This window comes from Esox lucius, chromosome 12 (genome assembly GCF_011004845.1).
Source record: "Esox lucius isolate fEsoLuc1 chromosome 12, fEsoLuc1.pri, whole genome shotgun sequence".
Taxonomy (NCBI): Eukaryota; Metazoa; Chordata; class Actinopteri; order Esociformes; family Esocidae; genus Esox; species Esox lucius.
This window is the reverse complement of record NC_047580.1, coordinates 30,995,832-31,114,520: the sequence shown is the minus strand read 5'-3', so window position 1 is coordinate 31,114,520 and position 118,689 is coordinate 30,995,832. Positions and strand designations below refer to the sequence as shown.

At 42.7% G+C, this 118,689-nt stretch overlaps 6 protein-coding genes across 18 annotated transcripts; 4 read left to right on the top strand and 2 right to left on the bottom strand.

Annotated features, from left to right (window-relative positions):
• The first annotated feature begins 1,792 nt into the window (after positions 1-1,792).
• Positions 1,793-7,797, top strand: LOC114840468 (cytochrome P450 2K1). 2 transcript variants are annotated; one of them, XM_029123958.2, is made up of 7 exons: positions 1,793-1,942; positions 4,321-4,410; positions 4,575-4,735; positions 4,988-5,167; positions 5,276-5,417; positions 6,046-6,372; positions 7,349-7,797. In XM_029123958.2, exons 2-7 carry the CDS (start codon positions 4,356-4,358, stop codon positions 7,534-7,536), a joined length of 1,053 nt encoding a protein of 350 aa, XP_028979791.2. In that variant the 5' UTR covers positions 1,793-1,942; positions 4,321-4,355; the 3' UTR covers positions 7,537-7,797. The 2 variants fall into 2 exon arrangements, with proteins under 2 accessions (XP_028979791.2, XP_028979790.2); XM_029123957.2 differs by having other exon boundaries at positions 4,321-4,470.
• Positions 7,798-9,047: 1,250 nt separating this feature from the next.
• On the top strand, positions 9,048-15,239 carry LOC105023864 (cytochrome P450 2K1-like). Its single transcript, XM_010893374.3, has 8 exons — positions 9,048-9,332; positions 11,179-11,341; positions 11,872-12,021; positions 12,117-12,277; positions 12,578-12,757; positions 12,887-13,028; positions 13,725-14,051; positions 14,240-15,239. The coding sequence occupies exons 1-8, from the start codon at positions 9,123-9,125 to the stop codon at positions 14,425-14,427; spliced, it is 1,521 nt and encodes a 506-aa protein (XP_010891676.2). The 5' UTR covers positions 9,048-9,122; the 3' UTR covers positions 14,428-15,239.
• A 1,660-nt stretch (positions 15,240-16,899) lies between these two features.
• LOC105023865 (LHFPL tetraspan subfamily member 4 protein-like) lies at positions 16,900-27,739 on the bottom strand. 2 transcript variants are annotated; one of them, XM_020051678.2, is made up of 5 exons: positions 27,486-27,739; positions 26,698-26,911; positions 20,238-20,477; positions 19,746-19,795; positions 16,900-19,525 (listed from the first exon to the last, which is right to left on the bottom strand). In XM_020051678.2, the coding sequence occupies exons 1-4, from the start codon at positions 27,582-27,584 to the stop codon at positions 19,767-19,769; spliced, it is 582 nt and encodes a 193-aa protein (XP_019907237.1). In that variant the 5' UTR covers positions 27,585-27,739; the 3' UTR covers positions 16,900-19,525; positions 19,746-19,766. The 2 variants fall into 2 exon arrangements, with proteins under 2 accessions (XP_019907237.1, XP_010891677.1); XM_010893375.4 differs by having other exon boundaries at positions 26,698-27,739.
• A 4,839-nt stretch (positions 27,740-32,578) lies between these two features.
• On the top strand, positions 32,579-89,405 carry LOC105023862 (copine-9). 4 transcript variants are annotated; one of them, XM_020052007.3, is made up of 22 exons: positions 32,579-32,828; positions 42,968-43,008; positions 50,595-50,641; positions 52,452-52,555; positions 53,718-53,757; positions 55,566-55,568; positions 56,484-56,560; positions 68,606-68,669; positions 70,042-70,145; positions 70,351-70,455; positions 71,786-71,827; positions 71,922-71,997; positions 72,242-72,295; positions 72,413-72,474; positions 72,779-72,825; positions 73,696-73,877; positions 78,356-78,483; positions 80,955-81,071; positions 81,450-81,552; positions 82,115-82,172; positions 82,847-82,920; positions 83,524-89,405. In XM_020052007.3, the coding sequence occupies exons 1-22, from the start codon at positions 32,749-32,751 to the stop codon at positions 83,704-83,706; spliced, it is 1,791 nt and encodes a 596-aa protein (XP_019907566.1). In that variant the 5' UTR covers positions 32,579-32,748; the 3' UTR covers positions 83,707-89,405. The 4 variants fall into 4 exon arrangements, with proteins under 4 accessions (XP_019907566.1, XP_019907567.1, XP_010891674.2 ...); XM_020052008.3 differs by lacking the exon at positions 55,566-55,568; XM_010893372.4 differs by lacking the exon at positions 80,955-81,071.
• Positions 89,406-97,164: 7,759 nt separating this feature from the next.
• On the bottom strand, positions 97,165-104,581 carry LOC105023861 (cilia- and flagella-associated protein 100). Of its 7 annotated transcripts, none has more exons than XM_020051464.2 (13): positions 104,261-104,581; positions 103,453-103,538; positions 103,068-103,254; positions 101,194-102,592; positions 100,907-100,987; positions 100,116-100,297; positions 99,743-99,836; positions 99,253-99,307; positions 98,996-99,147; positions 98,243-98,378; positions 97,818-98,020; positions 97,508-97,601; positions 97,165-97,376 (listed from the first exon to the last, which is right to left on the bottom strand). In XM_020051464.2, exons 4-13 carry the CDS (start codon positions 101,343-101,345, stop codon positions 97,263-97,265), a joined length of 1,263 nt encoding a protein of 420 aa, XP_019907023.2. In that variant the 5' UTR covers positions 101,346-102,592; positions 103,068-103,254; positions 103,453-103,538; positions 104,261-104,581; the 3' UTR covers positions 97,165-97,262. The 7 variants fall into 7 exon arrangements, 6 of the variants coding, with proteins under 6 accessions (XP_019907023.2, XP_034151634.1, XP_034151631.1 ...); XM_034295743.1 differs by having other exon boundaries at positions 98,996-99,307; positions 101,194-101,357; positions 102,142-102,592; XM_034295740.1 differs by having other exon boundaries at positions 98,996-99,307.
• Positions 104,582-108,740: 4,159 nt separating this feature from the next.
• Positions 108,741-117,041, top strand: klf15 (Kruppel-like factor 15). 2 transcript variants are annotated; one of them, XR_829010.3, is made up of 4 exons: positions 108,741-108,938; positions 110,283-111,535; positions 112,661-112,738; positions 115,821-115,901. XR_829010.3 is itself a non-coding variant. In XM_010893369.3 (3 exons), the coding sequence occupies exons 2-3, from the start codon at positions 110,364-110,366 to the stop codon at positions 115,987-115,989; spliced, it is 1,341 nt and encodes a 446-aa protein (XP_010891671.1). In that variant the 5' UTR covers positions 108,745-108,938; positions 110,283-110,363; the 3' UTR covers positions 115,990-117,041. The 2 variants fall into 2 exon arrangements, 1 of the variants encoding a protein (XP_010891671.1); XM_010893369.3 differs by lacking the exon at positions 112,661-112,738 and having other exon boundaries at positions 108,745-108,938; positions 115,821-117,041.
• Positions 117,042-118,689: the final 1,648 nt, after the last annotated feature.

Below are 118,689 nucleotides of genomic sequence, written 5' to 3'. Positions count from 1 at the left end.
AAATTTAACAGTTTCAAGGACCTCTAAAGAAAATAGTTACATTTGTAATGTTATGGTGAAAATGACCCAGTGGTGGAGAATAGATGGAAATGCTTGTTGAAAATCCTGCTAACTGCAGATATAAACTGTCTCACTACACCTCAAAACACACACACACAAACACACACACGGTCAGTGTTTCAGTACTTCTTTACCAGGTCATATGAGGTGAAGAACTGTCACATGCTAGGGACATTTCACCCACTGAGACCCTTTGTAATGTTTAACATCACACACACTAAAAGTAGAATCACCCCTCATCTTTCACAAACACAAACTGAAGGTAGTGCTAGACATGACCGAAGTCCGGCCTTTAGTCCGGTTATATAATAAGCTGGACATAGCTGCACACAATGCATTTGTGATCTTGTCTGATATCAACCCTCTGCAAACATGGTCATGGCTTATCGTGCAGAGATGACCAGCCCTGACCAAATTCCCCACCTTAAAATTTGTGTGTAACATTAGGCCCGAAACATAGAAGTTGTCACAATGATCATAATATTTAGTCTAGATACATTAAAAGGTATTGGTTAATTTTGCCAATCATAGCATACATAGATACATTTTGGTTTTTTGGGATAAAAAACGAATGTTAATCATGAGGTAAATGTGGTCTAAATGGACTACATTATAACATTTTTTTTTTAAATGTGATATTTTTAAATGAGCAATGAATTGGTTATGGATGTCAAACACATTTTTGGGGGCTAAGATATCAATAGTGAGTAGTGATTTGTGATTTACCATCCTGGGTCCTGCCTTGAGTCCAGACCTGTCCCCTATTGAAAACATTTGGCGCATTATGAAATGAAAAATAGGAAAAAGGACACCCCGAACTGTTGAGCACCTGAAATCCTATATTCACCTATATAATCCTATAAATCCTAATCCTATATCCTAATTTACCATCCTGGGTCAATTTGACCCGATAACATAAGAGTTTAACCAAAATGTTAACATAACACAAAGGTTACATTTTCCGACAACCAAATGTTTTATGGACACACAATACCAAAATGTAAAAATATTTTTGAAGGAGGATGAACACTACACACCAAAACCTCATCCAAACCATGAAGCATGTTAAAGGGTTTGTCATGGTTTGGGGCTGCTTTGCTGCCTCTGGTCTAGGATGGCTTAAACATTAGCAAAATATAATCTTTCAATGGCCAAGTCAGAGTCATGACTTCAACCCTATTGGAATGGTGTGTAGTGACCTGACAATATTTTAGCAAAGAGTAGAATTTTATTTCTCATAACTGGTTCTTTTGACCCTAACATCACAGATTAAATTATATTTTGAGTTAGTGATGAACATCATCTTGTGTATATTATGAAGTTTAATGCAAAACAAAAATTGCATTTTGGACAAGTCAAAAGGGTTATTTCAGCCCAACTTAATGATTAATATTAGTGGTTGAACATTGGACTGGAGTTGCAAACAGAAGCGATCTTTATTGACCTACCACAAAGTATGAGGCCTCCACATAGAGTTTATGAGTTTGGATAGTACATTTGTTTAGGTCTGCACAGTGTTAAGCAGTGATTTTTAATAATATTTTTTCAACATTTCCCATGAATCTGTCTGTCTTTATGTAACGTAATCCTGCTTTTGCAGGCAAATCATAGTTACTGTACAAGCAGTCTCTTATTTAGCTCCAGTGCATGGTGTAAGAACTAAGTTTTGAGGATGTCTCTCATGGAAGGTCTTCTCCACCAGGCTCCCAGCAGCACGGTAACACTCCTGGGGGCTGGGCTGTTTCTACTGGTCCTCTACCTCCTCTCCTCTGGTTTCAGTTCTGACCCACAGGGGAAGGAGCCTCCAGGACCCAGACCACTACCCCTGCTTGGTAACCTGTTCCAGCTGGATTTGAAGAGGCTTTACCACTCTCTCTTTGAGGTGAGATACTGTCAAATAAATATCCTGATCGTTTGAATTGATTTTTGCTAGCTTCTTTAAACCCCAACCCTACGTATTAGTCATTTATGTTATGGCTCAGGTATCGTGATGCAATCGTGTTAATGGCCATAAAGTTGATCACGTCTGGGTGTGATTATGACGGGCAATAAGGAAATACAGGTAATTAGCTAAAACTACTTTTTGGCCGTGCACACCATTGGGGTGTCAGAAGGGGAAGGAGTCGGGGGTCGTGTCAGGAAAAGCACCTGATACCCACAGTTAAATAGGGTGGTGGATCAATGATGCTTGGGGCTGTTACTAGTGATTGGGGCTGTTACTGGTGATTGGGGCTGTTACTGGTGATTGGGGCTGTTACTGGTGATTGGGGCTGTTACTGGTGATTGGGGCTGTTACTGGTGATTGGGGCTGTTACTGGTGATTGGGGCTGTTACTAGTGATTGGGGCTGTTACTAGTGATTGGGGCTGTTACTAGTGATTGGGGCTTGATACTAGAGATCCTCTGGTTAAGATCGATGTCATAAGGAATTCTACTAAGTATCCGGATATTGTAGCCCAAAACCTAGTTACCTCTGCCAGGAGATTGACACTTGGCTGTAGATGGTCAGTGCTGTTTTCCACTTCAGGGGAGGACTCACAAGATATTGATTGTAGGGGTGCCAATATTTCAGAAAATCAGAAAACTCAATCAAATGTTTTGTGTCAAAGAAATTGAGTTGGGAAAAAAAAGTATATGCTACACCTTTTGTTTGAGGCCAAAAAATGATGCATTCAATCAATCAAACAAACTTATTTTATAAAGCCCTTTTTACATCAGCAGTTGTCACAGAGTGCTTTTAAAAAAACTCCCAGCCTTAAACACCAAGGAGCAAACAACAGTAGTGTTGAATTTCAGTCGCTAGGAAAAACTCCCTAAGAAGGCCAAAAGTTAGGAAGAAACCTAGAGAGGACCCAGGATCAGAGGGGTGACGGGTGAACATATTAAGAGTCCAATTGTAATAATGAATAAATGCATGTGGGCTAAGTCCAGAGTCTATTTAAACTTAGACCAGGTCAGAAGCATGACCAGATGGACAAGGAAAGGGACAACACAGGGGAGGGAGGAGGTGTCAGAACAGTGGCAGCTGAAATCGTCAGGTATCGCCTTGATCTGCAACACAACAGAAGGGTTAAAATTAAGAGGCCGCTGCAAATTGAACGCTTCTGTTCCTCACTCAAAACGAAAGAAAAAGGTGCTGTGGTCTCTTAATTTTTTCCAGCGCTATATATATATATATATATATATATATGTATTTGTAAACCAGGTGGTTTGAGGACACCTACCTTATCATTGGCCACATTGACCCATTGAAGTTCAAAGCTGTGTGCACTGTTGGATCAATAATCAGGAAATGGAAGTTGCAACACACAACCCAGACACTGCCAAGAAAAGGCTGTCCCTCAAAACGTAGTGCACAAACTATGATGGGACTTCTGATAGAAGCCACAGAGGGACCAACAATAACTTTGAAGGAGCTACAGAGTTCACTCACTGACAGCAAAGTAGTGGTGCACCAGTCTATCATATCAAGACCTCTATATAACACTGGCCTGTATTGGAGGGAGGCACGAAAGAATCCCTTAGTCAAAATCTACCATCTGAAAGCATTGGTGTGACCCAGCTGTTCTGTTGTACGTTGAAACAAAGATAGAGTTTTTTGTCTAATACTCAAAGTGCTATGTGAGTAAAGATACACTCGAATGGCTCAACAACACAATGGTGAATGTCCTACACAATGGTCCAGTCAATGACCTGATATCAATCACATTGAGCGTTTGTTAAAGCCACAAACATTCCCCCAAATGTTTTACTGTAAATTTGTAAATTACTGTGGGAATATATTTGGGAACATACTAGTCCTGCCAAACTACTATTCAGGTAGGCATTCTCTCCCTTAGTAACACGCGTCAACATACAGTACTCTAAAACAAACTCGCCAGAGTGATCAGCCAACATTTACACTCTCAACTGATTCACCTGGTTGTCAGATTTCACTAGCAACAATCCTGGTAACAATGCACACAGTTGGAACTTGGCAATCTGTCCGTGCTGCCCATTTTTTCAATGCCAATTCAGTTGATTGATTTGAAAGATATGCTAACTGTGGATGACATTAAATAAGTTCCTATACAAAAGAACAAAATATCTTTATACAAAAAAAAACAACAAAAAAAACAACTTAAACTCTCCTCCAACTTTAGCTTCATGTCTTCTGTATACAGGCTGGTGTTTACATTAATCTGGGATTTGTAAAACATATGGATTTCTGTTTAAATGTCAACCAGATCAGAATAACATTGTTTTATTACCTTTTTGATAGGTATTATTTTTGTCAATGGAGATTCATGGAAAGAGATGCGACGCTTTACCCTGACAAACCTTAAAGACTTTGGCATGGGCAAAAAAGCATGTGAGGAGAAAATAATTGAGGAAATTCACTACCTGATTGAAGTGTTCGAAGAACACAAGGGTGAACATTTAAAGTTTCTATATCAACAACAAAACAACCCAAATATGTGAAATCTGTACATTTTCTTTTCTGGGTATATTTATATGTTGTTTCCTTTATGGTAGGCAAAGCCTTTGACACAACCCAGCCAATGTATTATGCCGTCTCCAACATCATCTGCAGCATTGTCTATGGCAGCAGGTTTGAGTACTCTGATCCCAGATTCAGACGCTCGGTGGATCGAGTCAATGAGATATTCAAACTTGGAGGCTCTGGTTCGGTACAGGTACTTTACCAGTCTCATCACTTGTAATAATAATGAAAGACTAGTCCCATTACAGACTCAGAGTGGTCTGATCCACTGCCTTGCAGTGCAGTTCTGTCACTGCAGCCAGGTGTTCAAATCCCGGTCACAGTGAAACACAGATGTCCAAAATGCACTAGAAAGACTAAACACACTGGACTAAAATTTGTAAAATAAAAATCAGCAGAGAAAATAGAATTCAAACCTTGTGTGCTTTATATTTTGTGAGAATAGTTGTACAACATCTTCCCATGGCTGGGCCCATTTCTGAAGTCCAAGAAACGTCTACAGGAAAAGTATAATGACAACAAGAAGGAGATATGGGAGCTGGTGACGGGGCTGAAGAAGACTCTCAGCCCTCAGATGTGTAGAGGCTTCATTGACTCGTTCCTTGTACAAAAGCAGACCATGGAGGTATTGACCACATATAATTACTTGATATTCACTAACAAGGGGGTACTCTCTCACAATTTAATGTTCTTGTTCACTAAAACGTGATCATTCTTTGTTTGGGTGTATAAGGAATCAGGCAATATGAACTCTCATTACCACAATAAGAATCTGGTACAAACTGTGTCCAACCTGTTTACTGCCGGCACCGACACCACATCGACAACCTTGCGCTGGGGCCTGTTGCTGATGGCTAAGTACCCCAATATACAAGGTAAGGTAGATAAACACTCACACCTTGGAAACACACTTCAGGACCTTTGTACAGACTGAATGATTGTGGTCATTAATAATATCAATGTGCTACATACTGTAAACATTGACACATTCCCCACCTCATCAGCACGTCTTTACATTTTTGCCAGTTAAAGGAGAATTTAAATCAAATGAAAAATCTGATTGTTGAATGTTTTTTCACACTAAAAGCAGTTTATGGGTCAAGCGACACTCCCAGATGTTAAGTGTCTTGCCACCAGAAGATGGTGCGATTTCATCAGTTCTGTTATGAATGGCTAGATGTGGATTTGTGGTGGAGATTTCCAAAGAGAGGACTCTTGCTAATATTCCGATGAAAGTCATTGCTGTATTGCATTGAATAGGGGTTGTAAAATGCAGTGTTAGTTCAGAGACAAAGGTTCCGGAAATGGCCAAAAGAAGTACCATGATGTTTTCAGGTATCTGAGTCTAGAGAACAAACAAGTCTTCATGGTTTTCATCTGTGACTTTTTTATTACGTTTAGTTTTTCCACTCAAAAGCTTCTTTCTAGGTGAGGATACATAAATATAAAAAAATCCATGTTGAAGATTATTCAAATTTAATATCCACTTAATTTACTTCACAGACCGGGTCCAAGAGGAGATGAGCAGGGTTATAGGAAGTCGTCAGCCCATGATAGAAGACAGGAAGAACCTGCCCTACACTGATGCAGTGATCCATGAGATCCAGAGGGTGGCCAACATTGTACCCATGGCCGTTCCTCACGTCACCAGCCGAGACATCACCTTCCAGGGATACTTCATCAAAAAGGGGACAGACGTGATTCCTCTGCTGACGTCTGTCCTCCAGGACGAGAGCGAATGGGAGACTCCTCACGCCTTTAACCCCGCCCACTTCCTGAATGAGAAAGGTCAATTTGTCAAGAGAGATGCCTTCATGCCCTTCTCTGCAGGTGAGTTCAACGGCTGTATGTTTGTTTTATTGATATGTCATCTAGCAACTATCAGCATTCTCCGCCATGAATTAGTCCAAAGGGAGATGGTGGGATGGCAGTGTGGGTGGCATGTCGATGTCAGTTTCAGTATTGTTTCTTTTCTCAACTTTAGGAACTTATTGTCAGGGCCAGTTCTAGACTGAAGTCATCGCTTAGGGCCCCCAACTGCTAGGGAACCCCTGACCGCTAGGGAACCACTGACCGCTTGTGAGCCCCTGACCGGTAGGGAACCTCTGACCGCTAGTGAGCCCCTGACCGGTACGGAACCTCTGACCGCTAATGAGCCCCTGACCTCTAGGGAACCCCTGACTGCTAGGGAACCCTTGACCACTAGGGAACCTGTGACCACTAGGGAGCCCTTGACCGCTAGGGAACCCCTGACCGCTAGGGAAACCCTGACTGCTAATTAGCCCCAGACCGCTAGGGAACCCCTGACCGCTAGGGAAACCCTGACTGCTAATTAGCCCCAGACCGCTAGGGAACCCCTGACCGCTAGGGAAACCCTGACTGCTAATTAGTCCCAGACCGCTAGGGAACCCCTGACCGCTAGGGAAACCCTGACTGCTAGGGAAACCCTGACTGCTAGGGAAACCCTGACTGCTAATTAGCCCCAGACCGCTAGGGAACCCCTGACCGCTAGGGAAACCCTGACTGCTAATTAGCCCCAGACCGCTAGGGAACCCCTGACCGCTAGGGAAACCCTGACTGCTAATTAGCCCCAGACCGCTAGGGAACCCCTGACCGCTAGGGAAACCCTGACTGCTAGGGAAACCCTGACTGCTAGGGAAACCCTGACTGCTAATTAGCCCCAGACCGCTAGGGAACCCCTGACCACCAGGGAATCCCTGAACGCTAGGGAGCCCTTGACCAGTGCGAGGGCACTGTCTATATTATTGCTACAAATCTAGTGTCTCATGTTGTCATCCTCTTCCAGGTCGTAGGGTGTGTCTGGGGGAGAGTCTGGCCAGGATGGAGATCTTCCTGTTCTTCACCTCCCTCTTGCAGCGTTTTCGTTTCTCTCCTCCTCTCGGGGTCACAGAGGATGATCTGGACCTCACACCATCCACAGGAACCACCCTCAGTCCTTCACCTCACCAGCTGTGTGCTGTGAGCCGTGTCTGAGATGGGAGTCTGGTTCAAACGCTGATTACAAACTAGACCCTCAACTTTAGACAAATATAGGACTATGCTTTGAAATGATTGTTTCTGATTATGAGTTAATAAAACAAAAACGAGTTGGTCATGCACATGTTTTGTAGCTTCTAACAGTGCCATAGAATAGGCATAGAGAGCTAATTCATTTAAATACCTTTTGTGTTAGACATTTCGTGATTCCATAGTACAATAAAATCATATTGCTTATTCTAAATATAAGTAATTCAGTAAGGCCATTTTGTGTTTCAGCTCTGCTCACTTATCATCAAGGATTTTATTATATCAAGGATTTTATTACATCAAGGATTTGCCTACAGAAGATAAATATAGCTTTAGCTAAACTTCTCAATGCCTGTAGACGTCTTATGTTGTTGCCAAAGCTCGCAACAACATGCATGGCGACACAGTGGGCTGTACTGAATGTATGTAGACCTCTAACCATGCATGGGAGGGGGGGCAGTGGGCTGTACTGAATGTATACAGACCTGAGCTCAACCTTCAACATGGAGCTCTTGACCTGACTCTGCTGAGAGTGTTGTTAACTGATCCAGGTTTGCAAATCTTGAATGAAGCTTTACTTAGTGATTTCCACAACAGTTTCCTCCATTAGTCATTTTTGTTATCTATGACGCCTCTTCTTTCTGACCTGCTGTCACACACAAAATCCAAACTAGCCTGCTCCTATTCAATCTAACCAACTTAACTTCTCCTAGAACGTCCTGCATATCTCGGTGACAAAATGTGTAATTCTTAAATGCGTTCTTATCCACAAAACTCAAACTCACAACAAATGGTTTCCATCGCCAGCACAGTCAACCAGTGATTCATCCATTTCTCCTGAACCCACAACCTCCTATCTCAGCCACAAGCTTCTCTTCAGGAGCTCTTAAATGTCCTCCGTGACGAGGTCCCAAAGAAAGGCAGCTGTGCCCCTTCGGGAAGATCACAGCTTTCTTTGTGGCTGTCGGTGATATGCTGATTCAACGAGTGTGGGAGCCGTTTGCACTACAATGCATTTCGAATTGAAGTTTTAGAATATAAAACATAATGGTTAATTCATTGAATTATGTTTGTAATTTCCACTTCACAATTTCAGAATGAATTTGCCCCAAACATGTGTCAGCCCTTTGATTGTGCTGTCAAACATAAGTTACATGAGCCTTTTCTGTTATGAAAAGACTATTGTCCTACTGTGAGAAACGGGATCTATTTAAGATACAGCATATGTTGTCACTGGCACACACCCTTGGTACGAATCCCTCCACTGCATCAGAATGTGTCAGAATCAAACACGCAAAAGACTGTTACTCTGCAATTCTTTTCAGTGTTCAGATTAGGTTGTACCAGCGTAAAACCTCTCAGAACCGTGATAATACTGTAAACTAGTTAATGATCTGATATAGGCTTGGCAGAATAATTTAATGTTTTTCAGAATGCCCAGTCCCTCCCCCTTCACTTCCTCTATATAAGTGAAGCCTCCATGGGCTCTATGAGCACAAACGTCTTTGTGCTCTTGTGGCGTGTGATCACAAGCGGTGCGTGTAAGTTCAGTGATGATTCCTATGGAAGGTCTTCTCCACCAGGCTCCCAGCAGCACGGTAACACTCCTGGGGGCTGGGCTGTTTCTACTGGTCCTCTACCTCCTCTCCTCTGGTTCCAGTTCTGAGCCACAGGGGAAGGAGCCTCCAGGACCCAGACCACTACCCCTGCTTGGTAATCTGCTCCAGCTGGATTTAAAGAGGCTAGGCGACACTGTCTATGAGGTCAGACATTTTTCAAGCGTTCCCACTCGTAATTTTGTCTATATGGTTTTTATTTTTCAGTTTTCCCCCTATGAGATTTCTGTTTGTTTTTCAGTTGAATTGTTCACATTAAAAGTGGAAAAGGTTCTGACATGATTTATCTTTGTCTCATTCTTTTACATCACACAAACCTGGCATTTTAACAGGGGTGTGTGGACTTTTTATATCCACTGTACATACCCCCCCCCAAAAATTCTGAGATTATTTGAAATGGCGTTTTAAAATGCCCCTTTGTTGTTACTGTTCTTAGAAACGGATAAAAAAAATTGCAGAACGAATGATAGATTTTATATTATTGGTACTAAAGATCCCTCCTCACTCATTTACAGCAATGATACTCTGACCTTTGGATTGATATATTTGTTGTTACGCATCATACAAAACCAAAGCCATCTGTCCTAGTGTCTCAAAGATTGAACGTAGAATGTTTGAATTATTTTTTCATGACACATACTGTATAGGGAATTATGAGAAAAAGAATGGGAGTATTTCATGCCCTTCAAGGACGTTTATTATGAAGATTTTAATGATCACTCTCAATATTTATATTATCAGTCATTCATATCTGGAATGTAATTAACCAAACTTGTATGTTAAACACTGACAAGATAATTTGTCATCAATACACATTCTCTGAGGACATATAGCCTAATTTTGGTTACACATGACTTGGAGTTCTGTAGATTATAATAAAAAAAAAAATCAGGACGTGGCATAAAATGCTAATAAAAACAGAATGCAATCATGTGCAAATCATTTATCCCTGTATTTAACTGAAAATAGTACAAAGACAACATATCACATGTTGAAACTGAAAAATGCGTTTTGGGTCAGCTGGCTTCACATACAGTAGTTACGTTACAGTAAACCTTAACTGAAACTGTATGTGGTTATATTGCGACTGTTTCTGGTATGGAACAAATCATCTTCAGTCTCGCTAGAAATTGCTCAATTCTTATGATTATTCCTAGGAAGTTAGTAGATACCAGTAAGCCTATTACTGGCTAATAAGCCGTTCAAACGGCCAGTGGCAAAAATCTAACAGTTCATAGACGCTATTTGTGGTGGAGGTAAACTTAATAAGAAATGTTAGTCAGTTTAACTGTATCAATATCATTCCCTAATGGCCAAATAGCTGTTAAAATGGCCAATGGCAAAAGAGGATTTGTTAATTGACACTATACTGACACCTGTCAAACGTCCAGCTCTGTGGTGTAGTGGTTAGCGACACAGCCTCTCACGTGGGCGGCCTGGTTTGAATCTCAAGAGGGCAATACTTTCTATTGCGGTCCGGCTTGCCTGGTTTCTTGTTGAAGAAGCAATAAAATGTCTCAGTTTCAACATTTGATATGTTGTCTTTGTACTATTTTCTACTGAATATAGCGTTTAAATGATTTGCACATCATTGCATTCTGTTTGTATTTACATTTTAAGCAGCTTCCCAACATTTTTGAAAATGGGGTTGTACTATTAACAAACATTCAATTAACTGTTGATAAGCCACTGCATGCTACTGCAAGCATATGGTTAGGATCATGTTTAGAATAAGGTTTAGGGTAAGGGTTAAGGTTAGGATAATGATTAAGGTTTGGGTTAGTAGATAGACACTTAAAATGTTACTGATAGACAGTAGATAATCTATAGAGCATTTACACAAACACTTTAATGACTCTCAAAATAAAGTGTTACCTGAATTTTCCAAAGCCCTTTTTACATCAGCAGTTGTCACAAAGTGCTTTTACAAAACACCCAGCTTGATTTGACTGCTAATAAACCTTGCATTTTGGCAACATTTCCTGTTCCACAGATGTCTAAGACATATGGCTCGGTGTTCACAGTTCACATTGGACCAAAAAAGGTGGTGGTTCTTGCAGGATACAAGACGGTCAAGGAGGCACTGGTCAACCATGCAGAGGAGTTTGGAGAACGGGGGATTGCTTCTGTATTTAGGGAACTCCAACAAGGAAATGGTAATGTGAAGTAACTTACTGGTGCTCCCTCCCACTGCCTTGCTTCCCCGTCGATGGGAATGAAAGCAGGCATGCTCTGTGCTAATAGTGCAAACGCTGCCAACTCGATAGATTATGGTCATCTGTGTTCAATGAGGCTGGATGTCACACATAATCAACAAAAACATAACAATTACACTATTTTCTCTTGGTTTTATGAAAAAATAAAAATATTGATTTTGTTTAGAACCTTCTACTTCCATTAGCCTGGCTTTTAATTTTTTTTTTACTATTCCACAGATTTTACAGTTTTTCTCAGCTCCCAATTTCTAAAATGTCCAATTTTCTATTATATCCCTGCCTCGTCGTAGGTTGCGGAGAGTCGAAAATTGACTCTCAATTTTATAAGCAGTTCAGCTTATTAACACCCTACTAGCACAACCAGGACGTTGACACAGGAGCACTGACTGACATCCAACCCAACTGTCATTCAACCAGTTGTCCTTCAATTACTACACTAGAAAAAAAAATTTTACTTCATTTTTATTCAGGTATTTCATTCGCCAATGGAGATTCGTGGAAAGAGATGAGACGCTTTGCCCTGACAAACCTTCGAGACTTTGGCATGGGCAAAAAAGGGAGCGAGGAGAAGATCATTGAGGAAGTTCGCTACCTGATAGAAGTGTTTGAAGAACACAAGGGTAAACTTTTAATGTTCTTATGTCAACAACACAATCAAGACAAGTGTACATTTTCTTTCTCAGTTTATTACATTTGTATTGCTTTTTATTTACAGGTGAAGCCTTTGACACAACCCAGCCAATACATTATGCCATCTCCAACGTAATCTGCAGCATTGTCTATGGCAGCAGGTTTGAATACTCTGATCCCAGATTCAGACACTCGGTGGATCGAGTCAATGAGAGCCTCCGGCTTGGAGGCTCTGCTTCAGTAGAGGTATTGCTCTGTGCTTTTCATGTTAAATTTGAGGCAACTCATGCAGCACTAAGTCCAAGTAACACAGTGGCCTCCTGAAGAACTGTACCACTTCTTGCTCATTTGCTTGATTTGATTCATCAGAGGAAATTGTTAAAGAAAAAACATACATGACGATTATTCACACCACTGGAAATTCCTATAACCCCCGTGGAAATTTCTGTGTTCTCTGGCAACCCATTTTCTGCTCATCTTTGCCAAGGCGGGCACTGAATACACAGAGAAAATAAAAGGTCATAATTTCTATTCATGTGAAAATAGTTGTACAACATCTTCCCGTGGCTCGGTCCGTTACTTGAGTCCAAGTCCCGTATGTTTCAAAATGATGCCGACAACAAGAAGGAGATCCGAGACCTGGTGATGGAGCTGAAGGAGACTCTCAACCCTCAGATGTGTAGAGGCTTCATTGACTCATTCCTGGTCCGAATGCAGACCTTGGAGGTATTACAGTTGAAAACATGTAATTCATTTTAATTAATAACTAATTAACGCTCATAGACAGTTTAATATACACACATTTTTAAATAAGGAATTGTTCATGTGGAGTCAACTACTGTTTGTGAATCTTAGGAGACGGGAAACTCAAACTCTCATTACCACATTGAGAATCTAATACAGACAGTGGCCAACCTCTTTGCTGCCGGCACCGACACCACGGCAACAACCATGCGCTGGGGTCTGATGTTTATGGCCAAGTACCCCCAAATACAGGGTAAGGACTGATGAACACACAGTCCAGACAAACTCATCTGACAAACACAGCTGGACTGTTGTACACACTGTGCTTGAGTGGAATGTCAGACAATCATTACAGGACCAGCTGTAAACATTGTCCAACTCTCCAACCCCAAATACAGGTCAACGAAAAGGATCTAAAGCAAAGGGCAATGCAACTTATTTCAGTCTACGGTTAGCGTTTTGCTGTTCGGTCTGCGTTCAGTTATCTAACAGCCCAGCATTCCATTAGTTAAGAGATGAGGAGTGGAAAGGTGAAGCCTCTCCACTCTTGTTGTGAAGTTGGTTAAATATGTAATGTTGGTTAAACCAGATCAGGAGAAAAACAACAAGCTGTACTGTGTCACCAAATCTGTAGCTAGATTGCAAGAACATTATAAAACAGACGTGTAAAAAAGTATTTACGCCAGATGGAATTTGTCTTTTGAAAACATTTTGATGTATTGATATGTAATCTTCACTTCTAGCACTGTTGACTGATAACGATAACCTAATTTAAAACACTGAAATATTCTGTTTGACTGGTGGACAAACTTATATGCAATCACATTTCTTCACAGATTATTGTTTTTCTTGACTAATGGAAAACATAAGTGACACTTTAACGTATCTGTGTTAATGATCATTCATACTGAATTGTAACTTTGTCCCTTCCTGTTCTTTTACTTCACAGACCGGGTCCAAGAGGAGATAAGCAGGGTTATAGGAAGTCGTCAGCCCTTGATAGAAGACAGGAAGAACCTGCCCTACACTGATGCAGTGATCCATGAGACCCAGAGGGTGGCCAACATTTTACCCGTCTCTCTTCTTCACGTCACCAGCCGAGACATCACCTTCCAGGGATACTTCATCAAAAAGGGGACAGATGTGATTCCTCTGCTGACATCAGTCCTCCGGGACGAGAGCGAATGGGAGACTCCTCACGCCTTTAACCCCGCCCACTTCCTGAATGAGAGAGGTCAATTTGTCAAGAGAGACGCATTCATACCCTTTTCATTAGGTAAGTCCCTCTGATGTTTGTTTACTTGATACTACCATTCAGCAATAGTTAACTAAATCAAATCTCATTCTATGGTGCTTAGTGATTCAAAGAGTTTTGGGGGATGAAAGTGTCAATATTTGTCAACTATAGGAAACTACAGCCTCATTCCAGATATAGTGTCTCATGTTGTCATCTTCCTCTTCCAGGTCGTAGATTGTGTCTGGGGGAGAGTCTTGCCAGGATGGAGCTCTTCATTTTTTTTGCCTCCCTCCTGCAGCGTTTTCGTTTCTCTCCTCCTCCAGGAGTAACAGAGGATGATCTCGACCTCACTCCATTGGTGGGGTTAACCCTCAATCCTTTACCTCACCAGCTGTGTGCTGTGAGCCGAGTCTGAATGACATTCTGTATCTTTGACAAACTAGATTCTCAACATTAGAAAAACACAGGACTCCAAAGTCATTGTCGCTTAACATAGAAAGAAATTATATTAATTTATATCTGGTTTAAATTGTATTGCACCAAAATGGCAGAATGAGCTACAGTGGATATAAAAAGTCTACACATACCTGTTAAAATGCCAGGTTTATGTGATGTAAAAGAATGCGACAAAGATAACCTGGCATTTAACAGGGGTGTGAAGACTTTAAATCCACTGTATCATACGCCATTCAGACCAGCCATGCAGTCTAAGATGCTAACATGCTAATGACAAAGAAATTACAAATTGGTCATATCCCAAACGTCTTCAAGGAATAAGTAATCACAGTTAATGATTTTCAAATGTTTAATATATGACAATCTGTACATATTAAAATAAAGTACTATGTAATGTTCTGTGTATCTTTTATATAGGTAGATATTAATATAGATTTCAGCGGTTTTTAAATCCATATTAAATGTAGTGTAGCTGGGCACAGCCAGAACAGAAGACGTAACAACATAAACAGTACCTTGGCGACGGTCTCGGAGGTGGCTCGTAAAAGGTGGACTACATCTGGGTGTCAGTTAGAATTATGGACATATCTACGTACAGTGGGGAGAACAAGTATTTGATAACCTGCAAAATCGTCAGTGTTTCCTACTTACAAAAAATCCAGAAAATCACGTTGGAAGAAGTTCTGGATGACGGACAATCTTCCTCGGTCTGGGGCTCCATGCAAGATCTCACCTCGTGGGGCATCAATGATATTGAGGAAAGTGAGGGATCAGCCCAGAACTACACGGCAGGACCTGGTCAATGACCTGAAGAAAGCTGGGACCACACTCTCAATGAAAACCATTAGTAACACACAACGCCGTCAAGGATTAAAATCCTGCAGCGCACGCAAGGTCCCCCTGCTCAAGCCAGCGCATGTCCAGGCCCCGTCTGAAGTTTGCCAATGACCATCTGGATGATCCAGAGGAGGAATGGGAGAAGGTCATGTGGTCTGATGAGACAAAAATAGAGCTTTTTGGTCTAAACTCCACTCGCCGTGTTTAGAGGAAGAAGAAGGATGAGTACAACCCCAAGAACACCATCCCAACCGTGAAGCATGGAGGTGGAAACATAATTCTTTGGGGATGCTTTTCTGCAAAGGGGACAGGACGACTGCACCGTATTGCGGGGAGGTTAGATGGGGCCATGTATTCGCAAGATCTTGGCCAACAACCTCCTTCCCTCAGTAAGAGCATTGAAGATGGGTCGTGGCTGGGTCTTCCAGCATGACAACGACCCGAAACACGCATCTCAAGGTCCTGGAGTGGCCTAGCCAGTCTCCAGACCTGAACCCAATAGAAAATCTTTGGAGGGAGATTGTTACGTACTCCCCTCGGGTGGTTCTCGTCTGAGGTGGAGACGTAGTTACCCGTGCTAGCGCACAAGATGACAAGGTGCGGACCGCGCAGAGGTGTGGGGGTGCAACCAATTAAATAAGACACGACAGTCAGAAGTTATGGGTATTCCCACCCTGGGGCGGTTTAGTTACTAAGTAAACAAAACCATAACACACCCATTTACAGGAACAACCATCCCACCAAAACACCATAGACACAATAGGGAAGGTAGGAGAAGGGACTTCGGGAACGGGGTCCAATCAATGAAAACAATAAAAAGGTCCCTACGCTTCTACACCTCTAATCCTTCCTAACCCTAACCAGCTTTCCTAGCTCTTACCAAAACACATGGGTGACTCCCGCCCAGCTAAACTAGTGTGTATAACAAAGTGTTATCTACGTGCAGAAGTAGACCCATGGGCAGTACTATCTTTCCCTTCTCCAGGAACCAGGCAGGGTTGTAAAAAGAAAATGGGCTGGAACACAAAACAAATCAAAATAGAACAGACATTAAGAAATCACACTACAATCTGCCCACAAATAATCAAACAAGAAAAAGCCCTCCCCAGCTCACAAGGCAAACACTACATATATACTATGGTCAATCAGGCCCTCAATCATCTCCAGCTGCCAGGACCCCAGGCAAACCACGCCCCTGCTCGTCAGCAGCAACTCCGCGCACCTGGGAATACCAGACAACTCACAACTCACACACTGGGAACATCACTCAACCACATACACATCATTCGCACATGGAAGGCAGGAAGAAAAACATGGCACATGTAACAGACATGAAAGTACGTATTGCCCAGCGACAGCCCTGAAACCTGAAGGATCTGGAGAAGGTCTGTATGGAGGAGTGGGCCAAAATCCCTGCTGCAGTGTGTGCAAACCTGGTCAAGAACTACAGGAAACGTATGATCTCTGTAATTGCAAACAAAGGTTTCTGTACCAAATATTAAGTTCTGTTTTTCTGATGTATCAAATACTTATGTCATGCAATAAAATGCAAATTAATTACTTAAAAATCATACAATGTGACTTCTACATGCTTTGTAAGTGGGAAAACCTGCAAAATCAGCAGTGTATCAAATACTTGTTCTCCCCACTGTATGTGTCTACAAATATCTAAATACATGTATATGCACGCAGCAGCTGTCGTTCTAAAACCATGAAATTAGGTATACCACTGTGGACACATTGCATTTGATATAAAAATGTAGGATTGGCCTCGCTGTGGACAGATTTTGGCGAGGGTTGTCTGTCACATTTTGTCCAACATGTTTACTCTGGAAAAGGATTGTCAGCTTCAGACCAGGCACCTCAAAATGCTTCAAAACTGTATTTTCTGATAGTGAATATGAGCTATTGTTTATTCACACATCTATTGTAATAATGTCATAGAATCCTGTCAAATAGAAAATGCTACAGTACAAGATATTGACATGTTCATGTAATAAGACAATTATTAGACAATGGAGAATGTTTTACATCTGGTTGTTGATATTGATGTTGTTGCTGAAACAGCACTCTTTCAATATATTTTGCATTCTTGGCTAAACATATTATACAAATATCATCACATTTGAGTGTCTCGCAATACGTTACAGCTCCATTACATAACGCATACTGTACAACTCGAATGAAAGCTGAATTAAATCCTGTATACCAAGTTCCGCAGGCAATTCATATTTATTTATTTAGCCTACACAACAGATTGTTGTGTTTTGTTGGAACAAAATTCAGCAGTTCTGAAGTACTTCTGGAACATGGTTGCCTACCCCCTGATGTATTCAATATCTTACTTATCTTACTTAAATTGTCATAAATGATTATTTTATTATGGCAGGATATTTGGCAAATTATTTTGTGGGTAAGGTATAAAAAAGTATGAACTGACTGAGACTTATATCCAAAATCTTATACCTTAAAATATTTTAAACTCTAAAATAAGAAAAACTGTTCCATTAGGATTCTTCAGCTGTCCTGCTGGGAGATTTTCTTTTCACCCTGATATAAAAAATGTGTTCTTCCTAGAACAAAAAAAGCTTTCCCCCACAGAGACAGCCAAAGAACCATACAGGGAAAAAAATTTGTGTGTAGATAATATGCAGTATCTGTCGTATCTAACCCATTATCTATCAATCTCATCTTACATGCAATCATATTAAACACAGTATTAGATTGCCCCCATGGGACAACCCCTTGATAAACCATATTTGGTTCCTGGTAGATCAAGTATGGGTCAACTAATTTCATTATGGGTTAGACTTGACAACAAAAGGAGTGTGAAGTCCAGCCAAATAACACTTTAGTAATCCTTCTAGAGTCAACTTCAGAGCCGGAAGAAAACTTGAGTCACTGATTATGTAACCCGTAGAGTTGACCAGGCACCTAAAGGTGCAGTGGTGTGTACATTGGGTAAAGAAATAAGTTGTCAAGTATTTACAAAAGCAGTGTTTGAAATCTTTGTGTCCAATCAAGTCTAAGTCACTTTCCGGGAGTAACAGTAGGGTCTTGTCTTACAGTACAGCTTCCTGAGAATTAGCTGCCACCTTATACACAGGCATTTTGCTTCTTGAATTTACCAAAGCTGTGTGCAATTTACAGTACACACTACTCATTACTCCAGATGCTACCTGAAAATGTTTTGGGGTAGAAAAACTGCCTCTACATACGTGGATGGTCACTTTTGTCCAGATGTTGACTAGTCCCATCATGGGGTCATCAGGTTAAATCCACACTGGTCCAGGCACAGTGTGTTTTGGTCACTGCTATGTGCAGTAGAAGGCCTGTTAAGGTGGTGCTGTGGAGACCTGTGGCCCCTGTTGTTGGATGGTGTGGGGGAAGTCCTTAGGCTCCAGTTGCTGGATGGTGTGGGAGAGTCCTTTGGCTCCAGTTTTAGGATGGGGTGGGGGAGTCCTTTGGCTCCAGTTGTTGGATGGTGTGGGAGAGTCCTTTGGCTCCAGTGGTTAGATGGGGTGGGGGAGTCATTTGGCTCCAGTTGTTGGATGGTTTGGGGGAGTCCGTTGGCTCCAGTTGTTGGATGGTGTGGGGGAGTCCTTAGGCTCCAGTGTTAGGCCCCAGGGTAATGCAGCAGACAGGGCTAAAGCCTAATATCATGTCTTTCTGTAATTTGTGACCAATCTAGCCTGGTCTGTTGAATCTTTTCAGAAATGATTCTTTACTTTTCATTGATTTATAGTAAATACCTTAAGAACGAACCTCCAAAAGCTTTGTTTCATGGGGTATACTGAAACAAATACTACTTGACTCTAATTTTTGTATTTCAATTATAATGCAAAGGGTAGAAATACATTGCACAGTGTTTCCACTGAAGGGTGATATTGTTTTTGTCCACTGTACCAGCAGCAAAAAAATGCATTGCTTTGTAGGTATAGCATCTAAAATCCCAGAGATATTGAAATTTAAAGTTCCATCTGGACACATTTTATTCCTCTTTTTAAATTAGTGTTAATGCACTTTGCGACTTATTGTCTCCTTCGTAGAATACAGCTTCTCCCAGATTTATTTCAGAATGCCACGCATGTGGCCTTTACACAGAGCCTAACTGGACAGTAGGCAGATCACTGGATGAGAAGGAGCATCCAAGGCAAGGATCAGTGGAACCGCTGGACTGTGACATACCTCGGGTCACTCCTTCTGTCCTGAGCCTCAACCTTTTGCCAAGAAAGAGACGTAGCATAGCAATGCATCATAGGGGTATTCAAACAATGCACATAGAGTATGATGGAACATTTCACAATAAACAACAAGGCGAAGCATCGAGGTTCTTCGGCCATAAGTACAATCGACAAGTACCGTGTGTACAGTTAAGGACTAATTAGGAAAAACAGTTCATCCACGAAGACAAAGTACTGGCCCAAAAAATGCACTCACATCTATGACAGTGTGTGCTGTTCAGTCACACCCCCTGGAGACAGCGAAATCTGCAAGAACAAAGTAAAATATAGTTGTGTACAGGTTGATTTAAATATATTTACATATATTTTTTTTTGAATAGAAAAATGAATGAAAACTGCTAACAACATAATCTGTTAGTCAGTTCATCAGTACAGTGTTATTCAGCCAAGAAAGACTGTAGAGAAGCTACTGCATATCCTGTTAGAATCTGATGAGTTACCATGGAAACCTCAGAACAACCTCCGAAACACATGTAAACTATGAGAGCAGCCGATGCAATTCAATCCCTCCTCCGTGAAAAGTGAAATGGTATCTGACCAACGTTCAGTGTTTAAATATATAGCATATTTAATACAGGCATTGGGGTTTAGATTGCTTGGGTGTGTCCAAAAAGGCACCCTGTGTCCAGAGTGCACTCCTTTTGACCACTTCCCAGCGGAAACAGGGCTCAGTTCCAATCCCTCTCACCTTTATGGTTGTCAGCCCAGAGCTCCTCCAGGGACATGTCGTTCTGTCGGTTGCCCAAAACAAACGCCAGGAAAGAGAGGATCAGGGCATCCAGAATGCCGATGACGGCCAGTATGTAAGCCCAGCGGACCGAGCACTTCCCCAGGGCGTACTTTCCGGTCTTCTCCCCACACAGCTCCTGCACCACCTCTGCGTCCCATCCGTCCGGGAAGATCGCACAGCCGAACACCAAGCACACAGCTGTGAAGGGGGGGGGGGGGGGCAAGAGGACGTCAGGACCTGCGATGCGTGTTGATAAACGTGACCGCAGGTTTCAAATTGCTCTAACTTGAAATAACGTTTGAGCGGAGGGAGACATGAAAAAGACGTCACGCATCAAATTTGTCCGCGTTGGTTATTAGGTGTACACCCTGGACCTTCACTGACTCACTGAAAATGACATGAGCACTCCAGAGTGGTGTAAAAAAGAAAAGACCCGAATCGGTGTTAATGATAATCATAATAACTGCTTTACACTCCGGACTGTAAAAGAGTCCGATCACAAATCACAAAATATACTGCAGTGGTTTACCCCAAAGTAGTGCATTTTAAAGTTCACTCCAGTTGTTGAGCGAGGGATTGATTGGATAACTCCAGGGTAGACTGGCTGATACACTGTAGCATTTTACTGAATGAAGGGTTAGTGAAGCTCCATTCTGAATGTTTCTTCAACCAAGCCTCTCAGAATTGAAAGGAGTTGAACTGTTAGGGGTTGTCTTACTCAGCTGCTGTAATCGCAAACCTATCTGACCGCTATCCACCTTCCGTTTATCTGGCTTCCAGGTTGAAAATCATTGCACCACAAACATCTGGTTCTGAGAAACCAAAGCCAAGTGCTTTTAAGTTATTATTTTTTCTCTTTCCAACTCTGTTTCTAATCCTAACCCCTCCCATAAGATTTTTCAGAACTTGTACAGAATACTTCAAAGGCAGCAGCAATGGAAAGGAGAGAGGAGAGGAGAAAGGAGGAGAGGAGGAGTAGAGAGAGGAGGAGTGGGAGATGAGTTACAGAGACTAGAGCAGGCCCGCTCTAGAGACATTCTCTCACGCGCACACGCTTTGTTTGATTTTAGTTTCTTTTTACCTCCAAACCCCCTAACTAAATAATAAACTCAGAAAGACTCTCAATTTAAAGGAGAATTCAGTAGCATTTTGAAGTGTGTGCTAGCATGTTCAGTTGAATTGTTCTTGTTTAAAACAGCTCTGGCTATGTAATGGAGGTCAATGAGCCCTCTGGGAATTGTGGACCCAGCATACATTTTACGTTTATTTGCAGACCTATCATCTTGATGCCTGAAGGCAGATCTCTTGGGAGGAGGAATCTGGATCATTCAGCATATTCTGTAGCCGTGACTCAACAGGCTAGAGAAACCATCAAAACACTCTTTATCTTTATTTAATTTGGCTCCCAATGAGTTTGATGGCTCCCAATGAGTCTAAGCAGTCTGCTACACTGTCACTGTCCAATCACATTCCATGTCTCCCTCCCTCCCTCACTGAGGCAAGAGAAATTCAGAAAAGGAGGAGAATGGCAAACATAAATGCCGGTTTTGGCCTGTCTGTGTGAATGTTTAATTAAAACACTAGAGAAATCTAAAGGGAAAATACAGTTTTTTTTCTTCCTCTCCTGGAGGAAAATGCAATTACTAACAAAGCTATTTCTGTGATTTGGCAACCAGGCGAGCAACCCAGTTCTGACACATTCATGAAGTATAACTGCAGTTAGAGGTAATTTTGGAGTGTGATAACATTATAGTTCAACTGCTTAAGTTAAACGCTGGGTTAGGGCTGATGCTGGGAAATTCCCAAGACAGGACATTTAACATGTAATAAACAGCGTGTAACATGTAACATACAAACCATATATAGCCATGTGTCTAACAAATGTGTCTAACATATAGGCCTATTTGTATAACCGATGTGTCTAAAATATGTGTAAATATCAATAATAAATCAAAATCAGAAACAGATTGCCACTTCATCCTAAATCAAATATTAAATAAGGGAACTTAAATGAACCAATCAGACAACCTGTTTATCCTTATTTAATCTACATAATGAAAAAACGTTTGTAACACCAAATGCCCCCAAGTGAATGAGTGACCCCACCCTCAACTGGCTGAGCCACATTACGCTGCTCTGAGTGCTACACCTCCTGCTTTGCTCACATCGCTGTGGAGAGGTTTTGGCCCAGAGGTCCATTTATAGCACAACCTCTTTAACACAGCAACACGTGCAGATGTTTTAGCACTAACCGCACATTTACCGTTGTCCTGCCATCTCAAGTTGGTTTGGGTCTGGACGTTCACTAGGCCGCTTCAACGTTTGAAACGTGCTCTGTTTCAGACTCGCCAGTGCATTTTGGATCATTTTCTTGCTGTCCGACCGCAGCTTTTTAATTTTCTGAAACAGAGCAGAGTTCAGGTATCTTTAAATGCTGGCAAGTCGAGGGCCAGAGGCGGCGTCTGGTTCACATCCCTCCGCGCCCAGTCATCCAGCGCGCCAAGCCAATGTAGCGGCTAGTCTGCAGTCAAGCACATCTAGCGCCTGGCGATCAGGGCCCAGCTATGTCCCCAGAAAGGAGAGAACAGTCAGGGTGGGCATTATTAGGTTTCCGTTATTATTCAAGGACTCATCCTGGATCGGCATCTCTCTGAGAATGCTGTGTTTTAAAATACCTCAGTTCTCCTGCAAGAAGCTTGTTGTGGAAATTCTTGAACTAATGTATACTTGGTCCTATACATGTATAAATGGGTTACGAGTTAAAGGTACTGAGTCCCCATGTTAGGATGAGAAAAGGAATGTAGGAGAGGGGGATCTGGTATAGGGTTACTCGTAAATCTGTATAACCCATCAGTGTCTATCTGTTGTTTGTTCAGACGCTGTGAGTCCTCCTCAAGAGTTGAGAAGGTTACCCATGTGGGGGAGCACAACCTGTCCCTTTGTGTGAAGCCCAGGATATGTGATGGAACAAGGGGAATGTGTTTTAATTGACATAAGACAGATGAGCAGCATCTTACCACACCCCTTTTTCCCCTTTAAGTACAGAGACTGAGACAGACAGAGAGGCAGAGGGAGACAGAGGTAGACAGACACTTGGAAAGACAGAAAGAGACTGAAAGAATGAAGAGGTAGACAGGGGGAGTGGGAGACAATCCTGAGGGGGAGATATATAGGAATGGGCTAGGTGAAACCCACCCTTGTTAAATAGTGTAGTGGTTACAGAAGCGGACTTGTGAACTATAGGTCCTGAGTTCCTATCTCCTCGCAGGCGAAGTGAAGTACGCATTGTGAATTATTCCGTATTGACAAAATGTTTGCTGGCTAAAACCAAACCCTGAAATTGTATACGGTTATATTGGGACTGTTTCTGGTATGGAAAAGTTCCTCTTCAGTCTCGCTGGCAATTGCTCAATTCTTATGACTATTCCAGTAAGTTAGTAGATACTGGTAAAGCCTATTACTGGCTAATACGCTGTTAAAACGGCCAGTGGCAAAAGCAAACAATTCATAGAAGCTATTTGTGGTGGAGGTAAACTTAGTAAGAAACGTTAGTCAGTTTAACTGTATCAATTTCAATCACAAATGGCCAATCAGCTGTTAAAACGGCCAGTGGCAAAAGAGGATTTGTTCAGGATAGAGGCTATACTGTGGTGTAGTGGTTAGCGACACAGCCTTTCATGTGGGCCACCCGGATTAGAATCTCAAGAGGGCAATACTTTTTATTGCGGTCTGGCTGAACAAGGCTTGTTTTATTACATTGTTAAATTCTGTTACAATGTCAGGATCCTGTAATTCCATCAGTGTTTTCCCGCAATGTAGATTTAATAGATCCATACTCTTAGTACTGCTGAATATTTTAGGAAGATAGAGTTAGAACAGATGAGCTGAGGGAGGAGGGGAGTTAGAAACCACCAGATTATACATTGTAGGCTATCCCCTTGTAACTTATGTACTGTAACAGAAATGCAACTTAAGTACTGTAACAGAAATGTAACGTCTGTACCGTAACTAAAATGTAACTTACGTACTGTAACTGAAATGTCATTTCAAAGGGAAAACACATTTCTCAAATCTTAGAGACCAGCGATGGTGCACAGTTTTCGAGGCTTTGCCTTTCAATTTGTGTCTGCGATCCCTCCATCACTCACTTGTTTTGTTTGCAGTGAAATGTGTGATTATTTTCCCGAGGCTCTCCAGTCTATTTTTCTTTACATTTCTTTACAGAGAGATCAACTGAGACCCATGTCTCTTTTACAACTTAGCCCTATACTACAACAATAAAAACACAAAGGAAATGACACATACTACAAATCACAAGTGATAATAGAAATATAATCCATAACTATTTTTAAATGTCTTATAAGCACTAAAACGTTCAAATGAAGATCACTCTGAATGCCATTCCATGAGTGTGGGGTAAAGTATTCAATATACTCCGGTATCTCCAGCAATATCCAGTCTTTGGAGTGTGTTTGGTAACTGCTGTTCATTCAACACATTTTCTCTGTTATATTGTTAGGAGGTTTTTGCGTGACAGCCTTATATAAAGACATTAACCAATGTTTGGCCCCTCCAAACCCCTAGTCAATTGAAGCAAATAACAGACAGTGATGAGTGCGAAAATTTGCACCAGTGAGAAAACGCAAGGCCAAATGAAAGACTGCATCCAGAGACGTGAGTCAAACACAGTTGCAGAGTGCCTGTCAAATTACTTAAGGGGGTGTTTGCTGGTTCTACTGTTCTGGAAAAATAGCTCAGAAACAGACAGAATGGAGAAAGACGGGCAGTTCAGAGAGCTTGTCATATCAGCTCAGTAAGACAGAGAGAAAACATGTGTATTTCTTTTTGTGTCTGTGGGTTGTCATCTGAATATTTTGGTCCATGATATAACTGGGTCATTCCATTAAAAGGAGTGCCTTTTCAGTCCCTTAGGTAATTCAAGAAGCATTGTGCACCAATAATGAATTTTAAAAGCCTTTTGTATTCAACCAAGTGCCCTTTTAAGTAAGTTATTTTTATATAAATAAAAGCCTTGCTGATGTACCAGAACCTTCTTCCATTATTTCTGAGTCACTTCAAGGAAGGTGACACACACCTTTTAACTTATTCCCAACATGTCTCCAGCTTTCACCATCATTCTAAAGCCCTAGTTGTTTTTGTTGCTTTGACAGTCATTTATGAGATTCTTTCTCATTTCATGTGGTAAATCATTGATTTGCATTTGCCCCCCCCAAATATACACTGCTGTAGAGACAATTTCTGTGCCTCGTTTAGAATTCAGCCTCCTGGTCACAATGACACAGCAGTACATTTTCTGGTGAATATTTAGGGTTCAGTCTGAGTTATGCAAACTGAAAGCACTGGTTAGCTCAGCAACGGCAAACAACCTAACTGACCCAGGCAGCCCCCTGAAGTGGACTGCCAATGTACGCCTACCATAACGACAAAAAAAAAAAAAACATAGATCAGCAACACTCTCTAGGAAGTAGCCTTAGATGTGCCAGTCACTACCATCCCCAGAAGACTTCCCCAGGCCAACTGCAGAGTCTGGACTGCAAATTGCCCACAAACTAAAAAGTACCTAAAAGAGCCTACCCTTCTGTGGACAGATGACAGGAAGACGAACGTGTACCTGAGTGAGGAAAGCAGAACATGTGCAGAGGTCGTTTTATGTCTTTAGCATGTACAGCTTCTGCTGGAATAGGCTCACTTAGGTCCTGACTGCTGACCTGACTGCTGATGTGAAGTGTCCAGAAACATCTAATCTGTCCAGACACCACTGAAACACTAAAGTCTTTATCATGCAGCAAGACAATGATTACAAACACAATTCCATTCTGTACCTACCAAGGTGTTCTCAACGCACCAAACTAGAAATGTACAGGTTGGCCAAGTCAATCACCTAATTCGAATGTATTTGAGCATGCCTTTCACATCTTGGCGAAACTGAAGGCAAAATTCCCCAAACCAAACTGCAACCAAAGACAACTGTGGTACAGGCCAAGCTGAGCTGCTAGGGAAGACACCACCTGCTAATGCCTGTGGGTCGCAGAATTCAGGCAATCATTGTATGCAAAGCATATGTTACTAAAGTAACAGGCGTACAGTATCAGTAAAAATTGTGGCCCCAAATATAATTTCAAAACCCATCAACAAAACCTCTCCACGAGTAATCTTATCAACCCATGCGTGGATTTCCCAACACAACCAAGCATACTAAGTGATCGATTTGATGAATGAATCAAATAACTACAGCCTACATCCCATCTGCAGATAACATAATCCTCTTTAGATACTCCATGGTGCGCGGATAATTTAATAAATATCCAAGTTCAGGAGAAACATATTATCAGGCATTGGGACATGAATCAAATGTGGTTAAACAATATCGTGTAACTTTGCCAATGGTATTACGTACCGCATAGAAGCTGCATCCAAGCACAGATCTTGTAGACGGTTGCTGTGTTGCAGAAAAAGAAGAGCGCCATGCAAACGATGCAGCCCAGAATCAACACCACTGACAGCAGCACGAAGATCGAGGCCGCTTTGAAGGCGACGGATGGGATGGAGCTGAATTCCGCAAAGCTACCGGAGCAGCTGAGCTCCCGTTTGTCCGCAACTTGCCCAATGCACTGATGGAACAAACCAAAGTAACCCACCGCAGGTGAGCTCACGCTGTCCCCAATCCAGTAGGGCTGAATAAAGACCAACACGTTGATGCTGGCAAAGCATATGGTGAATATCGCCCAGACTACCCCGATAGTGCGAGAATTCCGCTTATAGTTGTCAATGTAAATCTTGGCGGCTTCTTGTGAAGGCAACATGTTTTCCACTATTGTACTTTACTTGTTGTTCTTTCAGTCACTCAAAATCTTTGTTTCAACCAGTTTCCAAATGTGTGCTTTATTTGATAAAAGTGTAGCTATTCCGAATAGGCTATGTATTATGAATGTTTTACACTAGGCTAGCCTTTATTTTTCAAATAGGCCTACTCCAACATTATAGGTCCAACCTGCGAACCTACAAAGCAACACTCGAAAAAAACACATGAATGAATTAGAACGTAAGTTCAAAATGTACAGAGATCCGTTGGATATATATTCCAATGGAGACGTCGAGTCTAAAATATGTTAATTCACAGTAAAAAAAAGAAATAAAAAAAAAAAGTTAATGCACACTCCTTCCCCATTGCCAACATAAACTTACGTCCTTTAATATTATCATACAAGCCGACCACAATTGATGAGCCTTTGCCAAGTGCCAGTGGTGGATCCACCTATTGCTTGTAGCATCTACGGCATCCATGGAAGTCTGAATGAGCTACCGGAGATAACGGTGCGCATCCCCCAAATTACATCCTATTTTAACCAAATAAAAACGACAAACGTGAACAGTCCGAGCTGGCAAACCCGACCTCTCGGAAACCACTCCATTACTGTGACGTTCCCTATTTGTCTTGCGCGCTCCTCCGCTTCTACCCACGTCCTGTTTCACTGGCGGATCCCTCGCGCGCTCTAATAAAAGATCCTGACTACTGTTTATGACGCTGCGTTCACGTACCGTACACTAGCGTACGTTCTGTAGATGTGCGTGATATATTTTTTGCTGTGTATTGTAAGTAGGCTATCGTATTTGTTTTATGTCAGATTTATGTCAACCATTTTATTTAGACATATGCCTATCCACAGAATAGGCTACATCAAGTGCATTTCCTCAAGGTGATTCCATCAGTCGGTAGAATGGGAAGTGATTGAATACAATATTGTCATCTTATTAGGGTTTTAACTTGTTAAAAAAATCTTGCACCACTAGTCTATTAAAAAATAATCATTAAAATGCACGAATTATTAATGAGTGCGCATTTTGGAGAAAGATGCGTAGGGCGTTTTTACAACACATACCAACCGATGGAACGTTTTATATTATAACTTTCTTAAAAAATGAAACTGTAGGCGACAGCATACACCATGTATTTAATCGGCTGAACTAGGATAAAAAACATTTGAAAAGATGACGTTTACTGTTAGAAACTAAACAATTTGATGCGCCTATTAGGGAATAGCCATTACATGTCTTTCAGATAGCTTAGATTTGGGTCTGAAACATTGTAGGTCCGCTTAACCCTAATCTTTTTTATATTCAGATCGGATATGGCCGACCTCGGATCCCACATTGATTGGGTTATGATTTCACAAAAACTGACGTATCTCGTTGATGTGTCAGATAGGAATTAAACGGATTCTGTTCGTCTTGGATTAAAATTTTGGAGCCAATTAAGACCTCAATGCACACCTGTTTGAGACAGCCTTTAGACAGAGCGATGCTTGATGTAGTCATAGGCTATTAAAGCCACCCAAACAAATTAATCTGTGGCCTACATGTTTAACCAAACAGCAAACACTGACAGAAGCGAGCTGATTAATTAATTAACCATAAAACGAACTAACTGAAAAGCGCAAAGCAGGTAACGTCTTTTCTTCTGAAAACCGCACATTCACGTAGTCAAGTGTAGCCTTTCTCTTCCAACACACGAGGACAAAATTAGAAACCTGAATTCTTGGAGTTCGACTCTGAGTTTTGTTGTTGTCAATAAACAGTTACGAAAACAAGCAAAGTAAATAATTCATCAGCGAACGGACTAATAACTAGAAGGCTAGCTAGATGGAGCAGGTAACGTTAGCTAAAGTATATTATTCAGAAAATCACTCTCACGAAGTTTACGAAGTCAGGTTCATTATTCTACTCTGTGGACAAAACTAGGAACAGGTACGCCTTATCAGGCAGTGGGGATGATAATCTGACTGACTAGAGTATGAACGAACCATACACTGATCTACGGCCTCTTTTTGTGGTGGTGTTGCATTTTAAAAGGTCTCATTAAAATGCTTCTAAAAGCTAGCTAAAGAGAGAGGCAAGAATGGATATTAAAAGACCGCACCGCGCTCTAGTACACTACACGGGACCGTTTGAGTTGCATTGCACCAATAATGTTTCAGACACTTATAGAATCTATTACAATGTGCACTGGCAGTGTGTATTGGCCGACCGCAGTACTAAGACTACATGTTTTCTTTTTCTTTGGGAGTGTATTTTAGGAAACATCCACCTCTATGCAAATGAACAGTACCCTTGTCATATGCTGCTCTCTACTGGTTGGAGAAAGGACACATATATTGTGCAATCTAAAAAAGCGACTTTTGCGTTTATAAAACCAGGGGGCAGTATTTCGTAACGTCTATTTTTGTAAATGTCTGGTTCTGGACCAAGGAAAAAAATCAGCAACCCGGTTTCGTTATTAACGCTGTGACCAGAGATTATGGCGTCTCCGAGGACCGATCTAGGACCTGTTAGGCCTTTTAGAACATAATCAGTATAATTAGCATACAGACAATCGACCAGCCCTCCCAATCTGGGACCATTTGTGGAAACGAGCCCTGGTTGTTGTCTAAGAAGATGTTGATGATGCAAAATTTAAAGTGTGATGTGTCTTACACATGGTCCCAGGCAGTCCCATCCACCTCCTCTGTTCCTTGGATGGGAACTGGTGCTTAGTTTTAGAAGCAACCTACTGTAGATCTGAGACCTAAACACTTGTGCTCTCTGAAGTCCTCCCCAGATATGTTGCACTGCTTTTCAGATTTCTTCTATGGTATGGAACATGGTATGATTTTTATTCTAAATCAAAAGTTACACAATCAAGCATCTTAATGTGAATGGCACTGTATCATTTTAGAAGGCATCAGAGTGCAAACTTTTTTTTGCATTGTTTTGCAAACATGTAGATATGGTTGTGGATTGTGTGGGTTTGTACAGTATGTGTGTGTATGGGCCAGAAGCGAGTGCAGGCAATGGTTCTTTGCATTTATACTGTACATAGTAGCCTCATTAACTCTGATTCATCATCTCCGCTCTCTTAACTCAGTCCTGCTCATTATACACTTCATGCCTGATTGCACCTTACCGTACCTAGGTTTTTCTGTGTGTGTGTGTGTATGTGCGCTATTTTGTGGATAGTTGAGCAGAGTGCCCAATTTCTAGCATCCAGAAGGAAATGTTGCTGGATTGACCCTCTGAAACATCTGTTGGTTGGTGTTTCGGCACAGATGTACGTCACATTGTGAAGACCAGTGACCGTAATTCACCGGTACTCCATTCTATTCCCTCTGGACTGGCCACTGCACCATGTTGTCAGTGTGATAGGGTTTAACTCTAGGCGGGTGCTCATCTGATGGCTGTGGGAGCACTGCAAGAGTGTATAGGACGATGAAGACTGTAATCCTCCCTACTGTGTTCCCGCAGCCTTGACTGGAAAGTAGGCCACTGCAAAAGCCTGTTTACCTCCTCCGTAAGGGGCTCACTGGTCAACTGGCCTCTCAAGGGTAGTATGAGACTGCTGGTCCTTTGTTTGTGGGTGCAATGACAATGACTCTCAGCCCCTGTGTTTTCTCCTCCCTGGCCAGCCGGTGGTATGTGACAGGAGAACTAAACAGGAACTCAAGCCGAGGACAATTAAATCCCCCAGAACTCAGGTGCAGCCAGTGGGGGCCGAAGCAGAGTTTATCATTCTGTCAACGCAAAAGTTACATAGATGCTCTGAAAGGAGAGTGGAATGATGAAAATGGGTAGACAACTATACCGTCACCTTTTTCTACTCTCTGTCTCACTCTCTTTATCTCTCCTCTTTCTCTCTTGCTTTCTATCTCTCTCTATTTCTTTCGGTTCATTTTTTTTCCCACATGTCAAGGATTTCTGTTTCTGCCTGATCAGCTGCCAAATTGAGTGTGCCTCCGGAACAAGGCACACGGCCAGCAGGTATAAATAACATCCATCCATCTTCATACAGTATGTTCTAGTCAGTGACCTGGGCAAAGATATCATCACAATCCCTGTCAATTAGTACTGAAAGGCACTCAGGTTTAGGGAGGTTTTCACGCTTAATTGATCAACACAACTGCTGCTACACTTGCCTGTGTAAGTCATTACATGGGCGAGGGTTTAGCGGTTTAGCTCTTGTCTCTTATCTCTTGCTGTTCCTGAATTTAGTGAATTCTAATTTGATTACTTCCGTCTGATTGCTTGTAGCAGCCTCTCAGTCTGCTCAACTACCCTCCTCACTCTTCATCCAATCAGATAAGTGGGAACCACATTCTGTTACTTACACAAAGAATTCCTCATCCAGGAAAATGTATAACCTCGAGCCTGACTGATGGGATTCATTTTGTCTCCCCTCATACAGTGCTTCTTGAAACCTTTAGCTGTCTCCATCCTCAAAACCTTCCCTTTTGGATTCCCACGGAGCAGGAGGGTGTGACTGATAACGGCCAAAACATACACAACTGCAGCCACCCTCTATAAGCTCGAGCTCCATCCCTGTTTTGCCTACCATACTGTCACCCATGTCACCTAGGGTGGTTTTGCATTCTAATTGTGTCTGTCCCTGAAACTCAGACAGAAGAGTTCTTGCCAGAATATGAAACTAACCTACTGGGAGAAAAAAAGTGAATTAAATTACTGAGCAAAGTTTATGTATTTGTTTATGCAAGACTTTGGTGTAAGCAGAATATTGGCAAATCTGATTATAGTAAAATCCCCTTTGATCCACAGCTCTGATTACTTCTTAGACGAGCTCACCTGATTTATTTTTCTTTCCTTCCCTATATCATAGCCCTAATCCTTCCTCAGTTCCAATGGTTTGTAGACGGGTCAATCCCAGAATAATTGCTTTGTGTCTTTATGATTCAGTGGTACTGCATGCTTTGAAAAATGGTTCATAAAACAGAAGGTTGGAAGAGAAAAAAATCTATTAAAACAAAGGAAAATATATCAATACAAACAGCATGCTAGCTAATATTTCATTGAGGGGGGAAAATATAAACAAAGGTAATCAAATTGTTACCTTTTTACAAGAAATAAATTACATTAGATGTTGCTATCATTTTTAGATCCTAACAAATGAAGGTGTAATCTTGAATATCCTTTAATATGTTGCATTATCAAACATAATCTTTATATTTCAATGCAACAATTATTTTATTACACTATAATTTGTCAAAAATAAAAATTAATTAATTTATGGAATATATATATATATATATAAATAAAGCGTCACACAAAGCAACACATTAGGCTATATTATCTTTGTGTTAAAGAAATACGGTCAGGAAAATGTGCATCCTTTGATTTGAATACATACAATCAACGTTCGTTGTAACACCACCTGTCGAAAGGACTGGAAAAATATAAGTTGGTGGTAATCCATCCGTCCGGAGAGACGCGCGCGCTTCAGTCCTCCTGTAGGCTACGTGTGGAAGGATGAATTGCTTTCCTCTCCAATGCAATGCATTTTACTGTACGATGCGGTTTACCAAAAACTTACAAAACAATTGTGGTCTGATTTAAGTTTTTGAAAGAATATTATAGAGATATTTCACCAGAAGAGCTTGAAACGTTTTAAAGAGATAAAGTCGCGATGATGGCATCAATAGGGGAGTTCGATCCACTGAACAACATCGTTCCTGCAACTAAAATAGAAGTTACGGTGTCATGCAGGTAAGCTAATTAATGTAGGATGACATGTAAAATGCCTTTAGAATATCTTCTACAGTTTAAGGGTATTGTATTCATTTTCGTTCATTTTCAGTTTAATTTAGGTAACACCATTTTTGGAATCCTAAGCACACAGTAGAAATGTTATCAAACGATTATTTTCACTGTAGCCCACTTTCAAAGGTGTGCTAAGACATGCATGACTACACTTGATTGTGTGATTTGTCCATTGATGACCAATTTTACAATCACAGCATATATAGGTCCATCTATCATACACAGCAATTCTGCTACCTGTGAACAAACCGTATGTGCGGAGGATATACGCACTTCTTACACCTCCGTAATTCTGGACAAATAAGGACAGTCCTTCTCTGACAAGCAAATGTTATTTAAATTCTTAATAGTAGGATTTTGTAACATAAAGGTATCTTGAATAATACATTTAGCGGAATTTTAATAGGGGAATATTTGTTTTGGGAAAATGTTCATGTTGGCTCTAAGCCTGAAAATTACCTTGCCCTACATTTCAGAATATATTACCTTAAACAATGTATTTCTCTCAGAGCTGTTATTCCTGAAGAATGTTTAAGAGATTTTGTTCAATTCCGTTTTAAAATCAGTTTTAATCTAATTATTTCATAATTAGTAATTGTCCATATTTTACAAATGTTTGTGTTGAACTTATGTCTGGGGAGGCAAATGTCTGTTTTGGTTATCTGTTGTCAACACTTTCTTTCTGATGTAATGGACAGTGGAAATACAGTGGATAAACAATGTATTACAAGGTTGTCTGAATGCGACTATACAAGTTCAAAAAGGGCTCTGATAACATCCTAACAGGTGTGTGCTTTAAAGTAAGCCTACATCCAAAATGAAAAAACTGACTTAGTTGCTTTGTTGGCAGACGTTCATCTTAAATGTATTATTATTATTATTTGTAGGCTGTAGAACTCCCGCAGGTTATGTCTCCCGTTATCTGATGCTAGATAATGTCTTGCGGTTGTATTCGAAATTGCTTAGTACATTTTTTTTGTCAGGACAACTGCCTTACAACTTGCAGTTTTTGGCGAATGTATGTGTGAAGTACAGTATTAATTTATGTTAGGCCCTTCCTTTCATGTCCATTCAGAATGGACATTTGGAGTTGGAACCGGCCGCTATTGTTCAGAACGTTCATTGTCCTCAGCACAGGATGTACATTGGGCTGGTGACCAAAGTTATGCTTCAATAAGGCTCAGCATGCATCGGCAATATACGTTTTGGGAATAACATGTTGGAAATTGCTTACAGAGAGGGGCCCATGCCACATAGTTAACCTACTTACTTAGTTCACTTTTTACCATTATTATATCAGGTAAGTGTGCTAAGAATATTCTTATTTTGCACTAATGACTTGGGGGCAATTAGGGTTAATGGCCTTGTTCAGGGGCAGAACAAGGGTTTTCACCCTGTCGACTCAGTCATTTAAACCAGTGAACTTTAATTTACACTGTTGACCACCAGGCTACCATACTGCCCATTCTGACATGCTGTTGTTCTGTCTGTTTGTTGCTTAAATCGTTCATGTTGTCATGGCTCAGAATTGACAGCTCCTGTAATTATTGCATGTTGTGAAAATGATCCATAGGTAATATGTAAATGCTGCTTCATTAAGGTGTATATTAGTATATTATGGCTATATTCGGAGTAGTTAGCTGAGAATTGTAGACTAACTTTGTGCCCTCTGTGGGCATTCTTGATTTATGCCCTTTCAGATAAGATCTCTAGGTGGCCATAGGTCATGAATCATGACTAGCAGCAGTAGTAAGTCTTTCTCTCTCCGGCAAGATCCTGACATCTTATCTGTGGTTGTGTGTGAAAATGTATAACATCCGGTGGTGACCAAGAGATAATAAACTACTCTGCCTTTTTCCTGCCGGAGAGCCTGTAGTGGTTCAGACTACAGTAATAAACTACTCAAGGTAATAGTGGACAAGGGCACTTTCAGAGGACCACTCTGATAGCTCCAGCCAGCTGCGTTTGCATGGTCCTTCATACCGCCGGGTTTCTGACCTGGCAACAATGAGGTTGTTATTGCCTAGTCGCCAGCCCCGCTCCGGGCATCCTCTGTGAACTGACCACACCACACCACATAGGAGCCTCTAGAGACTAACACTGCCAGTGCCGTCGTCACCACTCAGGCACTTCCAATACGCTTACGATCGAGGTGGCCGAAGTTGCTCGCCAGTTCAACATTGCTCCAGGCATCGTGAGCCCCACATCTCCCCCTTTGGCGGCCAGATGCCCTCCTGAGATGGTCTGTCTACCGTTTCCTTATGTTGGCCAACTGTTGTTTTTTGGCACTTCAGCAGGGCCAGTCACTTTCTGCTCCCAGAATAAGGCTGGGTTTCCAGCCCCTCACGTTGGCCAAGAGTGTCCTGTCCCCACCCAGAAGGCTAAGTTTAATCATGTAGGTCCAGAATTGCCTCCTTTGTAGGTCCAGTAAAAATCCCTTGGTCGGTTCTCTGTTTCTCCATCCGATCAATAGTAAATTTTCCTGTCATGTCAGGAGTCTGTTTCCAAAGTCAGGTCAAGAGTCTGTTTCCAAAGTCAGGTCAAGAGTCTGTTTCCATGTCAAGTAACACGTCTGCTTTTGTGTTCTACTGGATAGGACTATTTAGGCCTTTTCAAGTTTTGGATTTTCCAAAATAAATACACGGGCGGCTATAAAAGAAGATCATCCTTAAAGCCAATCGATGGACAGGGATGGACAATTTGGACTCTGCGAATGAGAGAGCAGATGTCTAGCAGTGATGGGCATCCATGCAACTAATGCATGCTATTGAAACCTTCCAGAGGCTTGTAAGCTTGTTTCAAGTGTAAACGACATTACATGTACGTTAAATATTTTGGGGCACTGAGCAAATGTCTGTTGAGTGGAAACTTCAAAGTTGTGAGGTTTACGTGCTCTGGCCAGCGTTTACAGTGAACACTGAGCTTCTAATCACTTAGCCAACAGGCTATTGTGGATATTTGAGCACATTTTGAGCCTTTGAGGGTTCCTGTAACAACAAAACCAATGGAGAAAATCACATAACATTTTCACATAGCTTTTGACTTCAAGAACATGGCCTACTGTAGCCTATAAGTTGAGTTAAGTATAAGGCAACATTCCATGAAAATATTCCACCAATAACTGGGATTATAACTCGCTAACTAACAGAGAATATCAACGAATGTGCTGCAGGGGCTGCTCTGCACTGAAAACACACCCTTACTAGTTAAGGCCGTTTCTGGGCTACTATCAGTAGATATCTACTATAAATAGAAGGACCAGTGCGCTCCTTTGCATGCACACTTGATTTATGGCCTTTCAGATAAGATCTCTCATTGGCCGGAGATTGTCTGTCAAAAATTGTTAAAGGCGGCACTAATAACCCTGTCTGCTAAGACAGTCTTTGCTTAGACAGTCTTCTCTGTAGTTGAATATGTGTACAGTATCTAATGCTAGTTTTATGACCAGTTATAAAGTTATAATGTACATATTTGATTTATTCAGAGAAACACAAATATCACTTTTTAGATGTGAATGGAAAGGTGTAACTGAGTGATGCAGACCAAAGAAATCTGTATATGAGCTTGTTCTTGCTGGACAGTCTGTACACAGCTAGGGGTTCCACTAAGTTTCTGAAGATGGAGCTTGGAGCTTGGGTAGGGACATATGTTTTTAGCATAGCCTGAAGGTAGAGAGGGGCAGTTCCCCTTGCTGCTCTGCAAGTAAACACCATGGTCTTCTTGTGGATGCAAGCTTCATCAGAAAACCAAATATTAATGTGAATGCCTCACCACACGTTTTTTGGCAGTTTTGTTGAGAGGTATTAGAAAGGTGAGCTAGTTCGGGGGAGTCTCCACTTCAGAGCAATTAGGCAGCCCTGTGCCACAACCACCCTGACCAGAGCCTCTCAGAATTTGTGAGAACGTGAGGTTAGATGAAGCGGGAGGCTGAAGGAGCAGTGTTCTCCGGGGCAATCTGTTTACGTCAAGGATCTACAGAGAGGACCTCAGCCTTGTGGACAGTTCCAAACGCAGCTGGAGACCAGGTATTCCGCAAGGCTTGTGCCGACCGGTTGCACTGCATTGGAAGAGTTGCAGCCACTGAGTGAATAGAAAACACACAAATAAAGTAGTTCACAAACCTACAAATGCTCAAAATGAGGTAATCTGAAGACAACTTGGCAAGAAACTCAAGTGTGAGAGTGGCATTTTCAAATATCTCAGCGGAACAACATGATGAGGCCGCCGTTTGAAAAACAACAAACGTCAACGACCAGTCTCAATCACGTTTGCATGCTTGCCTGCTGGTTATGCTAAAAGTGTAATCTGCCAGGACAGCATTGTGCTCTGTTTTTGCCAAAGAGCTGTTAGCTATGGTTGCATTTACATGGTTATGTAGCCATCTTTTCCACCCCTCCATGTAGCCAGTAGCTAAGATAATTAATTCGTAATTTGCTCCTACAAAGCAGGAAAATACATAGCGAGGTAAAATTAGAAAATGGGTGATTTGGCCATTCACAGTGTTTAATTAGAGTTGTAAGTAAGCACAGCTTCTGTTGGATGTTCGCTGCAGTATTTGTTCTCTTCTAAAATCAGCTTCCGGGTTAACGCTGAAGTTTCTGCAGACTGATTTAGGAAGTTCATGCTCCAAGTTAAGGGGTTCAGGTATCTTTTCCAGTGTAGTCACATCTGATAATTGTATCTGGCCAATGTCCTGCTAGTAAACGGTTTTTAACAATTTTGTAAGCTGCTGGTCTTTTTTCTCAGTGAGGCCATTAGCTTGCTGGCTAAAATATGTAATCTGCTAATTAAGTCAATCAATCAATCAATCAATCAATCAAATGTATTTATAAAGCCCTTTTTACAACAGCAGTTGTCACAAAGTGCTTTTACAGAAACACCTGGCCTTAAACCCCAAGGAGCAAACAACAGTAGCGTTGAATTTCAGTGGCTAGGAAAAACTCCCTAAGAAGTCAGAAATTTAGGAAGAAACCTAGAGAGGACCCAGGCTCAGAGGGTTGACCAGTCCTCTTCTGGCTGTGTCGGGTGAGATATTAAGAGTCCAATTGGAATAATTAATAGATGCATGTGGGCTAAATCCAGAGTCTATTTAAATTTAAACTAGGTCAGAAGTATGACCAGATGGACAAGGAAAGGGACAGCAACTGGCCTCCCAAACCAGGTACTCTGTAGGTGTGGACCAGGAACTCATGTCCTCCTAAAGTTTAAAATGGGAGGAGACAGGAAAAATTCAGAAAATGCATTCCTGATATCAACAACGATTTATAGTGGAGAAGGAGAACTTAGTTGGGAAGGAGAACTGACCCAATCCCCCAGCACAATAGTATAGCAGTGTAAGACCTTGGGACTGAGGCAGGGGGGGTCCGTCGCCACTGGGGCCCTACCCAGGGGAGGCCCCAGACAGGGCCCAACAGGCAGGAAATCAATCCACCCACATTGCTAGGCATCAACCAAAGGGACACCCACCAACCGCAACCACCCTGAATGAGGACCGAGTATTGCCAGCAGAGGACAGCCCAATTGCACAAGTGCCCAACAGAGAGACAACAACAAGCCAGTGACTCTACCCCCGAAAGGCATTGGAGGGAGGGCATCCCAGTGGCGACGAGAGCCCACCTGGCAAGACAGCAAGGGTGGAACATATCAAGCCTTCTAGTCACCTTCATGCCCCTGGGCCAGGCTACACCTAATCATAAATTGTGCTGTAGAGATGAGTTTTTAGTAGACACTTGAAAGTTTGCACTGAGTTTGCGTTTCTAACCTTAATTGGCAGATCATTCCACAGTAGCGGAGCTCTATGAGAAAAGGCCCTGCCTCCGGCTGTTTTTTTAGAAATTCTAAGTACAATTAAAAGGCCTGCATCTTGGTTACGTGTAGGTATGTATGGCTGGATCATTTCAGCAAGGTAAGTAGGAGCAAGTCCATGTATTGATTTATAGGTTAACAGTAAAACCTTAAAATCAGCCCTAACCCTGACAGGCAGCCAGTGTAAGGACGCCAGGACAGGAGTAATGTGTTCAAATTTTTTTGTTCTGGTTAGGATTCTACCAGCCATATGCAGAACTAATTAAAGTTTATTTATTGATTCATCAGGGGAACCGGAAAGAAGAGCATTGTAGTAATCTAATCTAGAAGTAACAAAAGCATGGATTCGTTTTTCTGCATCAGTTTTTGATAGAACGTTTCTGATTTTTGCAATGTTTCGAAGATGAAAATAAGCAACTCTTGAGACAGATTTTATATGTTCATCACAGGAGAGGTCAGGGTCAAGGGTAACGCAGAGGTTTTTTACAGTTTGTTGGGATACGACCATGCAGCCATCGAGGTTCACAGTGAGATCTGCTAACAAAGCTCTTTGTTTCTTGGGTCCTAAAACGTGCATTTCTGTTTTTCTTGAGTTTAAGAGCAAGAAGTTCTCCGTCATCCACTTCCTAATATCTGAAATGCATGCTTCCAAAGTAGCTAATTTTGGGGCTTCTCCATGCTTCATTGAAATATATAACTGATGGAATGTATGGCATAGTTCTTTCTCTGTGTATGGGTATGTTTTTTCAAGGATGCACCAAGTTTCTTTTGGTGCCCAGCCTTGCAGTATTGCTATTCACAAAAATGCACTAAAATTAAATAATGACTAAAACGTTACTAAGTATTGTCCTTCCCACAAGGCCAACTTTAAATGGAAGGTGTTCCAAGCTCGTAGGCAGTGTGCGCAGTAGCATGGGGACGAGGTTACTGTGGTAACACTAATTGCTGATTGCAGAGTTGAATATCATACCTCCTGACAATCATTTCTAATTGCTTAGGATAGAAGAAACCACTTTCCCTCCGACAGGGAAAGAGGGTATTTGTCAGTTACCATCAAGGACAAAACCAACATTTTGGCTTTTGCTCCTCTCAACCGAACCTTTCAGGATGTGAGATGACTGCTCATAAACATATTTTGTAGTTGTGATTTTGTGTGAAAACACTACGAAAATACACGAAGAAATCCCAGACATGGAGTTCCTAGCCTGTCACAAAACACCTCCTTGGGCTACTCTGTGATTGTCATGTCATATAACAATGTATTAGAATATATTGTAATACTATATTCTAACAACATAATTTTGATAATTTGATTCCAATATTTTGTCAGCTAACAAAACTTGAGAGACTAGATCATTTGCTATCCTGGGCCCTGCGTGGCAGAGTGTGGAAAATGATAACAAGATGCAATCTAAAACAACTTGCTAAGCATATTTATAACTTAGATTGCATATACAACATTGTAGTGTTATATTTTAGCCATATTGCCAGCCTGTAGCTCTGTGCCTTAGGGGTTAATGACAGTCAGTTGTCTGAGTTGCCTCAGAGTCTTCTGTCCAAAGAAAGGAGCCTGTGATTGTTGGAAATCCATAACCACAAACTCAGCCGCCCCTGGCACCCAAGAAATAATCCTGCCTGTCCCTGAATAATGAATGGATTGGCTGCTGGGGCCTCCTAGGAGATCACAGAGCCTTAACATTGGATTTCCTCCATGGTTAGAAACGAGAGGGAAGGAGGATACTGTGCGAGGCACATCTGCAACGTCTCGCATCACACCTAATAGAACATTGCTAGTCCGACTCTCGGGCTGACTACGCTATCAGCCGCAGTGTTGATTTAATTTGTCTGCCTCTCAACAACCCATCAACCCATCTCCTATGTGTTTTGCACCTGGCAAACTGCCAGCGTAAAAGGGAACCCAGAGGTAAAACTAAAAAAGAAATAATCAAGATCTTTTTAACTCGCTGATCCCAGTCTAATTGGGCAGCCAGACACCACACGACAGAACAGACACCGGCGTCTAAAGACAGTTCCCCACTCCGAGGCAAATTACCTAAGCTCACCGCCCCAGAGATACCTGGCACTGTCAGTGCCGTTTATGTCCGGGGGAGTAATCCTTTCCTCCTTGATATAATAAGAACCATTAACCTAATAGCAGTGATTCAAATACTGGAGGTTGTAGAAGTTGTCCCAGGGGACAGTCCTTTTCTGCTGCGGAAGTATCAGTCGGTGACTCTGACGGAGAGTTCACGTGTGCTGTGTCGCCCCGTGTTTCTGATCCTATACACACGGGGAAGATGTCAGACCTCAGGCCTCCCGTAGTGTGGAGCTGTGTTCGGCAAGGTAGATGGGATACACCTCTTCCTTAGATTCTCCGGGTTTGCACTGCTTTAGGGGGGACCGGAAGCATCTGATCTTCTGTTGTTTAGTAGATTTTTTTAAATCCCAACATAGTGGCGTATGTAAATGGCTCATGCGGGTGCCTATTGCCTTAGGACTGCTGTATATGGGTGGCAGTAACACTGGATTAGAGTGTCTACAAAATGACGAAGATTTTAGTTGATGTATTTGTGTGCCTCTGGATTGGTTTGCTAGGTCAGAATGCTATTTTAATGTCATTTTCTGTAGGTATGTAATGCAAAATTAACACACAATGTTGTGGGTGAAATCAATGACGGTGTTTTCTGGATTTCATGATGAGTTCAGGTGTATGATAATTCCTACAAATGTAACTGCACCCAGAGGGACATTGTAGTTATTTACTTCACTGGACCAAACTCAAAAGGGAATGAAAGAGGGAGAATGAGAGAGAGATGCAGGCGTTTCTGTGACTTGTTTTATGGTTTGCGGCATTTGTGGTGTTTTCCAAAGTCAAACGAACAGAAAGTTGTTAGAATGTGAGTGGCCTTATTAGCAGCAAGTGCAGACATGACCGAAGTTCTCTGCAATGATTCCGGTGCATTTTAACATAATTTTCTTCCTACGAATTTGGCTCTAGATTTCAAACAGTTAGAGATATTGCCTGCTATCACCCATTACCGAAAGGTATGACTTTCAACAACACCTGCTGTGTGTTTCCACATACAACACAAGCTGTGTAGGATTCATTAGCCTATTGCCTTTCTGATGGAATTTAGTCACTCTGCCCTCTGACAGCTGTTAACAGATTTGACATACAGAATATTGTGCTGCAACATCTAATGAGATAATTACACTGAACTCTGAATCTGAAGATACACACAATTATTTCACATAATTATTTCTGACCTCACCAAGTCCTAAAATAGAGGCCTTATGTAGATTTCTTTGCATTAAACACAATTTATATATCTACAGTAGTAGTTTATTTTGGGTGCATACAACCCCCCCCCCCCCCCAAATGGGTGCAAGCAAATCCCTTTGTCATTTCCTGGTTGCGGAAAACATTCACAGTTCACAACCAATAGGGAATTATTGTCCCATATATTGCTTTGTTGTATGCGTGTGTGTCTTCCTCTGAAATATTATTGACTCCTTCTGGATTTTGGCATATTTGATTGCATGGCAAGGTCATCTCCATTTTGAAAGTGGTCTAGTTTTTCTTCCACTACTTTATGTGGAGGAACTAAAAGAGTTCATATATGGCATAAGTGAAGTGTCTACTTCGAAATGGTGAATGTCCTCCCTGGTGCTACCCACGCTAAGACAGGGCTTTGGTAAGCTACAGTCATCTGTCTTTGTCTCTGGTTTAGAAACAGTCACATCCCTGCTAAGAGTTTCTGTCCACTGATTATGCATTTTTAATGTGATGCTGTGATCCAGGAATAATTTATTATGTACATCACTACAGTCTCAGACAGTTTTGTTGCCTGCAGTTGTCTGGTGTCAACCGATGCCCAATTGGTTGATTTCTTGGGTATTTTGTTTTTAACAATAATAAATTCAGTGGTGCAACATTTGTCGTGTCTGTTGATGTGTTTCTATTAGGATAACGCAAAACAAAAACAATTGTTGCAAATCATCAAATAGCGACTGTAATTTTAAAGATAGTCCATTTAGTGTTTTCATCTCTATTGTGTTATCTTCTGAATTCTTTAACAGACGACTGGATTGAAAAATTGTGTGCTGTATGTACTACATTTGTTTTGAGGATGGAAAATAACACATTTAATGTCAAGGTTTTTTACAGTGAGTAAGTTTGTAGCAAGAAAACAAAGGCTACATTGAAACACTTTTATATGGGTGCTGCAATACATTTTATTAAATTCTGAATTAAATATTTTCTTTCCCCCTGTGTGCAGGGATCTACAGGATGTAGACACGTTCTCCAAGTCTGACCCTGGTAAGCTGCCCTGTCTCTATCTCCTTCTGCATTTTGAGTGGAAGTTTTTGGTGTGGAATTCCATGAATACATGTGTCCTGAATGTGCTGAAGTGAATAAATAAAGGAATTGTTTTCACATGCCCTCCAAAGGCATTTCGTTATGCAGTCAGGTTGATAAGAGCTTTTAAATATGATCTAGTGCAGACATCGTTTTTTTCTCCTTCTGCATGACCTCATTTCACTTTATCCATGTATTTAATTTTTGTCATTCAGCACTGTTCTAACATGTCTGATTGCTCTTTTTAATGGGGCCTTCTCTTTTCTGCACTGCACAGTGCACTGCAGCGCTCAGTCGATGGGAAAAGTCTAATGCCAACTTGCTCTCGTGTGACTTGGAGAGCTCCATTAGCCAACAGTCTGGTTGTGTTCAGAACAGGATGACAGCGTAGCACTGACAGGACAGGGCTCCGGAGGCTGTGACCAGGAGGCAGCGATAATTGGATTCAACTGGACCGACTGAGTCTGCCTCAGGGTGACTCAGTCCGGTCGACTCCGACTTAATCCTGCCGCTGCTCGTTCGTTGCCTACTCCGGCCTGGAACGACTTCCACTGAAGTCGTTTGCCATGACTTCAAAACTAGGGTGGTTGCACAAAACCAAAAAGTCGCTTTCCCTGTGTGTGTGTGCTCTGGCTGAACGCATCAGTTTCTGTGACCATTGAAGGGTCTTTTTCTTTTTGTCCTAGAAATTGCTTGGGAGATGTACATTTTGGGGAGTTTTTCCTAGCCACTGAAATTCAACACTGCTGTTATGTGGTCCTTGGGGTTTAAGGCCAGGTGTTTTGTAAAAGCACTTTGTGACAACTGCAGTTGTAAAAAGGGCTTTATAAATCAATTTGATTGATTGATTGAGTTGCCCGTAGATCCAGACTCATTGTGGCTCCAGTGTGAATTGTGTAAATATACGTCTCTCACAACAGAGAGACCATAGGGACCTGACCAAACTGCACATTAGCAACTTCGAGAGCCCCAAAAGGGATTGCCCAGATGTTTGAGATATGTCATTTTGAGTTAATTGATTTAGGGAGTCCACTTGCTCTGCATGATGTCCCACAGGATCAGGTGTGCTGCAGGTTCTGTGATAACAGCGTGTGAAACACTAATATGGAGGTTTTTCTTCCATTGTATTCTATCAACTAACTCAGCGGCTGAAACAATGTTATAACCAGGGCCAGCTTCTACAGTCATACGTTGTATGAAATGACTTCCCTGGCAAATTCTAATTTCTCAGACCTTAGAGCCTTAGGATGTACGTAGCTGAGTTTCTCATTGTAATAGGATAAATCCAAGGTTTCCCCATGTACATCAGAGGCCAGTCTTCCTCCGGCATTTTACAGTTTGTTTAAAAACAAAATTATTTACTCTCTATTTAAAATGAAAAAGACACTAAGTTAGAAACTTTCCAAGGTTGATGTGTGTAGCAATACATTTAGTTTTAAAGTGTGAATTGTAAAAAAAAATAACCGGTATAACGGTATATTAAAAAACACATAATAATATAGAAGGAAGTTAATAATAAATGCAATTTTAAGTCAAAACAGTAAGTGCAACAAATTAATTAAAATTAAATAAAATTTCTGTCCTTCAGTGACCAATGTAGCCACGCTTCTTTTCAATAACTGCCATGAGCCTTCCATCCATACAGTCTGTCAGTTTCTTGATTTGTTCACGATCAGCTTTCGCTGAAGTAGCAACCACAGGCCCCCAAATGCTGTTCAAAGAGGTGTATTGTTTTCCTTGACTGTAAATCTCACGTTTAAGAAGGGTCCACAAGTTCTCAAAAGGATTTAAGTCAGGTAAGGAAGGGGGCCAGGTAATTATTTGGGCATCTTTGAGGCCCTTGCTTGCTAGCCAACAGTGGAGTACTTGGATGCATGTGATGGAGCATTGTCCTGCATAAAGGACATGGCCTTCTTGAATTCTGAGGACTTCTTCCTCTACCACTGCTTGAAGAAAAATGTATCTTCCAGAAACTGCCAGTAGGTATTGGAATTGAGTTTCAATCCATCTTCAACCCAAAAAGGTCCAACTACCTCACCCTTAATGATACCTGAGGTCATGAAGCTGCCTAATAATTATGCACATCTTGATATAAGGTGTTATTCCCTGTTGCCACACCCTCCCTCATTACACAAATACATATCACCTGAAAATGATTCAATCCAATCAGCATTCAGGTTAATATGATTTGGAGTTGGAAAATGTGCATAGAAATAATGATACAATCAGAATACTCGTCTAATAATTGTACGTAGTGTATATACCACAGACTATGGACTTGCACCCATCAAGGACAGTGCTGTCAAATATGACATCTGAATCCCAGTGAGACGGTGTATGAATTTGTATGGAGGTTGGTTAACTTGCCTAAGGTTTGGGTGGGTAGGATGCCTCCCGGACCGGGCCCACCTAGCTAATATTCCAGGCATGCACGACCCCAACCATGAACTGCCCTTGAGGAGATGAAAATGGTTCCTCTTGCAAATGGATCTGATGGTCTGAAATACATTCTGTATTGTGATTGCTTCTGAGACGTGTCGGGATGCTGAAATGAAAATTGTGCCAGTCATAATCCCTTTTATGAGACTTGCATAATGGGATGTATGCAATGTTTCTTGTGTATTGTTTTAGAGTACTTTACTGTTTGGTGTATCGCTCCGACTTTTACGATGGCACCTCTTGGATTTGCACTGTCCATAACACTTTAAAGAAGCAGCATTACGATGATTTCCTTTACCCAACACCAGGGATCAAGACACATTTCATCAACTCATCTTTACCCAACACCAGGGATCACGACACATCTCATCAACTCATCTTTACCCAACACCAGGTATCACGACACATCTCATCATCTCATCTTTACCCAACACCAGGGATCACGACATATTTGTCATTATTTACAGGGCCTTTGGAAAGTATTCAGACCCCTTCACTTTCTCCTAATTTTGTTGTGTTCTTAACTTAATTTATATGTACAGTGGGGAGAACAAGCATTTGATACACTGCAGATTTTGCAGGTTTTCCCACTTACAAAGCATGTAGAAGTCTGTCATTTTCATCATAGGCACTCTTCAACTGTGAGTGACGGAATCTAAAACAAAAAACCAGAAAATCACATTGTATGATTTTTAAGTAATTAATTTGCATTTTATTGCATGACATAAGTATTTGATACATCAGAAAAGCAGAACTTAATATTTGGTACAGAAACCTTTGTTTGCAATTACAGAGATCATACGTTTCCTGTAGTTCTTGACCAGGTTTGCACACACTGCAGCAGGGATTTTGGCCCTGCTGCAGTGATCTTTAAATAATTTATTTGCATTTTATTGCATGACATAAGTATTTGATCACCTACCAAAAAATCTTACAATGTGATTTTCTGGATTTCTGTTTTAGATTCTGTCTCTCACAGTTGAAGTGTACCTATGATGAAAATTACAGACCTCTACATGCTTTGTAAGTAGGAAAACCTGCAAAATCGGCCTTGTATCAAATACTTGATTATGAAAACTGAATTATCTCTCTGTGTCTTTTGGTTATCCTTGAGATGTCTGAAGAACTTGATTGGAACACCTTTTGCAAATTCAGTTTATTAGACATGACATGACTGAAAGGCACGCACTTGTCTATACAAGGTCCCACACTTCACATGTCAGAGCAAAAGCGGAGCCGTAAGTCAATGATAAAAACATTGCTAAAGCATTGATAGTTCCCAGGAGCAAAGTGGGCTCTATCCTTATGAAATAGAAGAAGTTTGGAACCACCAAGACTTCGTAGAGCTGGCCGTCCGGCCAAATTAATTATCCAACAAAACAGCCTTGATCAGGGATGTGGTTTGAAGGACATCTCTGCAGCACTCTATCAATCAGGCTGTATGGTAGAGTGGCAGGATGGAAGCCACTCCTGAGTAAAAAGCATATGACATGTCTTCTGAAGAAAACTGAGAGCATAAGAAATAAGATTCTCTGGTCTGATGTGGTCAAAATCTTACTATCAGGCTCAAGTGCTACATCTGACAAAAACATGGGACCAGTCATGGTAGTGGGAGCATCATGCTATGGGTATGCTTCTCAGCAGCAGGGACTGGGAAGTTAGTCAGGATTCAGAGAAGTGTAAACATTGTAAATTACAAAGAGGACCTTAAGAGGGGTACAATCAGAGCGCACAGGACCTTAAACTGGAGGAGTGAGTTAATTTTCAGCATGACTGTGATGCAAAGCACACAACCAAGCTCTGGAGTGGGCTCTGGACAAGTCTGTGAATGTCCTTGAGTGGCGCAAACAAAGCCTGGACTGTGTGGAGACCTGAACACCACAGTTCACTGACGTTTCCCATTCAATCAAAGTTTGAAAGTACTGAATAAATAGTCTGAATACTTATGTACATGAGATGTTAAAGTTTTCTATTTTCAATAAATTGGCACAAATGTCAAAATATTTGTTTTCACTTTGTCATTATGGGGTATTGTGTGTGAATTGATTTTACTAACAGAAATGTGTTTATAACACAACACAATGTGGATAAAGTTAATCGGTCTAAATACTTTCCAAGGATTTTTTCGATTTGGCCTATAATTTTTTTTTTTAAATGCGACAGCTGCTTTAAGTGACTCACACTAATGGATCAGTATGAAGTGAATTGACTACCATACTGCTGCAGAACCACCAGCTTGTGTATGAAAGGTATGAAAGCCCTATTGCATATGTGCCTGACTACCTCAGTCCATTTAGACAGTATGATGCCCAAGGACTCCTTCCTGGCTGATATCCTTCCCAGAAAAGTAATTAAAAGAAACAAAAAAGCATTATAATACCTTATACAATCTCATCACATATCTATTATTCTATTCATTCATTTGTAAGACAGAGCCTAGAAACCCCTGTCTCTGTCGTGGGTCCAATTACGGACGCAATGGTGTGTGTTCATTTTAAAATCTTATTAAGTAACTCAGCATTTTAAAAGGTCATATTTGAATATGAGGTGGGTAGATATTTCATGTAGATTAATATAAAAGCTGCAATTCCTCTGACAATGACTCATCTGTGTCTTGCATCTCGGTTTTCTGTGGCTTTCAGGAAATTCAGGATGCAGGCATGGTCATTTTCTTTATATTTAGAACACCTATTGATTTCTCTCTTTTAGAATCATGACACAGCTGAAGTGTACCTATTCTAGTGACCTACACAACCCTCTCATTGGCAGACTTGTAAATTCATATCACATCCATCACTACCTTTCAGAGCTGGGTGTTTATAAAAAGACATTTCTCAGAAAAGAAACCATACAAGGCTTTGGACACTTTTAACCAAGTTTGGTGAAGGTGAAAACAAAACCAAACTGTATTTCCGTTGCCAATTCTGTTAACTTTTGCAGTTGTTGCTTTTGGTTTGACTCGCAGTCTTTTTCCAAAACTCCGATCCAACCCTGCGACTTGTCTACTTGTGAACTCCGGAGGTGCCACGTGCTGGTAGTCATTATCCCGCCTGTATGCCTACAGACGGGTGGTGTTTGGGTGTGGCCTAAGGCAGGTTCATTCTGGGTTCTAGGCGCAGGCCTCATTCAGGTCCAGCTGCACAACGATACTTTAGCAGCCATCTAAACCCCGTCCTCCCTCTTCTAATAAGCATGAGAGATTGGAGGAGGCGGGTCTGAGAAATGAAGTCCTGAAACCTGCAGCGTGGCCCGGAATTCATGACGGACTGAACGTGTTTGTGGGCGAATTTCTTCCTCTGTCTGCCAAGCAATCATAGTCCTCCTCTGTTTGTCGCCTCGGTAAAACCTTCCTGGGTTTCTCATATCAAGCACCTTTTATGCAATGCCAGCAAGCAATGATGGTTTCAGTCCTGCTTCCATTGTGCTTATATTGCAATGCAAATCCAAGATTCGGTGTACTGCGTAATAAACATTGATGCCGCTGTGTGAAACCATTCATTGTTTTCCACAAAAGCCTCCTGTGCTTTCTTTAATTTCACTAATACACCAATAATTGACATTGCTCCCTGGCATTTTGCCCTGTTGGATATGTTCTATGCATTATTATATTATGCAGTTTGTCCCAGGAATGTGTCCTCGAGCTTGACTTGTCATGGGGCTCTTTCCAGTTTTAAGAGGAAGTTGTGTCAGCATGTCTTTCCTTCACTGACTTAGCAATGCTAATTAGTTCTGTGTAATTATGACAAATTTAATTGGCTACCTCCACATGAGGCTTCTTCTACATTTAATCGACACAGAATCGCATAGTTGATTAATTAAAGTTGATTGAATTGAAGGTCACCTGGTTACTTGGTTCAAAGCCCAGAGGAAACAGCAGCTTCATTTGATTTGGCTCTCGGCTAGGGAATCCTCTCAAAGTCACTTTCCATAAAACACAGTCAGCCTGATACTGATTCTGAGGACTGCTCACATCTCTACCTACCTGTCCAGTCACCTGAAGGAGGACTGGCTTCCCTGTCACACCACAGAAATGCTCTCACATCCCAGGAACAATCCTATATCATGGATATGCTCTCTCATCTCGCAGCAATCCTCTATCATAGGCATTTTCTTCTCTTGTCTCCTTAGAAAAATTAGCTTCATTCCGTTATTCAACGGTTGAATAACATTGCATGGTCCCTCCAAATATCAGCTAAAACTGTTGACCTGGAAATACTTGAGCGCCTGAAAATAATTAATACAGATTGGTTTTATCTTACTTCTGGCATAGCTCTGCCTTGACTTAAAGGTTGTGGCACACTGTATCGTTTGTTGATCTTGCGTTCGTCTTATTTCCGATCGCTAATTCTCCTCTTGCTGTGTTTTGTTGACCAACTACAGACAGCATCTAGTATTTAGCGATTCATGTTTTTGAATCGCTAGTTGCTAGATGCTGGCTGTGAGCTAATCAGAAAATGGAGAAGGAACCAGGTAGTAGAAGTCTACAAGAGCAAGAAGAGGGTATATCTTATGCGCAAAGCTGATTGTATACACAGCAATCCCTGCTGAGAAGTAGTCAGTGTGAACACAGCAATTGCTAATCGGGACGGGGTGCTAATTGCTCTCACGTCTGAGCCTAAACCAAATGCCTATATTTGCCCAACCTTTAAGTGTGTCTCAGTCTCACTCCTTATCCTTTGGCATGCTTAAAAAGTGGGTTATCTCTTGCATTAACTAGCAAAAATTAACCGAAGTAATACACCCAGCAGGAGTGCAAAAAACTGCAGCTAACAATGTTTGTTTATGTATGTTGTTTCCAAGCTGCCCTGACTCTTGCCCTGATTCTGTTATCGCGACGATCTTCATTGGACGAAGGAAGATAACTTATTTTTAATTATCTGCAGGAAGTGTATTAACGCCCAATGCCCCACCGTCAGCTGATGATGGATTGTTTTAAATGGTTGTGGACATGACTGACCGATCTGAATTGAGCCAACTTTATATCCCGCTGCATTGTTTGCGGATCACACGAAGACATTTGTTTCCTTTGCTACCAAATTGCTTTTCTTAAATTAAAAGTACATTCAGAAGTTCTCTCACAGCCTTCTTTGTTTTATGTCTGTTTGCAGTGGTTGTGCTCTATGTGCAAGGAATCGGGACCAAAGAATGGAGGGAGGTGAGTGTAAAATGAAGTTCTATTTTTGTGCTTTTTTCATTTTCATCTTGACTCACTATTTTACAGGTACATGATTCATACGATTGGGAGAAATCTTACAACCTTCCCGACTGAGACCTTTTCTTTGGCTTTTGGAGTCGAGCCACCGGAACTGAACTCGTTTTCAGAATACCTGTCCACCCTAAATGGTCTAAATCTCTGTTTGTGAACCCTTTAACAGCGTTTCAAGCATGCTGTCCAGCAAATGGCTCCAACTAGCAGGTGCGATAGGGCACCAGTAGCCATTAGCAGTACCTGGCATTCATGTTAGTGTCATTCCTGTTGGTCTAGAGTAGCTTTGCCCACGGCAAAAGAAGACAGGAAATGATAGGTTCAGGTAGGGAGGGAGCAGGATGAGCCGAAGTTCCCCTGAGATCTGGAGCTCTAGAGGGGCTTATTAAATATTCACTTCCACTAGATGGCTGATGGGGACTTCTTCCCACCTCAGCCACCATCCATCCACTCAGCCACCCACCAACCCCTTTCTCTCACTCTTACTTTCAAATTTCCTTTCCTTGCATTTCCCCAGATGTCCTTATCCCACACCCAGGTTCAGTCTCTAACATGGTGCCGGCAGCCTTTATTGATAATATTCATAATTCAACACTACTTGAATGAAAATGTGATTCCATGCTTTGTGTGTGAGATATTCCCTTTCGAACTGAGACGTCTTCCACGTGATCAATGCAGCGTGGCTGACTATAGTAAAAAGGAGGGCACGGCCATTTTAACGGAATCAGCGGAGTAACCTTTCAGTCACCAATTATAGCCAGGCAGTATTTGTACCATTCAAGCACGCCATCTCCCTCCTCTTCTCTCTGTTTCCCATCAGCACCACATTTGTCCAGTGAAACACCAACACCAGGTGTTTTTTCCGAAACCGAAAGTATATGTTGGCGTGGACAAAAAGTACAATTGCATTGAGTGTAAATCTATTTGTGTCCTGCTACCTGCAGAGTTGACACACTGTTGCGCGTTGCCTGTCTTAGTTTTAGTCACCTCCTAACAAAAGAGATCATACACTAAAATTCCCCGTAACACTGCATTTCCCGTTACCCAATCCTGCCTCCAAGAGAACGGCACCCAAAATGGGGCCGGTGGATGAAGTGTCTCGTGGGACATTCCTTGGTCGATGTATGCAAGGTAAGTAAGCAGAGCTCAGATAAACTCCCCACTCAGGCCAGATAATGGATTGCGAGGGACAGACTTGATAGCTGGGATTGTGTGTGCCGGGTGCTGTGGACATGAGCCGGGTTTTGAGGCAGTGTGGGAATCAATAGCTCATTACTCGGTGCTGTCGGAGCATGCTGGCCGGGCCCTCTGCTCGATGGGGATTAGTGTCTGATCGCCAGGCAGATACCGATAGAGGCTCGGCCCAGCTGAGACAAGTTCAGAATCACTTAGACTCCCTCTCTACCTTTCAGTTCCATTTGGGAATCATTAGAATAAAATGTGCCGCCGGTTTAAACCCGGTGACTCTGGGAATCTTTAGAGTACACCGCGGCACCGGCGAAACCCAACAATGGTTCAAATCGCGTCAGGCGGCAATGAGTGGCTACCGTTGGTTGTGTGTCGACAACACAGTATACAGCGTGTTCAGTATGTTTGTGGATATTGCTGGTGATGTTAAGCTTTCGTACAGTGTGCTTAGATGTGCATTGACATTATGTAATTGCTTACTGTGTGGGTGGAACTGATGTTGCGTATAGGGAGATTGTTTGTCCATGGAGGGTTTTGGCAACCTACTGTATTTCCTTGTCTGCTGTTTTAGTTTGGCAGAACGGAGGTGATTGACAACACGCTGAACCCCAACTTTGTGCGAAAATTCTTCCTGGACTTCTTTTTCGAAGAGAAGCAGAACCTACGCTTTGATGTGTAAGTGACGGACCTCTCTGTCTCTAGTCCACCCGGAACTACAGCAAGGCTGGAAGCCAATATAAACCTTATTTACTTATAAAACCAAATGATTATGAGCTGTTGCAAGTATTTTTTCCCCCCCATCCTTGTTAATCTTTCAGATCACAGGATGGCCTCTTTACCTCTAAAAAGATTGGCAGCCATCACTCCCGTTGTGTGGGAGAGTCACTATGATAGGGTGGTCAAATATAGATTCAGTCATGTAACTGATCCTAGTGATTATGTCCTGGCGATACATCCACTTGACTCTTCTGGTCACGTCTTACTCCGGATGAGTACTTTATAAAGTTAAATTACGTGCCACTCGTTGATATACAGAGGGCTTTTTGGGGCATTATTTAATTTGTGTTTTCATGAAAACTGGAAATATGAAAAGTTTTCTTCTGCCCTAAAATATTGAAATTCCATATTGCATGACTCAACTGGGAGTATTTTCTTGTAATTCCAATTAGTGGAGTTACTAATTTGAAAATGTAAGGAGAAAATAAATCACCTAATATAACTCCCGTTCAGTTTTTTTTAATCAAGCTATCAGTTTCATTTCATCATATTGTGGAACTCTCACTCAGGTTTTTTAAAATAATCTCTGAAAAATCTTTCAAGAATCAAGAGCAATTATTTAGCACTGTGACAAAGTAGTTTGAAATAATCTGTTTGGTTCATATGTTAACGAGGGCAAATAATTGATGTTGCCCTCGTTAATAAACTTGCTACAGACTTAACTCAATAACTCAATAAAACAAGTGAGTTTGAGCAAGCGATAATTGAGCAATTATGATTGATAAGCGTCAGAGCCCTGAGGATGGGGTGGAAGTTTGACTTCATATTCACAGTGAATAGGACAGTGTCTCAGCTGTATATAAAGTATACAGTCCACCAGTCAAGGAACATGCTCGTGTGAGGTCAACTCTACTCCAAATGCCTCCTCCCCTCTGTGTAAATGTCCCTGTGAAAGTCAAGGTTAATTCAGAGATAATTCAATCGATTTTAGTTCACTAAGACAAAGCATACAACCAGTACCTGAACTGAGAGTTGTGTGTTCTCAGGTCGCTCACTGGCTGTTCACACTGATTAACTCATTTTGATTCATTTATACCTAACTATATTCGGTTTCTTGCAGGTACAATGTGGACTCCAGAAGTTCAAATATTTCAAAATTTGTAAGTGTCTTCCAAATTTCCATTACTTTTTTAATGTTTTGTTGATGCCATGGGCCTTTGGAAGTCTGGTATATTTGAGCTACAAGGCACGAAGGGGTGTGCTAAATGGCCAATAGTGGTTAGTCGTGGTTTATTGGCAATATATCACAAAACCCTGATTACCAACACAATTGGAGCAGTAGAAAGAGCTCTAATGTCATAGTAGTAGTATATATAGTGGGGATAACACGTTTTTGATACACTGCCGATTTTGCAGGTTCTCCCACTTACAAAGCATGTAGAAGTCTGTCATTTTTGTCATAGGTACCCTTCAACTGTGAGTGAAGGAATCTAAAACAAAAATCCAGAAAATCACATTGTATGATTTTTAAGTAATTAATTTGCATTTTATTACATGACATAAGTATTTGATACATCAGAAAAGCAGAACTTAATATTTGGTACAGAAACCTTTGTTTGCAATTACAGAGAACCTACGTTTCCTGTAGTTCTGGACCAGGTTTCCACACACTGCAGCAGGGATTTTGGCCCACTCCTCCATACAGACCTTCTCCAGATCCTTCAGGTTTCGGGGCTGTCGCTGGGCAATACAGACTTTCAGCTCCCTCCAAAGATTTTCTATTGGGTTCAGGTCTGGAGACTGGCTACGCCACTCCAGGACCTTGAGATGCTTCTTACGGGGCCACTGCTTAGTTACCCTGGCTGTGTGTTTCGGGTCGTTGTCATGCTGGAAGACCCAGCCACGACCAATCTTCAATGCTCTTACTGAGGGAAGGAGGTTGTTGGCCAAGATCTTGCGATACATGGCCCCATCCATCCTCCCCTCAATACGGTGCAGTCGTCCTGTCCCCTTTACAGAAAAGCATCCCCAAAGAATGATGTTTCCACCTCCATGCCTCATGGTTGGGATGATGTTCTAGGGGTTGTACTCATCCAAACTTCAGACGGGCCTGGACATGCGCTGGCTTGAGCAAGGGGACCTTGTGTGCGCTGCAGGATTTTAATCCATTACGGCGTAGTGTGTTACTAATGGTTTTCTTTGAGACTGTGGTCCCAGCTCTCTTCAGGTCATTGACCAGGTCCTGCCGTGTAGTTCTGGGCTGATCCCTCACCTTCCTCATGATCATTGATGCCCCACAAGGGAGATTGACCGTCATCTTGAACTTCTTCCATTTTCTATTAATTGCGCCAACAGTTGTTGCCTTCTCCCCAAGCTGTTTGCCTATTGTCCTGTAGCCCATCCCAGCCTTGTGCAGGTCCCATTTTATCCCTGATGTCCTTACACAGCTCTCTGGTCTTGGCCATTGTGGAGATGTTGGAGTCTGTTTGATTGAGTGTGTGGACAGGTGTCTTTTTTTACAGGTAACAAGTTCAAACAGGTGCAGTTAATACAGGTAATGAGTGGGGAACAGGAGGGCTTCTTACAGAAAAACTAACAGGTCTGTGAGAGCCAGAATTCTTACTGGTTGGTAGGTGATCAAGTACTTATGTCATGCAATAAAAGGCAAATACATTATTTAAAAATCATCATTTGTTTTAGATTCCGTCTCTCACAGTTGAAGTGTACCTATGATAAAAATGTCAGACCTATACATGCTTTGTAAGTAAGAGAACCAGCAAACCTGCATCGGCAGTGTATCAAATACCACTGTAACACTGCTATCAGCCAATTAGCATTCAGGAATCGATGCAAGAACAGAGTTCAGCTATGGTGTCTTTACATTAATACAACCGTGGACAATATTCTGTGCTCTATTTGACCTCTGACTCTTCTATTCTCTTTGTGCTCAACGAATACGGGAGAGCAGAAGGTCGGTATTGATGCACTCAACATTTATTGCTGTACTTTCAGTAATTACTGCACGTAAACATCTCCTATTTGTTTTTCCAGTTTACAATTAATGATGTGAGATTGATGTGTATTTTTCTATATTTTTGTTTTCATTGTCAACCTGTCATCATCTTATTCAGCCATCCCATTACAATTTGTGAAATGCTCAGGTGAAACACTTTCAGGGACGACTTAAAAGCCAATGCCACAAAGTTCTTTACGTATAGCGTACTGTTGTGTGTTACAGAAAAAAACCTCCCACACAGAGCCCGGTTGGTGTCCTTGTGCTTTTATCTGTCATGCGATGTCTGGGCTTCTCAGTGTCCCCATCTGTTTCTTTGTGTTGTGTGGGCAGATGTAACCCCCAGCTTGAAACAAACATTTATTTGTTAAAGAAAATACTTTGGATTATAAAATACACCTGATACACTTGAATATTTTTTTCCTTTTTCATCTCATAAATCATGATAAACGTCATTCCGCAGCTTTTGAGCTGCCATGTAGGAGGCCCTATTGTGTAAGATATTACTCAGCGTTATACTTCTTAAGCACAAAACTACACCCGATACCCAGGACAGCTGAGATCCTTCTCGTTATAAGAACATGTCTCAAAGCTGGCAGCAAGTTCATCAAGCTTCGTTTGGTTTATTATAATTACAAAAACAATTATAAAAACAATACATTGTAAAAGGAAGGGGACACGCCTTGAACGCTTGCTATTGGCGTGCAGTGTGCTACTTCCTCATCGGCAGGGCGTCTACTGCACTGTTACTATCCACGTGTCAGTAGCAGTGGTTGGGGTCGATTCCATTTGAATTCCAGTCAATTCAATTGGAATTGGCCCCCCGCTCAGGTCATAGGGGTCATCTGACTTATCCTACTCTCTCCGCAACAGGACTTCCTGGGTCAGACCTTCTGCACTCTGGGGGAGATCATTGGCTCCGCGGGCGGACGGCTGGAGAAGAGCCTCTCGTAAGTAAAACTCTTTCCAACCGTCCATTGCACCACTACGGGCCTAATGAAGGGAGAACCTCCTCCTTTGTCGATGACTCACAGCTTTAGCAACAGTACCTCCCTCTGGCTCGGCTTTATGATCCAACTGGTGTTGAGGTAGGAGTGGCTGTCTTTAGCGAGCGCTGCACCTTTGATGAGCTGTAAATGGAACAACATGGATATACAGACAGGTGACAAATTAAATTAAAAACCTTAATACATGAGTAGAGGAACATAACGAATTCAGGCACTTCCATACTGGTGTATTGCATGATATAATTGAGTGATTAACATTCTGTCGTGCTCTGTGCCATGTATAAAAGTGCTGAGCAGGTCCAGCTGACCTCGGTTTAGGATAAAGATGTCAAGAGGAAAGGATCTTAGTGTTAGACAGCATTCTCCACCACCATCATCAATTACGGAATCCAACCAATACCTTAAAAGTTGCTACAATGGAGGGGCACTGTGTGGAATCCTGCCTCTAACAGGACACTTCATATAGCGGACACTTTTATCTAGACCGGCATACGTTAATGATTGTTTGGTACTTACAGTGCCTTCGGAAAGTATTCAGACCCCTTCCACTTTCTCCACATTATTTTGTGTTAAGACACAATTAACTTCTTTTTTTTTCTTCATCAATCTACACACAATGACCCCTAATGACAAACCAAAAGCACATATAATTTTTAAAAAAATACTTTAAATAAAATTAATGTCATGTGCATAAGTATTTAGACCTTTTCTTTAGTACTTTGTAGAAGCGCCTTTGGCAGTGATCATAGCTTTGAGTCTTCTTGCGTATGTCTCTGCCAGCTTTGTACACCTGGATTTTGGCAGTTTCTTCCATTTGTCCTTGTACTGTAGATCCTCTGAATCTCTGTCCGATTGGATCAGGAGCTCCAGTGAACTGCAGTATTGAGGTCTCCCCACAGATTTTTAATGGGGTTGAAGGCCAGGCTTTTGCTGGGCCTCTAACAGACATTCACAGACTTGTCCTGAAGCCACTCCAGCATTGTGTTGACTGTGTGCTTCGAGTCATTGATGTGCCGAAAGATGGATATTCGCTTTAGTCTGAACTTCTGTGCTCTGTGAAACACGTTTTTTTCAAGGACCTTTCTGCATTTTACTTTGTTCATCCATTCCAAAAATCCTAACCAGTCTCCCACTCCCTGCTGCTGAGAAGCATCCCCATAGCATGATGCTCCCACCATCATTCTTCACTGTAGGGATGATATTAGCCAGGTGATGAGTAGTGCCTTGTTCTTGTTAGACGTGGCGCTTGGCATTCAGTCCTAACAGTTTGATTTTGTTCTCATCAGATCAGAGAATGTTTGTCCTCATGCTCTCAGTCCTTCAGGCAGCATGTCATATACTCACTACCATAAGGCCTGATTGTTGGAGTGCTGCAGAAATGGTTGTCCTTCTGGCAGGTTCTCATCTCTGCACAGAAACTCTGAAGCTCTGTTAGAGTGGCCGTGGGGTTTTTGGTCATCTCCCTGACCAAGGCCCTTCTTGCCTCGATACTTAGTTTGGCCGGACAGGCACAATTAAAAGACTCAAGAATGATGAAAGGAGAAATGGTACATCTGAACTCAATTTGGAATGTAACAGCAAAGTGTGTGCCCTGGGATGGGATAGGCAGACCAGAGGGAATATATCCCACCAAAACAGCAGTTCAAGCCGCATCTGATCCTCCATCCAGGGACCAACCCGGACAGACTGTGCCCAGCTTCAGAGCACAGCCTGCAGTGGGATGATGGCTTATCATTTCCATGCAGTCGTGGCTGTGTGTTTCCCAGTCCAGATGACTTAGCCTTGAGAGAGGGGGAGAGAGAGAGAGGATGCAATGAATTTGGGCCTGTGCCCCCCTATCAACCATGCGCGCACACTTGCTGTTTACACACACAGGTGGTTGTTGTAGTGCCAAGAGCGTTTCTAGGACTCAAGGACAGTGGGAGCTACGCACAAACCCTGGTGCACTTCGAGATGACAATTAAGATATTAGACTACTGACGTAATTAGACTACTGATGTAATTAGACTACTGACGTAATTAGACTACTGACGTGATAAGACTACTGACGTGATAAGACTACTGACGTGATAAGACTACTGACGTAATTAGACTACTGACGTAATTAGACTACTGACGTAATTAGACTACTGACGTAATTAGACTACTGACGTAATTAGACTACTGACGTAATAAGACGATTGATGTAATAAGACTACTGACGTAATTAGAGAACTGAAGTAATAAGATGACTGACGTAATAAGACGACTGACGTAATTAGACTACTGACGTAATTTTTCCAGTGTCATTGGGGCCAAACACTAACCAGTATTGGTAAAAAAAAATTTTCAGATGTCATAAGAATTGCTACCTTAAGTAGCAATAAATATAAACACAATAGAAATCTACTACGATACATGGAGGCGGCATACTCCTCTACCTGCCACACTAGTGAGTGGCACCCATTGATTTCTCCTGGTTGCCTAAATCATCCTGTTTCCCCTGGCCACTGCTGTTCTTGGTGCTTCACTGGCCTGCTTCTCTCATCCTGGCTCACCTCAACATTGGAGGTGCAACATGCTTCTAGACCAGGGGTGGACAATATTTTTAACTGGGGGGGCCACATTGAAAATGCAAGAGAGCATCGGGGGCCAGATTACTTTTTTAACCAACATGCCTAAAAGATACGACATAGCTAACTCTTAACTTGCATATTTATTTTCCATGCAACACCATTTTCATAATCTAACTTAATTTAATTTAACAATGTTTTTTGTATGGTACTCTGTCAACAACTGTTATCATGGCAGGCAAGGACTAAGAAATACGTTTTCAAGGTTATTACTCAACGGAAATGTTTCAACAAATATCTGCCTTAAAACTTAACTTTCAACTTAACAGAGTAGGCTATATTACATGAGATATATTGTTAACAACAGTTATTAGGGCAGCCATAAGTCTATGAAATTACTTTTGAAGATTTTCACTCAATGCAAATGTCGTTATCTAACTTAATACAGTGTATATTTTGTACTACATGCTTTTAAATACAGCTATTCCAGCAGCTCAGACCCAAGAAATCAACTTTTAGGGCCATTCACTCAATATGAGGTAAAGTCAGGAGTGAGGTGAAGTCAGGAGTAATTTCTGTTGAAGCAGTGTGCTCTGGAAGTGTCTCTGCAAATTGTACTCTTTAAGAAGTGCGATTTTGGCTTTACATATTAAGCAAGCTTTACCTGTGACATCTGCAAATAAATGTGTTCCTGTCCATTATTTTTAAATACCCTGCTTTTGTTATCAAAGACATTTCTTAGACAGTCTCATTTCCAGAGATTGCTAGCAAATGATATCAAACTTCCGTGAGTGGATTGTGGTGCTGATCCCTGCGTATCATAGCAACGCAAATAGCTTGTTTCAACTTAAAGGTATTTTAAACAGTCAGGATGATACTGCTGTACTTATTACTGGTAGTGCCACAGGACTTTTAATTGGAAATCAATTAAATACGCAGTAGTAAATAAAGTAACGTAGTCTGCAGACCTCGTCGAGTATTTTTTATTTTGTATTCTTTTTAAAGTTTTTTATTCTTTTTAAAGTTTTTTTATTTTGTATTATTTTTTAAGATAAAGCCCTCCGGGGGCTTTATCTTGCCCAGGTCTGTTCTAGACAGGTTATAAGTTACTATAAACTGATAGAACCACTCTTTCTAGCCCCTTCAGTTTAAAAAGAACACATTGGTTTATGTCATATACAATGTGCCCTGCCCACAAAATATGTGTATTTTTAAGTTGTATGAAGTAGGTTGATCAGGATTTCACCAATATGTTGTGTTCAACGCTTCAGTAAACATTCCCAGCTAACATGAAATCAGTCTTGGCATTTAATTAGAAGAGAATGAACAAGATTTAATAAGGTCATTTTGTGGCTAATTTAAATGGGTGCCAAAGACAGATTTTGTGCTATTTTTACTTACTTACCCCAGTTATGGGCGTGAAAAACCAGCCTGTTTGAACAGCCTCAGCTCAGCCAATCAGATAACCATGCTGGCTCATCTTGGTTGGTTAGCCAAACACTATTATTTATAGATTTTTACATGAGGCCACTTTCAGAAAAATTAAGCTGCATGCAAATTGACCAAATAAAAGCTTTGTTAAATTGCAAATTGTATGCATTTGTCGTTTTGAGAAGGGTTTCATGAAAATGCTCACTGTTAACATATTAAAAAAAACTTGCATTCAAGCAACTACAGTAGCAATTATCAGCCTGTGAGCCAACAATGGATGAAGCCACAAAGCTGCCAAGAGCATCCATTCTCCATCCTCAGCTTCCCAGCTTTTAGAAGGCCACATTCCTATGGGACATCTCACAAGCTGTGACAGACACAGAGAGAGAGAGTGAGAAAGGGAGGGAGGGAGGGACAGAGAGGGAGGGTGAGAGACCAAGGAAAAGAGAGAACATAAAAGAGAGACTCAGTGAGAGGACAGGGAAGAGAGACGCAGTGAGAGGACAGGGAAGGACAGGGAAGAGAGACTCAGTGAGAGGACAGGGAAGAGAGACTCTGGGAGAGGACAGGGAAGAGGGATGGGGAGAGAGAACAGGGAAGAGAGACGCAGTGAGAGGACAGGGAAGAGAGAGATAAAGTGAGGGAGTGTTGGAGACGGGTTCAGGGAAACCAACGGCAGCCTGATCATTCCACCCCAGAGGGCATCAGCCTGGACTCTCTGTGTGCTTGGTGTGGGTAATATCCCCTCAGCATCGCCTGGACTCTCTGTGTGCTCGGTGTGGGTAATATCCCCTCAGCATCGCCTGGACTCTCTGTGTGCTCGGTGTGGGTAATATCCCCTCAGCATCGCCGGTACTTCGCACGTGTCCCCTGAGTCAGGAGGAGGCGAGCCGTTCCCAAACGCCCGGCGATGGCCCGGCGCACGCGCAGCTGTGGGAGTGCTTTTAGTTTTTTTTAGGTGACCGTTTTTAGAACAGGGTGTCACACTGTGGAGGAAGGAGACGCTTCTCTACCTCTTACCTGTTGGTTTCTATGGTAACTGAGAAGGACTGTATGCTTTTCCTAAATTGCAGAAGTGGGATGGGGTCAATGCACCTCGTATTCCTCCTTTTAGATGATCAGAGAGGTGCTCTACGGGACTTTCCAGGCTATTCTTTTTTTTGTTCATCTGTACGATGTGGCATGGAGACTGAACTCCATGCGTCCATTATTTCAAGCATCCCGCGAGAACTTATATATCCGGAACAAACGCGCACAAGCGCGCGTGCGCACACACACTCATACTCACAGTCATCGAACCACTCAATCACTCACTCACACACACAAACACATAATTGAATGGATGCCTGCATGCCTGCATGCCGAAACGTCAGTGCGTTTAATCCGTTCAGTGTTTAGCTCTATTCACACACACCAATGCATCAACATGATTGATGATGTTGTCCTGACAACGATGATTGGGGTTTCAATGGGGAGTGTTATTTACCAGACACAGTCTCATACACTGAGATGGGTTGACATACAATTACAGACTGGGTAGACCTGTAGCAGTGCATGTTATACATAATTTCAAATGTAGATCATGCCTTTCATGTAATGTTTCATTTCCATTATTACTTTCATTACCGTGGAGAGCAGTACTTAAACAGTATTCATGTGGAAATGAGTTGCGGCATTGTGTTACGATTCATAAATACTGATGCATGATTCAGGTCAGTTAATTTCTCTCCAGGGTTAATAAAGCATCTACCTTGAAAGTGTTACTTAATTCAACACCCCATGCAATTCCCTTGGGATACAATTTAATGGACAAGACGTTAGCTAATTAAAATTCAAATCGATTTCCATGCAACACCGTTTCTTGTTTTCTCTGACTTTCTGAAGAGACGTACTTTGGCTATTTTTACTTTAAGTCAGTCAAATTAGCTTGTATTCAGATGATAAATTGTTTTCCACAACAACTGAGAATCCTTCATCATTTTGGCAAGCAGGTTAACCAAGCAGTTACAGTATCTGTAACTGCAACCTTTATAGTGAATCTCAAAATGAAAAAGTCAAAAAAAAAAATGTAATTCTGTCCATGAACAAGGCAACACCATTTGATCCCAGGTTATTGCTGTAAATGGGTTTTCAGTCAGTTTACCTCTTAAAATAAAGGTGAAAAAAACCAATTAATGTACTCATAGTAGCTCCGCGAAACCAAATAACAGTAAACCCAGACATTTCAGTGTTGTTTGAGAAAGTGTGCAGCTCTAATCCATCCCCAGTCCAACATCAATGCAACCAGAAGAGTACTTAAAAACATCCAGGCTTAACTCTTGGAAAGAGTCCCTGATATATCTGACTGACCAAATAATGACCATATTTCTGATGGTCATTATTTGGTCATCCACTGTTGAGGTCTACCACAATCCATGCGCAGAAGGTCATTTGCTATTGTTGGACTCCCCAGACCATAGTTTCTCCTTGATCAAATGTACTGTTTTCCTCATAAATCTACACAATACCCTATAATGACAAAGCCAAAAATGATTGGCTCCTCATGTGTCCGCTACTGTGAAGTGGCTTCCATCATGCCTACCGTCACGTGCTGGTTGCTGGAGTGCTGCAGAGATGGTCATCCTTCTGGAAGGTTCTCCCATCTCCATATTGGAACTCTGTAGCTCTGTCAGAGTGACCATCGGGTTCTTGGGACTTGGTCAGGGAGGTGAACCTCTCCCCTGATTGTTAGGCCAGGCGGCCAGCTCTAGGAAGAGTGTTGGTGGTTCCAAACGTCTTCCATTTGAGAATGATGGAGTCCAATGTGTTCTTCGGGGCATTCAATGCTGCAGGTATTTTTTTTGGAGCCTTTCCCTAGATCTGTGCCTCAACACAATCCTGTCTCAGAGGTCTGTGGACAATTCCTTTAACATCATGGTGTGTTTTTTGTTCCGACATTCAATGTAAGTCATTATATACAGCTGTTTGCCTTTCCAAATCATGTCCAATTAATACATTTACCACAGGTGGACTCAAGTTATAGAATCATCTCAAGCATGACCCATGGGAACAGGATGCACCTGAGCTATATTTTGAGTGTCATGGTAAAGAGCCTGAGTCTGAACACTATCACATATAAATGTGATAGTTCTGTGGAAAAGTGAAAGGGTCTTATAATTCCCAAATGCACTGTGTATTGCGTTGGCACCTTTGTATTGTGATACCATCTTTACCATCTCTGTTCCTCTGGCTGCCTCTAGCCACCTCTGGCCAATTCTGGACACTTCAGGCCAGCTCTGGCTGCCTCTAGCCACCTCTGGCTGCCTCTGGACACCTCTGGAGTCTTCTGGCCAACTCTGGACACCTCTGGAGTCTTCTGGCCAACTCTGGACACCTCTGGAGTCTTCTGGCCAAACTCTGCCCACCTCTGTCCAACACTGGCCACCTCTGTCCAACTCTGTCCACCTCTGGAGTCTTCTGGCCAACTCTGTCTGCCTCTGGACAGCTCTGGCTACCTCTGTCCAACTCTAGGCTACCCCTGGACACCTCTGGGTGCCTCTGGACACTTCTGGTCACCTCTGGACACCTCTACACTGACTTTCCAAAACACTGCCATCTGAGCTGTTCTACTGTCTTCTGGTATTTCTGGTATTTTAAATTTGAAAGATTTGATTGACTTCCTGCTCTTGTGCTCATTTTAATCTGTTATAATGATTTGGATTTACTTGTATTCAGTAGACAATATAGGGGAGGTGGGTATTGAGGTGTGGAGGGCCGGATTAGGGAAGTGTGGAGGGGTATTACAGTATGGAGGGGAGGGGTATTGAAGTGTAGATGGAAGTCAGTATTGGAGTGTGTAGGGGATAGGTATTGAAGTGTAGATGGAAGTCAGTATTGGAGTGTGTAGGGGATAGGTATTGAAGTGTATGGGGTTATTAAACACCCATGCTCTTACATTAACTGCTATGGGACTTTTAGACCACAGAGAGTCATGACACCTGCTTGAAGACCCCACCGAAACCCCACGCAGCATTGCATTTCCAATCATTGCCCAGGGGCAACGGGATGTCATTAGACCAGAGAAAAGAGTGCATCATACTGGCCCTCCAGCTCCATTTCCAGCAGCATCTGGGCTGTCAGCCAGGAGCTGATAAGGACCATCTCTGCACAGCTTCAGCGGCTGGCCAGCAGCGGCTCAGAAGGTGGCGCGCTGCTGGCTGTCATAATGATGCCGGCTGTTGGAGGTGTGATAATGTAGCAGATGGACATTTAGTTCCTGGGAGGACACCACCTGTCCCACAGACAAACGTGCAGAGTCATGCACCAGCCATTTTGGGTTCGCTGTTGAACTTTTTGTCACATTTTGGCTTTAACCAATAATAAACTGCCAAAAAGGCCCACAATTCATTCTTTTTTTATATTAGCAGGTGCTTCCACAAATTTGTTTCCAGATTTCATAGAGCAATTGACGTCACTGCAAGTTTAGGGTTGTGCCTTATTCAATTTTATTTATTTTGGCTTTAACCCATGTATCCAGGAAACACCAGGGGCCATACTGTTGAACTTTTATTAAAGCCCTTGGTTTAAACCATTCATCTGAATTGGCAAGCTGCTAGTTCTTTTTCATGGGCCAACCTGGTTAAAATTCACCTCAGATAGTACCCTTTCTATAACCTATTAATGAATATAAGAGTTTAGGGTCTTCAGTTCCTCTCAAGCAGAATGTGCGCAGCAACACGAGATAGGTAGGTCTTCACAGCGCTTCAGTTGAGTCTTGCAGGCAGCTCACACTTTTCCCAGAGTTTGTAAAGCTCCCCTCTGGGAGGCGGCTCAGAGTGCAGAGGGCTTCCAAGAATGTCTATTAAAACTTATTTGTCAAGTGTAATTTCAATTTTGAATGCCCAATCAGAATTCACTTGTTTCTTGTTGTGATCATGGAAATGTGTTGCAGTGATATTGCGCTCATGTTAGCGTGTTTGAACATGTCGGCAAAGATGACTGATTCCATAGGAGTCACAGCCTTTCACTTTTACCATGTCTGAGTACAAAGTTGCCTTTACTAATGAATTATCCCACTGATTCTCCCCATCAAAGTGCATGGGATGTGTGTTAAATTCATGAGGGGCAACATCATCCCGTCGTGAAACCGAAAGCCCTTTTGAATATTTTAATAACATTGGTAGCAAGCCAAGGAAATAACTGTATTGGCACATGTCCACTCAGAGTAGCTGGGCAGTTTAACAATGTCCCTCGGGTTGCCAAGTTGAGCAGAATAGCAAATGCAATTGTTGGCAATGGGATTAGATACTATTTGAAGTGTCAGGTAGGTTAATTACTTTTTGTTACCAGATATGAATATCTCTGCCCCAGCATCGTGGCAATGTTTTTCAAGTTGGCCTGTCATAATGCTGCAAGCTAGGAATTTCAGGTCAGTTGTATATACCTTTAAATGGTGAAAGCCCTAAATGGTCCTTTGTCCTTGCTAAAATCTTTTACATCCGGGCTGATTCCTTTATCCATTTCAGTGGGTCTGGTCTATGCCAAAAACCAGCATCAGAAAGGAACATTATGGGCCAGTTTCACAGACACTGAATAACACCTAGCCTGGGACACAAAAATCTAGATTCTCGACCAAGGTTGATTTTTGTCTAGGACTAGGCTTACTCTGTTTCTGTGAAACCAGACCATTTGAGGAAAAATCTTATTACTTTTTTTTTAGGACTTTTATCTGGCAGACACAGTCCTTTAAGTCCTGTTGCACTGTATATATCCAAATGGAACAATTACAGCTTGGTAAAATTGCATGGAACAACATGGAAGTTGTGGAACACTGTTCTCCAAACGCGCAGGCACCAAATAGCTCATTAAATTGTGAGCTGTGTTGACGGGCATTCTTGGTTGAGCTGCATGTTAGATTCTCCTGGCCAGGGCTGATAAGAAAGACATCGCTCCCTACCTGTCTGGTCACAGACACCCGTCGCAGGTCATCAACGATCGCCCTCATTACCTTGATGTCAAAGGGTCATTGTTAGCAGCGGAACGGTTGTAAACAATAGCGTCAATACGCCTCGGTACACTGGAGATTAATTACTTTCCAGTGGGAAGCTGCACTTTCGTTGCAGCACTGCAGAGGCTGTTTCAGAGAGGTGTGTATGGAGGATCTTAGCGGAGTTCTCAGCAACGGGTGAGACTTGACGATGCATGCATAAACGTTTGTGATTGGATGCCGCAAGCGTGATCAAGGCGTCACTGGAAAACTTGGTGCTTGGAGCCCAGGGTAATACTGAGGCTTAATGTCTCCCACGACCTTCACTGGCATGGTAAAGTCATAAAAACGTGAGCTACTGTAACTATTTTGGCAAAAATATATTTTCCAATTTGTCTCAAAATAATCTAAACATGTTATCATGACCTGATGAGCCTGTTACCAGAAGCTGGGGAGGAATAAAAATACTGGAGATTCTGTTACAGGTAAATTAAAGAATATGCTCGACCAACCAAAGGCCAATTCTGGTGTCTTTTTGGGTATAAAATTTTTGTCCAGGGAATGACTTAATGGCCAGAAACTGTTGATTGCTGTAATCAAGACTACACTGAAAATCCATGACTCATTCTCCCTCAATTGACAGAGAAAAGCCTCCTTATCTTCAAAATTATTTCAGTGTTCTGCTTCATCCCACCTCTGGCCTGGCCTGTCTCAATCTGGGACATGGTCCTGAAATATTAAGGACAGTTGACATTAGCCAGGCTCACACATTCTAAACTTTGCATTGGTCTACTCTGGGTAAGGCTAGCTACCAAGTTGGAACAAGGCTGGCAAATTCTTACATAATATACATTTTTTTTCTGAAGAAGAAGAAGCTCTGCATTTTCTACTGTGTACAATAATATGCCGCAGTAGAAATACAGCTCTGAAGCTGGTCATTTTGTAATTCGCTCAAGAACAGTTTTTTTTTTACCTATAGCTAACTCGCCATTCCTCGAGCCAGCAGAGAGGATAAGGACGTGACAAGGAGATAGGTTTTCCGAAGGACATAATTCTCTTCCAGGCCTAATCACATTGAGATGTGGTGGGCCATCCAGCTAACAGGATTTGGGCCCTGATGCTCCATGGTCTGCTGGAGCACCATGACGACTGTTTCCTTGGCGACATAGTCAGACAACGTGTCCAGTTTGCTGCTGCTGTAACTTCAATTACCAAGGAAACAATACAATCACTTTTCAAAATCCTAACTTAATAATAGCACACAATCTCAGAACGGTAGAGGTAGAACGTCTTATTTTTTCATCATTATAATTCCAGAAGACATTCCCTAGTTTCCTGTAACTACTTATGGTGTGCTAAATAACTAAAAAAAAACGTCATTCTCCCTGGAGTCCACTTTTCTAATGAGCGAAGAAGAATGAGTGAAGATGAGCCGAAGGAGAACAGGAAAGAAGGGAGCAGCTGGCCCAGAGTGTCACAGGTTTACCCAGGAGGCCGCCACCATTGCCCGGTAATTGACCGGCTTGCAGGGTTGACCTTGGACGACCCCGGTACCACAGCCCCTAGCTCGCCCTCCCTCACACTTCTCTCCTGTCTCGCACCTCCCCCCTCTCCTCTCGCCTTGTCTCCTCTGGATTTTTCTAGCCTGGCTGTGGCTTTACTTTGAGAGTTCACCGAGTCGTGCAGTCATTGAGAGAAATCCAATCCACAGAGTGAAATTCGTAAGTTTAATTGAACTGGGGGGAAAAAACGAAACGTTAACCTTTATGTGATGTCAGCCGCAGTGGAGGAAAGGGAAAAAGTGTAGATAACTGTGTGATTGTACTCTGCAGTAAGGAGTTGTATGGTTAATTATATCTGCCTTTATACTGAGTGGATGACTAGATCTGTCGTGAAATCACCATGTATATGATGTTGCCATTGGTATTATAACCTTTCGTTCTTCCTCCCCCTCTTGCTGTCTCTATCTCTTTCTTATTCTATCGGCCATTCTCTCCCTCTCCCCTTTGCTCACCACCCTCTTCTTCTTCCTTTTCACAGAGGCATTCCTGGGAAGAAGTTAGGCTCCATTATCTTCGTGGCGGAGGAGCTTAGTAACTGTAGGGTTAGTATATGATATTATAAGTTATTCCCCTACGGAGCTGTAAAATCAGCCAGTGTCTCAGCAGTTGTTGTGTAGAATGATGCGAGTAAACAACAGTAATAACGACCAGCTGGAGATATTGATCCTTCACTACGAAGCTCATTATTTTACTGCCAAGTATCTATTTGTCCTTCACATACTGTAGTTGATTATCGGGGGAAGGGGCATATTTTACTACATCTCTTTCTATTTTCTGCGTTTTTTTCAAAAATGCTCTTCTCCCAAAAACTGTTTTACTTTGTCATGTGGACATTTCCATTTGTAGTTTTCCCCAGTCACCACAACCTCGGACAAGACACACACTCCGTTGTTAAAACCCTCCACTACTAATTACATGACTTTTTTCCAACACTCCATCTTATCAGTGTGTTGTGTAGCTAACTCAGCCCAGAGAAGAAAAAGGAAAAGCAGGATGGGGGGGTTGAGTTAAAAGATCATTTCACCACGTTAGAAGGTTCCTCGCCACTTTGAGTAACTGAGGGGTTTAAGAGAGAAAGCGAGAGGGGCCACTGCTTGGACATTTTCATCAGTCCTGGTGAAGCTTGTCACTCTAGCCACTAAAGAGCTGGCCGCTAAGGGATTTCCCATGATGCCCCCCTCCTGCTGTCCACCACCTCCAAATCTGCAGCTGGAGAAGACAAACTTGTTACGGTGGCCCCACACATGACGATTCAGTCCCCGGGGGCCGTCTCTCAAAGGACCTGTCCTGCTAGTTTTGCGGACCGACCAACAGATGCACCACCACCGAAAGACCATTAGACATTCCTGCATAATAGTGAGCAGTTCTCAGCCCGTCTCGATAATAACGGAGCATGAGAGCCTAACCGGAGCAGCACAAGCCCCTGGACGGCACGCGTGTGTGTCCTAGAGCCTTATCCTCAATCCCATTTACATTTTAGATTTACATTTGATTAATTTAGCAGACGCTCTTATCCCGACTGACTTACTGTTGATGCATCTTTACTAGGTTGAAATGCAGTTCCCTTAGGTGGCAGGGAACCAGAAAAAACAAAACCAACATCAGCATCCATCTCAGGGAGGATAGTCCAACCACAAGGTCACTGAGTTGAGCCTAAATAACAGCTTCCTGGCAATGTTTTTCTTATCTTCAGGTAGAAGGGACTTGCTCCATATCGCAATTAAAGCCAAACCTATATGCTGTGGTTATTATGCTGTCCGACTACCATGACGTCACATGACGGCGAGCTGGTAAATTAGTTACCTTTTAAAGCTGCGGTCCACACGGGAAGACTGTTCTTTAGGGTTGGCCCTTGATTTGATGTTGTACTGCCATGAGAGGCTCTACAGGTCCTCTGCTGATGTTCTTCTCTAGGACATTGCTACCATGCAGCTGTGTGCCAACAAGCTAGACAAGAAGGACTTCTTCGGGAAGTCAGACCCCTTTCTGGTCTTCTACAGAAGCAACGAGGACGGAACGTGAGTGTCGCTGCCGCTGAAAAGTCCTAGTTTCCCAGTAACATGTCTAGTGTCATACATTTTTTTTTTTTCCCGGCCGTTACCAAAACACGCGCTGCAGGTGTGTTTGTTGCCATCATTCAAATGCACTGTGTTCTTATCTCGGGATTGTGTTTCGTGACTGCTGAGGATGACACCTGGTGATTTCGGTACAACTCTGTTCCAGGTTCACCATCTGCCATAAGACGGAGGTGGTGAAGAACACTCTGAACCCCGTCTGGCAGCCGTTTACCATCCCGGTGAGGGCCCTCTGCAACGGGGACTACGACAGGTCAGAGGCCGGGGGGGAGGGACGCATGGCCTGTTTGGGTGTCCTTCAGACGGGGGGGCTGTGACTATGTACCCTGAATTAAAAGGTTAATTGTATTTGCAAAGTGTTGGCCAGGGTCTGTTTTGATATGAGCCAGGGTCTGTTTTGATATGAGCCAGGGTCTGTTTTGATATGAGCCAGGGTCTGTTTTGATATGAGCCAGGGTCTGTTTTGATATGAGCCAGGGTCTGTTTTGATATGAGCCAGGGTCTGTTTTGATATGAGCCAGGGTCTGTTTTGATATGAGTCATGGCTGTGTTGAATTGAGCCAGGGCTGTGTCAAATTGAGCCAGGGTCTGTTTTGATATGAGCCAGGGTCTGTTTTGATATGAGCCAGGGTCTGTTTTGATATGAGCCAGGGTCTGTTTTGATATGAGCCAGGGTCTGTTTTGATATGAGCCAGGGTCTGTGTTGATATGAGCCAGGGATGTGTTGATATGAGTCATGGCTGTGTTGAATTGAGCCAGGGCTGTGTCAAATTGAGCCAGGGTCTGTTTTGATATGAGCCAGGGTCTGTTTTGATATGAGCCAGGGTCTGTTTTGATATGAGCCAGGGTCTGTTTTGATATGAGCCAGGGTCTGTTTTGATATGAGCCAGGGTCTGTGTTGATATGAGCCAGGGTCTGTTTTGATATGAGCCAGGGTCTGTTTTGATATGAGCCAGGGTCTGTTTTGATATGAGCCAGGGTCTGTTTTGATATGAGCCAGGGTCTGTTTTGATATGAGCCAGGGTCTGTGTTGATATGAGCCAGGGTCTGTTTTGATATGAGCCAGGGTCTGTTTTGATATGAGCCAGGGTCTGTTTTGATATGAGCCAGGGTCTGTTTTGATATGAGCCAGGGTCTGTTTTGATATGAGCCAGGGTCTGTTTTGATATGAGCCAGGGATGTGTTGATATGAGTCATGGCTGTGTTGAATTGAGCCAGGGCTGTGTCAAATTGAGCCAGGGCTGTGTTGAATTGAGCCAGGGCTGTGTTGAATTGAGCCAGGGCTGTATTGACTACAAAATCAGATTTCAAGCTGGTCGTCTGTCCAGACAGAATCAAAGTATTATTGATATTCATTGGCGTCCCTTGACATATTCTGATGAACAGGTTTGTTGCTGTGCCTGTAAACAAAATACATCAATCCGATAATATAATGTCCCGTCATAACCGATCAAAGATTCCTGACCAAAAACGTAGTCACTGTGCTTTGCCTTTGTTGGGTAATGAAGCCTCCTTGTGTCAGAGGAATGAGTGTCACGTCGAACAAATGAAATATAGGTCCCTTTATTGTTTTTCCCTCCTAGAACGGTGAAAGTGGATGTGTACGACTGGGACCGAGATGGAAGGTATTTTTATGTCCCTTTTCAACAACACATTAATGTCTATTACTTTTGGACCTTATCTCATGCCTTCAGTTACCCCCCCCCCCCCTCCCCACAGCCATGATTTTATTGGTGAGTTCACCACAAGCTACAGAGATTTCTCCCGCGGACAAAACCAGTTTAATGTCTATGAGGTGAGTCAGAATTGTTTTAATTTCAGTACCATGCTACAAATGTACGTGTTTGGGATTACTTTGTAATATCCATATTCAGTTTAGTTAAGTCGTTTGTGTTGTATCTTGAAATGATATGTGCTGTTCGTACAGCCACGCAATCATTAAGCACATCATCTAACGCAAGCATGTCCACTTCCTACATCGTCTCCAGAAAAAATACCTAATGTAACCTCATCAATTATTTTCCTTTCCATAAAATCAGGTTTTAAATCCGAAAAAGAAGGGGAAGAAAAAGAAATACATCAACTCGGGCACGGTATGTTCTTTCCCCGTATCTGCTGTCAGCTTCACCACGGCATCTGTGATTTATTTCAGTAATTATTATTATAATGATACCCTTCTACACATCTCCGACCCCCACTACTATCACCAGGTAACACTGCTGTCCTTCAAAGTGGAGTCGGAGTACACGTTTGTGGATTTCATCCGAGGCGGGTGAGTGGAATTTTAATTAACCCGGTGTTAATTAGGCCCATCCTTCTGTGGATAAACAGCTCGGGATGCCCCCCTGAATACAGGCTGCGGACTAAGTTATTGTCCGCAGACTAGCACTGTTTTAACTCGCTACATTCAACCAGTGGGTGAGGCGGGTCCGTGGAGTGTCACGGGACCAGAGTAATATTACAAACACTCTGGAAACATTCAGTCAAAGTCTGGGTGGTGCAAGTTTCGCCAGCATTCTTAGTTGAATCATGTCTGTCACCAGCTTTACGTTCACCAATAGCTTCTTTGTCAACAGGACACAACTTAACTTCACAGTAGCCATCGACTTCACAGCTTCTAATGGTGAGTGTGGAGCTCAGCGCTGCCATGGGCAACAGTAAACACTCACATTGGATATGCATTAAAATGCAAATGTGACCTATTTATTTAGGTATTCTGTCTACCCTCATATGCCATATTGTACATTCCAGTTATGGCCAACCAATCATCCACCCGGCATACATATCCATCCGTCACTTTATAGCTGATGTGAGCCGAGCGTTCTGGCACAAATTGGTCGCCATGAGTCACCTTGCTGGGTGCTTTTGGTGAAAAGGCGCTATGTAAGTCCGAATCATTATCATAAAGGTCACGTCTGGAATCAGCAATGAGCAGACCCTGGTGTTTTTTGCCTATCCACCGCACCTGTGCATTGCTCGCTCTTTTGGCTCTGAGTTTAGGGGCGGCCTTGTGCAGCCTTCTAAAAATAACGTAATGGCTGTGTATCATGCAGTGGGTGTGTCTAATATCATTAAAATGCTTCTCTGTTTAAACTTTTATATAAGGATTAAAAGTTTATAAAGACTATTCATTTTTAACACAGTCCAAAACCTAGGGGGGGGGGGGGGGGGCTTCTAAAAACATTTCCAGATTGCAAAGTCCCCAATGAACAGATATACACGATTTACAGTAGCACCTGCTTTTGTCAGTATAATACACAATTCTCAGCTCTGTTGTCAGAACATGGTGCTTTCAACGGGAAGGTTGTAGGTTTGACTCCCTGGGGGGCCCCGGGATCAAAAGTTCGAAAAACATGCACTTGCTACTGTTCATTGTGCTGGGTAGGAATTGCCTGCGAGGTAACTGTAAACGATGGCTAAAACTGGAGACCTTAGGTCATCTAACCATGAGGCTTGCCAAAACAGCCGGTCATGCAAACATCCTGTCCGACAGGTGACCCGTCTCAACCCACGTCCCTTCACTACATCAACCCGTACCAGATGAATGCCTACGCCATGGCGCTGAAAGCCGTGGGGGAGATCATCCAGGACTACGACAGCGACAAGCTGTTTCCAGCCTATGGCTTCGGAGCCAAGCTGCCCCCCGACGGAAAGATCTCCCACGCCTTCCCTCTGGTAAGACTGGGCGCACACACGGGCGCACACACCCACACCGGATAGCTCTTCTGCGATAAGGCTCGCATGCTAGGTCCTAAGCCGGGAGAGCTCGCACACTGCAGTGCGTCAGAGTCGAGTTCCCTACTCCTACCCTTTTGTTCCCATTTGCAACTTTTAGTGGTAGGCGTGTGTGTGTGTGTTAGCGTCGTAGGTGTGAGTGTTTGTGCTAATCTGTATGTGTGGGAGAGGCAGAAAGAGGAGACTGAGGATGAGAGTGGGGGCAGATGCAAGAGAGAATACTCTCAGGGCCCTGTTGAATAAAAAACAGCTCCTGGCTTTCCGGGATGAGAGCAGCATTTTAAAGGGTTGGAGCTGATTGCCCCGCCACTCATGCCCTTGATTGGTCTGAGAGCCTCAGCTGGTCTGGGAGGTTTCTGTAGCGTGCCCCAGTACGCTGGAACATTTTTGGCCAAAGTGACACCACAGCCAAGTTAAAACCTATATGAATTCATGAAATCTTTAACTATTTTTATTTGCTCTATAACTTGGTGAGCAGGTTTGAACTGGGTCTTCTTCTAGGCTTGCGAGGGAGGCCTGTGGGTTGGAAAGTAGAAGAACATAGAGCCATACGTTGTGTAATGCATTTTTATGGGATCTAGGGTGAGTGAGACGCCCAGTAGGAAGGCTTGCTATTGGCTGCAGTATCAACCTCCCCATTCTGACCCATACCCGTAGTACCACCGTCACATTCATACCCGTAGTACCACCGTCACATTCATACTCCTGGTACCACCGTCACATTCATACCCCTGGTACCACCGTCACATTCATACTCCTGGTACCACCGTCACATTCATACCCCTGGTACCACTGTCACATTTATACCCGAGGTACCACCGTCACATTCATACCCGTAGTACCACCGTCACATTCATACTCCTGGTACCACCGTCACATTCATACCCCTGGTACCACCGTCACATTCATACCCGTAGTACCACCGTCACATTTATACCCGTAGTACCACCGTCACATTCATACCCGTAGTACCACCGTCACATTCATACCCGTAGTACCACCGTCACATTCAAACCCGTAGTACCACAGTCACATTCATACCTCTAGTACCACTGTCACATTCATACCCCTGGTACCACCTTTACATTAATACCCGTAGTACCACCGTCACATTTATACCCGTAGTACCATCATCACATTTATAGTACCACCGTCACATTTATACCCCTGGTACCACCGTCACATTCATACCCGTAGTACCACCGTCACATTCATACTCCTGGTACCACCGTCACATTCATACCCCTGGTACCACCGTCACATTTATACCCCTAGTACCACCATCATATTCATACCCGTAGTACCACCGTCACATTCATACCCGTAGTACGACCGTCACATTTATACCCCAGGTACCACCGTCACATTCATACCCCTGGTAGCACTGTCACATTCATACCCGTAGTACCACTGTCACATTCATACCCCTGGTACCACTGTCACATTCATACCCCTGGTACCACCGTCAAATTCATACTCCTGGTACCACCGTCACATTCATACCCCTGGTACCACTGTCACATTTATACCCGTAGTATCACCGTCACATTTATACCCGTAGTATCACCGTCACATTCATACCCGTAGTACCACCGTCACATTCATACCCGTAGTACCACCATCACATTCATACCCGTAGTACCACCGTCACATTCATACCTGTAGTACCACCTTCACATTCATACCCGTAGTACCACTGTCACATTCATAACCGTAGTACCACCGTCACATTTATACTCGTAGTACCACCGTCACATTCATACCCGTAGTAGCACCGTCACATTCATACCCCTGGTACCACTGTCACATTCATACTCGTAGTACCACCGTCACATTCATACCCGTAGTACCACCGTCACATATTCATTCTGGTCCTGGATAACATTTCAAGCTCAATGAAAAATCTCCACAGGAATGTATTGGTCCTGGACAAGTCTCAGTCTGTGTCCAGGAAACCACCCTGTTGTGGGCGTTCATAAATGTGTCGTCTTTCCCAGGTAGCGTTTGGGATTTGGAGCTTTATGAATGTTTATATAACAGGTTTAGGACTGCGGTTCACATAACCTACATCAGATCATTTAAAAATAATAATAATAATTTTACTGATAAAACCTGCTCTGATGAAGTTGTTGAAAAAGACCAATTAGTGAAAAGAAATATCACAATTATGCTGCATTCATGAATGCAGTCGTGATCCCATCCATGGGAACCCAGGGGGAAAGAACAATGACACTCTGGGGCTTGAGAGCAAGTGTCTACGGGGAACTGGAGATGTCTTTCCCCTACCCAACATTTGAATGTGAAACCCACAGGTTGTGTGATTGGAGTTGAAAATGTAGAGAGGACCACATCATCTTTGAATTTTATTGACCACGTCATCTTTGAATTAATCTGAATAACGGCATTTATCTGTCTCTCTAATTCTTTTTCATTAAAATAAATATATTTCTGGGGAGAGAATGTTTTTCTTTTTCTGCTTAGGGATAACCTCTCCCAATTAGCAAGACTCAAAGACAGAAAGATCCAGACAGAAATAATCTGATAGTGAGAGACAGAGGCCGCCAGACAGAGGCAGTCAGAGAGCGACTGAGTCTGAGAGAGCAACTCCCAAGTCATTGCAGTCTTTCTGTAACAGTCCAAGTCATTGGTGTGTTTCTGTAGCAGTCCAAGTCATTGGTGTGTTTCTGTAGCAGTCCAAGTCATTGGTGTGTTTCTGTAGCAGTCCAAGTCATTGGTGTGTTTCTGTAGCAGTCCAAGTCATTGCAGTGTTTCTGTAACAGTCCAAGTCATTGCAGTGTTTCTGTAACAGTCCAAGTCATTGGTGTGTTTCTGTAGCAGTCCAAGTCATTGGTGTGTTTCTGTAGCAGTCCAAGTCATTGCAGTGTTTCTGTAACAGTCCAAGTCATTGCAGTGTTTCTGTAACAGTCCAAGTCATTGCAGTGTTTCTGTAACAGTCCAAGTCATTGGTGTGTTTCTGTAGCAGTCCAAGTCATTGCAGTGTTTCTGTAGCAGTCCAAGTCATTGCAGTGTTTCTGTAACAGTCCCACTGATGATGCAGCCTATTAGATTTGAGACTCCTTTGAATCCGTATCTCCATCAGAGACTGGCTGGTGAGGGAGAAATAATTTGAAGCATTGTCTCTTACGATATCAAATTCAGATTGGTTCATTGGCAGGAAAACAATTGTGCAAATATTGCCAAAGCATCAATGTGTAAAATATATATTGTTATGAAACACATTTGTGTGATAAAAGTGAAATACAAATAATGTCATAATAGAAATAACAACAGAATGATAGCTGTGAAGGCCAATTTAATAAATGCATTTGACCATGACATATTGTTATTACTAATTCATGAAGAAGAGATATGGTGCTGAGAAATGTTCACACGCTCAAATCAACTGGCCGACTCATAAAAATATATTAGAAGTAAAATGTCTGCTGTTTAAGTATGATTGGAAGCGGAGCTCATCCATCCGACAGTTAGCAGGTGAACAGCACGTGGCTGGACTATAAACAATCCTGGATAAGGCCGCAGGCTGTCACTGGACATCGTAGATGGGTCCCGGATGGCTGGGAGCTGGGTCCTCTTCCATGTCTGTTGGGAGTCTGGGATCGGGTGCGGAGTAGCTCCCCTGCCAAGCTGTAATGCAGCCAGACAGGTTGCTGCTGATGGTGTTGGCGTCAGTATCGGGAGAGGACCCACATTCCTCCTCTGGGATTATAGGCTGTTTGGGCCCTCTTGGCGTCCTTGATCGAGGGTCCATAACAGGTCTTCGGCTAAGATGCGGAACGTAAAAACGTCCGTCTCTGTCTGCCACAGCCCCGTTGATGTTGTGTATTCCCATCTGCCTCGCGAAAGTCAACAATAAACTTTTGCGGACCCTGAGGGAAGGCTGCTGTCCCGGGGCCACAGTTCGCTCACCTCCTCCCTGTGGGCTGATTAGTCATTGTTGGTTATCAGGTCTACAGCTGTGGTGTCGTCAAAAAAGCTGATGATGGAGTTGGTGTGAGGCGCTGCCCTGCGGTCGTGGGTGAACCCGGAGGAAAGCAGTTCCCGAGGTAGCTGCTGTTGTCAAGCCAACTGCGCACACCCATTCGGCTCGGTAGCATTACTTCCGAACGCGACTGGCGCAGGAGCTCTCCAGTTGCCCATTTATGTAATCCCACATTATTTATACCAGACAACGTTTGCTTGTTTTTTCTTTTGAGGGCGCTGGTGTTTTATGTTTTTTTCCCGCAGTGCCCACTTCGCTCGTACCTTTTCCTAGCCATTGTTGTTGAGAGGAGTCGCCGTGTAACAGGGGCTTTGACGGAGGCTGTATTGAGATCTCACCGTTGAAACAACACCATGACATCACGGGTAAATGGGTGGACATTGGGGCGTGTACGTACATGTCTTCCTATCTCTTGCAGAGTGGTGACTACGACAACCCAAACTGTGTGGGGATAGATGGCGTGCTGGAGGCCTACTTCAGGAGCCTCAGGACTGTCCAACTCTATGGGCCCACCAACTTCTCACCGGTCATCAGCCAGGTAGCACGGTAAGGAGGTCACCAAAACAACCCAAAATGCCACAGGGACACGTCAGGCGGGGGGGGGGGGGGGCTGACATGTGGGGAAAGTGACACGGGGCGAAGGGGGCCGTGGGGGGAAAGACTAATCATTATTTTTGTACTGGATGTGTATTTCACAATGTGACGTTTGTACAGATGTCAGCCGCAGCGTATGTATCTCATCATCAACCCATGACAATCCAGATATAAACTACTGCATTCTAGGTCTGGTTCTGCTCACAAAGGGCCAGACCCCTGGAAACCTCTGAACACACTGTATCCTACAACAGAATTATCTAAGAAACCATACAAACTGCAGGAAGGGATGCTAGGGTCAACACTTTCTAACGCATGCATAATCATCCACAGTGCCAAGGCAAGGCCTGTATAATTTAAATGTGTGTTTTAGGAATACATTCACGACAGCGCGGCAGCATATAATATTACAGCATATAATTATACAATGCCAACACAGGCTCATTATTCATCTGAAATATTCCCTCTATCACGGAATGACGAAGTTCTCATTGTGTCATAATAGGGAATATTTATACTAGAGGATCAACTGAGCAGGGTATCAGCAGGCTGCTCGGTGTACAGAGAGGGAGAGGGGGAGGGAGAGGGGGAGGGAGAGAGAGAGGGAGAGAGGAGAGGGAGAGAGGAGAGGGAGAGAGGAGAGGGAGAGAAAGAGGAATAGAGGGATAGAGAAAGAGGGATAGAGAGACAGGGAGGGAGAGAGAGAGGAGAGGGAGAGAGAGAGAAGAGGGGGAGAAAGAGGGATAATGAGAGGTAGAGGGATAGAGAAAGGGGGAGAGAGAATCACTGCCTGGGGGAGAAAGTGTCTGGAAGAGAAAACAGCTTCAAGCAAACACAGCGTAGCATAATAAAGTGTAGCATGATACTCCAGATACAGCGTAGCATGATACTCCAGATACAGCGTAGCATGATACTCCAGATACAGCGTAGCATGATACTCCAGATACAGCGTAGCATGACACTCCAGATACAGCGTAGCATGATACTCCAGATACAGCGTAGCATGATACTCCAGATACAGCGTAGCATGACACTCCAGATACAGCGTAGCATGATACTCCAGATAAAGCGTAGCATGACACTCCAGATACAGCGTAGCATGACACTCCAGATACAGCGTAGCATGACACTCCAGATACAGCGTAGCATGACACTCCAGGGAGAGACGTCCTGCTGCAGGACCAGCTAATACTTAGTTCTACACTGCAAAAAAATTGCTAATGGAACAAGACAATTTTACTATTTTTGAGGAGATATTTGCTTGACATAAGTGAAATAATCTGCCAATGGAACAAGACAAATTACACGATATTCAAGGCATATTTTCTAAAAAACAAGTGGTATATTCTAGCTTGTTAAGATTTCCTTATTTTAAGGATGGTTAGATTTTTTTTACCTGCAAACAAGTTAAATATACTTGTTGACAGATATTTGTTGCAGTGTACTAGCCTTGAATTGAATTTTCTCAAAATGTTGTTGTATTGTTGACTTGATTTGTACTTGATTAAATACACTGAACAAAATTATAAACGCGACACTTGTTTTTGCCCCCATTTATCATGAGCTGAACTCAAAGATCTAAGACTTTCTATATGTACACAAAAGGCCTATTTCTTTCAAATATTGTTCACAAATCTGTCTTAATCTGTGTTAGTGAGCACTTCTCCTTTGCCAAGATAATCCATCCACCTCACAGGTGTGGCATATCAAGATGCTAATTAGACAGCATGATCATTGCACAGGTGTGCCTTAGGCTGGCCACAATAAAAGGCCACTCTAAAATGTAGAGTTTCACTGTATTGGGGGAGTCTGGGGGTTCCCAAAAACCAGTCAGTATCTGGTGTGACCACCATTTGCCTCACGCAAATCTCCTTCACATAGAGTTGATCAGGTTGTTGATTGTAAAAACAACCACTTATAAATGTAGATAACACAACAAAATGTGGAGAAAGTCAAGGGCTCTGAATACTCTCCGGAGGCCCTGAAAATAAAATTTGTTTCACAAGATAAAATTCTCACAAGTTGCAACATCCTTGTAAACAATATGAACGAAATAAACAGAATAAACAAATTTATAGGACCCACCTTTATTTTATGAAGGATACTGGCAGAAAGCATTTCGCAGTACATTCTTGTACACCAAGGACCTGGGAAGCTGGTAGGGAGATGATGAAAGAAAATAATTCCATGCCAATTTTAAAGCTACTTCTCAAGTTAGAGAAGGTTGGAGACCCTTGATTCAGACTATATTATTTGTTTTTATATTGGCTGTGTCATTTGGAGGATTCTGGCAGGGAGTTATTACATTGGATCTCTATTGGATAACAAAAATGAAATAGTTCTAGTGTTTCCCAAGTCACAGAGGCGGTCATTTCAGGAGAGCTCTGGCTAATAAGAGTAAAAATGACTGTTTTGCTGTTCAGTCTATACCGTGTGACGCTAAGGGACTTCAGCAGGGCGACAGGACATTTCCCGTCCGCCCTGGCAGCTGTGAACGCGGGGGGAGCAGGTGAAAGACACTCCAGGGAGGACATACAACTGTGAGTCGCATTTCAGAGCTTGTCGACTCACATACTAACAGATGGGACCTGAAATGTTACGAGTCGCTCGGTTTTGCACATTGCTTCTCACAGCGCCTTTGGCTCCCCTGATGACTTTGGTATGTAGGGGGTTTTGGGGAGGGGGGGGGGGGTAGTGGGGCAACGTGACATCATCCTGAGATAAGAGTCGCTGACTTGATAATGCCAGGGTTCAGAGGGCCAAGGATTACAAGCCTTCATTTCCTGTGAGCTGTGTAAACATTCACCATCACTCACAAGCTGACGTTCATGCCAACACTCTCTCACTCAACCGTACTACACAGTCAGGACATGCAGTTGTTCGTGAGTGTCAACTCTCCTGTGTGTGTGTTCCCTCAGATCTGCGCAAGATGTGACCGACGGCTCTCAGTACTTTGTGTTGTTGATCATCACAGACGGGGTCATCTCCGACATGGTGCAGACCAAGGAGGCGGTGGTCAACGTGAGTAGACTGGACCGCTCCCACTGCAGCGCCACCATCCCGTCTACGGACCGTGCTGTGCGCTCTACGTTCCTTTTGCCAAGGGCGTCTGCGCGGACCAATAGGGCGCTAGTCATCAACAAAACCTGTTTGTTTCTGCGTGTTCCCTTAAAACCCGATTTTAAGTCAAACCTTAAACCAATCAATCAATCAATCAAATGTATTTATAAAGCCCTTTTTACAACAGCAGTTGTCACAAAGTGCTTTACAAAGACACCCGGCCATAAACCCCAAGGAGCAAACAACAGTATTGTTGAATTTCAGTGGCTAGGAAAAACTCCCTAAAAAGGCCGAATATTAGGAAGAAACCTAGAGAGGACCCAGGCTCAGAGGGTTGACCAGTCCTCTTCTGGCTGTGCCGGGTGAGATATTAAGAGTCCAATTGGAATAATTAATACATTTCTCTGGGCTAAATCCAGAGTCTAAACCCTTTGTGCAACCCTGAGCTTAAATTAAGACTGAACGGTGTGGGTCGGTTTTACTTGTTGGTGGTTTTAACAGTTCTGTCTAACCCCTCTTTCAGGCGGCAGCACTCCCCATGTCCATCATCATCGTTGGGGTCGGGCCGGCTGAGTTTGACGGTGAGCATGGCACCTCTGGTTTTAGCACTGGATCTCCTGCTAACCGGATATCGAAGGAACCCGCTTTATCTGTTAGAGGCTTTTGTCCTTTGAGGGCTTTGGAAAACATGTGTTGCATAGTCAAATCTACGTAGGGAGGGTGGCTGTGTTACAACTGGGCATCATCTGCGCCCTGGAGCTTTCTCCTTGGTTAAGGTCATCGAATGCAGCCGCCAGCCATTGCTTAGGTCAGAAGGTTAGACTTCTTGATGGCAGATCCGGGGGGAGACTTTTCAGGGGGAGCCCTTGTGCCTAAATGTACCTCGGTGGGTTTACTTGTAGGTCTGGTTAATTTGACTGATTCTGGGTGTGCCTCTGTTTTGGAGGGCACTGTACTGTTTCAGGATTGTGTCTGTACAAAAACGTCTTCATGTTGGCAGTAGGACGAGCTTTTCTCCAAGCCAGCTGAATTCTGTAAGCTTTTTACAACTACCTTTCGATGTTAAAGTAGCACTGTATTGAGAAGCACTTCAGTGGGTCTTCAGTGGTTTGCAGGGTCCCATTTTAAATAACTTGTGGGCACCATCGAACTGTTCCTCAGAATGCCAGTCTAAAGCCTTCTTGTGTACTGCGTCACGCTTACTTCCGTTCCTTCTCCCCCATTGCTCATCTGGACCTTTTCCACCGCTGTCTAGCCATGGAGGAGCTAGATGGAGACGAGATCCGAGTGTCCTCCAGGGGGCGCTTTGCAGAGAGAGACATTGTTCAGGTGGGTTGTTGCCAGGAATGTTAGTTGTTTCAGTCTGTGTGGACTGTATTTGAACTCTTGTAACAAGGAACCATACACACATGCAGGATAAACAATCTTCTTTTGTTCTCAAATATTTCCATTTTGGGGTGGTTCTGATGCCACACACACATTTCAAATGCAGGCATATGGTTCTGCATCTGGATTATTTTCATGAAAAGGCAAAGCTCTGAAGCGTACTTTCTGTAAATCCGAAAATAATGTATTCATTCATCGGTGTACATATTTGATGCTGATGACATTACAGTAGAAGCATCTACATGTTTAAGGCAAACCTCCAATGCACATTCTCAGTAGCTCCGATAAAATAATGTATTTCTCCTTATAAACTGGGTGGTTTGAGTTCTGAGTTCTGATTGGCTGGTTACAGATGTATACGAGTCAGTACCACACCCACTTGTGTACCATTATTGCTTACACATACAATAGATATCTATAGTACATACAGTACAGTACATACAGTGCATCCAGTACATACAGTACATATAGTACATACAGTACACAGTATTTATAGTTCCTGACATACCAGTAGAAAGACCAACATCTTTGTGAACCCCTTCGCAGTTCGTTCCTTTCCGGGACTATATGGACCGGTCAGGGAACCAGGTCCTGAGCATGGCCCGGCTGGCCAAGGACGTGCTGGCCGAGATCCCCGAGCAGCTTCTGGGGTTCATGAAGTCGCGGGGCATCGAGCCACGCCCCGCTCTCTCCCCGTCAGATCTGCCCGAGCTTCACAGGCACATCTGACACCTCTCTGTTGTGGGGCAGCACATCTCAACACCCCCCTCCCCCCGTCCATTTCTCACACACAACACACACACACACACACCTTAAAACCTGTAACTGCCATTGCCATGACGATGGGCTATATCCCTACAACAGCGTAAGCTAACACAGAATATGTGTATATATATATATATATATATATATTTATTTATATCTACGTACACAAATAATATGTGTATTTAAGTTGCACATTGTGTATTCGAATATGTAGGGGTGGTTGGAATGAACACCCAATGCAATACCCACAAGCTCACTCACGTGTAAATTGACAGGATTAACCTACAGTATATACTACGCTGTGACAGATCAGGCCAGACACCTAGATTGTGGAAGTCATTCATGTAGAACCGCAGTTCCCAACATTTTTAGGGTTTCTGTTACACCAGCCGAATTTTGCCCTGCACCGAGTACCCCTGAAGTACCCCCTCATGTGCATTGTAACAGTAAACCTGTGGCCTCCTGGGTCTTCATAAGCCGAGGACCCCAGGTTGGGAACCACTGTGTTGAGAATGCATAGAAACTGGGAAACACAAACACAATGGGGACGTGCAGCTTTAATTTAAACATCCAGTCCTCGTGGCATTTATACACGCACAGCGACTTAGCCATCAAGTGTAGAAAATGCAGGTAAACCAACTTAATCTGTTGCTTTCAACCCAAACTGTATAATCAGAGGGGACTCGTAATATACGTAAAATCAGCTTATACCATTAACATTTTAGTCATTTAGCACTCTTTTACCCAAAGTGACAAGCTTTTGACAATTCATTAATGTTAAACTAGCTATGTGGAACAACCACACAACCCAGTAATAATAAGTGGCTGTCAATCAGTGCTACGTAAAAAATAATATTATTAAGGAAGTACAAACGTTAGTTCACAAATGGCAATGGTGAAGACTGGGGCTGTAGAATAATTTTAGGTATCTTCAGAGCCTCAAAGGGAAGCCATCATTGGGGTACCATGACTGTAAAAAACCTTTGTGGAGCTGGGCTGAGCAGGAGCCTAAAGATTGGGAGCCCTGAATATAGGGAGGCCTGAATGTTTGGAGGCCTGAATGTAGGGAGGCCTGAATATAGGTAATCCTCTGGGTATGGAGGCCTGAATATAGGGAGGCCTGAGTGTAGGGAAGCCTATGGGTATGGAGGCCTGAGGGTAGGGAAGCCTGAATATAGGGAGGCCTGAATATAGGGAGGCCTGAATATAGGGAGCCCTGAATGTAGGGAGGCCTGAGGGTAGGAAGGCCTGAATGTAGGGAGCCCTGAGTGTAAGGAGGTCTTAATGTAGGTAGGCCTGAGGGTAGGGAAGCCTATGGGTAAGGATGCCTGAATATATAGGGAGGCCTGAGGGTAGGGAGGCCTGAATATAGGGAGGCCTGAATATAGGGAGGCCTGAATATAGGGAGTCCTGAATGTAGGGAGGCCTGAGGGTAGGAAGGCCTGAATGTAGGGAGGCCTGAGTGTAAGGAGGTCTTAATATAGGTAGGCCTGAGGGTAGGGAAGCCTATGGGTAAGGATGCCTGAATATATAGGGAGGCCTGAGGGTAGGGAGGCCTGAATATAGGCCCTGAAGGTAGGGAGGTGTCAGGGTAGGGAGGGTTGGTTACCTCTCTGTGAGTGTCGCAGATATAAATGCCCTCATGCAACAATATTTTCAAAATATTTTTCTTGCAAAAACAAGAGAAACATAATTTGTAATGCTATTCTTACACCCTTTAAGCTGACGGCATTTCCCATTATTACATTTTTTTGTCCTTTTTTGGTTTTGCTTCATTCACTTTCATCGAATTTCTTCCACACGCTAAAGGTGACATCATTATAGTTTTGTGACATCCTTCAACTTTTGGTTGTATGAAAATGTTATATAAAAGTCCAGTTAACATATTAGTATCGCTCAACTTTACGGTTATTTAAATCTGAAATCCGTACAGAAGTTTAATTATCAAACTGTAGTCACAGTTTTGCCAAAAAGTAAATTTTTTGGATGAAAATTCTATGAAAGAGGGAATAAAATGCATTAGGGACTTGTTGGCTAGTGTTATACTCAGGCTAGTGTACTAGCTATTGTGTACTGTAACAGCATCATTACTTTTAGACCACATACAAAAAATAACATAACTTTTCTGTCCATACCGGGTTGCAGAAGTAGGTTCTGGTTGCCACAAGAGGTGGGTTCTGGTAGAAGTGAGTTTGACTAAATGAGGCTGGACCAGTGCTAGAACCTTTACTTTCTGAGGAGAGAATGTCTGCAGGATTGGTCTCCAGCCTACCATTGCATTTGACAGCTGTGGCTCACAATGCCTGTTTGACAGACGTGTTTCCTTCATTCTTTCTAAGCGTTTAAAAACCCCTGGATGCTCTTTGACCAGGGTAGATACCTGTACTTCAAGGTCAGTTGGATTTTAACCCCCCTAACCACCATTTCATTTTCTCTTCACTGCTTTGGAAAAGCATGTTTGAAAAACATTGTGTGAGTAGGTCTGGTCTTACTCAAGGTTGTTCCTGGGTATATTTTCCCCCACATGTTTTCCACATTCCTTTAGCCTACTTGTTTTCCTTGGTGATCTCTTAATCAAATGTTTTCATATTTGCAGCTGAAATGTGTGTTTCCAATGCCAACATATTTGTCAGTGTTCTGTCTTTTTTTAGAGCAGGTTTCAAGGAGGCAGCAGCACACTGCAGAAGAAGCTTCTTGTACAGCTTCAGTGTTTAGAGTTGGAAGCTGATTGCCCATGAGCTTAATCTGCCACAGAGACATTGTCATAATGACTTCCTGCTGCAGACATTATTTGATGCACTGCTGAAGGTCAAATCATTAGTGAGTTAGTGTTGCCCTCCTTGCATGGCAGTATTCTCCATTCACCATTTGACTGTCATGTTTCTTCAGACACACTTTCTTTTGTAACAGTTTATGTCAGCTGTTGTAAAAGACGCTGACATGAAGTTTCCAGTTTACACGCAGAAAGCGGAGATTCAGAGATGCACCCTGTCGTTGACTTAATGTGGGCTCAAGCCATGTAGCAACACGCTAATAAGTGACATGTGTCTACAGCTAGTCACTAAGGGCCACGATAGCCAGCGTTGATTGGACAAGGGTGACACAAAGTTGCAGGTGTGCAACTGTAACAGGGAGACCCAGGGAACAGATACTGGTTAGGTGTTAGGGCCCCGGAGGGGGCTCATTAACCACATAAAAGAAGTGGGTGAAAAACAGCAGCGGCAACAACTTAACTTTTCCTGCACTCTTTTCCGTCGTACTTTCTACTTCCTGAAACGTCTTTGCCTCAGCGGTAGCACAGCATCCCGGGTTGTAAGATCTAGCCTCACTTCTTAGTTTTTTTTTTTTGTAGCCAGATCTGCTCTTCCCTAACCCCTTTATCCTCCCCCTGACGAGGCTTGGTTGGAGGCAGGTGTGCCTCATCAGGGGGTTGGTAGATGAGCAGAGGGCTCCATTTTGCAGCTCTGGTCCAGGAGGCTCCCAATGTGGCGTCGGGTCGACGCTGATGCAGATGAGGGCGCATTTACGCCATTGTAGTTGGAATGGGCAAAGATCTACCTAACTTGCTAGTTGGCTTGTTTCATTCACATGAGGGCCCAGGGAAAGTGGCCATGTGGGAGCTGCTTGTATAATCCTATGTAACTGTGGTATGTGGCATTCAACAAAGCAGATAAAAAGGGAAAAAGTTTTCCAGTTTTAAGACCAACTAATTATCTTAGTGTTTCCAGGGACACAGTTCCAGAGCAATCCAACCACAATTGACAGTGAATTCCATGAGTCGAGTTTCTATAAGACATTGCTCATTCAACTAGATATTTCTTCGCAGCACTTTCACGACCGAACTATTCTGTTGTAACCGTTCTGTTATACAATGCATTCAAAATATGCCAAAAGGCCGTTCTCCACTGCGATTCATATTTAAACTACGTTACTAGGCAAGGACTTCAATAGGCATGCAAAGTCAGTCTCCACAGTGATTCAAAGTACCAGTTTCAATGCATCATTTGCAATGCGTGATATATTATGAATTAAGCCTGTCTTCACACATTCATTACAAAAGTGCAGTGCTTCCCAACAGTGACAGAAGCCTGGCGGTTCATTCTGTTCTAAGTCACATTTTCACACAGATCCACTCTTCACATTGATCCAAGATGAGCACTGCGTTCCATAGTGTTTTCATATGAACACTGGCAAGTTGCATTCCCAATGTTTTTAGAAAAAATTAAGTGTTTTACTAATGTAGTGGCAATTCCAAGACCACTTCTTTCGATGCCAAACACTGGGTGGCTCTGTACACACTTCCGTGGATGACGTTAATGCAGTCAAATGACATGGATTGCTGCTCTTCAGTTGGTGATGAATGACAAAATGGATAAACAAACAATGAATTGGAAACAGTAAATATAGCCTGTAAATGTATACAACTATAATTTATGGGGGGTTTTCTCCAATCTTGCCACAAATCCCTTTCATGTCTTTCTGCCGACAAATTACTGCCCATCGGGGGTCTATTTGAATCTGGTGAAACAACATCTTCGGCTTATTTATAGTGACGGATATTTTTTGGGCCCAGGTAAATTGCTAAAACGTTACAGAACTTTTATTGCAGTTATGAACGGTATAGTTTACATTGGGGGTGCGGTGCATTGAAGATTACACCAAAGCACATCATAGAGGACACTAATGATAAGTGATGAAGGTTAAGATAACATTTAGCACCGTGGCTTTCACGAGAAGTTCTTTCGTTTTGAATTCGTCACAGACGAAAAACGTGGCACTGACCTGGCCTTGGATTGACCAATCAAAGCAAACTTGGGACTTTGGAAATGTTGACTTTACACTACATTTTCCAGGACGTATCGTATAAGACTCTAGATTACTTCGTGTAAACTTGCAGATATCGATAGCTTTAGATGCCACATTCTGAGGTAGCGGGCAATTGTGTCAGAACTGTATCAAGTGTCTGCACAGTGCGCACACGTATCTCTTGATTTTCCCACAACTGACGGCCTGCGTGGTACGTCTCGGACATCCAGGCTAAATGGAAATTGATTATGCAAACCAAGATGAGTCTATTTAGCGTTTTATTCTCTCTGTTATAATGTAAATAAACCCTTCGTGATTGATGGATAATCAACACTAGCCGGAGACGTTCTAGTTTCTTATCACGCTGCTCCAACAAACGGAATCTATAACGGAACCCTTGCGTGCCAGAATGAATGCTCTCCCCGGCCTTCTCCCTCGACTGAACAGTGTTAAAAGGGCTGACATGGAACCCAGGTCACATGCTTATCAGTGTCATTCCCCTCCCCCAATATTACCCATCCTGCCCAGCACGGTTAGAGCCTGGATGCACATAACTCCCTGCTGAAATACAAATGCCAGTCTCAGAGCACCCCTGAAGAGAGGCAGACCGAGGAAGGAGGGGAGGTTAAAACCTTCAGGGGACCAGCAGTTGGGTTGAATTTTTTTGTGTGGTTATCAAAAGAAGATAAGAGAAAGAAAGAGATGAGGTTGGGGGCCTAACTTATTTATTTATTTTGTTGTCATTATACTGTGGAAAGATCAGGTTAGCAGCCCTGTGACACCTGCAGCTCCAAGCTTATTTCCAGTTATAAAAGTATACAAATACAATCCTTTTCGGATTCTGATCTGTTATGACAGTGCTTTCTTATCGAACTGATCTGATTCTATTTTCAATGGTTTTGCTAGTGACTTGTGTTCTAGAGCGGACATTACTGCATTACAGTGTCAATAAATCCCCTAGTTGTGACAATGATATCAATATAACCCACAGGAGAAAACAATAAGGAAAAGTACCCATCAATCTGTTCTGGGGCAAATCTGCCCAACGGACATGATACCAAATTGCACCTAAATCGGGTCAATAAATATTGTGAAATGCTATAAATCCACTGTTAACTCTGAAATTACAATTCTACAAATTCTACATATTACACTTTTAGACAAATCAACCCGAGTGACATTACACCAAAATGCATTTCATTGCTTGAGACACATTTTCATTTTTACTACTTAAGCAGATTTAGTGAGTACATACGTCTTTCAAAAAAAAAAATGTACCGGCCCACTGTGGGAATCAAACCCACAACCATGACATTGCTAGCGCTATGCTCTATATGCAAAGGCAGAGACAGGAGCTGCTGCACAACACGTTAGCTTGTTCAAAGAGTCCACTGTCCTGCATCTAAACCTGTGTACTATACACTGACTCCAGTCAGTTAAAAGCAAGCTAATGCTTGCTATTGAACAACCAAAAACAGGTAGCTGGGTAGCAGTTTATTTATGGAATAATTAAAGCAGCAACATTTTGTTGTGATTCTCCGTGTGGAAGCTAGTTGAATTACAGCAACAAAAGTTAACATTAAACAAACCCAATCCCCCATTCCCACTCATGCTTGTGTTTTAATTAAATTTTTGGTCGAACAGCTTAAAGGGTGTAAAAAATAATTAATTTGGATGAAACCATGATTTTCAGTGAACTACGTAGGATTTTAGCAACCAGGAAATGACAGAGGCCCATAATCATAAATGTGCTTGAGGAGTCGATCAGGTCTCTTAATGATGCCAGTCGAGGAGGGTGGATGCAGCATTCTCATGTTCTGATCATTCTCCTTTGCCCAATAGAAGTCCTTCATTTTACGATGTGCTTTCATATAGACCTAAAGATATTATCGAATAAATATGATATATATGGCTCCTCATATGTGTTATGTGCCAATACGTGCCCCATATCAACTATGGCTAACTGAGGTATGGTTCTACATGTTGGATCGTGGACATCTAAAATGATTGTTATTCGTAAAAGTCCATGTTGAATTGTGACACTGTAATGTGACACTTTCATAAGGTTTAGCAAAGTGCGCTCCGTTATCCACAATCCACATGGGTTGCTTGGGCACTGTGACTCAAAGGCTGCAAAAGGAAGGAAAACACAATTTTATCGCTGAATGTGACTGTGATGAGGAGATCAGACCGCAGGCAACTTACGGCTGACTGATCTGCAGATCTTATATCAAAAACATCAATTCACAATTATTTTTTGATGTCTGTCACCTCATGAAAATTGCGTTTTTCGGGTCCATAATGGTTATGATAATGTCTTGTGGTTATGCTAATGTTGTGTAGTTATGCTAATGTTAGAGACAGGTTTATTGCAGTGAATTTTGTCTGAGCAAATAAAACCTCTAACAAACAGGGAAACAAAGGCTGATTACTATTTACAATATTCATCCCATACATACTTATAATTCTGAAGAATGAAAATCATACTGGAAAAGGAGCCACTGCATGGCTCCTTTTTTGAATTAATCCTGATGGATTCTGAACAGTCCTCAGTAAATGTTTTTGCCTGAGGAGGGCATAGTTTACCAAAAGTCAGTGAGAAGTACTTCAGTGAATTCAATTTTGGGAGTTTGGGCAATGTTAACCAGTCTGATTAGCATTCTCATCTTCCAACACAACAATTTTTTAATCGACCAGAGCTGAGTTGCATGTTTGAAAAGGTTGTCCTGAATGACATGGACATTACCATAGGGGGACAGGTTCTCTGGGTTATCTGTCATTGCCTGTGGCTACCAGGTCTGCTGCCCTCACCATTCCATTTCTCTCCTGTCTACCTGCTTTGTCATCCAGTTCCCCTGTGGCTAACATGCTGTTTCATAGGAAAGATTGTGGTGTAATTTTGTTGATCTTTTGGAATAATTATTTGGTGGAAGATGGTTAGGACATATGTCAGACCAATGTGATTGATTTAGTTGCATTTCAGTTGTTTTTTTATTTGGAATATTATTTCTCTTTATGAAAGAGGCTTTGAAAACGTATTATTGATGTTTAAAACATACTGTTGCGACTGCAGTTCTGATCAATACTGAGAAATGTAATGTAGGTGTTCAATATTAGGGGAGTAGTACATTTTCTGAGAGGGGTGGTCACAGACAGAAGCATAGATTTTTTAAAAATAATTAGTTGGGCCCTTTATCTACTTTACCATATTGAGATGAACTTGTGGATATAATTTTATGTAATTGAATTCATTGGACAGTTTTAGTGTAGAATAGTAAAGTTTGTTTCAACTATTTTCTTTTACATTTCCTATCCAGCTTATAACCAGGGTCACATCAACCATATGACTGACAGGCACAGACAATATTTATGACTTTACAGGATACACAGTAGAGCCTTTGGGCTTTTCATAACAGTATCACTGTAAGTAAATATGTATATGTATAAAACCATCCAGGGCTCCAGGGGAAGGGGCGGTCATGCATGTTGACATGTCAGGCTATGATGGCCTCAGCCATGGCCCCAGAGCCTCTGCCAGGGGGAGATAAAGAAAAAGAGAAAGCAGTCTCATGGATAACATTTTCTCTCTCTCTCTCTCTCTCTCTCTCTCTCTCTCTCTCTCTCTCTCTCTCTCTCTCTGACTGTCTCTCTCTCTCTGCCTGTCTCTCTCTCTCTGCCTGTCTCTCTCTCTCTCTCTCTCTCTCTCTCTCTGCCTGTCTCTCTCACACCTAAACACACATAACCCTCTGGTCTACAAACTCCAGGAGACACACTCAAACTCCCACATATAGTCAGGTGCCAAAGTATTCCCAGAGAGTCCCAGAACCAGCTGTTTCCAATAATCAAAAAAAAGACCCAGAACTTGTGGAATCAGGATAGCGCCATTACTTTTTTTTACCAGGTATGTTGACTGAAAACTCATTCTCATTAATGACAACCACGTTGAAGATTTATCAAGGGCATAAATAATTCTGGTGCTGACTGTACACACAAACATACACACACACACACTAAATGTGTTATTGAACTCCAACTGAATAAGTAGCGTAGGACATGTCACACAAAACGATATGCAATACTGTGTTTTTAAAAAAAAAATAATAACATGCCAGAGGTATGAAAAACACAACCCAAAGCCCAGCCCACCTTTACACACACACACTGCTAACGACAAACGCACAGTCCTTGTTTGCTTCATCATATATTATCTAGAGTATGCGCTAGAAGTTACCCTTCTGGGAATGAAGACATCCATTACACAACATGTGTGAGTGTGTATATGTGTGCCATTGTCCTCATTGTTCGGTGGGAACAGTACACAGCAGGCCACACTAATAGGCCTTTGACATAAGACTGCAGACTTAGCCCGTGGACTTCCTGGTCATTTTGAAAGAGCTCATCGTTTTGGTTGCAATCTCATCTCTTAACACGTATGGACCCAGAACTTAATCACTGTCAAAGCAATGGAGGAGGTCTCACTAAAAATAGAGAGATGTACAGAAAAAATTGATATAGAGAGACAGATGTAGGAGAGAGATGTAGAGCGAGAAGTGGGAGAGGAGGAGTCGGATTGGCAACGTGAATCTGAGTGTTCTCATTCAGCAATCCATCTTCATCTAGCCAACTAGTCCTAATCAAAGGCTTGACGTAGGGAAAATAAAACAAGACCACAGAACATTCCCTTTTTTAGAAGGGACTATCCATTATTCCACAAGAAAACATAGTGTTTGTCACAGCTGAGCTAGGCAGATTACTAAGGGAGAAGATGGGGAGAAAAGGACAAGTGTTAATCTCAGACGGTAGGCGTAATGACAGTAGACAACCTGGAGACTGTATCTATCTCCGTAATGGAACTTTCATGTCAGACTAACCTTATCAAAGAAACAACTTATTTCCAGCTCTGTTCAGTTAAACTGAATAGGGTTGTGGTGAGGTCACAAGAAATTACTAATAAATCTGTTTAACAGTGCTAGTGGCGTCGTTAGCCTGGGGCGTCCGGGGCTATAGGCCCGGATCTTTTATGAATAGCCCGGATCTCAAATGGAACAAAAATAATGATAATAAAGAAAATAGCCCCTGATCTATTCATCTATAATTCTGATCGCGCATTATGACAATGTGGACGTGTAGCCCGCATGTACATTCAAAACCCTGTACTTTCTGTCCCAGGCAGGGCAGGAGGGTGGGCTAAGACCCGAATGTACATGTGATCCTAGCGACGCCTCTGAACAGTGCAAAAAACATACACAGGATAAAAAGGCATAGTGATTTTAGTTTTGGGCCAATAAACAAAAGGATGCTGGATCAAATCCCTGAGCTGTCAATGTTTGTCTGTCTGCCCTTGAGTAAGGCATTTAATAATGGTTGTTCCTGGCATGCCACCGATAATCCCCAGCTCTGATCCCACTCTCCTAGGGCATCTCAAGGGGTAGAAAAAACTAATTTTCATTTCAAACCTACACACTTGTGCAGCTTGTACATGTGTGTGGAACAGGATAACCACACTGTATTAAAGCTTACCTTCTGGACTTGTTTGTTACTCAAAGACACAGGGTGGACAAAATAACGGAAACACCTAACAATATATTAATACCGAGGACATAATAAAGGAGTAGTAGGGCCTTGCTTTGACATCAGAACAGATCCAGTTTTTAGAATGCTGTCATGCATGTCTTGTTTGTAGTGGGCATTGGAAAAATTTTCAAGACAAAAAGCCTCCAGTTCTTTAAGTGAGGAAGGAGGTGGAACTCTTCAAAACCTCGTTCTCTGCGTTGCAGAACATCCCATAAAGATCCAACCATGTTCAGATCTGGTGATTGAAGAGGTCCTGGAAGGTGTTTAACATCATCCTGGTGTTCATAAAGCCCCTCTTGAATTAGTTTAACAGAGTGTATGAGGGCATCATAAATCATGTATATTGGAACATTTTGAGGTGTTTGCACTATAGGGTTCACCTGGTCCTGTTAAATGGTTGGCATAAAACTACAGATCAATCATCAGAACCGATGACTCCCACAAGATGGCTGCCCATACCATTACAGATCCCCCACCATGTTTAACAGATGATGGCCCACACCATTATATATCCCCTACCATGTTTAACAGATGACTGCCCATATCATTATATATCCCCTACCATGTTTTACAGATGGCAGCGAATATTGTGGGCTGAAGGCATCCTTTGGATTTCTCCAAACGTAAACAGGGTGAAAGGTGACTATCAGTCAATATTACTTACTTCCATTATTCTGGTCGAGTTTTTGGGATCCAAGTTATACAGTGGTCCTTTCCAAGGATGTGCCTTTGGAGCATTTAACACCTGTTCTGTTAAGAGTCTGTCTATTCCTGTCAGTCAGCTTCAACTTGCTACCCCCGTTCCTCTTTGGCAATGCAATTTGTTGAATCATTTTGCCATTTTTGTGAATGATGCACCTGAAATTCGGGCACCAACTATTTGGCCCCTTTGGAATTTAGTTACACCATGTTGCTTTGAAAACTAAAATATCACAATGTCAGGCCTCTGTTATAACTGGCACATACCTAATGCAAATTGTCAGTCAACCTGATGTGACCTCTGCAGGCGCATTTCAAATTGTAATTTAGTTACTTTAAAGTAGCAGTCCAATTCCATGTAGTGTTTCAGTTATTTTGTACACCGCCCCATATCCGACAAGCTAGCAGGCTACCATTTATACCAAGCAGTGCTTTTAACCATTTATTTCAAACTGTATGTAGGTAAACACTGGAATGAGAAGCCTGTGACCATGACAATGACTTGTCACAGACCACCTCAGTGGTGGAGTAGCTCACACAGGGCACCAAAGCTTCACCAGGTAAAATCACCACACATTTGGATGCTACTACTTACAACTGTGGTAAAAACATGACACTGATGTAGCGATTGTAGGAACACATTCACAATAATATGGCGTTATGCTGAGCACCAGTCGGATGTACGGCACTTACCCACAGAATCTGAAAAATAAAAGGCCTCAATAAAACGTTTGGAATCTTTCCGATCTTTCTTAAAACCATAGACTGTATGTGTACAATACATACAACACGAAAATAAGTTTTTTTTCCTCCCATGTTTTATTTGCCTACGGCCGCAGAGACACTTGCCGAGAGAAGGGTAATGTGACAATGTTACAAACTGATATACAGGTGCATCAAAAAATATATATAGCGTGGAAAAGTTCTTTTTTCCCCCCGTAATTGAAATCAAGTGACACCTTCATATATTCTAGATTCATTACACATAAAGTGCAACAATTCACTCCTTTTTTGTTTCAGTTTTGATGATTACGGCTTACAAATGCAGAAATGTGAATAACTTTTCCACGATACTCACATTTTTTTAGATGCACCTGTAGTTTACCGGTCGTTGCGTTAGTGTTTGACTGCTCTGGTTCCAGTGCTGTGTCGACCCTGAGCCAGACTTTACTGTAGTTGTACTTTACATAGTCTGTCCGTGTGACTGAGAGGATATTTTGTGTGTGCCGTTGTTAGCTGTGTGCGTCCCAGTAGGGTCCATTGTTTCAACCTTGTCCTATTTATTGGTAGGAGTTAGCATGCTGCGAATTGTGCTATACAATACCTGTTATTGATGTTCTACGATGATATTGTCGCCGTTCACTAAAGCCGTCAATATATATATATATCGCTGTCAGAGAGAGTTTCAATTATCTTGCCTAACATTTTGCTTCTGATCGATGTTCATCCCTTCAAACAGAGATCGTAAATGTTTTGTGGGTTGCAACGGGATTTGGTGTGATTAGATAAATGTATGTAAATGTTGTCTCGCTCAATGCAGATAATGCCGTTGGTATGATCTGAATGTCCATTGTAAATACAAAGAGTTTGTTACAATAATAAAGTGGATGCAGAGATTAACTTTTTCTATGAGTGTGTCGTCATGTATTTTCACGTGTCATGTCTACATATAGCAATTGTTTGTGTTGAATTAACGATGCATTTAAGAATGTCCATATCGGTTATTATCTTATTTGAATTATATTGCCAAGTTTGCAGCATTGGGTCAAGGTACATGATCATCACTGTATTTTAGAGATAATTTTACATATATACTACAGAAACCAAAGAAAACACCCAATTCAAACTACGTGTATGGATTGTAGAGGCGGAGAGCCTTTTTGAACGAACTTGTTCGCGAGTTGGCAGTGGGGTGAAGGTGTTGAAATTCACGTCTTAATGAAATCCATTACCTTGCTGAAGCCGAGATTTGAAACGGATGTGGGTTATAAGCAATTTTCCTGCATTTACAGAGGACTCATTCACAGTAAAAGCTTTTATGTCGACTCAGTCTCAAATTGCCTTTCAAAACCATCATGGATATGAACTGAAATTGGACGGAATCCCAGACTAACACAGCTTTATGCGAACACATTAGATTGCATTAGAGCACTTTAAACAATGTCCTAAAATGAGTGGGAGTGGGGTATTTTTTTCAGAAAGTGTGTACTTTTAGTGTGTTGTCACAATGTCACTGTATCCTTCCACCGTCTCGAAGCAGGGATCTTAGTGCCATCTTGTGGTAGTGAAAATGTACTTGCTAAGTATCAAATCAATGCACGGCAATAAGCACATAACTTCAATTTAATTGGGATTTTATCAGACTGAACACATTTTTAACCCTCCCACACATGCAAATGATTTATCAGGATCCACGTTGTAGGCCAAAGGGGAGTGTGTGTCTAAGTGAAGAAATAGAGATGTTTCTCAATCTCCGTGTCATTGTAGTCATTATCATGCTTCACCAGCCGCTTTCTCTCCAGAGGTAACGACCGAGGCATCAGCCTTTTTCCAGTCTGAAATTACAATAAAATCACATTAGTGCTGGTAGCAACGGTACATCCAGTAAGTAATTTCCAGTTTTAGCTCTCTTCTCTTTTTTTGCCCTGTGACCATCATTTAGCAAGTCTGTGAGTGTTTCACTCACAGGTCTCTTGACGTCAGCCTGGGTTCTCTCCAGGGTTTTGAGCAACCGCTTCTCCTGCTGCACCTTCTCCGCCCGAGCCTTCTCCGCCCCTAGCCTGGCGGCACAAACACAGGGGACATATTACACAGTACCAAAACGGGTTTCCTGTTCCACACATTTCTATTTATTCGTCAACTCCCGCTGGGACTCTTGCAGAGAGAAGGCTAACCAGTATTCCAAACCACACGTGTCAGTGAGTGTCTTCACCAGACGTACTGCCGTGCCCCTGTCAAGTCAGCTTAAATGGCTGAGCGCCCAGCCGTCGTCCCACCTGAGTCTCCTCTCCTTCTCCCGGGCCCTGGCCGCCACGAGGATGAGGTCCCTGGGAACCAGCTCGACCTTCTCCAGCAGCTCCTCCAGGAAGCCCTCGATGTTGGCCAGTGTCTGCAGCGTGGTCAGGCTGGCCCCGCTCTCCCCGACACAGCACCTGTACACCTCCACAACCTTCCTGCCCAGGGCCCCCAGCATTGCGTCCTGCTCAGAGGGCGGGAGGGCTACGTGACACTGAGTGAATTCGGCTTTGGTGTTTTTTTTATATTTGTTAAATTTAGTTGATTTTCTATTATTTTTTTTTTTATGCTTTCACTGATAAGCGGATGGAGAGCGGGAGGGGCTGAGGATAAGCCCTGGATAAGAGCGCGTGGAGGCAGGACCACTATACCGCCCTCTACAGGCCACGGACCCATTTATGTTTACCTGGTCCCCGGCCTTGTATTCCCCGTAAGAGAAGAGTCGCGCTTTGAGCTCCAGTTCAGCGACCCTGTCCTTCTCTCTCTGGATGGTGTGTTTCATTATGTCAATCTGCTGGGTCAGCTGTTTCGTCTCCTGCTCCCTGGATACGAACAAAGCATCTTTCACATGTACCAGTCCTAAACGTTTTGCTGTTCACGTGTTCATGACAACATGGTGTCTGCAGGGTTCTTGCAGGGTTATTCTGAGAAGTATGGGAGGATGCAACATTATAAGCATGTGTTTTGCTGCACACGCAGGTGATGGATGTCTGAATAAAGGTAGTTCAGTCCCTTTTGGCACTGTGTATATTGTGGGTACAGTAGACAAAAGACAAAACATTGCCTGTGCGCCTAAATGGTCTTTCTTTAAAGGTGTCTAAGTCCTGAACAAATACAGTACTGACCAAGACAAAAACAAAATGAAAGATGTTCCATTACTGGGCTCCCTCCTTGTGGAGAATGTAACCAGATATTTTCAAAAATCTAGCCACATTGAATGATTCTAAACCTGTGATAAAACCTATGCTGGACGACAATTTTCTTAACATGCAGTTCACCTCAGAAAATCTGCGCGTAATTAGGAACTGTGTTTTTATGGTGGTACTGCTTGCCACTTTTTTGTGCTGACATATTTAGGCCAGGTCTGACCTGGACATATAACCTCTCAACCTGGTTAAATACAAAATAAAAAAAACATTAAGGTGCCAAGCTCTCTAACATCTTCTTGCGGGTGTTCTCCATAGTGTGGCTGAACCCCTCCAGGGTCTCCTCGGCCTCCCTGGAGTACTGGATCAAGGCCAGGTTCTGCTTCTCCAGGTCAGTAAGCAGGTCTAACAGCTGCTGGGGGTCTGTGAAGTAAATCTCTGGTTCCTGTCGAGTACAACAGACAGGTCTGACATGAATCCCATCCAGGCATGTCAAGCCTACGGTCACTGTGTGACAGGGTGAATTATATCCCATTAAAAGGTTCCTGACCTCATATTCACACAGTCTGCTCTCGTCCACTGGCTCTGAAACCTCCTTCCTAACCCTCCACCAACATAAGAACATGGAGATCCAGTTAGTGTGTTACAAAGGTAACACACTAACTGGACTTAGCAGTGGTTCTCAACCTCAGGGCTGCAGAACCAGAGTACTGCTGGGACACCAAGTGAAGGCAGCTAACTACCTGGCAAAGTAGAAACCAGCAGTATAGAAAACCAGCAGTACTCTGGATCCCCAGGCTGGGAGCAGAGAACTTACACACAGGAAGGCTTTTCAACCATGTTTCTGTAAAGCCACCATCCTGATGCTGAATGTCGGCTTTCTCTCCAAACCTTACCTAGCTCACATGTTTCTCATCCTTTACTGATGTGTGAGCGTTACTGGGTCGGTAACAAACAGAGTACGAGTTAAAGCCCTACAGGAAGGTAGCCCTCCAGGAACAGCCCGGCTAGAGTTAAAACTAAAATGGGGTTCCGCTCACTGCTTGACAGTCTCTCTGGTCCCCATCACACTTGGACTCTGGGGAGTTCTGGGGTCACACACAGGGGGCAATTCCCTGTACATACTCTCCCTGCCTGAACAGAGAAAACACAGAGAGTGTCTGAAGAATCAAACCAAAGGGAGAGACCAGTAATGGTAGTCTGTGAAATGTGACTGGTTATGAAACAGTACGATGCAATGACTTAATAGGGCTTGGATCAGTTCTGTTTCACAAAGTGAACCAAACTAAAATTCAAAAGCCAACGTCTCCTCTATTGAAACGCATTCAAGAAAAACTGAATGTTTGGCTACTTCACTGGAATTGAAATGAATGGAATTGACCCCACTCCCTGGATGGCGACAGTAAAACATACGTCGGCCTGGTTTGACCGGCTCGGCTAGCTGAGCCTTCCTCTGCTTGATGGAAGCTTTGATCGTGTCCACCATTGTTGTGCGAGCCTGCTGCCTCTCTCGCCACTCTGGGGGGGAAAGCTTCAGCAGGAAGACATTGTAGAAGGCGCACTCCTTCAGTATCTCCTCGTTCTTGGAGATGTCACTGTGGAGACATTATTTTTATGCCATCATGCACAATAACATGTCAGCAGTGTGAAACTACACCAAAGGCACACATCTAGAACCCTCACATGTTCAGAACCCATCAAATCCACCCCCCATCACATCCAGAACCCATTACACACCTGGATCCCTTCAATCGTGCAGAAACCAAAACACAACATATATATATATGTATATATATATATATATATATATATAACACATATTAACATATGCATAACCAGGGTTAAAGCTACAGTATAGAGAGATTAGCAAATGCATCTGGATGTTCAGGGATGTTCATTTCTGACAGTTTTTCCAATGTAAGTCCAGTGAAAGCAGATATGCAATGTGTTGACACCACAACACAGTATACGTATTATCTTAAATGTTAATCAATTAAAATGTTCCTCTCTTTTGCTTGTTTGCAGAGTGTCATTTACTAGAGAATTGTTGGAGGCAATCTCATATTGTTGAACAGCCAACATTTCAAGATGGTAGGCATGAACGCTGTCCTAAAGCCTGGCCAAACTATTCATACAGAGGACTGTAACAGACCCAACTAAAACTTATTACACAGTGGACGAGAAAGGGGAATTCCCTGTACTACCTTTTCACAGCAACTATTTTCCCCAAGATCGCCTTGATCTCGGCAACCTTTTCCAGTTTTGCTTTGGTCTCCTGTTCAGCACTAGTTCCGTCACCAACATTGTTCATGTAGAGGAAGCAAAATGGAGGTAAGAATTGTATTTTGATCAGAGAGGGAGGAGTCATGGAAAATGACACTATCATTGTTTCTATTCATAGCAATGGTTATTCCGATAACTACCCACGTATATGAGGAAATTCTGAAAACGGGGAAACTGTGTCAAAGGGACAGTGACTGTGGTCTGGTACATTTTTATTGCCTGGACCGAGTTCTTTTCATTCTCTTTGAGGATGTCATCAAACATGGTAGCATTCTCATCCAGAAATCTCTCCGCCTGCCGCAGACACCTCTCCTCTTTGGAGGCAACCTCGGACAACTTCTGAATCCCCTCCCTTCTCATGGCAAGGGAGTACTGTGGAGGGAGAGGTCAAGGTTGTTCACCAGAGGAAGTAGGTGCAATTAGGCATTCAAAACAGAGGCAGGTCAGAGGAGCGAAGATTGCCTGCTGTTCCTGTCGTTGCACACCAAGGTTAAGATAAAACAAGCAAAGGTCACAATGAAGGCATAATTGCGCTGAGAATCAGGAAGCATTAATCCTGTCGTGAAAGATATGCTAATGTTACGAGCTAACGGAATCGGTCAATCCCTTGCGGCAAACAGACTGCTCTGTGAGGGAACTGTTTGTAAGTTGGTTTAGTGCGGAGATGGAGTAATCTCAGGAAATGTAAATGTGTGCGGTTCTGGGACTTAAGAGGGCGAAATGTGACTCCGGGGGACTTATTAGGATGGCGGCTTAAGACCTGGGGACTGAGGACTTTCAAGTAAGCTATACCGCCCCAAGGTGTTTTCATATTCATTTATCTGTTTACCTTTTTTTGAAATGGATTTGACTGGACAACAACAAGCGTATCCTGATGTAAGTGTGCCCTTTTTTTAAGACATATTTTTATGAGGCTTCGGAAAAAGAAATGAGGGGAACATCTGGTGAAAATGTGCGTTTTTAAAGAGACTGAAACAAACCAGGTTTTGTCGAAGTCTGGGTAATTGGTCAGACGGGCTTAGCTCAGGGAAACTTTGGGCACATATAAACGGAGACTTCAAGCAAAAAAGAAGAAAGCACACAAAGCTTAACCATGCCATGCGCTGGGTTACCATTACCAACAACAACAATCGCGCCTTTCTGTTTTTCCACTTACCTCATCTTCAACTTGCCTTCCTTATGAAACAGCTTTTCTTGTTGTTATTAACTCCAAAGCTCAGGAGCATTATGTTTTGATGGGTGGGAAAATATATATTTTAGTTATAAAAATAATTCTGCATTAACTTCCAGTGTAACTGATTCCAGGGTTTTGTGAGTGAGAAACTGTGGTTTGATGTAGGTTGGGTGTGAAACAGTACTAAGTGAAGATTTAAATTCCGGAAACCATAAACAAATGTCCTGGTTTTCCTGAAATCCTGGTTGGAGAATTCCCAGAATTTAGAGGGAATAACCCAGAAATAAACTATCCTCCAACCAGAATTCCTGAAACATGGGAGTGCTTTGACATTTCTCAACTATGCAATAACAACACTCATATCTTACCTCAATAAGAAACATTTCTCTTCTCTTGGTTTTATAGTCACTAATATTGTCCCTGTCAGTGAAGCCTGATGAGGGAACACATTCCTTAATTACTGCCTGTCCATTTATTAACCATCATCTGCACATTCAAAACAGTACCAGCACTTCAAATCAGTACCAGTGCCTATTTCAATTAATGTCAAGCACTGGATACAGAAGCATCTTTTGTTGTCCACTCTGAATGGTTTGAATCAGCATAGGTGAAGACAAGCGGACACATTCCCTCTAAAGCATTGGAACTCCATCAACACAAAATACTTATTTGACTAGGAAAACAACCGCGGCTAAATCTTCATAGTCTTGGAAAACAACCCTGATTGTTGACCAACAGCAATTTATAGAATGTTCTGAATGTTACACAGCACTAATGAGCAAGATTCTGAACACTGACAGTGACTCGCCTGGAGCCACAACTGGATTGCTCAAAATATTACTGGGTCATCCCCTGATCTAAAAGTTCTCCAAACCCTGGTGGTAATCAAAGCCATGATGGCAGCTCACTCGTGATGCCAGGTTTCCTTCGCGGAGGGTCAGCCCTGAGGGAGGACAAAGCCTTGCGGCTGGACGCTTGATAAACGTCATCCTGGTCCTCCCTCGGGTCCTGCCTAATGCGTTCCCAGTTGGCCCTTATCCGACCAGCGTACGAACAGTTCTCATGGACCTTCAGGGTCTGTTGTCGCTGCCACTCCTGAGAACATGGTCAGGAATCAAATGGTGAACAGCAGCACATAGGAAAAGAGTTAGGTCAGGTTTAATATTCAGTGGAAGGGGATCAAACCCTGGTAAGGGAAAGCAGAGCATGCTAAAATAATTACAGACAGATAGACAGATTACAGACAGGTAGACGGATTACAGACAGATGGACGGGACAACAAATCATTTGTACCAGCTTCTTCTGTTCATTTTCCGTGTTTCTCAAGAGGATGAAGTTATCCTCCGGGAGTTTGAATGGATTTGTCCTCAGAGTCCTCGCTGCATATTGACACATACAGTACATTAAACATGCACATACTGAACCCAGCCATTATGAACCCAACCATACTGAACACAACCATACTGAACACAACTATACTGAACACAACTATATAAAACACAACCATACTGAACACAACTATACTGAACACAACTATATAAAACACAACCATACTGAACACAACTATACTGAACACAACTATATAAAACACAACCATACTGAACACAACTATACTGAACACAACTATATAAAACAACCATACTGAACACAACTATATAAAACACAACCATACTGAACACAACCATACTGAAAACAACTGAAGACTAATTATTGCCAGGTTGAATACTAGACAGAGATGTCGTCGTCCCATCCCCGGTAGACCTTCCGTTCTATCTCAGGGATAGGACTGAAGAAAATGTAAAGACAGATATAAAGGACGGCCATCCAAGAGAAAAAAATTATCAATCATTTATAAGAGAGTTACACATCTTATGAGGCATTTGTAATGTTTACCTAGAACCAATGCCTTTTCATGCTGCCTTTTTGTGAGGTAAATTTGCTAACTTCCTGCTAAAACATTTTGTCTATTTTTTATTCGTTTTTTGCGGATCGCCATAACGATTTCCTTCTATGCGTTTAATTCAGCAGCAGAGTGGAAAGGTTTTAGTTGCAGTCATTGCCCTAGTGACTGCGCGGCAATTGACCCACATGAATCACTTACTGTAAATGGCTGGGAGGCTGGCTTCTATGCTGTCTGAGTACTGAGCGCCCGAGGGATCCTTTATCGACGTCTGTTCTTGGCCATCCATAATGAAAAGCCAATAACATTGGTTTAGGATGGGTTTTAATAGTTAAATGAAGCCTTTTGTAACTTGCAGGTCTAGTCGTAGCAATTATTCCATAAATAATATTAACTTTATCAAAAGAAAAATATACATATCTATTTAGAAAGTGGGTTCATGTATGGCCGGGCTATTCAATATCTCACAATTTCACTGGCTTCTCGGCATATGTAAACATTTCGATTACGGATTTGGCAATAATCAGGATGACGTAGCAGGATCGTCACAATTTATCAAGTGAGCTAAACTGACAACAACCGATAGATGGCAGTAACCCTGTATCGTATAGTGGAGGTAGTATTCATTGAATTGATTTTGGCTACGTGTTGAACGAGAACTTGGCCTTAAGCCTGGGGCGACCTTGTTGAACGTTTGATTTTAATAAATAATGTTAGGCAATAATGTTTTTTTATATATATACGTTGTAATAATTTATATACATTTTCAATCAAGCTTTTCCAAAAGTTATGTGTCCACAACCAAATCGAACTCTTGCTACTGAAAAAGTTCTGTATTCTTTAAAGCTCAATATTCATACTTATTTTTCACCTACACATGGCCATGTTTCATATTTTGCAATCTGATATGTGTTTAATGTGATTTATTGTTATTTTTATGTTTATCTGTCTATCTTTCTATGGTATCCTTGTTGTTAACCTATCTACATTTAAGTAATTTAGCAGACACTCTTTTCAGAGCGGCTTAGAGTAGTGAGTGAATGTTTTCAGACGTTCAATGTATGGCCGACGTACCACAGCAAAGCGTTGTCTACCAGTGTGCTTTCTCCGGAACATCGTCCGTTGTTTATCAAGTACTTTCACTGGATTCTGAACACGCTGGTGGGGAGGGGGTTGCGGTTTGTTGACTGCAAGATTGGAATCACAAACTTGAGAATGTTAGCACCTTAGTCCAGTGGTTCCCAACCAGGGGTACTAGGACCCCTGGGGGTACTTGGCCTCTCCACAGGGGGTACTTGAAAACACTCATGACACCATAGACTTACTAGTGAAATTAACATGAGGGGGTACTTCAGGGGTACTGAAAGCAGTGCAAAAACATTTTGGGGGTACAGTAACTGAAAAAGGTCGGGAGACATTGCCTTAGTCACTCTCTAACTCGTATTGTCCCTATCTCGCTCTTTCTGTCTCTCCCTCCTGGCCTGTAGGCAGGGTGAATGCAGCGGGTTCTTCAAACTCACTAGAGACCACAGGGGTCTCCTCCTCTCCCAGAATCTCCTCTTTGCATTCAAGTCTCTTTTGCGGGGGAAAAACCCACACTTGTGTTAGAGAGAGTGTGTGTGTGTGTGTGTGTGTGCGTTGACAAGGTGTGTTGTTGTTGTTGTCCAAATAACAGTCACTGTAGTTCTGCAAGGAGACCATTGAGAGGTACCTTATCACACCTGAACAGCTTGGAAACAGACGTACAGATGTAGGTCGGTGGCCGTAATTTGGCTATGTACTCTGGCTTACTGTATGTTGCCTCCAGACTGCAGGCCTGTCCAAATCAAGCTCCAAGTTGCTGGCTGGGTACAAACCTGCTGTCTATTGTGGAGCGCCTGGCTATAGGGTGGGGGGGGGGGGCTCGCTGTACGCCGTCGTGTCGTGTCGTGATGTCAAGAAACGCTGCAGTGTGTGATTTTTTCTTTTTACAGGTGTCATGTAATTTGGGGATTTAAATTAGGTGCTCGAGTGTGCGTGTGTGCGTGTGTCTATGCTTCAACTCTGCTATCATTGCAATTCTTTTTTACCTATTTTCAGTAATCTTTTTCAAATACCTTGCACGCTGTTCAAACAACATTTCAGTTTTCATTCTTAAGGTCAAGGCATTTTTATGTTGAATTACAATAACTGATATCCCCAAATCCAACTGGGTAGCGGTAAATACAGGTTTAGTGTAAATATATTTAGTCGAAGTAGGCAAAAGGCAAGGGCCTAATCCATTAAAGAGGATGAGACAGTCCGGTGTAACAAAAGCCCACTAAGCTGTCTAATAAGTGCATTAGGCAGAAGAACCAGAGGGGAGCCCTGGGAGGGGATGTGTGGTGTCCACATTAGAGGAAACTTAGTATTATTCACAGTGGCTCTCAAATAAAAAACAAATTGGTGCTGCATTTTACAGTATTTGGTTGGGAGTGCAACCTCTTGACAGTATTTGGTTGGGAGTGCAACCTCTTGACAGTATTTGTTTGGGAGTGCAACCTCTTGACAGCAGTTCGTCACACAGCCTTCTCTGTGTCAAAGCAGAAGGATCTGTCCAAGGCTGAATTCTAGTGTCCTGTTGCCCCTAACAGTCCCTTAGTATACAGAATAATTAATCTTGTTTCAACACCGCGACTTGAAGACAACACATCAACACCCCAGCCTGGTCCAGTGATTGCAGGCTAACGCTTTCTGGAAAGACGATCACTATGGTGTGCAATCATACAATAATCATACACTAATCATACAATAACCATACACTAATGATACACTAATGATACAATAATCATACGCTAATGATACACTAATCATACACTAATGATACAATAATCATACACTAATCATACACTAATAATACACTAATGATACACTAATCATACACTAATGATACACTAATCATACACTAATGATACACTAATCATACAATAATCATACACTAATCATACACTAATGATACACTAATAATACACTAATGATACACTAATCATACAATAATCATACACTAATGATACACTAATAATGCACTAATCATACACTAATAATACACTAATAATTCACTAATCATACACTAATGATACACTAATAATACACTAATCATACACGAATCATACATTAAGGACTGCAAAGCATTGGACTATGTCAATTTGTTTGTTCTTCTCTCTTTTGTCATCTACACAGGATTCCTGGTGAACCCACCTGATAACAGCTGGGTGCTTGCAATGCCAGGGTTGTGGATTTGACTCCAATGGGGGGCCAGAATTACACACTCACTACTGTGGTTCTGGGTAAGAACGCCCACAAAATGACTGAAATGTGCACCTAGCAGATGCTCCTGTCCAGGGAGTAGCAATTTTATTGTGGTGTTTACTAGCATTGGGAGGGGGAGCTGGTTCCGCCATGGGGGTGACAGGACAGAGAAGAGCTTAGACTGGACTGAGTGGACGGGCCAAGAGGCCGGAGGAGCCAGAGTGAAGTACTTGGGTCTGGGATGTGGGGTTTGGACATGATCCCATTCCTTCCAGGTTCCCCCTCCTTCCCTGTGAACAAGCACCATGGTCCTCAGGTTCCGGTTCTGTGTGGTCCTGTCCGGTAATATTGAGTTTGCATCCAACCCATTACTCCTGGCAGGTCTTTCTGTCCACGTGGGGTGTAGCTGTAGAATAAAGAAGAGTAAGCCTGTCTAGGGAGAAGATTACCATTTAACATGGTCTAAGTAAATTATCACGTGGTTACTTCTTACATCATCAGTCAACTAATGTGCGTAAAGGGCCTGTGGGTCGCTAGACTACAATGAAACCACTTGTCCCTCCACAAAGTCAAAACGGCTTGTTTAGTAAGAGAAGGAATGGCCTGTGCAAGACTTTCACTGATGTGCCATTCGGCAAGAACCTGTGCGTAATCCGTTGCTTCCTGGCCATTTAGCGTTTTAACTAATCGGGAGACATTTGAACTAAGTGGGGCGACAGAGGGCCGTGTGTGGAGCCTGGGTTGTAAGTCTGCCACTGCACGCGGGGACTGAGACGTGGGCGTGGCTCGGAGTGAGCCGAAGGAGCAGTCAGGAAGCTCCTTTAAATGCCCACGGCCCATGAACAGACCTGTTGGATTACGTTTACGATTTTACGCCACACAAACCTTTTCAGATTCAAACGCACACATCATTAGTATTATTAATTTAAAAAAAATATGAAATTAATAATATGCAGAAATAGTTGCGCATTGTATATTTGCGCTGTTGCACTGTAATGGAAATGTGTCCCTTCATTCAACTAACCTGACACACCTGCACGGAGCGATAGTGGTGAATGCTTTGCTCAAGGACTCAGCCACACCTGGTCGCTCCAATCATCTAAACCAGTAACCTTTGATCAGGCTACTGGCTCACCCCGTAACGGTAGGACAGCAGAGTTTCAGCCCATTTTCTGGACACTTTTAAAAACGTTGAGTATGTCAAATAACTTCACTACCCTCAAAACAATTCATATGAATGTGACATTCACTGTGATTGCGTAAAAGTTGCCGATAGCGAGTGCTAACTAACTACATTGCCTCGCATTCTGTCAGCGAGTTTATGAACTACAAACGTGAAGCCCAGCCTCCAAGCGTGCCAGCAAATAGAAAACACAGTGCAGACGAGCCTTCATAACCCAGCCCCTAATTACTTATAACCTACACAGCACCAATCATATGATGGTAATGTAGTACTACCACCGTAGAGCGTAGCTCCAGCCATTCTGCTCCGCGTTGCGAAGCTCGTCTCAAGGGCTTAGTCACTACGCTACTATTGACTGACGGACTTCACCAACGGGGAATTGATCTCTTACTACAAGTGGACGGACTAAAATTCTCTCGACACATAAAGGTTAGTGCAGATAGATATGAGGCCGCGTAAATAGTGTTTCACATAGTTGTAGATAGCAGAAAGCCATTGGTGCGTGCTCCCCGGAGTGCATCCTTCAGCCAACGCTGCAAGCCTGCACAACAACATGTTCAGGTTGAAGGAACGCATGGTGCCCCATGCCTTCTTATTGCACATACTTCAGGATCCTTTTACGTCGAATGATTAGGCTTATGTTCGCAGACAATGTGCATATGCTTATATATTAGTAAAACATTTATATAGTGATAGGCCTGTGCGCATCAAAACTGCACCGCTTTGGATATTTGAGATGCTTAGGTTACTGGATTAAATTATATGAAAATAAGGAAATACGAGTGTCTGTCACGTTATCAGTGTTGCAGTCTCTTTAGTTGTCGGTGTATTGCTATTTTATCTTCCAAATATTTGTTTTGATGTTTTTTTAATTTATTATTCAAATACCTAGGAGTGTAACAGTAATGAATCGCTTCCAGCCAGATCCATTAGGGCTGTTTGTAGTCAACCCTGTCAAACGTTTTAGATGTTAAGGTTATTCTCGGTCAAACCATTGGGCGCTGTAGCCTACGCAAGAGGGCGCTCAACTAGTCTGTGCATTAAAGCCCTCACATTTGCAGATGTTGTCAGACATTACAATGTAATGCACGTAATACACTCAAAATGATTAAAGCCAATGTCGCGGATTATTTGTCAACAAGCCTCTTCGAACATTCTGATTTTCCAAGCAGATTGCTTGATAAAATCCACCAAATCCTTACTTAAAACATTGTTATTTTTCCATTGTTATGTCTACCAATCTTCTAGAATGAAAGGTTTTGAAGTATGAATTCGAACAAATGATGATTAAAATCTCCTGAAATATGTGGTTAAGTTGACTCTTTCAAGCTGGCAGGTTAGATTGAAAAAAGCTTTGCTCATGCTGTAGCCCATGGAAATTAGCCTAGGTGTACTATTTTAGTAATATTACAATTAATATCAAATTTATTATAATGTTTTTGTTTTACAAGTGCCGTTGTGCCATCTGCCTTGGTTTAAGGCTTAATTTGCAGTGGAAACATTGGCCTACTCCTGAAATTGAACCTGTTACCCAAACGGTAACTTGTGAAGTGAAATCAAATGGCATTATATGGTACATCTGTATTTGGCATCGTTGTGAAACGTAGATTTGTGTTTTCCTTCCCACTTAACTATTAACTTATCTTATATCAGATAATAACAGGATGTTTTTGTCTTTCTATTCCTCTCCGTCTCCCCTTTGAATCCCTCTTTCCTTGTCTCTACTGCCATGACGTTTTGCACCAGTGATGCACATATATTCCTGTTTTGCAGGGAGAAGAGGAGAAACCGAATCATACGCCAGCGTTAACCAGAGCGACACTAGCAGAGGCACGACTGGCTCCGGTCGGGGGAATGGTTGATCACTTGCCGGTCGGCGAGGAGACCTTTCTGTATTACGCCAGCTCTCCAGCCGACCGTCACCCATCGGATATGGTGACAGACACCGGCATCTACCAGGCACTGTCCCCCCCGTTCTCAGAGGACGACCTGAGTGACTCGTCCAGCCCTCGGTCCTGCTCCAGCCCTGAGTCCCAGCTCCTGGGCTCCAGCTGCAGTGGCAGTTGCTCCAGCGGAGAGAGCCAGGATGGTCTCCTGGACATCCTGCTCTCCCAGGCCACATTGGGTAGGGACGTTACGCCCTCCCTGTGCCCCTCAGCACCTCCCGTCCTCCCAATGGGTCTAGCGTGGGAGTCGAAGAAGATCCGCCTGTCTCCGCCGACCAAAGAGGAGAGCTTTGAGTTCCCTAGGTTCTCGGTGGACCTGGAGGATCACGCGGGGCTGCTGTTTCAGCCTACCCTGGAGGAGATTGAGGAGTTCCTGGAGGAGAATATGGAGGCGGTGGCGCTGAAACGGGAGGCTAGTGATGACGGGATGACGGACAGTCACGTGACGGGGTCGGAGGCCGGGCTAGAGTGCCCCGGTCAAACCCATCCTGGAGTCGCGGTCCGCACCGCAGAGACCAAACGCAGCTCAACCCCTGCAGTTGCAGAGTCCAACAGTTCCACTGAGATTAAACAGGAGGACCCCGCTGGTTCCCCTGCATCAGTGGAGGGATCCAGTGTGGCACCTGTCATTCTGCAGATTCAACCCATCCAGATTAAGCAGGAGCCCAGTCCCAGCGCCATACCGGTACCCCAGCCGACAACCCCGCCCTCCTCGGACATCAAAATCGCACAGCTCCTGGTCAGCATCCAGGGCCAGACATTTGCCCTGGTTCCCCAGCTGGTGTCGCCGTCCAATCTCAGCGGCGCGTCGTCCAAATTTGTGCGCATCGCGCCCGTGCCGATAGCCGCCAAGCCCTTGGGCGCGGGGGAGGCCGGGCTTGGGGGCGGCCAGTCGGCGGGTCTCCTGGCGGGAGGGCCGAAGTTCCAGAAGAGCTCGGTGGCGGACCTTATAAAAATGCACAAGTGCACTTTCCCCGGCTGTGCCAAGATGTACACCAAGAGCAGCCACCTCAAGGCCCACCTGAGGCGACACACGGGGGAGAAGCCCTTCGCCTGCACCTGGCCCGGATGTGGATGGAGGTGAGTGGCGCTATGTCACGTTCATGACACTGCATACACTTGACATATACGGTCAGTACAAAGCCCAGGAGTCACAGTGAGCGAGCGGGTTTGACCGGGTGCAGAATTATAGTATAATACTTGTGATGCAGTATAATAGTACACCAGTCAATGATCGATCAGCAGAAGCGACAGAATAAACATTGACTGTTGTTTTATCTGAGATGAATCGTTTCCCGACACGGAGGTTAGCAGGGTTATCAATTTCCTTTGGTGGCTGATTACCAGGGAGAGATATATGATGCCGTTCCCTCCAGCTGCTCAAAACAGAGCCACATTTTACGAGAAAAGATACCACATGTTCCAGGTTTCGTGTCAGACTAATTGCAGAAGATCTGGAACTAAATTGATCATTGTCCCTCTCATAATTAATGGTCCATATTTGATCTGTTCTCTTTTCGTTGTGTCCATGTCTCAGTTTTCGTCAAAAGCTTTTTCTGAGATTAGATAAAACCTTTTGAAGGGTGGGCAGACTTTGTCCCTTTCTAGCTGTCTCTCTGTTTGCTAATTGTCTGCACTCGGTTGCACATTTCAGTCAAGTTCAAAGTTTTGGTAGCAGTATTTTGGCAGAGTCTAGGGCATGGTAATGAGATTACACTCCATGGTCTGTTGGTGGGTCAAAGGAGTTTCAAGCTTGTTTGTCTGTTTCCACTTTGGAAATCAAGATAATTCTTCAGCTGCTAAAGTTTAACCTATTGTTTGACCTGTGATCTTGCAACGCTTCAGTCTATAGTCCACTCGCCTAGCCTCTTTCACCCAGCTTAGTTGCACAACCACGCATAAGTAAGAGGGAGCCCAAAGGTGAAGCTGGTGAGAAGGTGTCTGTCCGATTAGATTGGTCGCGTTTAGCAGTTGGGGATAGCCCCAACACACGACTGCTCTGTTGTCATTGTCCCCATGAAAACCCTCCCCTAGGGCACGGTGGGGTCTCTTTCTGTCTGAGGGGGCACTTATCCTTATCAGCCTGCTGGTGAAGCAATGGAAGGGAGCTTGGGAAATTTGCCCTGGCAGCCATCTGTGTCTTTGTATCACCATGTTGTGTTGTAACAACATCACTCTTTATTTTTACATTCCTCTTATTCTCAGATGTGCATAATACCCAAATGACACATCCCACTGCAGAGTTGGGATTCCTCTGGCATCTGCTCACACGCATAATTCCAGGTTTGGTTTGTAAAATATTACATATACTTAAGTACATTTTTGAAGGAACTGATACTTTCTCTGTGGTCTGTACTTGTGCTCTCACTCAGCTAAGGAAGTGTCTTGCTCTTTACTCCATTACATTTTACAAAAACAAATTAGTTAAATTAATTATTTTATATGTATACTCATAATGTAGTGTAAATATTGTGTACGTTGTCCACTGACTTTGTTGGCGATTTCCAAGTCTGCCAGTGAAAGCTGTTAGCAAATCTGTCAGCAGTGTCCTGTCACAGCACTCCTAGCTGCAGAACGATAAAGCAGGTGATTGGTCTAGTTATGTACAGGATCGATGTTTTAATGAAGTGCCCCTCAAGATTAGAGTGGAGCAGTGACAGATCTACCTGTGTTGAATACAGAGAATCTGAGCTCATAAAACTTTAAGAGCAGCGAATTTGGTACGCTACAAAGTTGTCAACACATTAGTTGGTTGTTACATCCTTGCCAAGTGCTGTCTCATGCAATGAGCTAAAATATAGGAACTTGTGTACTTTTCAGCAAGACCACTTCTGTTATTTTAGCATTTTAATATTCATCCCATATTTGCAAGTGGGCTAATGTCAATATAAGGTGCACCGCCAAAAAGTGAATTACATTACGTAAAAGAAATACAATATAACAATCAGTGTTTTTGAATTATTTTGGTTTGCTCTCACAGTTCACCAAAGGGTGTGATAAGTAATGGTATGGATTTCCTGTGCATCACCCCTCCCTACATAAGTAAAACCCACTAAATACACGCAAGTAGGAACTAACCTGTGAGCTGGAGCAGCAACACCGGTTGGTCCAGCAGGCCGGGCCCACTGCCTCTGGTGCTTATGTACTGCTGTGGGTTTGGATCGACCTGCTAAACTTTCAGCAAAGATCTTTTGCCGCTTTCCTGTACAATGAGGCGTAATCACTATTTTTGGTAGTTGGTGCACTTTCACTTCGGTATTAATCTTGCATGGGAACATGAATGATATTAAGATATTTCTTTGTGTCCACTGTTCAAATTTTGAACATAAGGATGTGATTTCTGGAGCTTAATGGATGGTGCTTAATGGATGTCCTGAGAACTGGATAGTTTTGAACAGGAACATCTTATATAGCCCAGGCTACTGGTCTGAAGTTGTTATTGTTTTGCCAAATGGAGGAGCCTTCATACTCATGTACTATGATATAAGTTCCATTAAACGTGTGTTTATACACCATGTTTACAGGAAAGAGTTTAAGATGCACTTAAAGCCTGGGATTCATTCAAACGTGCCATTGCAATGTTTACGCAGTGTCATTCTTTATAATATTCACCCAAGAGTATAGCATACCTGTGAGGCCGGGGGGGGGGGTCACCCTGGCATCGAGGTTTGATTGAATTGAGCCCTTAGTTCTTGTAATTCACCACAGACGTCCGCCAGCCCCTCCTCTCGACTGCTCTTATCTGTGTATGTACGCTGCAGGGCTGAGTTCAGGGACAGGCTCCAACAGAGTCAGAGTGTAGTGACTGACTAATCTGTGGAAGCTGTAGGCGGGCAGTCATGTCTCCCACTCCATACCCGAGCATCCCTCCCAGCCTCAAAGGGACTCCAATTAACACATCAATCATTTAGCCGACCCTCTTATGCTTCTATCCAGTGTCACTTACAGGAAGTGTTCAAGGGCGCCTGGCCAGACACCTTGCTGGCTCAGGGATTACAACCAGACACATTCTGGTGACTGACCCAATGCTCTTCAACGATAGGCAATCTGCCCCCCCCCCATCTTCTTTCCCTTTCAAACCATCGCTGATGCCACGGTGAATCAACTAACACCATAGCGATTTCAGTCAGGGAAATGTACCTGGGGAAAGAGTCGGGCTGTTTGTCAGAAGTAGGTAGCACGTTTGTTTGTCCTGCAGGGGACACATCGTAAGAGACTCCCATAAGAGAATTCTCACCTTTCATCACTTCAGTTACCCCAATTCCCACAGTCCTTATTGGCTCATAAGACGAGGACAGGGCAAGGCCGGGTTTGAGTCAAGAGCTGAATGAAATGTGGTCGTCATGTTTCAACATGAAATACATAAGGAACACTGTCAGCTTGGGGGTATAGAGAGTAACCAGACGTAATTTACAATATAGTTCATAGCATCGCTGTCAGATGAAACTCCGGGATTTTGGCAGCAACTTCGGCAAGCATACTCCAGACCCAATAGAATGTTAATTAAACATGATGCTCCTTTAGTGCAAGCAGAGGTGCCGGAGGCATGACAGAGACAGTTGGTAGGATACTACCTTATATTACACAGGAGCTGTATCAGGTGTTCCAGTGCCAGACTGAGCCACATCCCCAGAACCACTTGTCCAATTCAAATACTGTGGTGTAGCATATGAGTCATTATCAATAATGGAATTACCACTGGGAATTAACACCTTCTTTGGAAAAGGGCCTGCTGGATAGGTGTTTCGAGATCAGTCTCCTTTTACAGATTACGTAGCTTTAATGCCGCGCAAACACACGCACACAAACACAGTCTGGCTGGGGCAGGAAATTAACCCTCCTTGTCAGGACTTGAGAACGATGGAAGGCTAGCCAATGATGAGTGTGAAATAGATCCGTTTGGCTACAGTAGATGCCGAGCCATATGTCAAGAGTTTGACCGATACGGTTCATGTGTTAAGGTGCTTTTACGTTGGACCCCACAACATTCTGTGGCGGTCGTGTCGTCTCCCTTTTTAACATTTTCTGTGAGGTGATATCATATGGGCACGACACGTTTGTTTCTGTGGCGTGTACTGGTGTAGGATCTTGCTATGACCATCCTGTTGGCCACTACCCAAGAAATGTTTTTATCAACCCCTATAACAAATGTTAACGAATGATAAAGTGGGTGACAAACCCCTATTTCCTGTTGACGCAAGATTGTTTATCTGCTGTCAGATGTTGGCTGAATTGAAGTTAGGGCATCTTTACCGCTGTGTCCAACTGAGAGGAGGGCCTTGTTATCTCACGGTGTTATGGGAAACTGTGGCACCTATGTTGGTTGTCTGATGCGCCTCGTTCTCTTTTTCTGTCTGTTTATCAGGTTCTCAAGGTCAGACGAACTCTCCAGACACCGACGTTCTCACTCTGGAGTAAAGCCTTACCAGTGTTCCGTCTGCGAGAAAAAGTTTGCCCGCAGTGATCATCTGTCTAAACACATCAAAGTCCACCGCTTTCCACGAAGCAGCAGGACAGTTCGCTCCGCGAACTGAACCCATTGACCCCCCCCTCTCGTCCTGCTAGACTGAGGCCATGCCAGGAAGGGTTCCTATATCAAGTTGAAGAGGAAACGGTGGGACAGACCGAAAAAACATTCAAGCAACTTTGAAAGTTTCACTTTTTGGGGGTATGCTTGTGCAAGAGTGTGCGACGCATTTTTGTGGTACTGTGATAATTTATAAGGTAAATGCAAAGAAAAAGATTTTAAAGAAAACAACAATTGTTACTTGACATGAAACCTTGATATTTGAATCATTGGGTTGGTCTGTAGTTTGAGTTCAGTACAACAAAGGGCAGTTGAGATTTAAAGGCAATATTCCTGAATTTGAAGTTAGCGCATATGTTGGCTCAATAGGAAATTACCATAACATTCAAATTGTGCTATAATGTTGAACTTATTAGATATGGACTGAATGAAGACCTACATTTATTGTAAATAGCTTTTTCTTTGTTTTTTAGGGTTTGTCTCATTCAGATTTTTAAGATGTGAATCTAAAAAAAAAACGGTTTTGTTATGCTAAGTATTTTTACACTTTCAAAGGTTTGAAATAATTTATGTTGATGTGTCTTCCAGTTATTGAATGCATCAACATTCCTTCTGCTCTACGATGAAATTATCTTCTCATCGCCAAGGAAGTTTTTAACGTTTAGTGGGTAGTTCTTCAAACCAAAGAAAAATGTCTGAAACGTTCATGTTGAACTACTGACCTTCGTCTGGATCGTGCCATTATAAGCTACTGGCAAAATGTGGAGGTTATCTCTTATTTTAATAACAATGTTTTTTATTGACAAAATGTGGAGGTTACCTCTTATTTTAAACTACAGGGGCACTGTGATTGTGACTGCGGGGCCTCGTCTGGTCAAAGGCACGCAAGACTGTTAACAGCTAACAATCCGCTGCAACATAAAGGAAATTCACACGTCGTATGGCGTGTTGTGATTTTATGTGAAATGACTGGCTTTCTGATCAGTATTGAATCATTTTAACCTTTCCTTTGGCGTGTTTGCAGATAACAGATATGTTCTCAGACGTTCTGCGTCAGCAGCTGTTTTAGGATCATAACGTCGTTCATGTGTCAGGCCTTGGAACAACACCGCATGTCCTTCTTTGGGGCCAATGTCAACTGAGCATTGAGTATTTGATCAAAATGAAAGCTTTAGACAAGTCATGGTTATATACAATCTTCATGGCAAGCAGTGAAAGCTTTGCATGTTGTAGAAGCTGTACCAATCTGATCAAGTCTGACGAAAGACATTGTAAAAATATGTCCATCAGTGGCAAACAATTAATGTACAAAAAATATGTTGGAGACATGAAGAACTAAATTCCTGATATCAATGTCTGTTTAATTTAAGCTTTTAGTTTAATGGGTTATGTTTTTAAAGATTCTCACAGCTTACAGTTACAACCTGAAGTACAGATACAGTGTACATCTTAATTTGATCACCCTGTTGCCGGAAAACATTCATGATATGCGGGCAACATTGAACATGTACAAAATCTGATGTTTAAAGAGCGTTTCTGATGCTTGTAACGTTCACTTAGAAATGTTAGTAGTTTTGCTGGCCGTAGCAAACTGACTTAAATCACCACAGTAGTCTACCGTCAGTCATCAAGGCTTCTGGAACCATCTACAGCCTTTCTACATTTACTTGCCCGATCCAAGGCCTTTTAGCAGATAGCCGCGCTAAAATAAACTAGGCATCTGAGGTATTACATTTGGTGGGAAAACTGGAATCGGTTGGTGCTGCATTCATTCTGTTACTCTTTAGCACGTGAAACCAGACGGTCTCAGAAATCGTAGCCTTGTTGTGCACGTGATTCGTAGTCACGCTCCCGAACCAACGGACACGAGATTGGCTTTCATCGGTATCGAAATAAGGAACCAAAATGCCTAATGATTAGGTGGTATGTGTTTTTGTCGTGCAGGGATTGGGTATGCGTTCATAATGGTTCATTTTGCCTGTACGAAGCATGTATCAACGATACCTGAAGCTGGGGTCTATAGTGTAGTCTAATAGCAATGCATTCCTTCCATTCAATTTGAAATGCTTTTTTAAAAACGCTTGCTTTTTTTAACCCATGAATGTATGTACAGGCTGCTGCTGCATCTGAAGGGGACATAAATGTTCCCCCGATAAAATTTGCAATTGTGTAAATTTCTAGTGCAGAAATGTAAAGAAGTGTACATAATGACAATTCATTATATATTATTATAAATATTATATATTTTTCTTTGTTAGATGTAAAATGCATTTTCAAATAAAAGAAACACAAAAGATGAAGTGGTCACCGTTGTGTTTATTTTCAAGCTCCTGGCTGGTTTTCTTTTTATTCCCATCTAAAACCGAAGAACCTCCCGCCATTGATATAAAATGTCTTGTTGACATTAAATCTGTGTATGACATCCTAAGTCACACTGTTACCTCTGCTTTTCACTGTTATCTCCACCTTGCTACTGTTAACTCGACCTTTTAACAATTGCCTCCATCTTTTAACTGTTACCTCCACGTTTTTACCGTTCGCTCCAAATTTTCACTGTTGCCTCCAGCTTTTCACTGTCACCTCCCCCTTTTTATTGTTAACTAAAATTTTTAAATGTGACTGACACCTTTTCACTGTGAAAACAGTCTCTCATAAAGCTTCTGTGATAAGCCCTTTATGGCCAGGAATCTGTAGATCATTTGTAATT

Coding starts and splice junctions, on each gene's coding strand:
- LOC105023865 (XM_010893375.4), bottom strand. CDS start 27,103: ATGTTGCCTTCACAAGAAGCCGCCAAGATTTACATTGACAACTATAAG. Junction 20,478..26,697: donor TTGGATGCAGCTTCTATGCG/GTACGTAATACC, acceptor CCCCCTTCACAG/CTGTGTGCTTGGTGTTCGGC. Junction 19,796..20,237: donor CTGGGCTGACAACCATAAAG/GTGAGAGGGATT, acceptor TTGTTCTTGCAG/ATTTCGCTGTCTCCAGGGGG.
- LOC105023861 (XM_034295742.1), bottom strand. CDS start 101,345: ATGAGAAGGGAGGGGATTCAGAAGTTGTCCGAGGTTGCCTCCAAAGAG. Junction 98,021..98,242: donor AATACAAGGCCGGGGACCAG/GTAAACATAAAT, acceptor CCCTCTGAGCAG/GACGCAATGCTGGGGGCCCT. Junction 97,377..97,507: donor AGGCTGACGTCAAGAGACCT/GTGAGTGAAACA, acceptor TTGTAATTTCAG/ACTGGAAAAAGGCTGATGCC.
- LOC105023862 (XM_020052007.3), top strand. CDS start 32,749: ATGATGGCATCAATAGGGGAGTTCGATCCACTGAACAACATCGTTCCT. Junction 52,556..53,717: donor CAGAACCTACGCTTTGATGT/GTAAGTGACGGA, acceptor GGTTTCTTGCAG/GTACAATGTGGACTCCAGAA. Junction 73,878..78,355: donor TCTCCCACGCCTTCCCTCTG/GTAAGACTGGGC, acceptor TATCTCTTGCAG/AGTGGTGACTACGACAACCC.
- klf15 (XM_010893369.3), top strand. CDS start 110,364: ATGGTTGATCACTTGCCGGTCGGCGAGGAGACCTTTCTGTATTACGCC. Junction 111,536..115,820: donor TGGCCCGGATGTGGATGGAG/GTGAGTGGCGCT, acceptor TCTGTTTATCAG/GTTCTCAAGGTCAGACGAAC.
- LOC105023864 (XM_010893374.3), top strand. CDS start 9,123: ATGATTCCTATGGAAGGTCTTCTCCACCAGGCTCCCAGCAGCACGGTA. Junction 12,758..12,886: donor TCCGAATGCAGACCTTGGAG/GTATTACAGTTG, acceptor TGTGAATCTTAG/GAGACGGGAAACTCAAACTC. Junction 13,029..13,724: donor CAAGTACCCCCAAATACAGG/GTAAGGACTGAT, acceptor TTTACTTCACAG/ACCGGGTCCAAGAGGAGATA.
- LOC114840468 (XM_029123957.2), top strand. CDS start 4,356: ATGCGACGCTTTACCCTGACAAACCTTAAAGACTTTGGCATGGGCAAA. Junction 4,471..4,574: donor AGTGTTCGAAGAACACAAGG/GTGAACATTTAA, acceptor CCTTTATGGTAG/GCAAAGCCTTTGACACAACC. Junction 4,736..4,987: donor GAGGCTCTGGTTCGGTACAG/GTACTTTACCAG, acceptor TTGTGAGAATAG/TTGTACAACATCTTCCCATG.